General features: G+C 47.0%; 3 protein-coding genes and 1 non-coding gene across 7 annotated transcripts; 3 read left to right on the top strand and 1 right to left on the bottom strand.

Moving 5' to 3' along the window:
* Nucleotides 1-1,159: 1,159 nt before the first annotated feature.
* Wasf2 (WAS protein family, member 2) lies at nt 1,160-70,377 on the top strand. Of its 4 annotated transcripts, XM_006538849.4 has the most exons (10): nt 1,160-1,357; nt 31,015-31,159; nt 47,070-47,241; nt 55,598-55,732; nt 56,228-56,381; nt 59,707-59,824; nt 60,758-60,888; nt 62,734-62,889; nt 65,025-65,536; nt 66,346-70,377. In XM_006538849.4, the coding sequence occupies exons 3-10, from the start codon at nt 47,112-47,114 to the stop codon at nt 66,501-66,503; spliced, it is 1,494 nt and encodes a 497-aa protein (XP_006538912.1). In that variant the 5' UTR covers nt 1,160-1,357; nt 31,015-31,159; nt 47,070-47,111; the 3' UTR covers nt 66,504-70,377. The 4 variants fall into 4 exon arrangements, with proteins under 4 accessions (XP_006538912.1, XP_006538913.1, NP_700472.1 ...); XM_006538850.4 differs by lacking the exon at nt 31,015-31,159 and having other exon boundaries at nt 1,160-1,352; NM_153423.6 differs by lacking the exon at nt 31,015-31,159 and having other exon boundaries at nt 1,262-1,357; nt 66,346-68,959.
* Nucleotides 66,284-66,345, top strand: Mir7017 (microRNA 7017). The gene has a single exon (NR_105984.1). It is a non-coding gene; the product is annotated as a microRNA 7017 (primary transcript).
* Nucleotides 70,378-79,968: 9,591 nt separating the features above from the next.
* On the bottom strand, nt 79,969-83,165 carry Gpr3 (G-protein coupled receptor 3). Its single transcript, NM_008154.3, has 2 exons — nt 83,048-83,165; nt 79,969-81,993 (listed from the first exon to the last, which is right to left on the bottom strand). The coding sequence occupies exon 2, from the start codon at nt 81,986-81,988 to the stop codon at nt 80,996-80,998; it is 993 nt and encodes a 330-aa protein (NP_032180.1). The 5' UTR covers nt 81,989-81,993; nt 83,048-83,165; the 3' UTR covers nt 79,969-80,995.
* An 8,272-nt stretch (nt 83,166-91,437) lies between these two features.
* Cd164l2 (CD164 sialomucin-like 2) lies at nt 91,438-95,183 on the top strand. The gene is made up of 6 exons (NM_027152.1): nt 91,438-91,696; nt 92,072-92,233; nt 92,334-92,405; nt 92,798-92,842; nt 94,232-94,376; nt 94,881-95,183. Exons 1-6 carry the CDS (start codon nt 91,609-91,611, stop codon nt 94,885-94,887), a joined length of 519 nt encoding a protein of 172 aa, NP_081428.1. The 5' UTR covers nt 91,438-91,608; the 3' UTR covers nt 94,888-95,183.
* The last annotated feature ends 6,211 nt before the right edge of the window (nt 95,184-101,394 follow it).

The raw sequence follows: 101,394 nt of genomic DNA on the forward strand, positions 1-101,394 counted from the left end.
GTGAGGATGGACCAGTGCAGGCCAGAGAATCACCTCAGGTGCTGTTCTTCAGGCAACTTTTACCTTGGTTTTAGTAACTGGCTCTCTCATTGGCCCAGTCTGGAGGAGCAGGCTAGGCTAGGCTGGGCCTGTGAGCTAGAGCTCTGCCTGTCTCTGCCTCCCCAGCGCTGCGAAGTCAGTATCATCGGGCCTGTTAGGCTTTGTTTGGAATCTGAGTTCTCAAACGCAGGTCCTCATTCTTTCAAAGCAGCACTTTACTGACTGAGCCGTGTCGTGTCGTGACCTCCACCCCACCGCCCTCACACCGTGCACCCTTTTTGAAAGGAAGCAAAGAGGGAGGCAGACGTGGCGGTAACAAAGCCTGCCTAAGATCCATTCTTCCACAAGAGGCCAATACCTGCTCTACAGAGATGCTCTAGTATACTAAATGTGCTAAGCCGGACTCGTCACGTTGTCACCCAGCCGCAGCATTTTGTATTCTATAAGTCACTTGGGAGTGTATTCTCAAACTGCCCACCTTCATGGACTGGGACGTGCCAGGGCCTACTGCATCTATTTTGTAGAACAAAGTGAGAACTAGGTAGGCAGCAGTTGTCCGAAGTTGCAGAGTGAAGTGACAGGTGTTTGGCTCACCTGACAGTGGCCTCTCAGAACTAGCTCCCAATCTCAGGATGCCAGCTTCACCCGAATACCTATCCTTTGGGGTGAGCTGAAGCCTATGACTCACTCGCCCCCACCCGACTTTCGGTCCCGCTTGGGACAAGGCGTGAAGGGACAGAACGATCTGCCACTTGAGGGGTGTCTACAGAAAGTTCATAGGCTCGGCCTGTTCTTTACACAAAAAACAGGCTGGCTCTCTGGACTCTAATAAAAATAAATCGTGTTTCAATACATGTTAGCCGAGGTCTTTCCCTGTCTTAGCAGATATTTTTGTACTTAAACTTGGGCGTCGATGTACCTTTAGTCCCATCTCCACTTCACTTGGTTTGTCCTCGCCTCTGTTTACTCCGATTGCGGAAGTCGCTCGGGTGGAGTTCCCGGGACACTACCTTTGAATACGTCTTTTGCGTACTTATTTAATTGGCATTGGATTCAGACCAATGGGATAGCTGGGGGCTCCGGGCGGGTGGGGCAGGGAGCCAATCAGAACGGTTGGCGGGGTGTGGCTGCGTCCCGGGGCGGGGAAATCGCGTAATGGCGGACTCAGGCCGGTGGAGTGCGGCTGGGGGCGTAGCGCGCTGAGGGGGGCGTCCGGCTGAGTAGCAGCCCGCGAAGCAGTAGGCTGGAGCGTTCTCCGTGGGGACGCGGACCGGCTGCCCAGCCCTTCATGTCGCTGAGGGCGACTGCGCGAGGTCAGGTGAGCAACAAGTCCCCCTGGGCGCGCCCGGCTGTGAGAGGCGAGCGCCGGCCCGGCCACCCCTGCAAGGGTCCGGTGGCACCGGGTGTCTGCTCTGACGGTCGCTGGTGCGGCTCGTGTGTTGTCAGCGCCGTGGCGACACCTCAGGGGTGGTGGTGACCCAGAGTGCCCTTCGGAGACTAGGGAGGGTCGGCGAAAGTGGCCCTACCACCAACCCACTGTGTGTTCTTGAGCAAGTCACTTCCGTCTTCGGGCCTCAGTTTACCATTTGTAAATAGACTTCACCGAAGCCTGTGAATTGGGTCTCAGCAACTCCCCGAGCTCCTGGACAAGTTCATCTCCAGGCTGAGCCTCAGTTTCCATATTTGGACCATAAAGTAATTGAGGTGCTCTTTGGGGACCCTGGCTGCTAGGCTGGGGGTAGGGACATTGTGGAGGAGTGTGTGAGCACGCGCACATGTGCACAGAATGAGCCCTACAGAAAGGAGCCTTGGCTTACGGGCCACTGGTACCAATGCATGGGTGCTACCCAGATCGTGACAGGGAAGGGCTAAGTCCTGTGGTCCTTTGAGATGAGGAAATGTTCATAGATTCAGAGATCAGGGGTTACCCTTGGCGTTTAAGCCCAGCACTGAAGAGGAAGAAAGCCAAGGAAAATGTTAATGGTTGTCCTACTATGTGCCAAACCTTAGGTATAAGTGCTTGTTTAGTTTTTCCAGCTGTCCTTGTAAGTTTACTGGTGAGGAAGTCAAGTAGGTTTCAGAGAAGTAACTTGCTCAGGGTGACACCGGAACGTGTGGCACTTACCAAAGTGAGGGTGTTTCCTCTGGGAAGCACCGGGCGCGCAGGGATAAGTTAGTGTTCTCTTACAAAGTTTGCTTTGTCATAAATGGAGGGAGGGGTCTAGCCTGGAGAGTTGATTTCACTTTTGGTGTGGAGACAGGCTAGGTCTTAAGCTCAGGATTATTAATTATAAGCCCATCTCCTTTTCTTGCTTTGTGACTAAGGAAGGGCCATTTCTGAGTGTTAAAAATCACTTCGAAGTGTGTCAGGACAGCAGAGGATTCCGTTTGAGTCCCAGGCAGGTGTCACCAATATTTGTTGTATAGAGACATGAGTTTTGACTCCAGGTGGTGTCATCAGAGTGTCTTTCTCTCCTCTGTACAAAGGCTACATTTTATTGGGAGGGAGAATTTATCCATCTGTTGTATAATTTCTTTGGGTTCCTTGGGGCTAAAGTTTCAATGGCCTGCCTGTGTTCAAGTGTAGCCTTTCTTTCTTTGTTCTTTCCTTATCTTGCAGATGAGTAAAGGCAGTGGACTTTGAGTAGGAGTAGCTGGGTACCTTAGCCCTTAAGTTTTCCAAACCGCCAGAGCTTTGGGTTAATCAAAATAGCAGGTCCAGCTGTGGGTATTGTTCTCATGTGCCAGTGTTAGGGAGGGAAATCCGAGGAGGAAGTTGCTGAGAAAGAGGGCGTTTCTGAGCTGTGGAGCCAATATGTATTTTCTTTGTTTGAAATTCTAAAACCAGAAAAGCAGCAGCTAGAGGAAGGAAGGAAAGGACTTGCAAGCCTGCTTCCTGTCAGGGAGCTGTAAGGACTGTCCCGGGCCATGTGGGAGGCACCGCTTGCCCAGAAAAAGGCAGTTGAGTTGGCTGGACTTTGAGAACGGTCTTCTAGATTTTAGAATATAGAATGAAGTAACTTTAGGTCTTAAATCTTCCAGAGTAAACGATTAAGGGACTCTTTATTGAGTCATCACTGTTGGTTCGTTGTCCCCATCATACTTCCCAGGCTTTGTCTGAGTTTTAACTGTGATTACAAACTCTGGGTTTTAACATAATCTGACTTTCCTACTAGAGGGTGCAAAGCCACCAGCACTTGAAAAATATGTTTGCCCATTTAATTATATCCATGTTGTCATTTTCTTTTTAATGTTGCTATTTATTTATTTATTTATTTATTTATTTATTTATTTATTTATTTATTTATTTATGAGTCTGGGTCTTCCTATGTAACTCAGGCTTACCTTGATCCCAGTATTTTCCTGTGTCAGACTCCCAAATGTTGGGATTATAGGCATCAAGCATTAGCATACTCCACTTGGTTTTTGACATTTAAGGTTTTTTTTTTTTTAAATGGTTGTGAATCACACAACTTATGTAGTGACTTATGTCCTCTGCCAGAGCAACAAGTGCTCTTACCTGCTGAGCCATCTCCTCAGCCCCTTGTGTCTTTTTAAAAAAATATATTTTATTTTACCTTTAATTGTCTGTATGAGCATTTGGCTTTGTGTGAATGTGTGTGACTTTAGTTCCAGAGGATCTGATTTCCACTTCTGATGTCAGGCAGCCTGCACATGCACACTGCACATGCATACATGCAAGCAAGATATACAGTAAATATTGTACAGCAAAGTTGATTTCAGTGTCTGAAAATAGTGTTGTGTAGAAAACTTTTTTTCCTGTGATGTAAAACTTTTACTTTAATTAAAATGTAGTCAGTGGGCGTTTTCTCTCAGATTCCGAAGTATGCCTTTTAGCACTCTCTCTGTACTTGTTTTGATAAAAGTACAATGACCCCCACCCCCACCTTTTTCTGTTTATGGTTCTGCTAAGCAGACACTCTTTCCAGCTGAATTACATCACCACCCTCTCTGTCCTCCCCCCACATTTATAAATAATAATTTGTAGGTTGTTTGGTCTTTATTTTCTGTAAACTCAAAGATTGGTGTTTGTAGGACTTTTTTTTTTTAAAGATTTTTTTAAATGAATACAGTTTTTTTTTAAAAGATTTATTTATTTATTATATGTAAGTACACTGTAGCTGTCTTCAGACATACCAGAAGAGGGAGTCAGATCTCATTACAGTTGCTGGGATTTGAACTCAGGACCTTTGGAAGAGCAGTCGGGTGCTCTTACCTGCTGAGCCATCTCACCAGCCCTTAAAGATTTTTTTAAATTACTATTATACATAAGTACACTGTAGGTGTCTTCAGATGTGCCAGAAGAGGCCATCAAATTTCATTACGGGTGGTTGTGAGTCACCAGGTGGTTGCTGGGATTTGAACTCAGAACCTTCGGAAGAGCAGTCAGTGCTATTACCGGCTGAGCCATCTTGCCAGCCCCCTGTTTGCAGGACTTTAGAGCTGATTTTCCTTCAGGGTGATGCTTAGTGTAACGTGGGATAATCACTAGGAGATGGAATCTGGGTCAAATTGTTTCTTTTTTCCTTTCTGTTTTTCTTGGTGTTTTGAGACAAGGTTTCTAGTAGTACAGGCTTGCCTGGACTTAGCTATGCAGCTGAGGATGAATTTGACGTCTTTTTTGTTTGTTGGTTTTATTTTAAAAAGATTTCTGTGTTTGGGTGTTTTGTTTGCATGCATATGTTTGTGCCTGGTGACATGGATACCCGGGAACTGGAGCTGCAAACAGTTGAGCTGCTGTCTGGGTGCTGGGAACTGAACCGAGGTCCTCTAGAGGAAGGAACGTCTAGTGCTACTAACTGCTATTTCTTCAGCCCCTGACCTTGAACTCTTGATTCTTGTACCTCCACTTCTAGTTCTGGGTTTAGAGACTTGTCTAAAAATAATTCTTGGTGGATTTTCTATGCCACTTTTCCCAAATAAACACAGGGCGTTTCTACATTGCTCTAGCCTCTTTTAGCTCCCAAATAAAGACACAGAAACCTGTTTTTTGTTTGTTTGTTTCGTTTTGTTTTGTTTTTCCCGAGACAGGATCTCTCTGTATAGCCCTGGCTGTCCTGGAACTCACTTTGTAGACCAGGCTGGCCTCGAACTCAGAAATCCGCCTGCCTCTGCCTCCTGAGTGCTGGGATTAAAGGCGTGTACCATCACGCCCAGCTTTTTTTTTTTTTTTTTTTTTTAATTTCTTTTATTTATATGAGTACACTGTAGCTGTCTTCAGACACACCAGAAGAGGGCATCAGATCTCATTACAGATGGTTGGTGAGCCACCATGTGGTTGCTGGGAATTGAACTCAGGACCTCTGGAAGAGCAGTTGGTGTTCTTAACCACTGAGCCATCTCTCCAGCCTGAGACCTGGTATTTTTATTAACAAGCTACAAGCCTAAGCTGGGAAGGTTCTGAGCTATCCTAACCTTCCAATGCTGTCCATTCCCATCCATGTGTCCCTTTACCTTCAATCCATGGCTTGCCCTGGCTTGCTCTGGTCCGTGTGACCTCACGGTGACTCCTTATTTGTTTTTGGCACTTTCCTTTCTTCTTCACTCTCTGGGACCCCCTGACCGGGATTGGAAGTCTCCCTATTCTCTTCTCTCAGCTAGTTGTCTGATCAGCTCTTTATTAAACCAATCAGGAGGTGATGGAGAAGAAAGAATGTTTACAAAACACTGAGACAGGTGATGATCCACAAAAGTAACATTACCAAAGTCTGGACATATTCCACTCTCTGGGGTACAGAGATCAGCATGTGGATAACACAAAGACCTTTACACAGTGCACAAAACCATCTCCCAACAGGCTTGGGCCATTATACCCAGGTTTTGTGGTGCTACGGATCGAAGCCAGGACCTCAATGCCCGCTAGGCAAGTGCTCTACCAACTAAGCTCATCTTCAGTCATATGATGTGTAGTCTTAGTTCTTCTGAGCTACCTCTACCATAGAATGAAGTACATTGTTTGACAATGAAGGATTTCTTCTCTTTGTAAGAAACCTCAGGACAGCATAGATTTTAAGAACTTTGTTCCACAGACTATGGGACCATTGTGTTTGAAGCCTTCATTCAGTTCATCCTCCGATTTGAAGGGCACCATGGCGTCTGTTAACAGCACTTTGACGGGGATGTAGAGAGGGTGTGGAATGGTGACTGGAAGCTGGAGGTGGAGTAGTTGTGGGATTGGACTAGGGAATAGGAGTGAGTCTTATCTAGACTACCCACTTTCTTCCATTTCATAAGGGCTGATACTATTGAAAGTAATTGTAAAATAGTGAACTAGCATGTTACATGCTAAGATATGCTTGTGATTCTGTGTAAATCATCTTAGCATTTGGGAGTTCAAGGCCAGCCTGGTCTACAGCGTGGGTACCAGGACAGCCAGGGCTACACAGAGAAACCCTGTCTTGAAAAACAAACAAACAAACACCACCACCACAAACTCAAGCCAACTTAACTGTGTCTTATATTTCTTTTGTGTTTGTAATCCCTAAAGATCAGAGCTTCAAACTGGTCATATCAGGATTTTTCATGAAAAATGTGCTTATTAAGTGGCATAGGAGCTCTGATGTCAATACATAATCAGGTTAAGAATTGTTTATCTTAGTCTGGAGAGATGACTCAGTGGTTGGGAGCACTGACTGCTCTTCCAGAGGTCCTGAGTTCAATTCCCAGCAACCACATGGTGGCTCACAACCATCTGTAATGGGACCTGATGCCCTCTTCTATGTGTCTAAACAGAATGACAGTGTACTCACATATATATATATATATAAATATAATTGTTTATCTTTCTAGTTCAGTGTTTGAGAGCACTGACTGCTCTTCCCAGAGGACCTGGGTTCAACCCCAGCACTACATGGCAGTTCACAACTGTCTGTAACTCCAAGATCTGACTCCTTCACATAGCCATGCATGCAGGCAAAACACCAATGCATATAAATAAAGGCAAATAAATTATCTGTCATTTAGTGTGTGTGTGTGTGTGTGTGTGTGAGAGAGAGAGAGAGAGAGAGAGAGAGAGAGAGAGATTGAGAGAGATGCAATCGATGCATGTGTGCCACAGAAGGTGTGTGGAGGTCAGAGGACTACTTTGGGGGTCAGTTCTCTCCTTTCATCTGGTATCCAGGGGTTGAACTCAAGGTTGTCAGGTTGTGAAGTTTTTACTTGTTGAGCCTATTGATATATTATTGATAGATTACATTGTAACTGCTTGATAATATTTTTTGGTGAGTTTTGTGCTGGCAGTAACATGAGTTGAGTATGATAAAAGATGGTTCAGACCTGGCAGTGGTGGCACACACTTTTAATCCTAATACTCGGGAGGCAGAGGCAAATGGATCTCTGAGTTCAGGGACAACCTGGTCTACAAAGTGAGTTTCAGGATAGCCAGTGCCACAGAGGAACCCTGTCTCCAAAAACAACACTTGCCTGTTGACTAGATTTTGAGTGCTGGGGTTACAGATGTGGACCACCATGCCTGGCCAGCTGAAGCTTATTTTTATTAGCCTTGGTTGAGTGGGGTGACAAGTGATAATTGGGGAATAGGTAGAAATGAATAATTTTGGGGGATTTGGGTTAGGGAGGAAGACTCCTGGGCTCCAGTGATGCCAAAGGAAGACATGGAAAGTTGTAGGTTGAGGGCTGGAGAGATAGCTCCGTGGTTAATTATTGTTCTTACAGAGGAACTGAGTTTAATTCCCAGCACCCACACATCAGGTGGCTTACAGCCAGCTCCAGGGGACTGAGATTTCTGGTCTCTGGGCACCTGCACTTATGTATACATACCCACATGCAAATAGACACATAGACATAGTTTAAAATAATAAAAATAAAATAAAAAATAGGAGAAAGTTGTAGTTTGAATGGGTCTACAGCATAACATAAGAAAGAATTGATGGTCCATTGCTTTTGGTTGACTAAAGAATTGAAAGGTTCCTTAGGGAAGGACGCTATGCCATTGGATGCTTTAGAGCTGATCTCAGCCATTTTCTGCTTTAGGAAAGGCTCATTGACTACCCTCCCCCCTTTGTCAAACCATTAATCAGAGTCAAAACTTAGACAACAAAAATTACTTAATCCTGAGAACAGGCAAGAGCATACCAATTAGTTATCTGATACTAAATGGCCAGCTCTGAGAAGCATATCCAAAAAAGTAACATTGGAGCACACACTGACACACAGATACATACAAAAACAGAGGGGGAAAGGCCATGAATTCAAAAGGGAACAAAGCACAAGTAGATACATTGAAGGTTTGGAGGGAGGAAAGGAAGGGAGACATGATGTAAGTATATTATTATTTTAAAAAATTGTTTTACTCCCAATCCCAAATCAGACAAGTTAGAAAATTCCTTTCCCTTACTGTGAGCTGCTGCTGCTGCTTTTTTTCTTCCTCCTTTTCCTCCTCCTCCTCTTTTTTCCAAGATAGGTTTTTCTGTAGCCCCAGGTATCCTGGAACTCAGAGAGATTCTATTGCAAGTGTCTCCCAAGTGCTGTGATCAAAGGCATGTGCCATCACACCTGGTTTACTATGTGCTTCTTAAGAATAGGACGTAATGTTATCCTCCCTTCCTCCTTCCCTCCTTCCCTCCCTCTCTCTCTCTCTCTCTCTCTCTCTCTCTCTCTCTCTCTCTCTCTCTCTCTCGGAAATGAACCCAGGACCTCATATATGCTAGGCAAGTGACACACTATTGAGCCACATCCAAAGCATTTTTAAATTTTTTATTTTTCTCGATACAGGGTCTCACTATGTAGCTCTGACCTTTCTGGAACTCACTAGACCAGGCTGGCCTCAAATGCACATAGACCCATCTGCCTCTGTTTCCCACGTGCTGGGATTTTAGGCATGCCACCCAGTTTTATTGTTCATTGTTTTTGTTTGTTTAAGATTTATTTATTTTTTTATTTAGTACACTGTAGCTGTCTTCAGACACCCCAGAAGAGGGCATCAGATCTAATTACAGATGGTTGTGAGCCATCATGTGGTTGCTGGTATTTGAACTCATGACCTTCAGAAGAACAGTCGGCACTCTTAACCGCTGAGCCATCTCTCCAGCCCTTGTTGTTCATTTTTGTGTGGTCAATGTATAACATACCATATAAGCTTAATAAGTGCTAATAATACCTCTGTTTTATTCTGTGTGTGCGCGTGCGTGCGTGCGTGTGTGTGTGTGTGTGTGTGTGTGTGTGTGTGTGTGTGTGTGTGCGCGCGCGCGCGCATGCTCATGGGGGTGGTGGGGTGGTGATGGTGGTGGTGTGTGTGTTTTTTTTTTTGTTTGTTTTGTTTTGTTTTTTGGTTCTTTTTTTGTTTTGTTTTTTTTTCGAGACAGGGTTTCTCTGTATAGCCCTGGCTGTCCTGGAACTCACTTTGTAGACCAGGCTGGCCTCGAACTCAGAGATCCGCCTGCCTCTGCCTCTCAAGTGCTGGGATTAAAGGCGTGTGCCACCACGCCCAGCGTGTATTTTGTTTTTGAGACAGGATCTCACTCTTTAGCCCAGGCCGTCTTGAGTTCACTGTGTCTGGCTTTCCTAACTTCATTTGTGTGGGTTTCTCTCAGTTTCATTTCATGGTCAGGTTAGAGCTTTAAACAGTCTCCTGTTTGCTACCCACTGCCAGTATTGATGTGATATCTCCCCCCACCCCCAAATGTGACACCCAGAAATATCTCTAGACGTTGTTACACAGACACTGGAGAGCCAGAAATGCCCCAGCCCCAGTTGGAAACTACTGAGTTAGCAGGGTGGCTCGATGGCCTGAGGAAGGAAGTGTGTGCAGCCGGCCTGAGATGGATGCTTGGCTTTTGTTCCTTCTTTCTGATTATAGGTCTCCTGTCTTTCGATGAGAAGAGAAATTGAGGGAAATCAGGAAATGACAACTTTAAAATAGCCACATTATTTTTATTCTGTTCAGATTTTATTTTATTAAGTTAAGATATATTGGAGCAGTACAGAGAGCTGAATTATTTATGCAGATCTATGTAAATTCAATTTCTTATCACTGATTAAGATTAGATGGAGTAAAGAGCTAGCAGACCATTACTTTCATGAATGAAAGACTCAGAAAAGCTTCAGTCCTAAAGATTAACTAGAATTGCTTTTTAAAAAACCTGCTAGAACCGGTTAGGATTCTTCTTCACTGAAGTTTGAGTTTTCTGGCTAAGGTCTATCTTTTGCTGTCCTTGTTTAGATACTTTATAACTCTAAAACACAGGTTTAAGGTTTTCCTGGGTAAAGCCTCTTGTTACTACACCTGAAGACCCAATGAAAAGGCTTCATTTCTGTTGCTATAGTGAAACACCGACAGAGCGACTGAGGGGGAAGGCTTACATTTTGCTCATAATCCATTAAGGCAGGACTTGGAAGCAGCTAGTCACAGCGCAGGCAAGAGCAGAGAAGTGCATGCATTCTCCTGCTACTTAGCTCAGTTCTCTTTCTTCAAGGTCTGGGACCCAAAGCCAGGGAATGATGCCGCCCACAGTGGGCTGAGTCTTTCCACATCAATTAACGTAATCAGAACAATCTTACAGACATGCCTACAGGTTATCCTAACCTAGACAGTTTTACTGACATTTTCTTCTGAGGTGACTCTACATGTTAAGTTGAAAATTAAAACTAACCACAAGACTCTCATATGAGAGAGAACTAACTCCTGCAAGTTGTGCTCTGACTTCCACACACACAAATACATTTCATTTAAATTAAAAAAAAATACTGCTGGGCAATGATGGCGCACACCTTTAATTCCAGCATTTGGGAGGCAGAGACAGGAGGATCTCTGAGTTGAAGACCAATCTGGTCTACAAGAGAGAGTTCCAGGACAGCCAAGGCTTCACAGAAAGACCCTGTCTCGGAAAATCAAAAACAACAGCAAAAAGATTTATTTATTTTATGTTTTGATACAGTATGTGTATGCTGGTGCCCATGGAGGTCAGAAGAGGGTATCAGATCACCTGGACTTGGAGTTACAGATAATTGTGAGCTACCATGTACGTAGGCTCTGGGTCCTCTGTGAGAGCAGCAGATACTCTAGACTGCTGAGTCGTTACTCCAGTTCTTTAGATAAATAAATAAGTAATATATTATTATATATATACATATTTTGAGACTGAGTTTCTCTGGAGCTGCCTCTATAGACCAGAGTAGCCTCAAACTCACAGAGATCCATCTACCTCTGTCCCCTGAGTGCTGGGATTAAAGGCATACATATACCACACTGTCCAACACTAAGCTGGTTTTGGTTTATTTTTTAAAGATTTATTTACTTATTTTATGAGTACATAGTTGCTGTCTTCAGACACACCAGAAGAGGGCATCAGATCCCATTACAGATGGTTGTGAGCCACCATGTGGTTGCTGGGAATTGAACTCAGGACCTCTGGAAGAACAGTCAGTGCTCTTAACTGCTGAGCCATCTCCAGTCCTAAGCCAGTTTTTAAGAGTAAGTTTTTTAAAATAAAAATATCTGGGCATGATGGTGCATCCCTTCGGTGTCAGCACTCAGGAAACAAAAGCAGGCAGAGCTCTGTGAGTTCTAAGCCAGCCATGGTGACACAGTGAAGACCCTGCCTCTGAGTAAATAAACACTTAAACAAATTATTGTCTCCCACATTTTTAGTTTTGTGGTGTGGGCATGTGTGTGCTGTAGGACATATATGGAGGCCATAGACCGACTTGCAAGATTCTGTTTTCTTGTACTGTGCGGCTCTAGGGATGGAAGTCCGGCTTGCTGGGCTTGGGGGAAGCATGTTTGCCCCGGCCGTGCCCGTTAGCCTGCACTTGGGAGCTGGTACACTGGAAGCTGCACACTGCTGGGAACCTAAAGTCACGCAAGCTTGCCAAGAGCAAGGGCTTGCAGTGCTCCCTTCACTTGCAAGGCTTGCAGCCGACATCACCATCTATAAAGTCTGTGTTTAAGACGTGTGCAATTCAGAGACAGGAGAGGTGGCTTGGAAATTAAGAGTGCTTACTGCTCTTCCAGAGGACCCCAGTTCATTTACCATCACCCACATATGGGGCTCACACTGTCTGTAACTCTAGCCCTAGAGAATCTGATCCCTTCTAGTGTCTTTGAGTATTTGTACACACTCACAAATTCATACACGTGAATAAAAATTAAAAAAATAATCGTAAGAAGAAAAGGCACAAAATTGAGTAACAACAACAAAAAACCCACCCAAAAAATCTGATGTCTTAAGTACGATTATGATTGTGTGTTGAGCCGCTTCCGTAGCTATCCTGGGACTGTAGGTTGGACTCATTGCTCTACAGTAGAATAACATTAGCATCGCTTATATCTTAGTCACCATTAAGGTAAAGTTGAATGAATGTTTTTTCTCCTGTTTCATTTGAACTTATGAATGGTACTCTATAGAGAATTCAAATGTATAGTCATGAATAGTATCTCAGAATAGTTACCATTTATGCAAATGAAACACACTTCTTAACTTAGAAACCAAACAGAATTGAATTAGAAAAGAGAAGAATAGAAGCAAGGACTGCAGAGGGAATGCTGCTCGGATACAGACGTGTCCTAGAACAGCTTCACATCAGGGGCGTAGGTACCTAAAGGTCAGCGCTTGACGTTGATGGGAAAGGCTGGTGAGCTCTGCTTAGGATACTTACTTTCAAGCTCTGTCTGGTCTTCCTTCTCTGGTAACACACAGGAAAACCTGAGCTGTACGCTCTTAGTTGTAAGATTAATTCCAGTTGAATAAAATTAGGTTTCTTATTTTTAGGATATAGATGCCATGTTTTCAGAGAGTTATGGTTCATTTTAGTTTCAATTCGAGTGTATGCATACCTATTTATTATACACATATATCTTATATAACTTATACTAATTTAATTTAAACTCTGTAGTTGGCACAATCGAATGACAACAGTTCTTTTACTCTCCAGTATTTAGAGTTGCCCCCTCCCCAAGATGCCATTGTTCTAGCAAGTATCAAAAGACACTTTCCTTCTCCTCTTCCTCCTTCTCTTTTTCTTTTTCCTCTCTGTCTTCCTCTTTTCTCCCCCCCCCCTTCTTTCTTGGTGCTTGTATTGATCTAGAGCCTCAATTACCCTAGGCAAGAGCTTCACTACTGTCCTATATCCTTAGCCCTCTGTTTTGCCTTTTCACCTTGAGACAGGGTCTTGCTAAGTCTCCTAGGCCTCGGACTCTGACCCGTCTGACCTTGCGCTTGCCTCAGTTCTGCCTCAGCTTTCCAGGGAGTTGGGATTAAGGCCTGTACCATCAGGCCTGGCTTCAAAACAGAGCCTGAGAAACTGCTTAACTGTGTAGGAGATTTTGGGTCATACGTACTTGTTGGTGTTCCCTTCCATTCACATTAGGGATTGTAGATTCCTAAAATCAAAATCGGATTTTGGGTGGGCAGTGGTGGTGCACGCCTTTAATCCCAGCACTCGGGAGGCAGAGGCAGAGGATTTCTGAGTCCGAGGCCAGCCTGGTCTACAAAGTGATTTCCAGGACAGCCAGGGCTACACAGAGAAACCCTGTCTCGGAAAACCAAAAAAAGAAAAAAAAAAAAAAAAAAAAAAAAAAGAAAAGAAAGGAAAGGAAAGGAAAAGAAAAGAAAAAGAAAGAAAACTGGATTTTGCTAAGTAGAAGACCAACTTTGTTTCAATCTGGCTTGCAAGCCGCCTCAGCTTCATGGATGATAATCTGCAGAGCTGAGCTCCCAGTATATTCTGGTATGGTCAGTTCCCAGCATCTGAGATAAACTGTTAGTAGCTACTTTTTATATTTTATAAAAAGATAATATCAGTTCAGAAATAAACTTTTAAGAATTTATTTTTAACTTATATACATTGATATTTTGCTTGCATGCATGTCTAGTTATGGAAAGTTGTGAACTGCCATGTGGTTGCTGGGAATTGAACCCAGGTCTGCTGGAAGAGCAGCCAGCTCTTAAACATTGAGCTATCGTTCCAGTCTCAGCAGTAAACTTTTAAAAAGCCACTCTGCTCACGAATAGGAAGCTTTAGACTGAAATGTGCCCAAGCCTTTCCTTTCTTTCTGGAGATTGGGTCCCGTGTAACTCAGGCTGGCTTAGAACTCACCCTGGAGCTGAGGATGCCTACAGCTTTGCTCCTTCCACCTCTATCTTCTATTACAGGAATGTTTGTAAGGTTTGGTTTTTATTGTTGCTGTTTGAGAGGGTCAGGCTAAGTTGCCTTGTGCTATCCTGAAACTCAGTGTGTATGTAGCTCAGGATGATTTTGAATTCTTCATTTTCCTGTCTGGGTAGCTGAGATAATTAGCATGTTCCACCATGCCTGGCTCTCAGCTGATGGACTTATTTATCTATTATTATCATCATTGGTTTTTTGGTTTTGTTTTGTTTTGTTTTTGTGACAGTCTCACTTTGTAGACCAAACTGGCTTTCAAGAGATTTGACTAGCTCTGCTGGGGTTAAAAGTGTGTTCCACTATGCAGGCTCTTTATTTTTAGGTTTTGAGAGAGTTTTATGTAGCCCATCCTGACCTTATAGTCAACAGTGTAGCAAAAGATGTCCTTGAAATTTCTTGTCCTCCAGCTTCCACCTGCCAGGTGCTAGGGTTGCAGGTGTATGTCACCCTGAGACTACCCACCTCATTTTACATATCTGCTTCTCAGAGTTTGCCAGTTGGTAGGAGGTAGTAATACTAGCCTAACACACAAACAGGTGGTTCTCAGAGTTTGAGGCCAGCCTGGTTTTGGAGTGAGTTCTAGATCATCATAGGCTACAGAGTGAGGCTCTGTCTCAGAAAACAAAGTGCAAACTAACAGCAGCATAAGGAATATAGATATTGAGCCAGATCTGGTAGGTCATGCCTATAGTTCTAACACTTGGGACAGATAGGTAGGAAGGTTGCTGCGAGTTCAAGGCCTGCCTGGGCTATCTCTCCTACAGCCCCCCAAAATCTACTGAGGTTTGTATGTAGTTTCTTACAGCTTCTCTTAGCCTGTTTGCTCATCTGTAAAATGTAGAGTATATTTCAGAGAAATATTTGGAGGATTAAACGATGCACTCCTTTGTCCAGTGCTTAGTAACTTAACAGTTGTTAACCATAAATTAAGGAATGGCATATTCGGTTAGGCACATCATCTGTCTAGCCCAGAATTACACTTTTGTTTTTTTAATGATACAAAAAGTTTAGTTAGGATTAGCAATTTAGACAATCTCAGTTTTGCTGGCACCACCCAAGGGAACTCATAGGCTGTACCTTCCTTCCACCAGGCCTGCAGGTTGTTAATCATGGCTACTTCAGTGACGTTCAGTTTCTTTACAGCCTACTTGGTCTGGTTCCTGCCAGCCCTGACCTTCATGAACAGAGTGCTTTACTCTCTTCTGTCTGCAGCTTCTCACAGACTTTGTGGTCAGTGGACCTGATGGTGAATGGTCAGTCTTTCTCCTGAGTGTGCTCTTCTGGGGATATTTGGAGCTTCGTTGTCTTGGCTTGCCAGAAGTGGGTGTTGTCCAGCTTTAACGTGGGCGTAGCATTCAGTGTCTTTCAGTTGTTTCTCCTTTGTGTTTACTGTCTTTGCTTTGGCTTTGACTTTGGGATAAGGGTGGGGATGGCAGAAACATCCTTATTTTTCCTTGGTGCTATTTTGGTGCAAAGGGAAGATTTCTAGGTAATGCTTGCTCTAGGGCACTGGTTTTCAACCTTCCTAATGCTGTGACCTGTAAAAAAGATTATAAGCCGGGCATGGTGGCGCATGTCTTTAATCCTAGCACTCGGGAGGCAGAGGCAGGTGGATTTCTCAGTTCCAGGTCAGCCTGGTCTACAGAGTGAGTTCCAGGACACCAGGGCTACACAGAGAAACCTTGTCTTGAAAAACCAAAAAAAAAAAAAAAAAAATTATAAATTTTAGCTGGCCCATATAAAAGGTCCAGAATCCACCATTTTATTTATAAGCTATAAGCCTAGATTGAGCAGATTTTGGGTGCTATTCTAAGTTATGTCCCAGCCATGTGTCCTTGTTACTTCTGGCCACATGCTCACGGTCCATCTTCTCTCGTGGCAGCTTCCTTTTCTCTCCTTGTCCTTCCTTCTCATCAGCCAGGTAACTGAAAGCCTGCCGACCTCTACCTATTACCCAGTCACCCTGCATCTTTTTTTGCCCTGTTAACTTGGGGAGCAAGATTCACACAACAAAAGCTGGTGGACACGAGAATTTTCTCATGTGTGTGGGGAAACCATGAAATTACTTTTGTTGCTGCTTTATAACTGTAATTTGCTACTGTTATGAGTTGAAATGTAAATCTCTGTTTTCCAGTGGTCTCGGGCAACCCCTGAGACAGGGGCTCGGGATGCACAGGTTGAGAACTGCTGCTCTCAGGCTTTGTGGGGGAGGAATGAAAATGCCACTTTCAACATTTAAGGCCTTGTTGCCTAAAATTCATGATTTCTCATAGGAATGTGTTTGGAAATGTTATCTGTGAATTTATACTGCCTTTGGATTTTAGTTTTCTTTTATTCTACATCCCCCACTTCAGCAGCGAGTTTAATTGTTTTAAATTCAGGATTGGGACATAAGGTGTTATATTTAATTGGGTCTAGTACAAGCATTGGCTACTAAATACAAACACATCATGTTAGAAGTTTTCTCTTCTCATAGTAGTCCTTCAGGTGATCATAGATAAGAGCCAAAAGCCCGGCACTTTGGCTTTAGGAGTTTAAGGCTAACATAGGCTGCATGGATGACATCCTGCTTCAGACACAAATACAAAGAGAAAGAGAGTGTGAAGAAGGAAAGGAGAGAGGAAAAGAAAAGAGTTAAAAAATGTGATTGTTTTATGGTTATAGTCCTAAGCCTACTATAACAGAATTTGAAAATTTTGCACTACCAAGCATGGTGGTTCATGCTTGTATCCTGCCAATCCCAGCATTCAGAAGCCTAAAGCCAGAATATTGTGGGTTCAAGACCAGCCCCGGGGTATATGGTAAGACTATACCTCAAAAACTTGTTTGGATTTAAACAGCAAATATGACACAGTGAAAACATTGTTTCTTGACTTCTGTTTTGTAACTTTTAAGATTTGGTGTAGAAATGCCTGCCATTGGATCGCTTTGCTTCATGTTAAAGACGCTTGTAGATATGTCTGTGTTTTTAACAATCCTGCCTTTACCAAAGCGCCTGTCCTTTGTTCTTTTCAGTTATCTTTCGAGACAGTTTCTATTTTACCTTTTCTGTGTGGCGACCACACTGCACATTCTATTCTAGGTACAGACACTCTGTGGTTTGTACAAGGAAGAATAATGTGTCCTGTGTTTCCTGGGCTTCTGTAATAACATCCAGCATTTTTCTGGCTTTTTGTAGCTGTATTCAGGGTAGAAATGAGGGACTTTAAGACCCTTTCCTGTGTTCGACAGCTAGCTTTAGAGCTCATCTTCTGATAATTATAGTTCAGACTATTTTTCCATTCCTGCATTACCTTGATTATCTACATGGAGGCTATTTCCCACAATTCTGGACACATCCAACCTTGGGCATTCGTAGTTCTCTCTAGTACTATAGATCCCAAACTACAGTTTCAATAGTTTATAGATTATTTATTTAGGTTTATTTATTAGCTTTATGTATGTGAGCACACTGTTGCTCTCTTTAGACCTAGAATAATCAGTCTCTGTTCCAAGTTCTTCCACCATAAAGCAACAGGGCCAACCTTGTGGTGCTGTAGTCAGAATATTAGGGAATGTACATAAATAAAGCTTTAGAGCAGCACCCAGCAGGCACCACCTGAATTTGTCATTGTCAACCTTTCTTGCGGGTATCTTGAAGTCTTAAACTTAGACTTTTTTTTTACTCTTTTTTTTTTTTTTAGATTTATTTATTTATTATATGTAATTACACTGTAGCTGTCCTCAGATACTCCAGAAGAGGGCATCAGATTTCGTTATGGATGGTTGTGAACCACCATGTGGTTGCTGGGATCTGAACTTGGGACCTTCGGAAGAGCAGTCGGTGCTCTTAACCACTGAGCCATCTTGCCAGCCCCAAACTTAGACTTTCATGTCTGTTTGGGTTTGTTTTGATACAGTGTCATCATCACTTATAACTTCATATTCTTGCCCCTCTCTCTCTTTCTCTGTCTCTCTCTCTCTCTCTTTTGAGACAGGGTTTCTCTGTATAGCCTTGGCTGTCCTGGAACTCACTTTGTGGACCAGGCTGGCCTCGAACTCAGAAATCCGCCTGCCTCTGCCTCCCGAGTGCTGGGATTAAAGGCGTGGGCCACCACGCTGGCGCTCTCTCTCTCTCTCTCTCTTTAAGATTTTTTTTCTATATGAATACACTGTGGCTGTCTTCAGACACACCAGAAGAGGGCATCAGATCTCATTACAAATGGTTGTGAGCCACCATGTGGTTGCTGGGAATTGAACTCAGGACCTCTAGAAGATCACTCAGTGCTCTTAACAGATCTTTTATTTTATTATTATTTATTAAAGATTTATTATGTATACAATGTTCTGCCTGCACGTTTGCCTGCAGGCCAGAAGAGGACACCAGATCTCACTAAATAAAGATGGTTATGAGTTACCATGTGGTTGCTGGGAATTGAACTCAGGACCTCTGGAAGAACAGCCAGGGTTCTTAACCGCTGAGCCATCTCTCTGGCCCTTGGTCTTTTATTTTTAATTATGTGTATATGTGGGGCTATGACTGGGGGCCCCAAAGGCATTGGATTCCACAGAGTTGGAGTTACGGATGGTTGTGAGCCGCCTGACCTGGGTGTCATTGGATTCCACAGAGTTGGAGTTACGGATGGTTGTGAGCCGCCTGACCTGGGTGTCATTGGATTCCACAGAGCTGGAGTTACGGATGGTTGTGAGCCGCCTGACCTGGGTGTTGGGACCTGAACTTGGTGCTTCTGCAAGAACAGCCCATATTCTTACCCACCATCTCCCCCTTCTTCTAGTTTTTGAGACAAGATCTCATATAGCTCAGTCTTGAAATCCTCATCTCCCTGCCTCTACTTACCAAATGCTGGGGTTGTATGCATGCCACCATGCCAAACTTACTGTGCAAACCAGGTTGGTATTAAACTCAGAGCTTCATATGCCTCTGTCTCCTGAGTGCTAAGGTTAAAGGCATGTGCTGCCATGTTGGCTCTTCCGAGGCTAAGGACTGAACTCAGGGCCTAGCACTTGGCCTTTGTTTGTTTTTTGAGACAGGGTTCTCTGTAGCCCTGGCTATCCTGGAACCAGGACACAGGCTGGTCACAAATTCAGAAATCCACCTGCCTCTGTCTCCCAAGTGCTGGGATTAAGGGTGTGTGCCCCCCCCCCCCCAGCATCTTCTTTTTTTAAAGGTTTATTTTTATTTATGTGCATGTGTATGTGCCTGACCATTATGTGTGCTGTATGTATGTGCTGAGGAGACCTGAGGTGGGTGTTGGATACACTGTAACTGGAGTTAGGACAGGTTGTAAACTGCCTTCTGTGAGTGCTGGGGACCAAACTCTGGTCTTCTAAAAGAGTAATATATATTCTTTACCTCTGAGCATTTCTCAAGCCTCTAATTTGCCCTGCTGGCCTCAAACTTGTAGTGATTCTCCTATGTCTGCCTCCTAAAAACTAAAATTATAGACATATATTGGCACTCCTAGCTTAGATGCATGTGTACATGTGTGTGTGTTTGCCTGTGTGTATTGGGCAGGGGTGTTAAATAGGGTCTCATGTAGCCAAGCTTGGTCTTGAACTTGCTGTGTGATCCTCCTACCTCCATTTCCCACACACTGGGATTGTAAATTTTCATCCAAGGGCCCAACTCTAGGTAATAGCATGCATTGTTTGGTATATGTAAGTGTGTGCACCCTCAGACATGTGTGGAGTCCAGAGGGCTGATGTCAGAATAGCTTCTCCTGTTGTCTCTGTCTCAGCTTCTGAGATGGGGCTGGGGTTATAAATAGCCCTGCCACAGCCAATGTTGTGTGGATGCTGAGGTCCTTCTGAATGCAGACCCTCGGTCGGTCGTTCTCACACAGTAAACCTTTTCTTCACTAAGCATCTCTCCAGCCCCTTCATTTTTTAAAATTATGAATTGTGATAGGTCAGCCTCAAATGGTCCTTGGGGATCATTTGTTTACACATCTTTAGAGCAGGCACTATGTCAAAACATTCAAATTATTTTTATTTATGTGCATTGGTATTTTGCCTCCATGCATGTCTATGTGAGGGTGTCAGGTCCCTTGGAACTGGAGTTATAGACAGCTATGAACCACCATGTGGGGCTGGAATTGAATCCAGGTCCTCTGGAAGAGCAGTCTATGCTCTTAATCCTGAGCCATCTCTCCAGCCCTATGTCAAAACATTTTCTCTCTTCTCCTCTCTCCTCTCTTCTTTTTTTTTTTTCTGAGACAGGGTTTCTCTGTATAGTCCTGGCTGTACTGGAACTCGCTCTGTAAACCAGGCTGGCCTTAAACTCAGAAATCTACCTGTCTCTCCCTTCCAAGAGCTGGGATTAAAGGCATGCACCACCACTGCCTGGCTCATTTTCTATTTTCTAATTTAAAAAAAAAAATGCTGCTTTCAGTAGATAAGAGTTTGATTCTTAGCACTGCAACAACAAAAATAAAAGTCCCCCAAATGAAAACAAACAGGAATCCACTTTACTTGGCTGAGGTATGGCTCAGTAGCAGTAGAATGCTTGCCTGGCAGGCCTGACACCATGAATTACATCTGCCAGAGCTATAAAACAAACAACAATCCCATTTCTGCTTTCCTGTCTCTGTGTCTCAGTGTACGTTGACTGATTAATTGATTGATGCTGGTGACAGCATGGATGTGGAGGTCAGGATAACTCACAGAAGTCATTTCTCTCTCCGCCACGTGGATTCCAGGTTTTGGACCTATGAGAAGCTCTTCAGGTTGACTGCCAGCTCTTTTTGAAATAATTGTGGAAGTCTTTGCTAGCATCCCTTGCTTTCTATGTGATACGGTGCTCCAGATTTATCCTGTACATTTCCTACAATCTCCCTAAAAACTCTGGATTCTTTTAGTCGGATATTATGTATGGTGCACAGTGTACTAGCTTCTGTGTTTTTTTTTTTTTAAAGATTTATTCATTTATTATATGTAAGTACACTGTAGCTGTCTTCAGACACTCCAGAAGAGGGAGTCAGATCTTGTTACAGATGGTTGTGAGCCACCATGTGGTTGCTGGGATTTGAACTCCTGACCTTCGGAAGAGCAGTCGGGTGCTCTTACCCACTGAGCCATCTCACCAGCCCCCAGCTTCTGTGTTTTGACAGTAGCGCAGCTGAAGGCCGGTGAAGTTCAGTAGTTTAACCAAGATCACATAGATTAGATGCCGGGTTATGCCTTGTAAGATGGACATTTGCCTCTCAGCTCTGTGCCATTGCCATTTCCCCTCCATTCTGGTACCTACTTTCTAGAGCAAATGATGTAACTCCATTTCAGCTTCTACTCTAGCCGTCAGAGCAAGACAGATCATCATTTGAGTTACTATCAAACCGTATTAATGTGGGCTAACTGGGAGAAAACTTAGAGCGTTGTATGTCCCTTTTATATATATATCCAGCTGTTATTATGTTATTATGTCTGGTAAGTAAAACGAGGCTAATAGTGTTACAGGTTATTTTGTTAGGTAAAGGGTCTTATATTTGGCTCAATGAATAACTGAGAATGATATACCCTTTAATCTACGTAAATTAGACTCTTACAATGCTTAAAAACAGTTCATTAAACATTTTTTCCTATAGTTATTTATTGTTTTCATAGACTTTTTGTTATTGGAATGCAGAGGTAAACTTAAGATCAGACCAGAATTTGTCCCGATTTAAACGTGTGTAGTCTATACTACTGTACTAATAAAGTGTTGCCGGCAGAATTCAGAGGAGCTTAGGAAGAGCACGAGAACGTGAGGAGTTGCACCTAACAGTACTTGAGCTGAGTAGCAGGGATTTAGAGAAAGCTCCTTCCTATGCCGTGCAGCAGCACCACCCTAGGCCTCACTCAGACACAGTCCTGGATGGGGAGGCACAAGGGCCCAGGTGTGTGAGGCCTCACTTCGTTGCCTCGGGACTCTGTGGCCCAGAGTAAAAACACTTGACCTCTCTGGACCTTTATTTGTTTGTTTATTTATTTAGAGACAGGGTTTCTTTCTTTCTTTTTTTTTCTTTTCTTTTTTTTTTTTTTTTTTCGAGACAGGGTTTCTCTGTGTAGCTCTGGCTGCCCTGGAACTCACTCTGTAGACCAGGCTGGCCTCGAACTCAGAACTCCACCTGCCTCTGTCTCCCAAGTGCTGGGATTAAAGGTGTGCGCCACCACTGCCTGGCTGGACCTTTATTTAAAAAGTGTATTTTATGTGTATGGATATTTTGAATGCATGTGTGTCTGTGTACCAGTTGAGCCTTGTATACATGAAGGCCAGAAATATGTTGGGTCTCCTGGAACTGGAGTTACAGATTATGTGAGCCACCGTGTGTGTGTGTGTGTGTGTGTGTGTGTGTGTGTGTGTGTGTGTGTGTGTGTGTTGGGAATTAAACTCAGGGCCTCTGGAAGAGGTGCTCTTAACCATTGAGCTATGTCTGGTCTTTAATTTATTAATCTATAGTGAGGTAGCTAAAATGGCAACAGTAATACATGTTTTAAAACCTCACCCTTGCCAGGTGTGGTGATGCAGACCTTTAATCCCAGCATTCAGGAGTCAGAGGCAGGCAGATTTCTGAGTTCCAGGCCAACTTGGTCTACATAGAGAGACCATATCTCAAAATCAAAACAACAGGTCTGAAGAGATGGCTCGACAGAGGCAGAGCAGGAGAATCTCTGTGAGTTCGAGGTCAGCCTGCTTACAGAGCTGGTTCCAAGGACAGTCAAGGCTTTTTCATAAAGACACCTTGTCTTGAAAAACCAAAAAAAAAAAAAAAAAAGCGTTTCTGTTTTAAGTTTATGGGCTTCTTGCCTGTGTTCATGCTTGTGCTTTCAGAGGTTCAGGGTCCCTGGGACTAGAGTTACAATGACTCTCAACCGTTATGTGGGTGCTGGGAATTGAACCCAGGTCCTCTGGAAGAGCAAGCTGTGTTCTTAACTGCTGAGCCACTTTTCTAGCCTTTGGTTCACTTTTTTTTTTGGAGACAGGGTTTATAGCCCTGGCTGTCCTGGAACTCACTCTGTAGACCAGGCTGGCCTCGAACTCAGAAATCCGCCTGCCTCTGCCTCCCGAGTGCTGGGATTAAAGGTGTGCGCCACCACGCCCAGCTGAAATCTAAAAAAATTTTAAGAAAGCAAGAGAGACTACTATTAGTAACCCTACTGGAAGCATTGATGTAAACCATGATGAACACCCTAAAAGGATACCTGTTGGCAAATTCAGGTTTAATATGTGACAAGGCATGATTATTTTTAATTATAATTGTATTTTATTTGCCATAGATATTTGCTAATACAGTACCGATGCTTTTGTTTTTCTCTTGCCAATAGAAGTCAGGTCTTTACCTGATACATTTCATATTTTTTCTTTTCTCGATTTTGTTAATTTGTTTGCTGTATATCAGACCACTTGGGAAATATTCTTTGTCAAACTCTATTTCCTCTAAGTTTGAAAAATACCAGCAGGAATTTGTAACACTTGTCCTGTTTTTTAAAATATTGGTGGCATTTAAAACCATAAATTCTAAAACATCTTTATTAACATGATTTCTATAAGGAGTGGAGCTGGGACGGTATTACTAGATTGGCAGAGAATTAATACTATTGTCATCTTCTTATAGATGTTTGGAAATAACCTTACTGTGTGGTCATGGGACTGTGTTAATGCTTGTTGGAGAGGGCCATGGCAGTCTGGGACCCAGGGTATGTGTCCTGTCCCATTCATCTGTCAGCCTTGGAGTGCCTACTGCTGTTGTAATCACTGTTATTGCAGTAGTGCTCTGCTAACGGGAATCCTATTAGATGTTGACTCTCACTAAGAAAGTAATAGTATTTTTTGGCCAATCGCTAAACAAGCTTTCAAATTATTCTAGTACAAAGTACACTGAATTAAAAATGACATTATTTAAGGCTCCCGAGTGTTTGCCTGCATGTATGCATGTGCATCTGGTACCCGAGGAGGCCAGAAGAGGGAATCCAGTGGCTGTGAGCTGCCGTGTGGGTGCCGGGAAACTGTGGCGTTATCTCTCCAGACCCAGTTTTTGTTTTTGTTTTTTAAAGACAGTGACCTGGCTGGCTTGGGACTCACAAAAATCTGCCTGGCATTGCCTCCCGAGTTGGGATTAAAGGCATGGGTCACCATGATTGGCTGGTTTTGGTGCTTTGGGACAGGGTCTAGTGTAGCACAGGCTGGCTTCTTAATCTGTGTAGTTGAAAATGTCCTTGAGCTTCTGCTCTTCCTGCCCACTTTACAGGCAGCACAGGCCACACGTCTGCCTAGTAACTGTGAGTGTTCCCTGTTTCTGTCTCAGTTCTTTAATATCCTGAGCCATCACAGATACACATTTCCAGTTTGCCCTCTTGTTGGGTTTTGGTCATATGGCTTTACCTGTTGTTGAAAGAGACTAGTCTTCTGGTTAATTACTGGGAGGCGGCCACTACACATTGTCACTTTCCATAATCTTCCAGCTTTCAGAGGTGCCCTTGGTCTCAGTGTTTGGTAAAAATTAAAAAGTCATTTATTGAAAAAAATTTGGGATACCAAGCCTCATTAGTTACTAGGAAAGAACAGATTAAAATTGTGATAATGTTGGTTCATCATATTGTCAAAAAAATTAAAAACAAAAAATATTACCAAAACGACTGGGTGGTACTACTACTGCTACTGTTTCTCCTTCTTCCTCTTCTTCTTCTTCCTCTTCTTCCTCTTCCTGTTCTTCCCTCTCTTCCTCCTCCTCCTCTTTGCTTTTTCAGGCAGGGTTCTCTGTGTAGCTTTGGCTGCACTGGAGCTTGCTCTGAGACCAGGCTGTCCTCACACTCATAGAGATTCGCCTGCCTCTGCCTCCCAAGTATTGGGATTACAGGCATGCACTCCACTGTCCGGCTTCTTTCTGTCTGTCTGTCTTTCTTTCTTCCTTTCTGTCTGTCTGTCTGTCTCTCTGTCTTTCTTTTCTTTTCCTTTCTTTCTTTCTCTTTCTTTCTTTCTTTCTTTCTTTCTTTCTTTCTCTTTCTTTCTTTCTTTCTCTTTCTTCTTTCTTTCTTTCTTTCTTTCTTTCTTTCTTTCTTTCTTTCTTTCTTTCTTTCTTTCTTTCTTTCTTTCTTTCTTTCTTTCTTTCTTTCTTTCTTTCTTTCTTTCTTTCTTTCTTTCTTTCTTTCTTTCTTTCTTTCTTTCTTTCTTTCTTTCTTTCTTTCTTTCTTTCTTTCTTTCTTTCTTTCTTCATCCTACACTGTGTGTCTGGAGGTCAGAGGATAACTCACAGGAGTAGGTTTTCTTCCATTAAGTAAACATCTTAGCAGCAGCTAACTTTACTTGCCTGAGCCATATTGCCAGCCCTATCTTAAAGAATTCTTAAATTGTACATGTGTATCAGGGCATATTTACAAGAGTGTCCATAGCAGCAATAATATTGGCAGTAAACTAACAAAAATAACAAAAATTGGAAAAAAAGCTGTATGTTCTTTTGAGATTGGATAAGTAAGTCATGGTGTGTCCATACAATAGGATACTATATATTAGTAGAAACAAATAAATTACAGTTTCAGAGCATTATCTCAACAATTATAGAATAAAAATTTACTAAAGAATGTGTTCATTTAGGACTAGGGTTGTGACTCAGCCTGCAGGAAGCTCTGGATTTGATCCCCACTACCACAGATTGCCGTGGTGCACCCCGCGATCCAGCTCTCGAGGAGAGGCGAGAAGATCTGAAGTTCAAGGTTATTGTTGACTGCACAGAGAGAGGCCAGTCTGAGCTGAGTCCCTGTCTCAGAGGAAGGGGAGGGGAGGAATAGATACATTGAGATTAGAGATACTTGACATTCAAGAATGTAAAATTAGTAATGTTTAGAGAATGATAAAGCCATAAAGGAGAGCAAGGAAGCAGTGCAATTACACTTGAGGGCGGTTGTCCTGGGGTAAAGGGAAGATGGATTTGGATGAGGCATGCAGGGCTAGAAATGTGTATCATGGCATCATGGCTCCTTATCCCGTGGGTATGGATTTAATAAAATTTTTTCTTTTTCTTTTTTCTTTTTTCTTTTTTTTTTTTTTTTTTGTTTTTTCGAGACAGGGTTTCTCTGTGTAGCCCTGGCTGTCCTGGAACTCACTTTGTAGACCAGGCTGGCCTTGAACTCAGAAATCCGCCTGCCTCTGCCTCCCGAGTGCTGGGGATTAAAGGTGTGCGCCACTACACCCGGCAATTTTTTAAGATTTATTTTAAGTGTTTCTGTGTGAGAATATGCACATGAATACAGCTGCCTGTGTAAGTGTAGTGTGCCCTTTTATACCAGTAAGCCTCTTCTCCAGCCCTCTGTTGAAAAAAAAAGGTGTGTGTGTGCTCAGAGACAAGAGACCAACCAGCGTTGCACAGCTAGCTCTATAAGCAAGCCAGGCTCCGCCTCCGTCACGGTCCCAAGGAGTCCTGCTTATACCATTTATCTTCCACAGGGCTTGTCTCAGTACGTGTTTGGCCTCAACATGTACATTTGTCTCATCTGACATCAGTCTGTCAATCAGCCTGAGTCCGAGAAAGTGACAAGAAACTACATCACACCACCAAAGGCTTTTTGGTGTGTTTCTTTCTATGGGGTCCTGACAAATATAACTTAACTACATGATATAAGGTGGACCAATACATGTGTGTTGTTAACAAAAAAATCCTTCATCACGTGTCCTCTCACATGTTTGTTTTAACAGAACAGCCTTTCACCTGTGTCTGCTTCAGCTAAATGAATAAGCCGCCTTTTGAGCTGGGCGGTGGTTGCGCATGCCTTTAATCCCAGCACTTGTGAGGCAGAAGCAGGCGGGTCTACAGAGTGAGTTCCAGGACAGCCAGGGCTACATAGAAACCCTGTCTTGAAAAACAAAAACAAAAAACAAACAAACAAAAAAAGCCACATTTTTTTCACTGACCGTGGAGCCCTCTGTCATCTCTTGCAGTTCTCCCTTCCTGTTACATAGATCCTTTCAATCAGACTGCTTCTGCCTCTGTCTTCCACCCTTCCTGTAGCACATTCTGCACACTGCTGCCAAAGAGACCTCTCTAAATCCGATCATGTTACTCTCTGCCCTCAATTTTACATGGCTCCCAGTAGCCTTCAGAACACTCTTAAGTGCAATAGCCTCCTGTGTCTCTGTTTCTGTCCGGCCTATTAGGCTCGTCCCTCAGTACTTCCTGTATTCAGCCCAGCCAAGCTGTTTGCTGTTCCTGGAACATTGCTTCTGCACTTGCTCTGTCCACCTGAAATTAATTCCCTCCCTTTCTCATCCCATAATCTCAGAAATCTAGAGGCTGAGATGGAAGGATCAAGAATTTGAAGTTTATTATGGGCGTGGTGGTGCACACTTTTAATCCCAGGATTTGAGGCAGATAGATCTCTGGGTTGGAGGCTAACTTGCCGTGCTTATTGAGTCTGGGGCAGCCAGAGCCACATAATAGTTCCTGTCTCAAAAACACAAACCAGTGAGAGAACGCACAAATGGCAGATGGTGGGATCCGTGTCGTTTTACATAACCCCGCCCGTGCAGTGTGCTCCTAGTGTTGCCATTCATGGATCGTGTACTTGTTTGTATGCTGGCCAGCCTTCTCTGTAGAGGAAGGGGTGAGGGAGGAAAAGGCTAGTGAAGGAAGGTGGAGCGAGACTGGAAAGGCAGGCAGGGGAGAGTACTTCGAGGAGGAAAAGCAAGGAAGGAAGGAAGGGTTTGGTGTTTTATTAATATTTCACACCAAGTCCCTGGAGAGTTTAAAACATCGTGGATTCCCCTGCAGCTTAGTCGTGGGCTCTCACGACTTGCCCTCTCTGACCTTCCTTGGCCTTATGGAAGTTGTTTTCCTTCCTGATGATATAGCACTATCATGTGTTTGTCATGTTAGGCGCTTTGAGGAACATGGATAAAATGGAAGTGTGGAAGAGGCAGACCGATCATATTGGTTGCCTTGGGGGCAGAGAGTGTCTGTAAGACAGAGTTTCTCTGTGAGTTCTGGCTGTCGTAGACCTCACTATGTAGACCAAGCTGGCCTTGAACTCAGAGATCCATATACCTTTGCTTTTTGAGTGCCTATCAAAAGTATGTGTATCACTTTTAGAAACCTAGCTGGCTTCTAATTTTTAACTACTTCTCCCACTGTCCCCGATTGGGCACTTCATCACTTTCTTGGCATCTCATGACTGACTATCTCATAAGCTGGGAAGCTGTTGGTATCTTACTTTGTTTTGTTTGAGACAGGGTCTTTCTACATCGCCCTGACACTCCAGAAACTCACTATGTGGACCAGGCTACCTTTGAACTCACAGAGTGGCCGGGCGGTGGTGGTGCACGCCTTTAATCCCAGCACTTGGGAGGCAGAGGCAGGCGGATTTCTGAGTTCGAGGCCAGCCTGGTCTACAGAGTGAGTTCCAGGACAGCCAGGACTGCACAGAGAAACCCTGTCTTGAAAAACCAAAAAAAAAAAAAAAAAAAAAAAAAAGCTAGGAGTGAAGTTGTTTACCACAATTCCAGGCTGCCACTATACATTTAATAGAAGTTAGTGTTGGGGTTTTAGCTCCTTTGGTAGAGTGCTTGACTACTGTTCTAGAAGCTGCTGGGTTTGATCTCCAGTACCATATAAATGGGATCTGTAGGGGCAAAAGGATTAAGAGTTCAAAGCCATCTTTGGCTACATAGCAAATTCAAAGTTAACCCTAGGTTGCAGGAGACTCTTTCCTAATAACAACATAAAAACCCCACAAAAGGGCTGGAGAGATGGCTCAGTGGTTAAGAGTACCAACTGCTCTTCCACAGGTCCTGAGTTCAATTCCCAGCAACCACATGGTGGCTCACAACCATCTGTAATGGGATATGATGCCCTCTTCTGGTGTGTCTAACAAGAGTGACAGTATACTCACATAAATAAATAAATCTTAAAAAAATACACACAAAAAACCTAAAACAAATGTTGGATGTGGTTATGCAAGCCTTTAATCCCAGAACTCGGAAGGCAGAGGAAGAGGCAGGTGGATCTCTTGATTTGGAGGCCAGTGTGGCATACAGAGTGAGTTCTAGGATGGCTAGGGCTATGTAGAGAGAACTTGTCTTGAAAAACAAAACCTAAAAGAGACTCTGCTTTGTGTTATGAAGGTTGGCTCTTTTCCCTCAGAGAGTTGTAGGAGCAGCAGTCCTGACATTATCCACATCCTTATCTTTGTGGGAGTTAGGGCCCAAGAGCCTCATTCATTTGCTCTCTTCAATTTCTGCTCATTTTTCTGCTTCCTAATACAGTTGCAGGTGCTAAGAGTAAGAATGAGTAATACTGCCAGCCTCAGAGAACCTCTCAGGTTATCAGGACAGCAAGTAAGAAAGGCAGTGATTGTAACCCAGTGTGATGGGCTGGTGGGGAAAGGTATAGGGAAACTTAGAGAACCAAGGTGGATCTAAGCCTGGCGGGCAAACCTCTAAACAGAGTCACTCAGAAAGTTGAGGCTGGAAGATTGAAAGTTCAAGGCCTGTGTGGGTTGAAGATGGAGTTTAGACTAGCCTAGGCTACTTAGCAAGACCCTGTCTTAGAAGGGAAGAAAGGGCTGAGGGTATAGCTCTGGGGCAGAGAGCTTGCCATATGCTCACAAGGTTTAATCTCCAGTTCTAAGATGAAAGCGGAGAGCAGCAGAAGGGCATGGTGGGAGGACGTCAGTCTTCTTGGCCTAAGGAGAAGCTTCTCTTGTGCTTCATCTCAGAAGACCACAGACCTCAGCAAAGATTGAAGAATGTGGTGTAACCGGTAGCCAGTGGCACGGTCTGTGGGGCTACAGACAAGGGGAATTTAGATGAGGCAGGAACAGGATGTGAGGTCTGAGCCATGTAAAACAGCTGTGTTGTGAGTAATCTTTTCTGCTTTCCCAAATAAAGCCGGTATTATTAATAAGCACATTCTCTCTGTATTAGATGACAACAGGGTCTCACTGTATAGCCCGGGCTGCCTAGAATTTGCTAAGTAGACCAGGCTATCCTTGAACTTGCAATGACCCTCTAGTCCGTGTTTTCCAAGTGCTGGGATAAAAGGCGTGAACCATTTCAACTAGCCTACTATTGTATCTTGAGCAACTGAGTTTTACCATGTTTTATTTCTTCGATTTGCTCATTTTATGTTTCATATATTCGGAGCCCTCTTAAGTTTTGGGTGATTTGCTCTGAGGATTGTGCCAAATCCTACATTCAGGCATTGTAGAATGGATGATACGTATCTTTTAGGGCTGCTTGGAAAGACTTAAATGACCTTCAAAGGCTAATGTCAGGGCCCCACGTCAGTGTCACAGCAACTCATGCATGCATGGAGAGTGAAAAAGGGAACTTAATTATGGAGGAGGGGAATTGTAACCCTGCTTGAATGGGTAGTTGAAAGTCCTGGGCCCGCCCCTTAGCCTCAGAAAAGGACTTTCTTACATTTTCTGCCAAGAGGTCATAGGGAGAGCCCACATAAATACAGCCCTCCCTGAGCCATATGCAGGCCAGGCTTATTTTACTTGTACAGGTGCAGAATAGGTTCACCAAATAGTATCCTGATCGCCTTTGAGCAGAAGCTGGCATCTTATTGTCTTGCACAGAATCAATCCCTTTAAAGTATGGAACATGGCAATTTTAGGTCAGCAGGCATTTAAAGACACCTTTTAACTTTCAAGAGCTGCCTAATAAGATATATTTTGGACAGAAAAACCAGTGTTATCAAGATGAAACTTGAGCCATTGAAATTTTGAATAGGGCTTAGTTTTTGGCTGCTGATGTCCCTTTATCTGTGAAATTTCTTTTAATGCTGCTGTTCTCTGGGGCGCTGTGGTTGTCATCAGGTTTCAAGGCCCCATCCTACATGCTGACGTTTGGAAACTTTTAAGTCTATTACAGTGATTGAGCCGAGTCCGTGTGCAGAGGTCGGAGGACGGTTTGACGTCACTGTTCAGGGCTGGAGAGACGGCTCATCCATTCACAGCACTTGCTGCTCCTTTGGAGGACCTGGGTTCCAGTCCTGCCACCCACATGGTAGCTCACAACTTCATACTGTTCCATCAGATCTGAGGCTCTCTTCTCAAGCACATATGTGGTGTGCACACACACATGAAGGCAATATACTCATAAGCAGAAAATTTTTAAAAAGTGTTGATTATCGCCTTCCACCATTGTGGGTCAGGTTATCAGGCTTGGTGGCAAGCCATCTTCACCTACTGAACTATCCTGTCAACCCTCAAACGTTTAAAAACAGGGTCTTATAGCTCAAGCTGGCCACAGACTCCTGACCATCCCCCTGCTTTCTAAGTGCATGTATTGGGCCCAAGATCAAGTTTGTTCATTTCTTTTTTTGTATGATTCTCTTCCCTCTCTGCTCTAATTGATGTTCTTTCAAAAATTATTGGAGCCTATTTTCAAAGCAGTTCCTAGACTTAGCTATATACAGTTTATTTACTGTTGCTTAATAGGGGAGTGTCAAAGCCAACGAGCCAGATGGATGCTCAGAGAAAGTGTGGGGGTGGCAGACTTGAGGGGCCAGAGCCCGGAGAATAAGATCACGCCCCGGGGGTGTCCCAGGAGGGCTTGGTGAGGACAGAGTAGAACTTAGGAAGTGTAGAGCACTGGACCATTACATTCTGGTGACAGAGTTTATATTGGATTGTCTTTCCAGGTGACATCTCTGTGGATTGGAATGCTACAGAATTAATCTTTTGGCTTTTTGTCCCACTTAAGCCCTGGAATTTTACATAGACCTTCAATGTAATTTATGGCAGATAAGGAATATCAGTTAAGTTGGACTAGGTGGGATATAATTAGGCCTTCTGAAGGAATAAACTATTCCTGCCAAAAATGTTTGTGGTTAAAACTGCAACAAAACGCAGTAGAGTACAGCATTACACACACATGCATATGTTTTAAAAGAGAGACATTTTTACATTTTTCCAAAGTCAAAGGTTAATTTAAAATATTAATGCTGAAAAGATTAATTCGATATATTAAATGCAGTAGGCGAGAACACACGTACACACTGCGATTACTCCCTTTTTACAGTTACAGTAATTGGATTATATTTAATGAGCTGTTTACATTTAGTAATTTAAAAAGACATCTTTTCAATAGCCCTATAAGAGATCAGGGAAAACAAATTTCTGACATTACTTTCTTTTTTTTTTTTTTGGTGGTGCACAAACACATTCATTCATTCATTCATTTCTTTCTTTATTTATTTATTACATGTAAGTACACTGTAGCTGTCTTCAGACACACCAGAAGAGGGCATCAGATCTCATTACTGGTGGTTGTGAGCCACCATGTGGTTGCTGGGATTTGAACTTCAGACCTTCGGAAGAGCAGTCGGGTGCTCTTACCTACTGAGCTATCTCATCAGCCCTGACATTACTTTCTTGACTTGGGTGAAAACAACTGTTTTTAGAAAAAAGTTGCAAGAATTTTATTTAAAAATATACTTACATAGTTTAGGAGAATTACCCATAGGAATATGTTTTGAATCATTTAAACAAAAAAACAAAAAAACAAAAAACGGGCGTGGTGGCGCACACCTTTAATCCCAGCACTTGGGAGGCAGAGGCAGGCGGATTTTGGAGTTCCAGGCCAGCCTGGTCTACAAAGTGAGTTCCAGGACAGCCAGGGCTACACAGAGAAACCCTGTCTCAAAAAACAAAAAACAACAACAAAAAAAGATGAGGGATTAGATGCTTTTTAAAGAAGTCCCTGGTGGAACGATGTGACACACTGAGCAGTGAATGGAGACCGAAGCTTAAAGGGATTCTCTGGGACCCTGTAGATAAAAGTGCCAGCCCGAGTGCCCAGCTCTCCAGAAACTAGAGGGGGTTTTGGTTTGGTTTGTGGTTTTTTTTTTGTTTTTTGTTTTGAAAGCAGTGTCATCTAAATGTGTCATCTGAGGCTGGCACGTCAAATGAGCCAGTGTTTATGTTGTTTAAAGTGAGAGATGTGAAGCCCCTGAGCAGCTGGCTAAAACTGGGTGCAGAGAGAGAGAGAGAGAGAGAGAGAGAGAGAGAGAGAGAGAGAGAGAGAGAGAGAGAAAGCGGTGTGTTATTCTCATTAACACCACTTCCGTTCTAGGATAAATATGTCAGGAAACTTTCCTGTGCTATCGTGCAGTCTGATTTTTAAGGGAGAGGAACCTAGTCTGGAGCTTGGGGCACTTTCCTGAGATGAGAAATTCAAGTGTATTTGTCTCTTGTATGGATTTTGTGAGGAGTTAGCTTTGTGTTAGGGGAAAAATGTGAACTTTGAACATAGATAGACATGCGTATCTTTTAAATGTTTGTTTGTTTGCTTGTTTTTCAAGACGTGATTTCTCTGTGTGGCTCTGGCTGTCCTAGAACCAGGCTGGTCTAAAAAACTCAGAGATCTACCTGCTGCCTGGGCTTCTTTTCATTCTGCTTGTTTTTAGCCCAGGCTGACTGAAAGCTCCAGCTCTCCTGCCTGCAGCTCTTTACACGAGGATTATAGGCATAAACCACAGATTATAGGCTGACTCTGGACCTGAGATTAAAAGCTCTTTGGGTTGGCTATGATGGTATACACATTAAGAGCTGTCTATCTGGGATGTATGGTGGTCAGTCCTTCAATCCTCAAACTGGGGGTGGAGGATAGAGCTGGGTAAATCTGTGAATTCTAGGCTAGCCAGGGCTACATGGTAAAACCCTGTCCAAAACCAAAACAATCAAAAAATAAAAAACCTGTCTATTCTGGGGGGCATGAGTGGCAAAGGTGAGCATGACATGTGTATGGTATGTCTTGGCTTGTATACTAACGAAAAGTATTCATCATAAAAATGCTTAGAAGGGGGCTGGAGAGATGGCTCAGTGGTTAAGAGCACTGACTGCTCTTCCAATCTGATGTCCTCTTCTGGTGTATGTGAAGACAGCGACAGCGTACTTATTTTATTTATGTGTGTGTGTGTGTGTGTGTGTGTGTGTGTGTGTGTGTATATATGTATGTATATATATATATATATATATATACACACACACACACATATATATACACATATATATACACACATATATATACATATGTATACATATACATACACACACACATATATATACATACACATATACATATATACACACACACATACACATATATAATCTTTGAAAAACAACAAAAAACCCTGCTTAGCAGGGTGTGGTGGCACACGTCTTTGAACTGAGCATTGAGAAAGCACAGGCAAGCAGATCTATGAGTTTGAGGCTAGAATACTAATTTTTAAATTATATAACATTTCAAGAAGATACCATTTATAACTAAAAGAAGTAGAATAAAAATCAGCTAGTAGAAATAGATGCAGAGGCAGGAGGATCTCGGTAAGTTTGAGACCAGCCTGGTCTACAGAATGGGTCCAGGACAGCCAGGGTTATACAATTGAAACCTCATCTCAAAAACAAAACAAAGAAGAGGCATATAAAAAAGACTTTTAAAAATGCACGTGTATGTGTGTATTATATATGTGTGTGTGAGCCCGAGGAGGCCAGAAGAGGGTGTAGGATCCCCTGAATGTAGAATTTTCGGGTGGTTGTGAGACCTTTTCTATGGATGTAGAATTTTTGGGTGGTTGTGGGACCTTTTCTATGGATGTAGAATTTTCGGGTGGTTGTGGGACCTTTTCCAGGGGGTTGAGCTGAACCTGGACTCTGCTTCTTTAGCAGCTAACTTTCCAGCCCCATACTTCATCCATTCTCAGATGTGTCCTTTGGGGCACATTTGATTGTTGACTCATGGTACATTTTGCCCTTAGTAGTCTCAGAGTTGTTGAAGTACATAGTACAAGTCCTCTGAAAGTGACCTGTCTATATTTTCCGTACTTTATTCTAGGATGAAATTCGATGCTGTTGTGTAATGTATTGCCTCTGTTTGTTTGTGATTTTGCCGCATGGTTTTGCTGCGTGACTCGGACTGGCCTTGAATTCAGGACCTTCTTCCCGCAGCCTCCGCTGTGCTGTAACCTCAGGAGCACAGTCCTGTGTCCTCCCAGCTCCTCTATTCTTATCCCCTCAAGGGTGCTACATTTATTCGTTTATTAATCTCTGTGTGTTTGGCACAGGTGTGGAAGTCAGGATAACTTGCAGAACTTGGGTATCTCCTTCACGGTGATTTCAGGCAACAAATTCAAGTCATTAGACTTGGTGGTAAGACTCATTACCAAGCCGGGCGGTGGTGGCGCACACCTGTAATCCCAGCACTTGGGAGGCAGAGGCAGGCAGATTTCTGAGTTCAAAGCCAGCCTGGTCTACAGAGTTCCAGGACAGCTAGGGCTATACAGAGAAACCCTGTCTGGAAAAACAAAACAAAAAGACCTGGTGAGCCATATTGTTGGTCTTTCTTAGTTAATTTTGTGTCTGTGTATGTAAATGCATGTGAATACAGGTACCCTCACAGGATATACTGTTGGGTCCATTGGAGCTGAGTTACAGACAGTTGTGAGCTGAAAATCAAACCTGGGTCCTTTGTAAGAACACTGAGTGCTCTTATCCACTGAGCCATCTCCTCAGCCACAGAAGTTAGCCATTCTTCCACTACCACCATGCTTCTTCTACTGCTGTTGGCATTTGAGTGATCTATTCTGTGTATACACTCTGCCTTTTTCTGAGGTAGGGTCTCTGTGTAGTTTTCACTGGCCTGGAGTTCTCTGTGTAGACCAGGCTGGCCAAAAATTCAGAGATCTGTCTGCGCCTGCCTCCAGAGTGTGAGGATCAAAGGTATGTGCCGCCTTACCTGGCTATTTTAATTGTGTGTGTGCGTGTGGGTGTGCTCATGCATGTGTGCATGTATTCATATGGGGAGGTGCACCTGCACTTTTGTGCATGCAGAGCACAAAGGGCAACCTTAAGAATGCTGCCCTGCTCTTTTGAGACATGATCTCAGTTTGCTTAGAGCTCCCCATTAGGCTAGATTGGCTGGCCAGTTAGCCCCAGGAATCCCCCTGTCTCTGCATTTCTATCACTGGGATATCACTGGGACGCAGCTGTGCTGTCTGTCACATTGGCTTCTGTATGAATGCTGGGGTCTGAGCTGTCCCAACCCGGCATCATACGTTGTATAGCTATCTTTTCTTTTTCTTCAGAATAATTTTACAGAATAGGAATCATTAATCTACCAGGTTAGGAAACAGACTGAGAGGTTAGACAGCTTGCCAGAATATCAGAGGTAAAATGTGATGGCGGTCGATGTGATGGTGCTAGGTGGGTCGGTCTCACATCTGGATCTTTTTGTTTGTTTTTTTCTTTTTTTTTAATTTTTATTTATTTATTATATGTAAGTACACTGTAGCTGTCTTCAGACGCACCAGAAGAGGGCATCAGGATCTCCGGTGGTTGTGAGCCACCATGTGGTTGCTGGGATTTGAACTTCGGACCTTCGGGAGAGCAATCGGGTGCTCTTACCCACTGAGCCATCTCACCAGCCCTCACATCTGGATCTTAAAGCTCCTGTTCTTGCAGCTTTGCCCTAGTGCTTATTAGGTTTGGTTACTTCGAAGTAAACTGAAGGCAGAAAGGTATTTATTGTTTTCATCTGCTCGAGATCCTGTCCTCCTAACCCCCATGTTTTGAGTGATGACCTTGTGAGAAGTAGATGTCCAGCTGCCCTTTGCTGACTCTGAGTCAGTTGCTGGTGGCTTGGTTCTTTGTGACAGATGAGTATGTGACAGTTTTTCAGGAATGAATTCTTGTTGCAGGATGGCAGAATAGAATCATTGGTATGAACGTGCATGGCAGTTTGCTCCATAATTCTGCTCCCTGTTGCTCGGCTGTAGCTGAGATTGCTAGGTCTCTCCCCTGTCTCCTGGTGTACAGTCACTCTCCAGACTGCTGCATCTGCTTGCTCCATGACCACACGGTGTGTTTGTGGATTGCCCTGAGCTGTCAGCAAAACATTTTGCTGAATTTTCTTTTTTGGTGTTGCGCTGCAGCCTTCTTTTCCGTGGCCTTTCTCAGTTGTGTGAAGTTAGTTACTTTTTTGGCTGTTCATTTCCAGAGAGGGAACAGTTACTGCATCTAGAAGCTCAAAACCCAAAGTGAGACATCACGGAGCTTAAACTGAGTCGTTAGAGAGTTGGCCGGATGAGGAGATCCCGTGGCTGATGGGCAGCAGAGCAGCTCTGATGCACTCTTCCCTTCTTTATTCCCACAGCACTGCACCCAGCCCACCAGCGGGCACTTCAGTGCCTTGTGTAGAGGGAGCTTGACCCCACTCATCCTCACTTCTACTGCGTGAGCCAAGGATTGTAGTATCTACCATACTGTCTGTCCCCAGAGTAGGGAAGCAAGATGGGATAAGCATTGTATGAAAGCCAGCTGTGGGCTGTGGATGTCAGGGAGTTGGTGGGAAGCACGAGGCTGTGGGGGAGTGTCAATCTCCAGCACCACGTAAACTAGACGCAGTGGCACGTCCTAGAATCTGGGAGGTGGACGGAGGCAGGAAGATTGCAAATTCAAGGTCATCTGCAATCCTGTCTCTCCAGTGCTGAGGTGCAGAGAGCTCTTTGGTCCTCCCAGCTTGTTGGAGAACTCAGATCCGCGTGCTTGGACTTTAAAGCCAAGCTCTCTCTCCAGCCCTTAGTCATGGCAGTTTCATACATGTGTGTAATGTACCTTGATCATGATTCGCTTCCACACGTGTGTGTAATATATCTTGATCATATTCACTTCCACTTTCTTCCTTTCCCAAGTGAATTGATTGCCTCCCTATTTCTAATTAGTCCTCCCACTACTTTAATGTCTCAAATTTTATTTTACTCTGGCATGATGGTGCATGCCTTTAATCCCAGTACTCAGAAGGAAGAGGCAAGCCAGGCGGGGTGGCGCATGCAATCCCAGCACTTGGGAGGCAGAGGCAGGAGTTCAAGGCCAGCCTGGTCTCCAGAGTGAGTTCCAGGACAGCCAGGGCTACACAGAGAAACCCTGTCTGGAAAAAAAAAAAAAAAAACCAAAACAAAACAAAAAACAAAAAAAACAAAAAACAAAGAAGGAGGCAGAGTCAGGAGAATCTGAGCTCCAGGCCAGCCAAGACTATGTTGAGAGACACCTTGTCTCTCCAAAAAAACAGTCTTTAAACGTTTATTTTGGGTGGGTGGGGGCTTGTGTGTGTCATGGCACACATGTGGGAGTATATACGGCCTCCAGCGCAGATAGTAGTTGTGTGGTTCCAGCCCCTGTTGGTATGAGTCCAAGAATGCACAGACAGGTCATTCTGGAAATGAGCATCCCAGACCACTCCCTGCTTCCGCTGGCTCTTGCACTCTTTCTTAAACAGGGTTCTCTGATCATTGATGGGGAGCTTGTGTAATTTAATGTTTAATTGATGATGACAGCTGAAAGAAATCCGGTCTCTACAAATGTTAGGAAAAAGACTCTTCTGTTGATGAGGGAAATTATTCATTATATATTTATTTAATTAAGGCTAATTTAGGGCCTGGCATGGTGGCATATAACTTTAATCCCATCACTCAGGACAGAGACAGATGGATCTCTGTGAGTTCAGGCCAGCCTGCTCTATCTACATAGTGGGTTTCAGGCCAGCCAGGACTACATAGTAAAACCCTGTATCAAAAATCAAAACAGGGCTGGTGAGATGGCTCAGTTGGTAAGAGCACCCGACTGCTCTTGAAGGTCCGGAGTTCAAATCCCAGCAACCACATGGTGGCTCACAACCATCCATAATGAGATCTGACTCCCTCTTCTGGAGTGTCTGAAGACAGCTACAGTGTACTTACATATAATCAATAAATAAATCTTAACAAAACAAAACAAAACAAAACAAAAAAACAAACAAACAGCCAGGCGTGGTGGCACACGCCTTTAATCCCAGCACTTGGGAGGCAGAGGCAGGCGGATTTCTGAGTTCCAGGCCAGCCTGGTCTAAAGAGTAAGTTCCAGGGCAGCCAGAGCTACACAGAGAAACCCTGTCTCGAAAAACCAAAAACAAAACAAAACAAAACAAACAAACAAACAAACAAAAAAAACCCCAAAACAACAACCAGCACTCGGGAGGCAGAGGCAGGCGGATTTCTGAGTTCGAGGCCAGCCTGGTCTACAAAGTGAGTTCCAGGACAGCCAGAGCTATACAGAGAAACCCTGTCTCAAAAAACCTAAACAAACAAACAAACAAACAAACAAAAAAGGTGCTAATTTAGGTTATGGGTAGCCCATTTCAAATCATACCATTTTGTCAATAATGAATATTACTGGAAATTAACATTAGGTTAGAAAAGTACAGTAAACTTTCTGTTTGTAGCTGAAAATCATTAGTGACAGTATTCTGTAGCTTTTGATGTCCAAGTGGCTTCATAAAAAGGAATTGGGCGAAAATAGAGACAAGAAATACTCGGGTGGGTATGGGGGACTTTTGGTATAGCATTGGAAATGTAAATGAGCTAAATACCTAATAAAAAATGGGAAAAAAAAAGAAATACTCTAATAAGTCTTCTTTGCAATTAAAAAAATAAAAAGTCAAAAGAAAAAAGAGAACTAAATGTTTTTTCTCAGAGCTGAGAATATGTCTTAGTTCCATATAGCATCTCTCGAGCTTTTTTCTTTCTTTGTTTTTGTTTTTGTTTTGTTTTGTTTGTAAGAGTAGGCTACAGTTAAACTAACCTGAATGCATTATCTTTTGAGAAACCAGGTGGGTCCTGCTCTCCTGGAAATAGAGCCTAATTTTGGTCACTTATGGGGGAAATTTCTAGAAGAAAATTAAATTTGAAGGAGATAATCCTCTGATCTTCATTTCAAGAGCGACGCTGTGACGGAAGCTTGAGAATAGTAAGGTAGGGTGAGAGAGAGGTGGACAGACAGTTGGGGAATTAGCAAGGATGAATGGCCCCTGCATGTACAGTGCGCTCAAGGAGTGTGCTACTGCAGTTCAGAAATCCTGTTTCCTAGGTGTCTGAGAGTCAAATTAAAACAGGAAGCTTCTTCAGGTTGACTGCAGTTAGGCCAGAGGACATTGCTTTATCGCGTTGGAAATTTCTCTTAGTTTAGCGCAGAAGCTCTCTTGCTTGGCTTGCATAGGCGTGTTTTCTCTGTCCACTGCAGAACCTTTCTGTCCTGCCATCTCTGTTGGACATTGTTTCAGTCACCCAGCCTGATTTGTCAGTAGTGCCTTGTGTTTGGAAAGAGTGGTTATATTTGTCAGCTCAGCCCCACCCTGTGTTTCAGCAGGAAGTGGGTGTGTGCCTTAGCCTTTGAGGAAGTTTTCTTCCTTGTCCTCACTTCACAGTGTGGGGGACTGCTGTAGTCTACATTGTGCTTTTTGAGAGAAAGGGAGAAGCAGGCTCACAGTTAAACACAGGTGTGAGTCACCTGTGGGTGCTGGGTATCAAACTCGGGTCCTTTGGAAGAGCAGCAAATGCTCTTCACCACAAAGCCACCTCTCCTGTCCACTGTCACACCTTAAATGTTTTATTGCACCAGTTTGGACTATGCTGCTAAGACTGTGTAGTCTTGCCGCCAGGTGGTTATTTAACTTCAGTGAACATTGGTTTGTGGAGGGAATGAGTGGGTATTGAGAACAAAGTCTTGGGTAGCCAAGGATGGCCTTGGATTCTCTGTCTTCTGTGTTACAGGCCTGTGCCCATACTTAGCTATTAAAAATATTAAATCTGATGAAATGCACAATTTTAAGTAAGGAAATTTGAAATTTGCCTTTTGCAAGAGGAAACTGCAGAGTGAACTTGTTTACCCCCTTTCAAAGCACTGGTAACTGAGCAGTGAGGAAAGTTGAAGTGAAAGCAGAAGTTGCCATTGCCCAGACCCAGCGTCCCCACATGTTCCTGTCCCTTCTTCTGCTGATCGTTTTAAAGAGGAACTACCTCGGGAAGCATTTTCCTTGTGAGGGTTATGGCTGTGGCTCCTGTATGCTTGCCTTTTGAATGTGATCATAGAAATCTGCAGGTGTCATCAATTGTTTGTTTATTATAAACAGCTCAAAATGACTATCCTTGCCATTCTGGGCAGGCATATACCTTTTCTCAGTATGAACAGGACTGCGGAATGTGCAGTACAGACTGTTGCTGCTGCTGCTTCTCGCATGCAGCATCCTTCCACCCCATAACTACCCAATGATGTTGGCAACAAGATTGTAGAAGTTCAGGAAGCAAAAGCTGGGCTTTTTCCTGTGCTAATGTGGTGTGCATATATTCCATGCTAAACTCTACTGTGCACACTTGAAGAATTTCATCATTTGAGGGAGATCTGAAAGACCCTGTCATCCAGCTTCACTTTCAAAATATAAATCCCATCATGGTGCCAACATCCAGACTGGTTGGCATACTGCCAGTCCAGGGCTAGAGAGGGATGTGTGAGATTTTTTTTTCTTTTTTTTTTGTGTGTGTGTTTTGGATTTATTCCCTTAGGCTGAAATCTGTTAGAGGTGAATATGGGGTTGCTTCTGGGTCTGGTTTGGATATCTGGTACCTCTTTCCTTTGGACTTCTTCAGGTATAGTTCTCTCAGATTGGTCTGGGACCCCCCTAGAGTATAAATAACATAACCCCAGTATTCTCTCTGGAATATTCTTTGGGCCAATTGTGTATCTATCACATGGGTCTTGGTAACTGGCAAAATCTCGACTTGTTTTACCTTGTGTTTAGAACACAAGTGGATGTTTCCCAAGTGAGAAGGTTGTGACAGCTTAGAAGCAAATCCATATATTTTAGAAGTTGCTGTGTTGCCCAGGCTAGCCTTGAGTGCTCCTTGATGCTCGCCGTCTCAACCTCCTGTGCTGGCCTTGGAAGGTCCTCAAAGATCGCTTAGCTTAGTCTATTTTGCAGCTGAGGAGACTGAAACCTGGTGAGAATGACAAACTTTTTTTTTTTTTCCCTGATAGTGGTGATGGTGGTGTCTGCGGTGGGTGTAGGTGCTGGTGCTGGTACTGTAGACCAAACCTAGGGCCTCAGATACATGCTAGGCAAGTGCGTTAACACTTTATGGCTGAACTATATCCCTAGCATCTACATCTTTGAGAGATTCTTTGGGGCCTTTAGCAGAAGAGAGCAGCCAAGATAGTCCTGGTGCTTAATCTGTGGTGTAGGAGGGAGCATACAGCTTTGGGAGGGACAGGCATGAAGCTGAAGGAGTAAGGAGGACACCTGCCTAGCCAACTTCATCAGCCAAATCACCCTGGCATCAGTGAGAAGACAGACAGATGTTGCAGCCTGACTGCCCTCACATGCTGCATCCCTGATTGATTGAGAAGGTGCTGTGAGGATGCAGTTGGACCCCTCACCTCTTTTCTTCCTTCTGTGAGGTTGGGGATGAACCCAAGCCCTTAGATAGACTTTTTTTTTTTTAATTTAAAAAAATGTAGGTGTATGAGGGTTTTGCCTGCATGTATGTTAGTACACCTGCATGTATATCTGTGCCTGGTGCCCTTGGAATACAGAAGAGGGCATCAGATCTCCTGGAACTGGAGTTACAGATGGTTGTGAGCCTCTATGTGGGTGCTGGGAATTCAACTCAAGTCCTCTGGAAGAACAGCCAGTTCTTAATTGCTGACCCATCTCTCCAGCCCCTAATTTTAGTTTTTAATTATGTATGAGGATGTAGGTGGGCATGTGTGTGTGTGCATCTGCAGATACAGATGTCCACAAAGTCAAGAGAAAGGTGTTGGATGGTTGTGAGTTACCTTATGTGGATGCCAGGAACAGATTTTTAGATTCTCATACAAGAACTTTAGATGCTCTTAACCTCTGGCCATCTTCCCAGCCCAGCTTTGTACACACTTGACCCCACCCCCTCCCAGTACCTTCTTGTATTTTAGGATTTCCTCCCTCAACATGCCTGACAGTTGCTCATGCACAGGCTGGAAAGACTTCACAGTTTTATCCAAAGAGAACCCATTCTGCTATAGAGCTGCGCTAGTTATAAAGAACTAGATAAATTGAAATTTACTTCTCTGTAACTTTTATGTTTTTGACAGTTCTAACTCATTTTCTATTTAACACTCTCAAGATAAGACCTCAAATCCTGAGATTAGCAGCCATTGTGATATTATGTAATTTTCCTAATCAAAAGTAATATATGACTAAAGGGCTGGAGAGAGGGCTCAGCGGGTAAGAGCTCTTGCTATGCTGCGTCAGGACCAGGGCTCAGATCTCCAGCACCCTTGTAAACCAGCCAAGGCTTGGCCACACATGCATGTAGCCCCATCAGTTTGGGGCGGAGACAGGATCTAGGATGCTCACTGAGCACCTAGGCTAGCTATAAGCAGCAAGCTTCAGGTTCAGGGAGAGACTGTCTGCAGAGAGGCTAATGTCACGGGGCACCTGTTGTGTGTGAGAGACTAACTTCTCCAGGGCATCCACAGTGGCACTCCTTATGTACAGTCTGGAAGGAAATTGAGGAAATAGTCGCTCTAATCATTCCCTTTGTTCCATGGTTCAGATGAGGAGCACAGTTGGGAGACTGGAGGAGAGAGGATTGTATTTCAGGAGGTCTGAGCGTATAGCTAGGGGCAACTTCGGGTGGAAAACCCATCAAATTCATTGAAGTCCAGGGTTTCATCTTTAAATTTTTTATGTGAATGTTGCATTCAACTATGTAATATGTCCACGGCTTAAAGTGTTTTTAAATATTTATCAATGAATAGAGTTCATTCAACAGGAAGCTTTGCCTATGACCTGTGGAACTACAAATACCTATCCCTTCCCTTCCAGCTCTGTAGAGGGAGTTTTGGATATATTTTTTAGTGTCTATAGGAAAATTGTTGAAGATAACAATTATGAGGTATCAGAGGCAAGAGACCAACTCATGTGTCCTGACTCCGCAAGCCATGTATTTCTGCAGTTAGAAATGACATGGAGAGTCTAAAGGCTGCAGTCTGCTGGCTATTTCTAAGTTTATCATTCAAATGTAGGGTTTTTTTTCTTTTGTCAAATTACAAGTGTGTTTCAGGTTATGCATAATTTCATACTTCTCCCATAGAAGACAACCAGTCCTTGGTTACCTAAAAAAAAGGAGCATTTGGTACAAGTACTTCTGTACTGCAGGGTGTCTTGTCTCTCTTTGGTGTCTGAAAAAAATCTCCTTTCTACCCCTCATATTTATTTTACTTTTATCTTTATTTTCTGTATGTGGGTGTTTGGCCTGCATATGTGTCTGTGCACTGTGTGAGTACAATGCCCTCAGAGGCCAGAAGAAGGTGGGTTCTGGGACTCGAACCCCTGTCTGTTCTGAGGTTTTTCTCCAGCTCCAGAAATGTTTTTTGTTTGTATTGAAGCAGGGTTTCTCTATCTAGCCTTGGCTGTCTCCGATCTTGTTATGTAGACCAGGCTGGCCTCTAACACACAGAGAGAGACTACTGCCTTGTCTCCCAAGTGCTGAGATTAAAGGCATAGGCCCCCATACCTGGTCAAAACCAAAACAACAAAATCTTTTGAAAAGAAATAGCACATCTGTTTTTCTTGATGGGTATTAACATTTTTTCCCATTCTCTCTGTCTTTTGTTGTTGTTGTTGTTGTTGTTTTGTTTGTTTTTTGTTTTTTTCGAGACAGGGTTTCTCTGTGTAGCCCTGGCTGTCCTGAAACTCACGCTGTACACCAGGCTGGCCTCGAACTCAGAAATCTGCCTGCCTCTGCCTCCCGAGTGCTGGGATTAAAGGCGTGCGCCACCACGCCCGGCCTTAGACTCTTTACACCATGTTGTAGATTCACTAATCACAGTGTGCTGTTAAGTGTAGCTGTGCATCGAGTACCTAGTGCTGTTTGCTTTAAGTAGAAGAGTTAAGCTGGAAAGTCTGGAGGGAGGGAGTTAGTGTTAAAAACCTGTGGGGTCAAAGGAGGATCCTAGCAGAGAAATGGAATGGGAGTCATTTCCTAAGACAATGAACGGACAAGTATTTAGGAAACACCTCTGCATCCCAAAGATAGGCACAGCTGCCTCACAGCGACCGTTAGAGAGGTTCAAAGTTAGAAGCAAACAGCTGGTTCTTTTAGTTCCTATGTTGTTACTCTTGGTGACAGGAAATCTTGTTCCCCAGGCTGCTGGCTTCCTGTTTTATTTTTACTTGTAGCAGATCAGAATGTCCATAACAAGGAGCAGCCTGTTCCAAAAGGTTCCACTGCCTCTCTGTGTATTTGTTAGTTTGGGGTTTTTGTTTCATTTTGGTGCAACAATGTGTTGGTTTGCCTTTAATCTCTGTAGTGATGAGCTTGTAGTAAGCGTTTTGGATTTGCAGGCAGCTTGTCTGGTGATAAGCTGATGTTTTAGGATTTGATGTGAGTAAACTTGATGATGATGATGACGATCGTTTCTTCCTTCCCCTCCTCCTTTTCTTTCTCTTCTTCCTCCTCCTCCTCTTCTTTGGAATTTATAGTTGAGTTTCTGTAGTTGCTTCTGTGCCTTTTCATTTGATGTAAGGTAGCACAAAGGCTTTTATGACATTTTAAATTTCTTTATGGTTTTCTTCCTTTTTTTAAAAAAAAGATTTATTTATTTATTTTATATATAAGTACACTGTAACTGTCTTCAGATGCACCAGAAGAGGGCGTCAGATCTCATTACAGGTGGTTGTGAGCTACCATGTGATTTCTGGGATTTGAACTCAGGACCTCTGGAAGAGCAGTCAGTACTCTTACCTGCTGAGCCATCTCTCCAGCCCTCTTTATGGTTTTCTAAGAAATAAAAATATGGCCTGTCCACTGTGACTTGACTGTTCTAGTCATACCCACCTTGTTGAGAATAAAACCTTCTCCCAATGTTTGGGGGTGGTGGCACTCGAGGGGCAGAGGTAGGCAGATCTCCGAGTTCAAGACCAGCCTTGTCTACAGAGTGAGTTCCAGGACAGCCAGGGCTACACAGAGAAACCTGGTCTGGGAGGAGGAGGACTTCTCCTAAACGAGTAATGTAGGAATTTGGTAATCAAAATCTAAAATGATAGCTCCATATAAGCCTGAGGAGCTGGTGTGTCTGGGGAAGGGCCACCAGGATAAAAAGCAGCAATAGGAGGGTGTCTGCGTCTGTCCCAGACACACCCTGCTGCTGCTCCCGGCCTTTGACTCCAGGAGAGGAGCACTGGGTAGAAGCAAGGGCTGCGATCTGAAAGCACAGTTGGCTTAGCGCTCCGTTTGACATATTGAACATGTAAATTTTTCCTTGATTTTCCTTCATTCTGTCAATTTACAGACTAAACTTTGGTAGTGTTAATAGATCCTGGCAGCTAGTATTTAGTTGTACATTAACAGTCACCCATCCAGGAAGACCTAGAGAGAGAAAGTATAGCCAGGAACTTACAGTGGGATGGGTCACTGTTGGCAGCTGACTTCATTGTGGAGATTACCAGACAAAGGCAAATCTGCTCAGCCTGACCTTACACTCTGTTTAGCTGAGAATGGCCATAAACTTGTCATACTCCTGCCTCCTCTGTCCTCCAAATGCTGGGATTACATAGTGTCCTCAAATGGTGTATCACCATGTCCAGTTTATGACATGTTAGGGGCGGGGTGTCAGACCTATATCTGTGTATGCCAGGCAAGTGCCATACCAGCTGGGTTGCATCCCCTTGCCACAGAGGTCATCTTTTGTTTTTGAGCCTTGTAGCTGTTGGCCTAGAATCTGATTTCTGTTGTTGTGGATACCTGTGGATGCTATTTTCTCTGATCATGCTTCCTTTCCCGGAGGGTTCTTGCTGGTTAGAGCAGCAATTGCTGCTTTAAGGTTCCACGCTGCCTTCATGACGTCACCAGTTCAGAATTTCTAAACTTTAAGCAAGACTTCTTAGTAAGCCTTGAGAAGATCATGAGCTGCCTCAACTAGAACATGGGGGTGGGGTCAGAGGGGAAGGTTTTTAAAAACCTGTTTCAGATCAGAGCAACAGCACAAGAGAAAAGGAGGAGACTCGCATAGCCCTGTGTGCCTGGGATCTGTGGTTGAGTACTGTTTTCCTGCTCTTTCCCTTTTAGGTTTTTTTCATCATTGAGAACCTCGCCTGAAGCAGGTCCACTATGCCGTTAGTAACCAGGAACATCGAGCCAAGGCACCTGTGCCGTCAGACGTTGCCTAGCGATACAAGCGAGCTGGAATGCAGGACCAACATCACCCTGGCAAATGTCATCCGACAGCTGGGCAGCCTGAGTGAGTGCCTGGGAGAGCCTGTGCTTTGCCCTCAGGGGTCGTTGGTGCTCTTTATTTAGTTTCCCTCTCCTCCATGTTCCTATTTCTCCCCCATCTGCTTTCCCTAGGTAATGCAAAAATATATCCCCTGTTCCCTGCTCCGAGAAGGGCTCCTTTTTTGGTGCCTCTTCTTCCCTTCTACCCTCTCTTCATCTACCACCACCCTCTAGCTTCAAAAGGAATCTGCAGGACGGATGGCAGGAAGGGCTGCAGCAGAAACTGCAGACGCAGTGACAGAGCAGAATTCTCTGTGTGTGAAGTGGGAGGTTCACAGAGCAGTGTCTTGGGTCGAGGAATGCTCCTGTAATTAGACGATCTGTTCCGTGTGGAAGCCTCACGTGCGCCAATAGTCTAGCTACCCAGCACCCCACCGCGCTCTTCCCAAAGGGAAGCAAAGTAAGCATGTTCTCAGAGACGCTGGCTGACGCGTCATCCCTGATACACATTTAATTGTGCTGCAAGCCCCCAGGTCCAAGATCAGGGCACACATTACTTCTGCAGTCTCCAGAGTATTGGGAGATTTGCGAGCTTTGTGAGCACACGGTGTGAGCTCACGGTGTGTGCACACGGTGTGAACGTACAGTGACACAAATGGTAGCTGGAGCCGTTCTTATATATATGTAAAATTTCTTTAATTGGCTATATTAGTGAGACTGCCTTGGGAAGGTGATTTGCATGTGGTTTGGATTCCATTCTGAATCAAGCTGACTGTTTCCTTGAAGCTGAGGTGTGGGAGAGGCAGATGTTAGGACCAGCCCTGGGTTTGCCTAGTGCTGCCCCAGCTCCCATAAGCACCTCTGTGGCAATGCCACTTTAGTGATCCTCCTTAGCAAAGGCACTTGGTATAAATTATTTCTGACACTCACCCCTGCTGTCACATCACTGCCCCTAGAAAAGGCAGAGGACTATCCGAAGCTTGCATTCCCCTCTGGCGTGATAGGCCCTACCTTGAGCCAAGGAGGCAGAGCTGTGTGACCAGGTGATGTATGGAGTCTGAGACTCCTAAGCCTTCACCTAGCATAGGCCCTGTCTCAGTTGATCCAGGGCTTAGTGAGCCTGGATGGGGCATCACAGAGAATAAACCCATTGGCAGTGCCTGTCGCACACAAAGACCCTGACGGCAGCACAGCAGCAGAGCTGTAGCTGGCAGTGAGTGCAGCACGAGGAAGCTGCAGAGGCGTTCTGCTTCTGTCACCCCAGAAGGCCAAGTGCATAGAAGCCAGCCATACACTGGTTCCTTCTCCACAGGACAAAGAACGTCCAGCTGCTGCTGCTGCTGCTGCAGCTCCTGCCCCCTCCAAGGTGCTCTCAGCTTTAATGGAGGCTGTTGTGGACTTTGTCTGCTTGTGAGCAAACCCCTTCTATCATGACGCTGATCTGAGAGCCAGTGTTCACGTTGACCTAAGGACTGAGTTGTTCGTGTCAGGGCAGTAACTTACCCTTCACTCAACACCAGTGGCAGGGACTGGATGAGTCTTACATGTGGATAATGCTGGAATGACACAGAAATGAGAGGACAGGAGGTGGCCCCTGACTTCTGGGAGAACCTACCAAAGGAGATCAGAAAAAAATACATTTTGAGGGCACAATGGAAAGAGGGTGAGAGGGGAACTCAAATATGTTGATTGCCTGTTTTATGCCAGTTTTCAATGAGGTGTTGATAGAACTTTATTTAATCTTGTCAGTTTTTCAGATGAACAAATGAAAGCTTAAAGACATGAAATAACTTTTCTAACGAGAGGCCTGTAAGACTCAAGTTCATTTCTTCCTTGTTTCTGTATTTACTTATCTTGTCCTAAGGCTCCGCCCCAGGGCGTTGTGCATGCTAAGCACACACCCAGCGTCAACTTTTAAACTTAGCTAAGAGTTTTCTTGCTTTATCACCAGTTCTGTCCGTGCCAGTGGTGCCCTAGTTGAGATCTTTGTTGACTTACCTAAAATATTTTTAATTACATTGAGGTAATAAATTAACTTGTTTTTTAAGACAGGATCTCATTATATAGCTCAGACTGGCCTCAAATTTGTGACCCACCTGCCTCAGCTCACCAGTGCTAATGCCGTGATTCTCAGAGGATCTGATGTCCATGCCTCTCTCTGGCCTTCGTTCTTTCAGTGTCTACTTAGCTCTGTCCTGTCTACCAGCAGTGGTGGGCTTAAAACACGTGGCTCACCTTTCCTGTATTCCATTCTGAGCTTTGAAACTTTGTGAGACAGGTGTCATTGTGTAGCTCAGGCTGGCCATGAGCCTTCCAGATGCTAGAGTATCATTCCTGCTTCTAATTTGGAATTTGTTTGTTCATTGATACAAAGTTTCCTGTACCTTGGGTTGCCTTTTATCCAGTTGTATAGCCAAGGATAACCTAGACAGTTTTAAAAAGATGCCATTAGTTTGTCAGCAACGTTTTCCTGCTCCTCCTCTGTCACTACCACTGAGCTATAGCCACACACCTTTTATTTTTACCTTTTTAATTTGGAGACAGGGTCCTGCTAAATTGCCCTGGCTTACCTTGGTCTCAGCCTCCCAAATAGCTAGGATTGTAGATGTGTGCCACTGGCCTAGCTTAATAAATGTTTGAAAAGCACATTTAAAAAAAAAATCCTATGGAATAATATAAGCTCTTTGGCCTAGTGTAAGGTCCTACCTTCCTTTCTGCTCTTACCGTCTGTAATCCATTTTTTCCCATTTTATAATACTCAAATAAAAATTCTTTTAAAATAGAGACAAGAGGGCCAGTGAGATGACCTAGTGAATGAGGTTGCTGTTGCCAAGCCAAGCAGCCTGAGTCCAGCCCTGGAGCCCACGTGGTAGAGAGAACCAACTCTCAAAGGCTATCTTGTGACCTCCGCGGGCGGGCAGGACTCCCTGCCTTTGCCTCCTAGTGCTGGGATTGAAGGCTTAGACTACCATGCCTGTCTTCTAGACCTTCTTCTTTAATGCTTCTACTCCATCGTCATCAGTGTGGGGTGTTGCCCTGGATCCTACGGCTAACAGTTCCAGCTCTGGGATAATTGTCCATGAACCTGGTTATTACTTGCCTATATTCCTGCAAACCCCCATAACACAAATTATCTGTGTTCTTTTTACTAAATTGCATTTAATTACTAGAATGTGTTTTATTTATTTCTTGACAATTTTATACATGTATACAGTGTATCTTGATTATCTCAACCATGCCCCAGATTCCCCCTTCCCCTCTCCCCAGGGACCCCTAGCACATCCCACAGATCAAGCTGGCCTCAGACTCACAGAGACTGTCCTGCTCCTGCCTCCCAAGGGCTGGGATTAAAGACATTCGCCACCATGCCCAGTCTCAGCTTGCACTTTAGACCAGTATTGGGCCCATCCAGGAGGGTGGAACCCAACTTGAACCTGTAGGAAATGGTGTTTATAGGTTTCTGGCATTGAGTAGAGGGTGGGACTGTCTCTGCAGAGCCCTGGAACTCTCACTCAGATTTCAGCAAGAACAGATGCACCTTTTTTTTGTTTTTTGTTTTGTTGTTGCTGTTTTGTTTTGTTTTGTTTTGTTTTGTTTTTTGTTTTCGAGACAGGGTTTCTCTGTGTAGCCCTGGCTGTCCTGGAACTCACTTTGTAGACCAGGCTGGCCTTGAACTCAGAAATCCGCCTGCCTCTGCCTCCCGAGTGCTGGGATTAAAGGCGTGCGCCACCACCGCTCAGCCAGATGCACCTTTTAAAAAATGAGTTTCACTAGTTTTTGCTTCCTCATACCATTTCACTTGAAGAATTTTGCTGAGAGGCAGTTGGGGGAACCTCCTGAAGACTATTCTGAAACCTTTTGGCGAAATGTGGTATCTGTTAATGGCTGTCCTGATAGATACGGTCTGTCCTGGTGCCGTCTGGATGAGTGAGATTCACCTTTGGACCAGGCACTTTCTTTTCCTTTCCTTTTATTTCCTGTTCTTTTAATTACTTAAATTGATTTATTTTAAATTTTATTTTATATGTATGTGTGTTTTGCCTGCATGTGTGTCTGTGCACCATGTGTGTACAGTGCTCATAGAGGTCATCAAAAGATGTCAGATCCTCTGGGACTGCAGTTACAAATGGTTGTTATCTGCCACATGGGTGCTGGGGATTAAACCTGGGTCTCTCAGAAGCGCAGCCAGGGCTCTAACCACTGAGTATCTCTCCAGCCATTATTTGTTAATTTGCATAGAGACAGCCTCATGTAGGCCTGGCTGGCATCAAACTTATCATCTAACCCAAGGGTGAGCTTGAATTTCTGATCCTCTTACCTTCATCTCCCAATTGTAGGAATACCAACATATACTATTACAATGCAGTGTTGGAGAGCAAACCCAGGGCTTTGTGCTACACCATCACTGTGCCAACAGAATAAATCTCTGGCTCTGACTCTGTCTTTTTGAAGTATCATACTTCTGTTTCCAGAAATTGCAGTAGCTTTTTTTTTACATTTGAAGAATAGGAACTATCAAATCTGATTGGAATTACAGTTAAAATTTATTCTAAGGATGTGACTATGGCAAACAGGTTAGGTCTACGTCTTCCACTGTCCTTCACTGCTGATGTCCTGCTGCAGGTCAGTGCCCTTACCTGCTGAGCCCTCTCACCAGCCCCAGAAGCTGCTCTGTAGATTAAACTGAACATTATCATTCCGAGTTGGGTTTGGGAGCCTCCTCTAAGCGTGGAATTGAGGGTATTTAATAGTCATTTGGTTTTGTGACCAGGTCTTGCTATCATTCCTGGACTTCACCGGGACTCATTGGCCCACGTGATCCTGTCACATCAGCCTCGAAGCCTCTCAGGGATTGGGGAGGCCTCACACTGGCTTAGATAGTTGAACTCTGAAAAATTGTCTCCATGGCTGAGCAGCAGTATAAGAAAGAAGTTCACTGTGATAACTTAGATTGCCAGCTTATTTAATCCAATAGTATGATGGGAGGATATAATCACTGTCCCCAGTTTACAGGTGAGACTAAATCTGATTGTGACTGCTCAAGAAGTACCCAGTGTAAAAGTTAGTTCCTGGGTCTACATCCCAGTCCCATGCTCCTAGAAATAAGACTCGGACTCAAAATATATTTATAAAATACCTTGGCCACATACCTAGGCTCTTTAACTAGAATCAGAACTTAAGATAATCCACTGCTCTTTCCATTATTTTAATCTACATTTTGCCATGTGGCTGGTTATCTGAGCTTAGGTACCAGGCATCCATCTCCTCTGATCTTCTGCCTCAGCTCTACCCCAGAATCCTTTGTCCTCCCAGGTATCTCATCTCCATTTCCTAAGCCATAGGCCATAGGCTTTTTAATTGACAGGTGATGCATCCATATAATATTCAACATATTCTCTGTACAACACAGGATGAGAGAGATGGCTTGACTATTAAGAGTACTTGTTCCAGGCTGGAGAGATGGCTCAGTGGTTAAGAGCACTGGCTGTTCTTCCAGAGGTCCTGAGTTCAATTCCCAGCAACCACATGGTGTCACACAACCATCTCTAATGAGATATGATGCCCTCTTCTGGTGTGTCTAAAGACAGCTACAGTGTACTCACATACATAAAATAAATAAATCTTAAGGGAAAAAAAGAAGAGTACTTGTACTCAGATCTGTGGTACATGTATCTCAGAACCCAAAAGCAGAGGCGGGTGGCTCTTTCTGAGTCTGAGGCCAGACAAAGCTACATAGACATTACAGAGTAGGACTCTTTTAATTCTTTTATTGGAGAGGAGGGTTTGTTTTTTCAAGACAGAGTTTCTCTGGATAACCCTGGCTGTCCTGGAATTCTCTGTAGACCAGGCTGGCCTCTAACTCTGATCTGCCTCCCAAGTGCTGGGATTAAAGTTGCGTGCCACCAGTGCCCAGCCAACACTTACAGTTCTTAGACCAAAGTTTGGTTTCCTACACCTGCATAGTGGCTTACAACTTCCTGTAACTCCAGTTTCACAGGATCTGGCACCCTCATCTGTCCTCTGTGGGCAATCACACACACACATGTGCATACTAACAAACAAAAACACGCATTTATGTAGATAGGAATAAATATAAGAAGTACTCCGGCATAATAGAAAGAGCTGCAGCCTTGGCTGGGTACAGTGATACACAAGTCATCTCAGTGGTGAGGAAGAGAAGGATGAGATCATGGCGAGTTTGAGGCCAGCCTGGTCTACTAAGTGAATTTGAAACCAGCCAGGGGACGAAGTGAGGCAGTGTCTAAAAATAAAGATCTGAGCTCTAACAGTCTGAGGCTTCTGATTTGAGGTCTGCTGCTCTTTCCATTTTCCATAGTGTGATTCTGAGTCGCCCAGGGCCTGACCTGACATGGCAAGGAAGAGGCCAGGCAGTGCTGGTGCACGCCTTTACTCCAGCCTGGTCTACAGAGCACAGCGAGGGCCACACAGAGAAGCCCTGCCTCAGAAAGGAGAAAGGAAAGCTGAGCACAGGCCTTTAATCCCAGCACTTGGAGGGCAGAGGCAGGCGGATCTCTGGGTTCAAAGGCTCCTTGTCCGGTGGCTCTGGAGAGCAGCTTGGGAGTGACGAGGAACAAGCAGGGATCCATGACCCTCACACTGTATGAGAAATTACTTCAGTAGAACATCAGACCAAGATGAAGATATCTCTAACTTATCTATCTCTGACGCAGGAATGTAGGACTTCTCCTGGTGAGGAGGTCACTTTATGTTTTCTAACTCACAGTTTTCAAAGATCTTGTCTGCACAGAAAGTTCCGAGCCAGCCAGTGCTCCATAGTGAGACCCTGTCTCAAAATAATAATAATAAATTTTGTATATTGAGATCTTTTGTAAGATTTTTACCTGATGCCCACTGTCACAAGCCCTTCTACTGTGGAACCGAAAATCTCAGTCTTCTCTGGGAGACAGAAAGATGGGTTAACTTGTATTTTTCTCTTTTCCGCCAGAGCAGTTGAATTTTTACATTTGTTATGAGACAGAGTCTCACTATGTAGTCCAGGCTGGCCTTGAACAAACAGCCTCCCCCTCGGCCTCCCAAGTGCTAAGATTACAGGTGGGAGCCACCACCATTGGGTGTTTTTAAGGTTGGTTCATTTCCCATGCATAATCCTGCGTTATTTCTTTGCTTTTGTTTCCAAACACAATTTTTCTTTACCTGGTGGAGCAGGAGCACTGCTGTATTATCAACATATCAAACAGGACCTTCTGCCTGCAGCAGAGCAGGGACGCAGCATGTTGGCCTCTGAGTCCTTTGAGCTCAGGAATGCCTCTTGACTGTTGCTGCATGGAAGCGTGCAGTATGCAGAATTGGGAGCTCCTCCTTGATTTATTAAATGCACCAGGAGCTCCCAGTGCACAAGTTAACTGCAGTTTACCCCGAGGGTGTGGTTTTGCCCTTCCAGGCTAGGTTAGCCTAATTCCCCCTTAAATATGTACTAAGCTTAGAAGCTAAAGGAAAAAAAAATGAGACCTTACTTTAACTAGGTCTCAAACTCTCGTCAGGTTGGGCAGTCGTTTACGGCTGCCTTCCCTTTGTGCGTGAGCATCCGAGGTGTGGAGACTTACTCCTCATACCTCTCCCATCCCTTGCGGCTCAGAATAACAGTGTGGAGGTATTTATTCCACATGGCGGTTTCTTTGGCTACAAATTCTCCTTGCATTCAGGGTTGAAAGTACAGAACTCTTTTCTTATTCTAAAAAGTGAGACCTTGTGGAAAAAGACCAGTGGTGTCTTGTTTTTCAGGGAGGGCTTGAATATCTCAGCTTTTCGCTTGTTCCCTGGGGTGTGGATTTGAAGGATTGTAACCTGGAGCAAAGACTTTGAAAGCTGTGGGTTAGAGAATGTAAGGTGACCTTTTCACCCTTAGAAGAAATTTGGCATCTCTGTGTGGGGTGGGAAAATTCAGGCCCCTTAGAGATACCCACATCTTGGTTTTCAGTGGGCTTTTGAAATTCAACTGAGGACGTAATTTAGTGTATTAAGCATGGACGCCTAGTTGTTGCTCTAACTTTCAGGCTGCTCTCAGAGCCGTTTTACAAGGTGCTTTACAGAACAGGAGGGTGAGAGCCAAGGACAAATGTTTGCATACACTGGCTGCTTTTCCGGGACTAACTTGTTGACATTGCACCTTTCGATTTTGTTGAACCTGCTTTTAATTTCATGTTTGTTCAGAATTTGCCAAAGAGGTTCTATTAGTTATGGACTATATAAGCACAGAGTGACCAGGCTATGGAAACTGTCTCTTTCTCCAAGAACAAGCATGTGTGTGTGTGTGTTTGGGGTACGATATACTCTTTAGTCTTTGGGCTGGTTCCTCTCACTCCTGTGCACTAGTGACTTGCTCTGTTTGCCCTTTCTAGGTAAGTATGCAGAGGACATTTTCGGAGAGATTTGTACTCAGGCAAGTGCCTTTGCCTCCCGAGTAAACTCCCTTGCTGAGCGGGTTGACCGAGTACAAGTTAAAGTCACTCAGCTGGATCCCAAGGAAGAAGAAGGTAAGGAGGCTTAGCCAGAGCTGCAGGCTCTGCCGAGGAGTGCCTCAGAATCCTGCCCTGGTTTGTTACAAAGCAAGAGGAGAGATCAGAGAGACTGATATACGTCTACTTGGAAGCGACATAAGCCTAGGTGGTGTAAAGAAACCTTTTTCCCTTTACCACACAGCACACTGCCATCCCCCCAGTCCCCTTGTTCTCACGTTTCCTTTCCCTCAGTGGTATTTTGCTACCATAAAAGTACTTGGAAGACTCATTTCACCCATGGAGAGGCCTGCAAGATCTGGCCACATAGTAAACCTTTGTGTTGCTTCATCTGTTCAGTCATGAAATGGCTGGGCTGCTGACAGCCTCGTGGGGCTTCCCCAGAGGGGGAAGGGAAAAAAAACCTGGCTGCCAAGAAAGGCAGCAGCTGAGGCGTCTCCGACGGTGTGACTCAGTGTTTGCTCAAATAGCCTGCCGTCCATTTTCTAACGCCTTCCATCTTCCTTCTCTCAGTGTCACTACAAGGAATCAACACTCGGAAGGCCTTCAGAAGTTCTACCACCCAAGACCAGAAGCTCTTTGACAGGAACTCTCTCCCGGTGCCCGTCTTAGAGACCTATAACAGCTGTGACGCTCCTCCCCCTCTTAACAATCTCAGTCCTTACAGGTAACCGTGCGCTCGCTCTCTCTCTCTCTCTCTCTCTCTCTCTCTCTCTCTCTCTCTCTGTGTGTGTGATTAAAAACTGCATTGTCTAAAATCTCTAAAGATAATATCTGTATCAGAGAGAGAATACTGTTGAACTCCCTGCCCACCCCAGCAGAGACCGTTAGCTCATTCTTGTCTGGTCTCTGACGGACATGCCGCGTCTCCTATGTACTGAAAGTTTGCTGTACCATTGATGCTGCAAAGTTTAACTTGGGAAAAGTAAGTCCATCTGGATTCCATCCAAGGAATTTAGTTATTACAGAAGCAAGAGGACTTGTTAGCAGGCAGTCCTGCACACGGATTCCCAGGGGCCACATTCTAACCGGCTTTCCACTTTCTCAGAAAACTCTAAATTACCAGATGTTTGGGCAAGTTAATGGGACCAGCCTCATACTGGCTGCTGGGGAGGGGGGGATCACAGTGTGGGGAGTATTGGTGTCCTTCCACGTGAGTGCCGGTCCCTTCATTTTGAACACCCTTTGGATGGTTTCTTCTGTAAGGACCAGCCCTGGTGTAGGTAGACATGGGAAAGGAAGATGGTAGGTTTAAAGACAACCTAGAGTCCTCCCCTCTGGCGATTTGCTAATGTCATCTTGAACAGACCAACTGAGCAGAAGTAGAAAGGGAATATTTATCTTGCTTGTATCCATAAAAAGTAGTTACAGGTAGCTAGACGTGGGTGCTGGCGGTCAGGCATGGGTACACTGAAAAGCAGAGTGTGTGTGTGTGTGTGTGTGTGTGTGTGTGTGTGTGTGTGTGTACCTCTTGAATTCAAGGACACTGGTCTGTCCCTCGAGCCCCAAATAGGAGCTTGGTAGCGTCTCACAGAGATCAAGAAGAATATCTGCCCTTGGTCCTAGTAAAGGATATGGAGTCTTGCTTGCCCCAGGGCTGTCACTCTTTAGTCTGATTGAGTTTGGGGATAGTGTGTGATAGAAAGGGTTGACATACCTCATAGTACTGAAAACGATATGAGACAGTGTTTGTATGGTGGGATAGGATTGACAAATAATATTGAGATGTTTCATCTTTCTGGAAACTGTATTATTTTTTTTTTTTGATACTAATACTGCCAGAATTAGTATCTCCTTCCTCTCAGTTATCTGGACTTGGCCTAACAGAAACAAGCAGTGGTTACTATAAACATGTTGCTGTCAGGGCCTGGAGAGACAGTTCAACCCGTAAGAACATCTGCTGCTACTGCAAGTTCAGCTCCCAGCACTTAGAGCAGAAACTCACAACCGTCAGTAACTCTAGCTGCGTGTGCTCTTACACCCCCTTCTGGCCTTTATGGGCACCCACATATGTGCACAGAGACACGCATACACACACATTAAATAAAAATAAAATAAATCTAAAGCATGTTTTAAAAGGAACTAAAAACGGTTGGTCTAGACACCTGTGCCCTCAGTGGTGGTGGTTGATATAGATGTGCCCTTGGAGTTTGAAAGGCAAGGGGTAGAATTGTCTTTCAGAAGTTTTGGTTGGTTGGTTGGTTGGTTGATTCACTGTGTGTGTGTGTGTGTGTGTGTGTGTGTGTGTGTGTGTGTGTGTGTATGTGTAAAGAAAGATTGGGTCTCTCTATGTAGTTCTGGGTGTCCTAGAGCTTATATATACACCAGGCTGTCTTAAGACCATCCTTTTAAATGTTTTGTGTGTAGTTTTTTTTTTTTTTAAGATTTATTTATTATTATATCTAAGTACGCTGTAGCTGTCTTCAGAAGAGGGCGTCAGATGTCATTATGGTTGGTTGTGAGCCACCATGTGGTTGTTGGAATTTGAACTCAGGACCTTCGGAAGGCCAGTCGGTGATCTTACCCACTGAGCCATCTCTCCAGCCCCGTGTATAGTTCTTTTTTTGTGATCCATTCTCTCCACATAGTGTAGGCTGGCCTTGAACCTCTGATGCTTCTCTCTGCTTCTCAGTGCCAGGACTACAGACATGCACTGCCACGCCTGGCTTCCTGCCCCCTAAAGCACATACTTTCTGAACAGTGGAAGTTTCACCACACCAAAGTAGAAGATTCTAGTCAGGCCCATGGAGTATGGCAAATAGTTGTTACTCAGTAGCTCACTCTGTCCTATGTATTGCCATACCCACTAAGACCTTGTGGTCTTTTGTTGTTTGAGACAGAGTTTCTTTTTTTGTTTTTGTTTTTTCTGAGACAGGGTTTCTCTGTGTAGCTCTGGCAGTCCTGGGACTCACTTTGTACACCTGGCTGGCCTGGAACTCAGAAATCCGCCTGCCTCTGCCTCCCGAGTACTGGGATTAAAGGTGTGGGCCACCACGCCCAGCTCTGAGACAGAGTTTCTTTATGTAGTCATGGCTGTCCTGTCTCTGTCTGTCTCTGTCTCCCCCCCACACACACACACCATTGCCTTGAACTCAGAGATTTGTGGCCAGCCCCTGCCTCCCGATGGACCTTGTGGTTTTAAAACAGCTGGCCGTTTGTGTCAGTGGGTCTCCTTGCAGTAATACTGAACAAGGGAGCAGGAAGTAGCTGCTCTCTTGTATCTGTGTGGAGAAGAGCAACTGTACACAGAGACACTTAGGTAGAAAAGACCTGGGGCTGGTGAGATGGCTCAGCAGGTAAGTGCAATAACTGCTCTTCCGAAGGTCCTGAGTTCAAATGCCAGCACCCACATGGTGGCTCACAACCACCCAATAATGAGATCTGACACCCTCTTCTGGTGTATCAGAAGTCAGCTACAGTATACTTGTGTATAATAATAAAATCTTAGAAAAGACCAGCAGGGCATGGTGGCATACTCGGGAGGCAGAGGCAGGCGGATTTCTGAGTTCGAGGCCAGCCTGGTCTACAAAGTGAGTTCCAGGACAGCCAGGGCTATACAGAGAAACCCTGTCCCGAAAAACCAGAAAACAAAACAAAAAAAAACAAAAACAAAAGACCTTAGTGCTTTCTACAGAGTCCTGGGGAATGGATAGGGAAGAGGAACCAACAGCAGAAGTCTCCTTAGAGATAGACAGTATTTAGATATCTCTGTCAGAGTCAACTGTGCAGGTGATTAGAAATAATCAGAATTCTGGCCAATCTAGCCTGTTCTTGCCCCTGACCATGTAGATTCCTGCATGAGAACTGAAGATATGGCCAAGGTTTGTAAGGAGTTAGGGCCATTGAGAATCTGGTGTGGAAGCTGAAACATACAATTGATTCGAAGGTGTCCTGACTCCTTAAAAACTGCTAAGTGGTTGGTGTTGGGATATTGGGTTTGGTTGGGAGCTCATCTCTCTACTGACAGCTACTCGTCTTCATTTTTATCCCAGGGACGATGGAAAAGAGGCACTCAAATTCTACACCAACCCCTCATACTTCTTTGATCTTTGGAAGGAGAAGATGCTGCAGGACACCAAGGATATCATGAAAGAGAAGAGAAAGCATAGGGTGAGGGGAAGGGACCTCTGTGCTATACATCAGTAGGCCCCGTTGTAGAGGAGGGATAAAAAGGAAGCGGGTCTTATGTGAAGTCATTCCAAGTGACCGCTTGCTCGGGTGCAAAAGAATGTGTCCACACCAAATACCACCAAGATGAAAGTATAAATCACACCAAAAATATGTATGTTCCCGGCACTGTGTAATAACTGAGAATATTTGAGCTGAGCTTTAGAAGTGGGCTTTTCTGTTCACCAGTTATTTTTCTTGCAATCTGCACCCGACTCTGCGGGACACCCAGCTAGCCTGGTCCCGTCCAGCACAGTCGTTCCTAGACACGCACCAGGTGACCCCTTCACTGCTGCGTGGGCGGGGCCAGGACTGCCGGGTTTGTGGCGCTGCTTCTCTCTTTAGGCTCCTGGTGCTGTGTGACCTGCCAGCTTTGACCTAGCAATCCCATTAGCATGGCTGTCAGCAGACCCAGGAGAGTGCCAGAGGCTAGTGCGGCTGCAGGAGCTGGAAAACCCTTCATTGGTTGTTGTGTTTTGTTTTTAACTGTTTCCTTCTATCTGCTCCAGATCTCTGGAGCTGTCAGCTTTCACCTGTTGACTGACCTTTGTGGCATGACAAATAACAAATAACTGTTTACTAACTTCCTAACAATTAGAGCCACTTATAGATGTGAAACAATCCCCCCCCCCCAGGTAGCTACTGTTTCCTGTTAGAGGTGCTTGTGTGTGAGCCTGAGCAATGCTCTGCCTGAGAGGTGCTGTGAATTGGACGGCCTAGGTCACTGCAAACCTGGTAGTTCTGTAAATCCTGCTGTTATCCTGTGTTGTCTAGGCAAATCATCTCACGAGTGTGTGTCCATGAGGATGGGTAGAATTTTAATGAAGCACTTTGGAAAATGTTTTACAAAGGCTTTTCTGTTCCTTTTCATTATAGAAAGAAAAGAAAGATAATCCAAATAGAGGGAATGTGAACCCACGTAAAATCAAGACACGCAAGGAAGAGTGGGAGAAGATGAAAATGGGACAAGAATTTGTAGAGTCCAAGGAGAGGCTGGGGCCTTCTGGGTAGGTGATGCTGTGTAGCATTCTCTGGAGCAGCTGGGACCCTAGGGACAAAAGGCTCTGGCGTGGTACCTTTCCCACCATCTCAAGTCTGGCTGTAGGGTTTAGGCTAATACACCGTTAATCAATTACTTTTAAAAGCATCCATCTGGTGATTAAAATTTCTTAATAAGTCAAGAGACTGCGATTTAAACGAGGTGACTAGGCTGGTCTGACAGGGAAGGCCATGGTTTCTAATGATGATACTCTGCCAGAAGCCAGTACACCTGAAGGTCTCGGAGGAAAGTGGTCTTGGAAGCCCTCTCCCTCCAGAGCACACATGAAGGTTGTGCTGAAGAGCTGGGCTGGGCACGGCACGGGAGGTGCAGCGCAGGCAAGCTCTGCAGGTTCCCAGAACAAATTCTCAGCCAGGCTTGGAAGAGGGATAGCCAAAGGACTGAATGCAGACCTCAGAGTCAGTATGGGAAAGGTTGCTGGGCCACTGTGGAGACAGATATATCTCTCTGAAAAAGTGGGAGATGGCATCCTGACCCATTTCCCAATACCAAATCACGCTGGAGGTTTAAAGAGGCAGAATGGTTTTAAAACCTAGTTTGATGCTTATCCTGATGTCTGACCCCTGTGACATTCAAAGCCAAATCACCATGACTACCTAGTGTGAGAGTCACCCTGGCTTTTCCTCTAAATTCATTGCTCCTGGCAGTCAGAGATGTGCACAGCCCATACTAGGCACTGAGTACTGATAAAAGGGAAGAGCTCTTGATTTTAGAATAACTACCATGGAAATCTTGATACATGTGACACTTGTTCTTCCTGGATTCAGAGGTTTGTTTCATAAGCATAGGAAGATGGTGGAAATGAACCTTTCTACAGAAAAACCAGTAGTAAAGGGGCCTTCATTGATCTCACTGTCCAGTAGGGGGCCATTTTGTTCCCCAGTCCCATCCTGTTTTGATAGGCACATGGCATAGGATTAGTGACTCCTATGGCCATAAATGCCAACTGTCAAAAGTGTATGTCTGATTTTGAGGCTTGGGTGGTGAAGATGAGCTAGCCGCCCTCCACCCCTATATCAACTCCCCCCCCCCCAACTTCCTGAAGGTTTGGAATTGGCTGTGTGGCTAGGCTATATCATCTGACTTATTTACGTGCCCACAATTCTGATCCTGGGACCTGTTGGGTGAGCTCTGTAGGACCCAGCAGTGGCACAGAGGAGAGGGGCAGGGCGGGCCAGTTTTGCTAGTTGGTGCCCATGGGCTTGAGCTAGTGTGGAGGCTCCCTGCCTTGTGTGCACGTGTATGAAGGGTTAGTGCTCATCCAGAGCCAGCTCACCCAGGGCCAAAGGCGCTGAAGAATGGGTTTCCATGCAGCCAGCTCTAAAACAATAATTATTTTTTCCCCCTTTCTTTCATTATTTTCAAGACAGGGTTTCTCTGTGTAGCCCTGGCAGTCCTGGAACTCACTCTATGGACCAGGCTGACCTTGAACTCAGCTATCCCCTGCTTCTGCCTCCTGAGTTCTGGGATTAAAGGTGTTTGCCACCGCTGCCCAGGCTTCTCGAATCCTGCTTTAAGCATCAGCTCATGTGATAAAGGACGTGGTAGAGACTGTCATGACTGCCTCATGGTATACCACCATACCTAGCCTAAAGTATAATCTTGGTGTAATAGGAAACACATGGAATCTCCTTATTTTGCTCCACCATAATAACCTTTGTGTCAGATGCACTTATGTGATATCTATTAATAAGAAAAGGAGAGCACTCAAGCTCTGGATGTTTAAGCATGTTTTGGCACTTTGGATGGACCTCGAGTCTTTAAAAGACAACTGACATTGGTATGTCGTCAGGTATTCGTCCACCTTGGTGTACCAGAATGGCAGCATTGGCTCTGTTGAAAATGTGGATGCGGCCAGCTACCCACCACCACCACAGTCGGACTCTGCCTCCTCACCTTCCCCTTCATTCTCTGAAGACAACTTGCCTCCCCCGCCAGCAGAATTCAGGTAAATGGTAGAACCTCTTCCATCCATCCTGGGTAGTGAAGCACTCAAGAACAAAGGAAGAGGCGGGCATGGTGGCGCACGCCTTTAATCCCAGCACTCGGGAGGCAGAGGCAGGCGGATCTCTGAGTTCAAGGCCAGCCTGGTCTACAGAGTGAGTTCCAGGACAGCCAGGGCTACACAGAGAAACCCTGTGTCAAAAAAAAAAAAGAAAAAGAAAAAAAAAAAAGAACAAAGTAAGAGTTCACTAAAGTGACTTGAGGCAAGAGTGTGCAGATAGGAATAACATTTATGAAGTACTGGCAGAGTTGTTGTTACCCCATATTAGGTACACATCAGCTTTCATAAAGGCGAGAGGTGGGAGGTGGGGAGACCTCGTAGACGGCTGCTTCAGCTCACTCAGTGTACCCTAAAGCATGAGCCAAGTGTGGTGGCCAGCACAAGTCAGCACTTGGGGGCAGAAGGATAAGAGATTTAAGGCCAGCCTGGACTACATAGTGGCAGGCGGTGGGGGACAGCACACGAAGGGAAAGGGGAAATACAGACTATGTGACTTCCAGTCTGTCCCTTGGAAGTGTGTGCACTGGGGTCTTTGACAGATGTGTACAAAGGATTGCCATGGTGGCGAGAAGGGGTCTGAGGATTGGTCAGGCTTCTCTGTCCTCTGAGTTCCTTTTCCCTCTCTGTGCCTGACGAGTGGGCCTTCCAGGCGCTCTTTTCCCCCTGAACACTGCCTAATTAGTGGCTGATGATGAAGGACTCTTGAATGGAAACTGAGACAGTGCTGGCCTCTTTTCTCTCCTCATTCTTGGCCCTTAAATTACCAATCCCAAGTCTTCTCCCTCTAAAATCACTTCTTGCTGATGCCTCGTCAAGGTGTAGTGAGGCTTAAAGGTAAAACTTAGGGTGTTCCAACACCCTAAGTTGGGTGTTGCTTCTGCTGCTGTTGCTGTTTTTCCTCCTCTTGAGATGGGGTCTCTTTATGTAGCCCTGGCTACTATGTAGAGCCCTAGAACTCTCTATGTAGGGAGACTGAGCTAGCCTCAAACTCATATAGATCCACTGCCTCGGTCTCTGGAATACTGGGATTAAAGGCTTGAGCCAACACTACTGCGTAGTAAGGTGCTTTTCTAAGCAGTAGCTCTCAGTGCAGGGCAGGTGTGAAGGTTCACAAGAAAACCTCGCATCTTCACATTGTAACCTGAGGTCTTGAAGTTGGAACCTCACAGATCTGATCCCTAAAGTGAGCCTTCGCCCTCTTTCAAACCTGAGTCAAGAGTTAGCCAGGAGTTGGGAGTCGTGGTTCATGCCTTTAATCTCAGCATTCAGGAGGCAGAAGCAGGCCAATTTCTGTGAGTTGAGGCCAGCCAGAACTACATAGTAAGACCCTGTCTCAAGCAAACAAAGCTGAGTGTGTTAGTTCAAGCCCATAATTTTAGTACTTGGGAGGCTAAGGCAGGAATGTCATGTGTTCTAGGCCCACCTGGACTACATAATAAGGCCCTGTCTCCAACTCCAAGTGGACATTTGCCCCTACCAAATTCAGTAGCATTCATAGAGTAAGAAACAGAGCCCAGTGGATGACGAGGGCTTGAATTCTTATTCTAGCTCTTTCTTGTATGTATTTAGGTCTAGCTAGAGGTTTACACTGACAGCCACCCATGGGACACTCTCCAGGAGGGTTCAAGGAGCCATCTCCTGAAAAGATTAAAGGGGACCTGAACTGCTGTCTCTGCTAGTCTTCCTGACAGGGTGCTCAGTCGTCTCCTTCAGTCTCCAGTTGTCCCCTTCTCCTGGATGACGGGGTGCTCAGTCACCTCCTTCAGTCTCCAGTTGTCCCCTTCTCCTGGATGACGGGGTGCTCAGTCACCTCCTTCAGTCTCCAGTTGTCCCCTTCTCCTAGATGACAGGGTGCTCAGTCGCCTCCTTCAGTCTCCAGTTGTCCCCTTCTCCTGGAAGGCTGCCCATAGTGCTGCTTATTCCTTGGTGATCTGTTTTGGCTGATCTGTTTCTATCAGTCTGAGGCAGAGCGAAATGGGAGTCAACTAAGAAGGGCCTGAGCTTATAGAAGAGCTTGCCTCTGGGCAGGAGTTGGCACTGTGGTCGTGATGGTAAATCTTGTCCCTCTGGCCTTTCAGCTACCCTGCAGACAACCAAAGAGGATCTGTCTTGGCTGGACCCAAAAGAACCAGCATGGTCAGCCCAAGCCATCCACCCCCAGCTCCTCCTCTGAGCTCTCCGCCAGGTCCCAAGCCTGGCTTCGCTCCTCCACCTGCCCCTCCACCTCCACCTCCCATGAGTGTGCCACCTCCACTACCATCGATGGGATTCGGGTCTCCTGGGACCCCTCCACCCCCATCACCTCCATCTTTCCCTCCTCACCCTGATTTTGCTGCTCCTCCACCACCTCCCCCACCACCAGCAGCTGACTACCCAATGCCACCACCTCCTTTGTCCCAACCGTCTGGAGGTGCTCCTCCGCCTCCTCCTCCCCCTCCCCCTCCAGGGCCCCCGCCTCTCCCCTTCAGCGGTGCTGATGGCCAGCCTGCTGCACCACCACCACCACCACCTTCTGAGGCCACCAAGCCCAAGTCTTCATTGCCTGCTGTGAGTGACGCGCGCAGTGACCTGCTTTCTGCCATTCGCCAAGGTAAAGCCAGGGTTGGATCTGAGGACACGCACCCTTAGCTGAGATGCTGGGGCAGGATCTTGACCCTTTCAAGGAGACAGCTTTCCCAGACAACTGAGAGATTAGACCTCCAGGTCAGGGTGGGACTTCCCTGAAAGATACTGGGATTGAGAGTTCTTCCTCTATTTGTTGATTGTGAATTACTTTTTAAGCTGGGACCCTAGAATTCCTTGAAGTAAGCACGTTATGTGTGTTTACATACATCTTCTTGGGAAAAGATCCCCAGATGAAAATGAGTCACTGTCCCATCGGCCAACTTTTCAGCCAGACTCGGTTGCAGCTGTCTTCTCTGCTCTCTCATCCCTCCCTGCCTGCTCCCATTTCTTCCTATCTTTTTCTTTCTTTTCTCTCCTTCCCTTCTCTTCTTCCAGCCACCCATCTTCCCCCTCCCTCCTCTCCCCCCTCCCCCCTCCCCACTCTCCTGTCACTCATTGAGATCAGATTTGGTCGGAGGGTTAGGTGTGGTTTGTTCTGTTGGTAATCCTCCAAGCCCCACTGTAGCTAGGGCTGAGCACTTGCCTGATGGGGGTACTCTAACTTCAGAAGCCTTGGTGCTCACAGCCAGGCAGGACAGCGGGCTTCCTTTCAGAGATGTCCACAACCCAGAGATGCTGATTCCACAGGACCTGTCTTTCCTTTTTTTTTTCCCTTGCTTCTTCAGGAATCCATCTTTCTCTGTCCTTTATAATCCTGTCCTGATGATACTCAGTCCCAGAGGGTTGTGAGACTAGGGCTGTGCTTCCTGCCTAACCCTGCTCCTCTCCCTCCAGGCTTTCAGCTGCGAAGGGTTGAAGAGCAACGGGAGCAAGAGAAGCGTGATGTGGTGGGCAATGATGTGGCCACCATCCTGTCCCGTCGGATCGCTGTTGAGTACAGCGACTCGGAAGATGATTCTTCTGAATTTGATGAAGACGACTGGTCGGATTAACTCCGCCTGCTGCCCACATTCCTCTTTCTAGTCCTCCCACCTGCCTTCCTCCATACAAACTAACAGTCTCATGGGGGGAAGAAAGCAAGGGACAAAGAACTGCAAGGGGCCAAAGCCAAAGATCTATCCGAGTGCTTCCTTCAACTGACCATATGCTTCTTCCTCGTGTCTGCCTGCGGGCTCCTGAGGGTCCACAGCTGAGCTGATCCATCTTTCCCTCAAGTGACCGTATCTAGTGACAGGAAGGGAGAACCCTACAGTAGATCCCTCTGCTTGGGTTTCAACTGGAGATAGTGCCTTCCCCTGATAACCATTTTAACCCATGGCCTTCGTCAAAACCCTTTCATTTAGCTACTTCAAATAATGTTATCCACCTCCTGTCTCACAGCAGTGGGTACAGCCTGTGTGGGCGCAGGTGGTCCCTTTTCTGTGCCCTGACAAGTAGACTGGCACACTCCTGCCCCACACTCAGCCTTCTGCAGCAGGTAGGCTTGCTTCTGTTAGCTCTGCCTGGATGCCTTTGTTCCAGAAGGCATCAGGCCTCTAAAGACTGTCTCACAAGTGATGCCCTTCTGGAGACTGAGGGTGTGGCCTTCCTCCCATGCTCTCTCTGGGTGAGTGTGGGGTCTGGGTGTCCTTTGCATTCCCCTCCTCACCCCAGGTGCCTTAAGACAGCCCAGTTCTAACCTGATATTCATGACCAAACTAGCCCTGACACTCAGGGACCTGGGCCTCTGCTGACTGTCAGGAGCAAAACTTGAAGGTGTGGCACCGCAGGACTGGAAGAGAGTGGAACACCTTGGGTCCTGCCTGTTCAGGGTACTGAGGCCAAGATGAGAAGTGACTCTCTCAAGGTCACACAGATAGTGATAGAACAAGAGCCCAGGCTTCCTGTTTCCAAGTCACCTGTGTTTCCTGGGACCAAATAATGAGCACCTGCTGGAGTCTGGGCAGAGCAGCCTGGCTCCCTTCTACCCCAGAGCTCCCAAATGCCGGCCTTGCATTTGGAGGGTTCATGGCCTGTGCGGGGAGGTGGGGGGGGGGGGCTCTCCGGTGCAGCTTTAACTGCAGCCGCTCTGGTAAGCCGCTCTTATTTCCCCTTCTGTCTGCAGCCAGTCATGTGGCATGGGAGCTGTGCTGGGGAGGCAGTGTAGAGAGGAGCTGTGGGGCAGCCAGCCTTGGCAGGTGCAGTTTGCAGTTCACTGCAGCTCCCTCCCCCTTTTGTTTCCTCAATTTAAGCAGAGGTTGTGCCAGCTGTAGAAACTTCAGTCCCTCAGGCTGGCAGCCGCTGCAGGTACCTGCCTGGGGGGGCCTGGCAGCCATGGAGAAGGCTGAGAGGCAGAAGGACACGGGGTCTTCCTGCCTCACCACCTTGCTGTGCATGATGATGCTGACCCACCCCCTTTACCTCCCTTCCCAGAACTGATACACGGGTGTTATTATTCAGGAAAAAAACTGAGCAGCTCTGGCCAGCAGCAAGGTTTCTTCTCTACTGCCCCAACTATTGTGTGGCCTCTTGTGCTGAAATCTCTGGCTTCAGAGCCTGAAACAAAGAGAAACAGGATCTGTCTCTACCCAGCACAGCAAATGGTTGTAGTAATTGCCAAAGCCCTCATAAACCCCTCCGGCTTGAGGAGAGTGCAATCATGGCTCTGCTGCCTGCACTTGCTGGGTTCCTCCCCTCTGCCTCCTTTCTTGAACTCAGAGGTAGGGACTAAGCACCAGGTGCCAGCAGGCCCTCCTGCTGTGGCCACTCCAGAGTGCTCCGTGTCTCCATGTGTCCGTGGCCTGCCCCCCCCCCAACCCCCCAAATCCAGTGTCTGGCACCGGGTTTGGCAGTCAACTCCATGCTGTGCATGTTTCCCACCCCGTGCCTTAGAAGCTGAAGGTGCTTTTTCATCAGAACCTTAACATGGCTGTTGATGGTACCCTGGCTGCAGCCCAGCGGGGGCTGGAGAGGCAGGGGAGGGCAGTGGTCCTTCCAAATAGAAGTCCTGGGGCCTGGCCAGGCCAGGGTTTGGGCCTAATGGTTTTTACTAAATTACTCCCCTCCTGCTCTCCGAGAAAGGGGAGCCAGAGCCGCTCACTGTGGTTCTGTTCCGACCTTGAAGGGGCGGTATTGGCCTGGCTTCTGGAATGGACAGAGTCCACCAGGAAAGACTGGGGGCGGGAGGAGCTGGGGAGGGGCCCTGTCTGCGGAAGGTAGGATTAGATCATTAGCTCAGTGACCTCCTAGGGTTTCGATGTGCTGTGTTCTCATCCTACAGCTGGTTTGGTAATGATCTGCAAGTCCCGGAGAGCAACAGCACAGCTCCGCCTGACGCTCTCATTAAAATCCATGCAGCCAAGCTCTGCGCTTTGTAGCAGCCGGCCTTGCAGAGCCTCCTCAGCTTGGGGGGCTGGGGACCCAGTCAGCTGAGAGGTCCTCTAGGCTCTACTTAGGCATATGTGTACCCAAAAAAAAAATTTTTTTTTAAGCATGCTTCTTTTAAACCCAGAGCCCTTTAAAATAATAAAGAACCCAGTGCAGGTGGGTGTGTTTGTGGAATCCCGTAAGCGTAGAATACCAAGTTTAGTGACTATTTAAACTGGGCTGAGGCTGGTAAGACTATAAAGCAGTGGCCCATAAGGACTCTTAAGCGTGAGGCCAAGGAGCCACGTCCCTTCCCAGTCTGCCTGGCCCAGGGGGGCTGCCCCCATTCCTGGAGCCCAGGGGCCCAGCTTGCAATTGCTAGTGTCAGGAGTGACTTGTAGCTTTGCCTTGGTTGTGAAATGATTTCATTCCAGGGGAGGGGGCGGGGGATCCCTTGGAGGCTCAGAGCAGCTGGCCCAAGCTGCAGCTCGTCTCCAGTGGAGGCTTGAATGCCCTCAGAAACGACCCTGGCCAATGTCACCGCAGAGCCGAGGCGGTGTTGTCAGGGCTAATGTGAAATCTCTTCCCGTGGCGCCGATCCTCTGACTCTATAGCGCCAGCTTGGACAGATTGAGGTCTCTGTGGCTTTGGTGACCCTGCTTAAGCATTCCCACCGTGTCCCTGTTCTGCGCTAGCACTGCCTCCTGCTGCAGCCCCTGACTTGACCTCAGGGCCTGGGGAGGGAAGCACCATACCAGGGCCAGGAGCTCCAACTCCGACGTGTCAGCCTCTGGGGGAGGGGGGATTAAGCCTTGAGCTTGGCTGGTGCCCATTGGACCTGGGACCAGGTGTTACCCAGAGAGGTGCCTCTGCTGTGCTTCCTGCCTCCATCACTTTCCTAGGGCCTCCGTGAGGGCTGAGAACAGCTCTGCTCTGCTCCTGTATTATTAACTTGCTTCAGTTAACTGACTTGAGAAACTAACCAATTTTTACCTTCTGCCTAGAATGATGTACACATAGGAGAGAAAGCTATCATGTTCCCGAAGTGCCTTGTTTTCTCTGATAGAAATATATTTATAAGGACCTATTCCAATAGGCTCTTGGTGTTTCCCATATCAAGATTTCTGCTAGCTAATGCATAGAGGGAATACTGTCTAAAAATAGACCCTTTCTTCCCAAAGGTTGGGAGGTGGGACCTGAGCAGTGGAGTGAAGCCACACCCCACAATTTTTTATTTATTTTTTTATTTTTAGATAGGGTTTCAGGTAGATCTGCAGGCCTTGACCTTACTATATAGTTGAAGATGGCCTTGACCTCCTGACCCCTGCCTCAGCCATGCCTGGCTAGGACAGCCAAATTGTTGTTGTTTCAAGTCTGGTTTCATTTGCTTCCCTGCCGGGTTTATTGTGTGTACCCCATTTGTACTCCCAATAACCTGAAGATTCCATGTAACTCTTATGTACGCGCATGAATACTTTAAATGCCAACCTTTTCAATCATTTGATAAAGTCTTTGTAGTCACTCAGTCACCTTTGGTGTCTGTGTGTGTGTGTGTGTGTGTGTGTGTGTGTGTGTGTTTCGTGGGAGAAGGTAAGCAACTCTGCAGGCCACAGGTGGGTGAGGGACTCTGTAAGGGGTCCAGCATGGGTGGGCTTCAAAGGCAGGAGGCCTCTGGCTAGTTTGTAGGCACAGGTCCCCTTCTGTGAGGACAGCCCTAGAGCTGGCTGCCCACAGCTCCTTGCACCAGGCAGGAGAGGCGCACACTGAATGCTGATGCCGCCTTCCAACATCTGGCCGGCATCTTGTCTGCCTCACAGACCCAAGCAACTTACCTTAAATAGAACCGTTCACAATGGAATCCGATAAAAAGGTTTTGGACTGCTCCAAGCCCCATCTCTTGCCTGCCTGAGGAAGACTGAGGGGGCTGGGTTTGCATTCTGACCCCCCAAAATGACCTACCCAGGAAGCAACGGTTGTTGGAAGCACAGCTGTGGGTTACTGTCCCTAGGGGTAATTTATGAGCAGACACCCAGATCCAGGCCCAGTAGACACAGTGGGGTGGCCCGGGGAGACGACAGGGAGCAGAATCGGGGGGTTTGGTGAGGGGGGCGCCATGGGCCGTGGGTCACCACGCCTGCTGTTCACAGAGTCACCCACGGGCATCGCGGGAGAGGGGGCAGAAGTTTTTGAATTGTCAGCAAGTGCTGCGCCAGCCACTCTGAGCTCATCGCTGGAGGTGGGGTGCCGGGGAGGGGGCACAGAACCCCTCGCTCCCCTCCCGCGCGGCCTGTGTTTAGTCAGCACTTGGCCGCCAGAGCTGGTGACTGACAGGCAGCCAGACGCCCGCCCTGGCAGAAGACAAAATGGTGTCGGAGCCGCCCTTGGAGGAACGGGAGGGAAGGAGTGTGGTTCTGGGAAACTAGAGGCCTGTGCCTGGATGCTGTCTCCACTGCTGCCACACAGGGAAGAAAGCCCTGACACTGTGCGAGTCGGTTCGCCTCCTGGAACTAGGGAAAAATGGACATTTACCGGAGTGCCCACTACCTGCTATAGGCAGCACATGCGAAGTGTGCGAGGTCCCCAGTGGACAAGAGAGGTGCTTTGAGCTGCCTAACCCTGCCTGCTGCTATGCCATTTACGCTGCTCAACGATCCACCCCGCAGCAGGCTGAGGAGTGCCAGTGTCTAAGGTTTCCGCTCTGAGATCTTACCTGCCGCACCTACCCTGCCAGTGCTCAGTTTTACAGCTGCACTAACAGGTGAGGGTATTTTTGTTCTTTGGAGTCAAGCAAGCTTGACTGAGGCCCCAGCCATCTTTGACCTTTGGGGCAGAAGAAACCTGTGCCCTTGACTACTTGGGAACAACACCGGTTCCCTACGTCTGGGCTCCAAGCAGGTACATCCTGCCCTGTTCACACATGCATGGGTTCACGTACACGCATTTGTCTAATAAGTAGCCTACAGTCCAGGCCCAGAAAGCACACTTAGACATTGTGTACAGAGCTCTGCTCTTATGCAAAACAAGGACACAAGTCAGCACACAGCTACAGGAGCAGGCATAATTGCAAGCACATCTAAGAGGCCTCCTGAGCCATGGTGCTGGCTGGCTGCCTCGGCCAGCTGCTCACTGCCCCCTCCTGGCCACCTTTCCACCAGGGCAACCTGGCACCATTTCCTGAAGTTCTGCTCAGGGTGATTGGCAACCAGTTCTCACCTAGATTATGGAATCGGGAGCAATTTCTGGGCCTCCCTTCCCCCAGGCCCAGGGTGTGGGGCCCCAGAGGAAGCTCTTCAGGGCTTAAGGACACAGACAGCCTGAACAGCCTGAGCAATCCAAGTAGAATTGCTCTCCTGTGTGACAGCATGGCGATACCCTCCCACTCCACTCCAGGGAGCAGCCACCCCCGCCCTGCCCTAGTGTGTGCCCCACCCAGTACTCACCCTCTTTCTCTCTCTCTCTCTCTCTCTCTCTCTCTCTCTCTCTCTCTCTCTCTCTCTCTCTCACACACACACACACACACACACACACACACACACACACAAGGTTTGGAGGTATAGGCTTCCACGCTGCCCAGGCAGGAGCTGCTCCAGCTCAAAGCTCCCTGCTTTCCGGTCTGGACTTCAACTGCCTTTATTCAGCAAGGCATTGAGCCTGATACTAGGTGCAGACATTCCACTGTGGTGTTCCAGTCGGTGTCTTTGCAGCTGATAACGCTCCCAGATGTACACCCGGGTAGAGCACATCTGTAAAGGGGTCAGTGGCTTCCTCGGGACAGACTTAAAGCCTTTGGTTCCTGTTGTACAGATGTGGAAAGGCACAGAAGGGCTTTGCGGCGGGCCCAGCACCACACAGCCAACTGGCATCCGATGTCAAAATAGAAACACCTTAGTGATGCTCAAGAGAACACAGCACCTTATGAGGTTGGGCCCAGAGATAAGGAGACTGGAGCCGAGTGGCAAAGTCGGGAGCTCTTTTTCTTCAGAAAATACTCACAGGGCCAAATGAAGACTTGGGGGAAGCTCTGAGGAGGTTCTAGACTTGGACCCTCAGCAGGGAGGCTGGGGACAATGCATCTTGAAAGCTGTGTGGATTCCTCCATTGCTTCCTCCTGCACTGGGTAAATCCCTGACTTGCTTTTATGCAGAGGCATGAGACAAGTCAAAGGAGCCTCTCCCTAGCCCATGGCTGCTTGCTTGCCCATCTGTGTATGCACGCATGAGTGAGGTGTGCACATAGGCCTGGAGTACCAGTGTGTGCACTCACCTGAGTTCGTTTATGCTTGCCTCAAGTAGTGCATCTGAGTTCACGCACAGGTTTATTATCCATGACTGTGGTTAGTTGGTTTATGTGGATATTTATTTATTTTGAGACAGGGTCTCTGTAGTCCAGGCTGGCCTCAAACTACTGGTGAGCCTTTTGCCCCAGCCTCCTAAGTGTTAAAATTCTAGGTATCAGCCACTGTGCGACAATGCCTGCCTCTCTCTCTCTCTTTCTCTTTCTCTCTCTCTCTCTCTCTCTCTCTCTCTCTCTCTCTCTCTCTCTCTCTCTCTCTCTCTCCTTTCTTTTTTTAAGACAGGGTTTCTCTGTGTAATCCTGGCTGACCTGGAACTCACTCTGTAGATCAGGCTGGCCTGGAATTCAGAGATCTGCCTGCCTCTGCTTCCTGAGTGCTGAAATTCAGAGATCTGCCTGCCTCTGCTTCCTGAGTGCTGGGATTAAAGGAGTGCTGCGCCACCACAGCCTGGGCTATTAAAACAACAACAACAACAGAAATGGGGATTGAACCCCAGGCTTTGCTGTAGCCTCAGGCCCTGTGTGTGAGCTTACATACATAAACAGTGTCTGTGGGCTGGGTGACAGGACTGGAGTTGTGATGGGCACCTAGCACAATCACATAATTCAGCTGCAGGGAATCTGAGGGCACCCACACTCCCTCGGGGAAAGTGCTTGCCTAGAACATCAATCCCAGTTCAATCCCTAATACCATAATAAAACCAGGTTTGCTGGTCCACGCCTGCAATTCCAGCACTTGGGAGATGGAGATGAGGATCTGAAGTTTAATGCCATCCTTGGCTGTGTAGTGAGTTCAAGGGCAGCCTGGACTACCCTGAGACTCCGTCTAAAAGTAAAAATCAATCAATGATTTCTACATGTCTGACCGATGACTTAATGAACAGGTAAGGTTTTGCTTGAGTGTGTGCTCAATGCAGTTGGCACATTGAATCCACTTGGGAATATACAAGGGTTCCCCTGCCTTGGTGTGGAGAGCTGGGTGGAATCTGCCTACATACTCACCCCGTGGTGTGTACATTTGTGGGTGTGTATGTGTGTGTACAGGAATGGCTTTGTGTGGCTGTCCAAGTAAAGTAGAAATGCCCTGTGAGAAAGTATGATGTCATCACTCCCCCACCCTGGTATATGTGGTGCTCTGATGGGCTGATGATGCCCTGTCTTGTGTCCCCCCTCCCCACAGCGGGTACACAATTCCCTGGACCCATCCTGCTCAGCCAATTTGCAGCCTTGCTTTCAGCTCCCAAGAAGGCCTGCAGCAAAGTCAAGGGGCTGGTGGCCAATTAGTGAGGGGGTTAATCAGGGACCTGGGGACCCCCCAGGGGGTGGGAGGCTGAAGGCAGCCATGGGGTTGACAGAAGCAGGAGCTGCCTGTCATAAGGTTGGGGGAGGGGACGAAGAGGAGGTGGGGGCCTGTCGGTGCTGCAGAACCAGAAGTGTGCCAATGGATTCCTGATTGCTGACCACTAACAGCAGGAAGCGTGTGTGTGTGTGTGTGTGTGTGTGTGTGTGTGTGTGTGTGTGTACTGTGTGTGAAGTGGTATGTAGATGCATAGATGCATGCAAGTCCTTGATTGTGGCCCTGTATGCAATTGTGTTAAAATGGCTATGAATATCACCTATTTACATTTTTGTAGGTACATATATGTGTATTTATAAGTGTGCAGTGGTATGCAAATGGGTTTGCTTATACAAACAAACCTGTGTGTATGTACTGTATACATATGTGTGCAAGAATATATATATACATATACATACATACATACATACATACATACATATATATATACACACATATATATATATATATGTGAGTGTTCCAGCATGCACCCCTGTAACATAAAGTTCATATGTATAATGTTGTATCTAGTGTGCAGATCAAGTGTGCCTGTACAAGTGTGCAAATGCACCCAGGGATGGATATATGCATGGTTTCATGTGTCTCTGAACAGTCAGGTGCCTGGTTCCCACATGTGTGCCCATGTGTATGTGTCTGTGTATGCAGAGATCTTGGCATGGAGTGAGCTGGGGAATGGCAGGCTCCAGGCTGCAGGAGGGAATCTGACAGACGAGGCTTGCTGCAGCCCCCAGCCCCGGGAGCCTGTTTTCCAGCCTGCGGAAGCTGTGAGCCCGTGAACTCATCTTATATTAATAGCTGCTGTCTCCTCACTTATTGCAAGGGAGAGGCGGTCATGGCCCCTGCGGGGCGCAGCACTCAGGGCTGCCCCACCTCCCACAAGGACCAGGGCTCAGCCCAGCTAGAAGAGAGCCCCTGGTTTTTCCTTCAGTTCAGAGAGCCCCTCTCCTGGCCAGGAAGATGGTAAACTCTACCATCAGGATAAGAAAACTAGCGGCTGGGAGGCTTAGTAACCCTCTCTAGACACACAGGCGCATGGATACACACACACACACACACACACACACACACACACCAGGCTGAGCAGCCCAGGGCCTAGCTCCAGAGGAGACTGAGGGAGACAGGAGGCTCAGTATGAAGGGGAGACTCGGCCCTGCTCTCAAGGGCTCTTAGAGGCCCTCTGCCTAAGAGGAAGCTCAGATTTCTGAGTTCCTGGTCTGAGGAGAGTCATGACCTTGTCTTTAGGAGCCTCTAGTTCTGAGGAGGAGACAAAGAAATGTACTCTGATGAGTCTTCAGCTTGAAAGGACATGTGTGTCCCTGCTGTCGGGGACCCTCTGTTGGAGACAGGATACAGCACTGCCTTCAGGAGGCCTGCTCTGACTTTACCTCTCCTTTATGCATACGGTGGCTCGGTGGCTCCAGGGGACCAGAAGGAAGGTTTATTGTATAAATTGTTTCTTCTTAAGCTCAACAGGACCCAACAAGGGATTCCCTGGGGAAGATTCCTGGGTGGAGGGGTAACTGACCTGTCTTTGGAAAGGGGAAAAAAAAATCCAAAGAAACTGGGTGGGGATGGTGCACGCCTTTAATCCCAGCACTCGGAGGCAGAGGCAGGCGGATTTCTGAGTTCGAGGCCAGCCTGGTCTACAAAAGTGAGTTCCTGGGCAGCCAGGGCTATACAGAGAAACCCTGTCTTTAAAAAAAAAAAAAATCCGGAGAAAAAAAAGCTGGAGAGATGGCTCAGTGGTTAAGAGCACTGACTGCTCTTCCGAAGATCCTGAGTTCAAATCCCAGCAACCACGTGGTGGCTCACAACCACTCATAATGAGATCTGACACCCTTGTCTGGTGCATCTGAAGACAGCTTTATTTATAATAATAAATACATTTATTTATAAAAAAAAAATTCAAAGAAAGGAAGAGCAATCTAGTCCACTGCACACACAGGCTCTCCCAAATGCCACAGGTGAGGCCCAACACAGACTCCTAGACAAAGGATAGGAGTAGGTTCCTGTGAGCCCGAGCAGGGAGCGTGGAATGAGGATGCACAGGATCCAGCTGTACCCACCTAGAACAGAAAACGATCTGGGAGAGGCTTCACTGGGATCCAAGGGACTCAGCATGAAGATGCTTTCCGTACAGCGCCACCTCTGACAGTAACGTTCAACCTGGAGAAACCAGCTTCCCCCTAGCATCGGCACAGGGCCCCACATGCCTGGCCAACCTTTTTTTTTTTTTACTTGCTCCCAAAACTTACTTCCTAAATCAGTAAAGAAAGAGATTTGGAGGCAGATGTGGCCTGGGTTCAAATCCCAGCTCAATTGACCATAAACGTGACCTTTCTGGGAGGACGTTCTTTCCTTCTTAAGTTGTTGGAGAGTTTCCCGTAGCACAGGCTGGCCTCAAACGCCACATGCAACCTCAGATGACCTGGTGATCATCTCGTCTCCACCTCCCAGATCATTCAATTACAAGTATGTGTCTCCAAACCATTTAGATTGATGGTAGAACCAAGCATGGGGTGAGAAATCGGGTAGAGGAAGAGCAGCTAGGGGCCGACTACCCAGACACAGACACAGACCAGCAGGAGCACACAGGAGGGATTGAACCTTTGTGCATGTGGGGCAAAGACTCTGCCAACAGAACTATAACCCCAGCCTCCAGGAAGGCTTTTATTTTACTTTCATCTTACAATTACTCATCTATTCTCTTTCCCAATTTTATTTTTATTCAAGGTTTCAGTCACTAACACTGCAGGGTTGGATTTGTTTTTCTTTTTTAAATAACTGTATGTAATTTATTTATTTCATGTATGCGAGTACACTGTCACTGTCTTCAGACACACCAGAAGAGGGCATCAGATCCCATTACAGATGGTTGTGAGCCACCATGTGGTTGCTGGGAATTGAACTCAGGACCTCTGGAAGAGCAGTCAGTGCCCTTAACTGCTGAGCCATCTCTCCAGCCCACTTTATATTTGGAAATATTTTATTTTTAATTGTTTGTACGTATGGCTATCTGTGTATGGGCATGTGGCTGTGTGAGTACAGATGTTGGTGGAGGTCAGAAGAGGGCGTTGGATCCCATGAAGCTGGAGTTTCTGGCAGTTGAGCCCTGCCCAGTGTGAGTCCTGAGAAGCGAGCTCAGTTCCTTTGTGAGAGCAGTATGTGCTCTTAACTGCTTACATCATCTCTTCAGCTCTAACTGTAATGATTGGAAACCTTTTTCTAGTTCCTCTACTAGACATTAAGCTATCTGCAAGAACATCAGGGAGTAGGTGATGGCTTGTTACTATCAGAGTTTCTGTAGCCCAGAGAAACCTGGAACTTGCAATCCTCCTGCCTCAGTAACTGGAATTACATAGCACTTTGGGATTTACAGGTCTGTGTCACGGTGCTCAACTTATTCACAAAGCCTTCTTCTTTTGTATTTTTTGTTTATCTGTTTTTTGAAACAGAGTCTCTCTTTTTTAAAAAAGATTTATTTATTTATTATATGTAAGTACACTGTAGCTGTCTTCAGACACACCAGAAGAGGGCATCATATGTTATTACAGATGGTTGTGAGCCACCATGTGGTTGCTGGGATTTGAACTCATGACCTTTGGAAGAGCAGTCAGCGCTCTTACCTGCTGAGCCATCTCTCCAGCCCTTTTTTGTTTTTTGGTTTTTTTTTCGAGACAGGGTTTCTCTGTGTAGCCCTGGCTGTCCTGGAACTCACTTTGTAGACCAGGTTGCCCTTGAACTCAGAAATCTGCCTGCCTCTGCCTCCTGAATGCTGGTATTAAAGGCGTGTGCCACAGAGTCTCATGTTGCCCAGAATAGCCTTGAACTTACAATGTAGTTGCGGCCAGCCTTGAGCCTCTGGCCTTCTGCTTTAATGTCTCAGTGCTGGGAATAGACATGCCATTATATCCAGCATCCATCTTCTTCAAGCATGGAGCATCTGCCCTGCTGCCTATGCCGAGGCGCTAGTCTATGAATTGTTTGGCTTCCAGTTTGGCTTGGAGCAGGAGCTTGCCCAGTGAAGAGCTCCTCCCAGGGACCTTCCAAAAAAAAGGTGAGGAGAGAGAACAGTCAAGGCTCGGCCTGAGCTAGTAGGCATCCCTCACTGTGTGCCTGCGAGTTGGACCCTGGAGCCTCTGTTAGAGAGGAGTCTTGAACTCTAGGAAAAAGAGCAGGAACTTGGGGAATGGAGATAGAACTGTGGTCCCAGCAGACCTGACACAACTGAATTTGACCAAGCTGCTCATCTTGGGGCCTCAGTTTCTCTAGCTGTGTGATGGTAGAACTGTAACGTGGGCAGAAATGTTCTCATGAGATGGACCATTCCTTCCGGCTGACCTAGTCAGAGCATGCATACGTAGGTATGTATGGGCGTACATATGTATGTATGTATTCTTGAAATAGAGCCTTACATAGCTGGCTAGCCTCAAAGTTGCTATGAGCTGAAGCTGGCCTTTTAGGGTTGGGATTATAGACACGTACTGCCACCGTTGTTTGCCTTTCCATTTTATGTGAATGAGTGTTTGGTCTACATGTGTATCTGTCCCCAGCAGAGAGTGCTGGATCGATCCCCTGGAACTGGAGTAACAGGCAGTTGGGAGCCCCCATGTGGGTAGTGGGAATTGAACCCAGGTCCTCTGTAGAAGCAGCTCTTAACTCTTGTTTCTCCACCCTTGCTACGGTGTTGCTAGGGTTTAAGTGCCTTAGGCTGGAATTGAACTTAATGTGTAGCTGAGGGTGGCCTGGTACCTCATGTTCCTCTGGCTTCTGCCTCTCCAACACAGAGAATGCAGGCGTGTACGGCCCCAGCTCAGAGCTTCCCTTGACGCTGCCTCTGCTCTTGCGATGAGCTTCCTCCCTTCCTAAGCCCCTGCAGTTCCAGTGTCCAGTTGCGAACACCAGCTCTCCAATGCGACCACCTCCCAAATGTGGGCCACTGATCCCAAGGACATAAGGCAAGGTCCAGAAGGTTGAGCTCCAGGGTAGGAAACAAACAAACAAACAGGAAAAGTCATTGTCCAGGAGACTGAGGACAGGTTTTGGAAACAGATGTTCCAGGTTTGAATACTATCTTGTATTTCTAGCTGTATGACCTCAGCAGTTTTCTCATACATTTAAGGTGGAGACCAGATAGCCTGTGCCATCCATCCTAGCTAGGCATGTACCCTTAGCACAATGTAGCCCAGAGGAAACACAGTGGAAGGCAGCTATTGCTGTGAAGGGAACTTGCATGGTACAAACATGTTCTGCATGCCTAAGCCCTGATCTGGCTACTGTGGACAAGCTGTGGGGACCTTCAAACTAAGAGGAGTATCCTGGTTCTCGTCCCTGGATAGGGAGGTTCTTGCAAGTTGATGTCCAGGATTTGGTCCAAGGGATACTAATTTCCCAGATGCATTATGGGTCCCACTATTCTGGCTCAACTCCACACTATGCAAATGCACAGACACAAGCATTTATCCAAAAAAACCATTTTTTTTTTATTGAGTAGGGTTGGGGACTGAACAGGAATGCACTGGGGGCCATAACCCGATTGGCAGAGGGGTGGGGGTACTGGCTCTTGTCCCGCCTCCTCTCGGGCACCTCAGGGTAAGGCCTGGCCCCCAGGCCATGGCTGTGGCGCTGAAAGCCAGGCTGGAGTGAGAGATGGGGGTGCATTTTACAATCCCGACTGCCTTGTCGGTTTGCAATTCCCCCAAATGGCCACCAGAGGGAAGCCGGGCCTCAGCGCAGAGGAATTCTCGGTTGCTCAGGTGATGGCTTCTTAAAAAAATAAAAAACCAGAGGCTGGTGTGTTCTCCCTGCAAACCCGAGCAGTGCGGGCCTGGGGAGGAGGCTCTGGTTTCTATGATTTCTCTGATAAAAAATAAGCAAAAATAACAAAATACGTGGTTTCTCTTTTTCCATCCCGCCCCCTTCGGAAACTGAGGTCAGAAATGGGGTCATGGAGGCTGAGGATACCCTGATATGAGCTAGATTTCTAGGTGTAGGTCTCTTTTTTCCCCCTTACCACCCATAAGCAAATTTATAAATAAATAAATAATAAATAAATAAATAAACCTTCTCTGTATGTCCACATATATAGAGATAAATCTTTCTCTCATCTAGGCAACTAAGTGATTAACCTCTGACTCTGGAGCTTCGAAATTCAAAAGCGACATGATCAAGGTCAAGTTTCTGGGAAGGAAGATCAAGGACTTGGAATGGTACTGTAAAATTCCCAGCCTTCTGGAACTGCAAACCACTTGGGCTGTGAGACATTTCCGAGTGGGACCCTGACCATCTGGAACATTCTAGAGCCACGCGGTCAGCTGGGGTGGGCCCCCCGCAGGAATCTTGAATAAGATCCTAAAACACCCAACGTCCTAGAACTCCAGAACCAGCTGGGTCTTAAGGGCGTGGAGCTGGGGATTGGAATTAAGCCCTGGTGGACCTAACACTCTGGAGTTCTATAGTAGTCAAAGCCACAGGTTCACCAGGATGAAACTAGACATCACTAGGGGACCGGGACCGGAATGGAATCTTGGAAGTGGAACAGCAGCAGCAGATGGCCCACAGCACCTTCTGCACATCTTGGTTGCGAAAGGCGTAGATGACAGGGTTGATCATGGAGTTGTAGGTGGCTGGGAGCAGGGTAAGATAGGTGTAGAGACGGGGAGAGTCGGCATCTCCCAGGAGGCAGTAGACAGTGAAGGGCAACCAACAGGCAGCAAAGGCGCCAAGCACCACAGCCAATGTGGCGATGCCCTTGCGGGTGGCCACGTAGTGAGAGGCAGGCAGCAGGTGTCGTTGGAGGGCGATCTGCTGGGCATGGCGGCAGACGATGCGGCAGATCTGGGCATAGAGCTGCAACATGATGCCAAACACCATGAAGAAGGCGATGGCCAGAACCACCAGATGGTTCTTGGAGAGTGGATAGACCACACCACACGTGGTCAGGCCATCCCGGCAGTTCCAGGCCAGCACGGGAACCAGCCCCAGGCCCAGGGCACCCACCCACACCAAGGCCAGCATCACATAAGTCCGAGTTACCGTTGTCTCTGAGTAGTAAGTGAGAGCATTGTACAGGGAAAGGTAGCGGTCAACGGTAATGGCCAGCAGGCTGCCGATGCTGGCAGTGAAGGCCATTGCTAGCACGCCGACCAGCATCAAGCTCATCTCTGGTGAGCCAATGCAGAAGTCAGCCGCAAAGTGCAGGACCAGGCCCAGGCCTGCCAGCAGGTCTGCTACGGCCAAGCTACCCACCAGCAGGAACATGGGGGCGCGGAAGGCAGGAGTGCCCACAATGATGGCCACCACCAGCGCGTTCTCGCAGGACACCAGGGTGCCTGAGATGCACAGCACCACATCCCAGGCCCTGGGAGAGGGCAGCAGTGTAGCTGGGCCTGTGGGTTCCTCTACTGGGTCCACGCTGCTCACGTTCACACTGCCTGAGCCAGCTGAGAACCAGGCCATAGAGCTTCCTGCTCCCCACATCATGGTACCTGTAGAAGAAAGGTCCTATGAGATGCTGGCAGGCCCGTATCCTGACAGGAGGCCCTTCGAGAAAAGAAAGCTGTCAGGATAACAGGTAGGGTACGGATGTCCTGCACACCCCACACCCCCAATTCATGTCCTGTGGTTTTTGTCCTCTGATGCCTCCAGGCCTCTAAACAGGGGTCCCTTTTTCTCGGTGATCCCTTTTCTGTGTCCCTTCACCCTCCCCTCCATTCCTCTAAGTCCTGAAGACCTCTTGGCCACACGTGGTCAAAGAAGTGAATCAAAGCTTACCATAAGTGAATAGGGGAAGCACAGGATTCAAGGTGTGCCCTCAATAGGCTCATGAATAGGGGAGGGAAACACGTCAAGAAGAAGAGCAGTCAGCTCCCTCCCACCAGACACGATGACTTGGTTCCTGAAGCTCCCAGACCCCTCACGATTCATGGGCACTGCCAGCCTCAAGCTCCGCCCCCAGGCAAAGCCGGTGCAGCTTCTTGCCAGCCCCCACTCGACATTCCCAGGGTAACACCTGGGAACTCATTTCCCCTACACTCTCCCAGACTTCTGACTCCGGACAGACACCCCACACACACTGCCCCCTTCTTCCTCCTAACCACTGGGTCTCCGTAGCAGACACCCCCTGGTGAAAGCCGGATTCCTGAGTCAGACCCCTCCTTCTGCCCGGACACCTGGATCTTGGGCCTGACTCCGCCTCCTGCCTTGGATAGCCGAAGCCCCAAATAAGACACCACCCGCTACTCGGACGTCTAGGTGCCCGCCCCAGACGCCTCCTGTTCTCCCAACCTCAGATGACCGCCCGTCCCTCTAGGGCCTCAGGTCCCGCAGGAATGCTCACCCTTTGCCGGGTCACCCCATCATACCACTCGAGAGCACCCGAACACTTGGGGAGCTGCCTGCTTATGCAGACTCTGCACATCCAGAGTCCCAGGTACGACCCCCCGACCCTGAGCAGGGGCAAGCAGCCTTCCGCCGGCCCGGCGCCCCTGCACGCTGTGTCCTCCCAGACTCCGGGTACCCGCGGCAGGGCCCACTACTCACCGGTGGCTCAGGACCGGGTGCGGCCGGGCCGCGGGGCGCCTCCACTCAGGTTCTGGCAGAGCAAGGTGTGCGCGGACCCCAAGAAGCCCCCGCGGCCGCGGGAGACGCGGCGTGAGTCACCCCGCCCCGCCCCGCCCCCGGCCACCGGTTTGGTGACGCCAGAAGCCCAGCAGGCCAATGGGCGCTGCGCGCTGGAGCGCAGCGCGTGCTGCGCGGCATAGTAATGAGGCCTCGCGCCGCCCGCTCCCCCATTCATAAAAAGTGACCGTGGCCGCGGCCCCGCCCCCTCCGGAGCCGGCTCTCTGTCCTTGACGCGGCGCCCTCTGCGGGTCGGGGGTTTTGGGGACACTAGTGGGAGAGCCTTAAAAGAGACTCGGGGAGGTCACAGAGGATGTGGGAAGAGGTCAAGGGATTGGGATAGTCTGCGGGGGTGATGAGTACCTTCGGTGGCAGAAACGAGCTGACATAAGACAGGTGATGGAGCGAAATGGGCGTCCCCGGTGAGGATGACAGGCTCTGCCTCTGATAGGGCCCCGAGGCGACGGTGACAGGAGCACGAGGGAGCAGGGAGGTGGGTGGCTGTGACGATATGAGCACGGTGACAGGATCTTGGAGGATGGCGGCTGTGGGACGTTGACGGTAGCGGGGTGTAGGCCTCCTCAGGACAGCCACAGCATTGTCAGGATGACTGCAGCATGATGGAGCTCGGGGACCCTAGGGTAACAGAAGTGGTGACAAGGCTTTGGAGATGAGTGTGCAGGTGAAGGAACTTCAGGTCACTGTGACCCTGTTAAGTGCTATAAAGGACTGAGGTGACGAAGCTAAATGAGAGCTGTGGGGTCCTGAAGTAAAGACCAAATGACTTGTGTGTGGGCCCCAGAGTGAGGGAACAGGGTAGGAAGTCTGACTGGACAGCGACCCAGCAGGTAAGTTGCTGTCAGGACAGGTCCCGTGATGTTGGGGTTGGAATAAGGAGCTGGGTGACGTCACTCATGTGGACCCAATAGCGTCCTCTCTGCATGGGAGGGTGCGCCTGGCAAGATTTCAAAACCTCAATTATTTATTCAAGGATCTGAAAAGCCAGAGCGAGGGCTGGGGGGGGGCGGGGGTGGTCACTTCCCCGAAGCAGCAGGAGATAGGGAGCCGGGAAGAACTTGGAAGCAGAAGGACTCGGCAGCTCCGTGCTCAGAGCAGCCTTCCTGAGCACCGGCTTAGGTACCCCAGGGGGTGGGGCAGAAAGAAAACTTGCTCTTTACTAGACCTGCCTGCGCCATCCCTAGGGAAATGCCCCATCAGATCTAACCCTAGGCACCAGTACTGTCCTTTCTCCCTTTGATCGTCTCTGGAATGTTCAAGACTTTAGGAGGGTGATGGGAGTCAGGGGTCGGATGTCGGTCTGAGGCTGAGGAAAGGAAGGAGGCCAGGAGTCAGGGAATGCGTCATAGCCTCACAGAGATGACAGAGCATGGGCTGGAGACTGGCAGGGTTTGGGCGGGATATGGGGAGTTCAGCTGGTGGAGGAGGTCAGGCCTCCAAGCCTAATCCACGCTTCCGAACCCTGTGACTTTGAGGCCCTGTTAGGCTCTCTGAAGCTGTTTTTTCATGTCTAAACGGCTGGGGACTGCTGGGGGCAGTTGGCCCGTTAGCAGCACGGGGCTGTATATTGGCTGTCAGTGGTGTATCTGGCCAGTAGAGGATGTCAGGGAAACACAGGAGGGCACAAAGAAAATGAAGAGTGGTCACAGGAGGCTCTGCCTTTGTGGGACCAGGCTAGATGGGGCTCTCCTGCTGCAGGCTCCTATGGGCAAGCTCCCTTCAGAACTCTCCTTTTAGCCATTTCATCCATAAATGGGCTTCCTGACCGGTCACAAATGACCGACTAACCTTCCCCTGGCCTTCCCTCCTTGCTTTGTTATCTTCTCAGGTGTGCAGAACTCCTGCAACAAAATACTCTCCCTAGTTCCCTTTTACTGTTTGCTTGGAGTCTGAGGCTGTCCCACTGTAGGATAAGGCATGTGACAATAATGCCTAGGTTTGGTTTGTGCTAGGGACAGTGCCTGATATGTAATTGGTATTCAGTTACTATTATCTGTTGGTTGATGAAACATAACAGGAACAGTCAAGGAGAGGGAAACAAAGGAGGCAGAGGCGCATGCCTTGAATCCCAGCACTCGGGAGGCAGATCTTGTGAGTTTGAAGCCAGTCTTGTCTGCAGAGTGAGTTCCAGGTCAGCCAGGGCTATGCAGAGAGACCTTGTCTCAAAACAAAAACACTCAAGTATGAGACTGGAGCGATAACTCAATAGTTAAAAGTATGTGTTGCTCTTCCAGAGGACCCAAGGTTGGCTCCCAGAACCCATGCGGAACCTCATTCATATTTAAAAAACAACAAAACTGGGCGGTGGTGACACACACCTTTAATCCCAGCACTCAGGAGGCAGAGGCAGACGGATTTCTGAGTTCGAGGCCAGCCTGGTCTACAAAGTGAGTTCCAGGACAGCCAGGGCTATACAGAGAAACCCTGTCTTGAAAAACAAAACAAAACACAACAAACAAAAATTTGTCGGGCAATAGTGGTGCATGCCTTTGATCAAGCAGATCTCTTGAGTTCCAGGCCGGCCACGGCTACACAGAAAAACACTGTCTTGAAAAAACAAAGAAGCAAACAAAATTGAAAATACTCATATATAGATAAAATAATAAAACAAACCCAGAAAGAGAAAGAGACACAGGAAGAACAGTAGTCCTGATGGGGATATGTCCAAAGAGAGGGCAAGGGCATCACAGGACAACAGCACCCCAAGACTTGGATATCCACTCCTCTCCATTCTGAGCCAAGTCAGAGCTCTGGTCTCAGAGACGGGAGCTGGAACAAGGTGCTAGGGCATTGGGATCCAAGTATAGATGAGAGACACCTCTGCTTCTGAGCAGCTGTGTATAGTCAGGGTTTTCAAGAAGGGAATTTGTTGTGATGACTTACAGTCTGTAGTCCAACTACCCCAACAAGGGTCAGCTGTGAAGGGAAGTCCAAGGATCTCCTAGTTGCTCAGTCCCATGAGGCGAGTTGTTTCAGCTGGTCTTCTGTAGAAGTAGGTTCCAACAGCTGTCCTGGCAAGTAAGCGCAAGCAGGTGAAGAAAAGTGAAACTTCTTTCTTCCAATGTCCTTATGGAGGTCTCCAGCAGAAGGTGTGGCCCAGATTAAAGGTGTGTGCCACCATGCCTGGATCTGGGACTTGTTTTGTCCCAGGCTGACCTTGAACTCCTTGCCTTAGTCTCCTAGCATTAAAGGTGTGTACTACCTTGACTGGGCCTAAGCTTTTCATAGCCACTATGCCTCAAGAGATCTCCATGCCAAGATCCAGGTCAGAAACTTGTATCTTCCAGCATCAAGATCTGGTGAGCCCTCCAATTCTGGATTGTAGTTTATTCCAGATATAGTCAAGGTGACAACCAGGAATAGCCATTACAGGACATTTGGGAGTTTATTGATCTGCTGGTGAGAATTAGCCAGCAGGGATCGGGACACATTCCTGTAATCTCAGATCTTGGGAGGTAAAAAAGATCAGGAGTTTGGGGTCACCCTGACTCATGAGACCCTGTACCAAAATAAAAACAAACTGTCTTATTGCTGTAGATCAAGTCTTCAAAGATGCTCGTGTTGTCAGCCCAACACTCGCCTTTGACTTCTCTATTCTGTCCTCCCTACAGCTGTGTGTGTGTGTGTGTGTGTGTGTGTGTGTGGTGTGGTGTGGTGTGTGTGTGTGGTGTGGTGTGTGTGTGTGGGGGGTGTGTATGTGTGTGCTGTGTGTGTGTATGGTGTGGTGTGTGTATATGTGTGTATCTGTGGTATGGTGTATGTGTGTGTGGTGTGGTGTGGTGTGTGTGTGTGTGTGGTGGTGTGTGTTTAACATGGAGTTTCTCTGTGTATCCCTTACTACTCACTCTGTAGACCAGGCTGCCCTTGAACTTAGAGATCCACCTGCCTTTGCCTCCTGAGTGCTGGGATTAAAGGTGTACACACACCACTCAGCAGCTATTTTTTTTTTTAAGGATTTCTATGGGCTTGAAAGATGGCTCAACAGTTAAGAGCACTGACTGTTCTTCCAGAGGTTCCTGAGTTCCAGCAACCACATGGTGGCTCACAACAATCTGTAATGGGATCTGATGCCCTCTTCTGGTGTGTCTGAATGCAGCTACGGTGTACTCATAAGTAAAACTTTTTTTTTAAGGATTTTTATTTTTACTTGTGTGTATCTATGTATTTCTATGTGGAGTGTATGCCATGAATGTACTCACACAGGCCAGAAGATGGTACCAAATCCCTTAGAGCAGAGTTATAAATGTGGTTGTGAGCTTTCTGAAATGGGTGCTAGGTCCTTTAACAGAGCAGTAAGTGCTCATAACTGTGGAGCCATTTCTCCAGCACTCACCCCCCATCCCTGACCCCAGCTGTTTGCTCGAGTTGATACGGGCCATATCCTGCAATCTGTTTTTGGATTAATTTTTCTTTATAGGATAATTATAAACTCCACCCAAGCAAGTTGTGTCCCTCCACAGTGCCTCCATCACTAAAATAGGTTCCGAATCTAAGTATAAAGATGACATCCTGAGTAGTCTTGGACATTTGGGTTAATTTTCTTCAAATTTCCGTCTTAGTGACAGTTACCAACCTACAGTGAGGACATTAGTGACCAGTTGTTTCTACTGAAGTAAGCTTCCTTATTACACGTCACCATGTTCTTTATGGGGAAGGTTGCCTCTCACTGCCAGGGAGGGAGAGTGGGAGAGTTTTTCTAACGTGAGAACCCTTGGAGACTCAGACTGAGTAAGGCCATAGATTTTCACATATGTGCTCTCTCGGGTGCCAAAGAGTATGTGAGGGAGGGAGGGAGGGAGGGAGGGAGGGAGGGAGGGAGGGAGAGAGAGAGAGAGAGAGAGAGAGAGAGACAGAGAGACAGAGAGACAGAGAGACAGAGGGACAGAGGGACAGAAAGAGAGGAGACATTCTATAGCCCAAACTGGCCTCAGACTTGTGGGAGTCCTCTCTGGTTCAGATTATAGGTGTGAGCCATTATGTCTGGCTGGCTGGCTCTTCTCCTCTGCTCTCTTCTCCCCAGACCTTCTGTCCACGGGAAGTACAGCCCTTTCTCAGGCCCTCTTGTCCCTATCTGTCTCCCTACGTGCCCCCCTCCCCCACAAACACATGCCAATTTTTCCCACCAACAACCCTACAAAGTTAAGGGGCAGATCCCACATTTCATGGAGGTCAAGGGACTTTCCCTGCCCAGGGTGCTTACATAGATAGCAGCCTCGCCCCCAAAGGGGCATCTCACTGACAGACTTGCAGTTCCTCATGTGGCCACCAGATGGCTACGTGCCTTCCTGCCAGGTGAAACTTTTTTTTTGAGCCAGGGTCTCAAGCAGCCCAGGCTGACCTCCATCTCCACGTCCAGAGTGCTGGTGTTACAGGTTACAGGCATTCTCCATCACACGTGGTCTTATGTGGTGAAGGGACAAGACCCAGGATTCCTGCATGCTAAACAAGCACCCCACACGTGAACTTACACCACACACACACAGTGGAGCATGTAGACCAGGGAACAAATGGGCAGTTAATTATGCATGGATGCTTGCTGGGAAGGAGAGCTGGCATCAGCATGGAGAATAACTAGGAGAGGTCTTGCCGGTTTAAGGACTGAGTGCTAGGATTAAAGGCCTGTGCCACCACTGCCCTGCTGAGTTTGAGGATTTGAATTGGGGGCAAGTGCCAGGGTGAAAACAGAACACTGAGATCCAAACTGGGTGATTGACAGTGAGGAGCGCAGAAACTGGGGCTTTCCCGTGTGGAGGACAGAAAATAGAGGCCTAATAGTACTCAGGTGGAGGTGCACAGGAAACAGACCCTCACCCCCACCCCGACCCAGTCCTAGCTGAGGTCTAACTTCCCCTGAGCAGCTGCCAATTAAAGATGACAGACAGCGCCTATCCTGGGGCAGTTGTGGACATTAGTTAAGTAGCTCTGATTAGACTATATTTTACATCTCCATGGTAGGAGGGGGTTATGGGGGCTGGAGAGTTGACTCTGTGATTAAGAGCAATGGTTACTCTTCCCAAGGAGTCAGAATTGATCCCCAACACCCACACAAAGGCTCACACCCCCCTTTTTTTCACACCCCCTTTATAAATTTTTTTGCTGCTGTTTTGAGACAGATTTCTCTATGTAGCTGTCTTGGAACTTTCTATGGAGACCAGGCTGGCCGCAGAGATAGAGATCTGTGTCCTTCTCACATGTTTGGATTGAAGGCGTGTGCTACCATGTCCAGCTAATCTTCCATAACTCCACTTCCAGGGGACCCAGTACCCTCTTCTGGCCTCTGAGGGCACCAGGTGCATACATGGTGCATAGACATAAATGCAGACTTAACACTTGTATCCCTATAACAAAGTAAAATTTTACTTTTTAATTAAAAGTGGGAGGGGTGCTGATTTTCAGTTATGGGTGTGGTAGCTGCGGTAGCCGGGACTGGTGTGGAGGTGGAGATTTAGAGATTTCTTGGCTACTGTTGTTGCTATGAGGTTCAAATTCAGGGCCATGCAATGCTAAGCAAGTGCTTTATTGCTGAGCTATATCTCCAGCCCTTGTTTGGAAAGGTGCGGGACAGGGTCTCATTGATGTAGCCCAAGTTGGCTTAAAATCTACAACCCTCCTGCCCCAGCCTCCCAAGTACTGGGTGACAGATATCTGCTCCTTTGGTAATAATAATAATATTATTATTTTAATGTATATGAGTGGATATTTTGCCTGAATATATGTCTGTGTACCGCTTTCATGCCTGGTGTCTGTGGAGACCAGAGGGTCATGCTGGATCCCCTGGAACTAGAGTTACAGGTATTTGTGGCCACCCTGTGGACCTAGAATCAAACGTAGATTTGGAAGAGCAGCCAGTGCTTCTCATTACTATGCAATCTCTCCAGCTCCCCCTCACCCCACACACACACCTCCTTGTTGTTTTGAGGCATGGTCTCGCTGTCATCCTGGCTATCCTGGAACTTCCTGTGTAGATCAGGCTGTCCCCAAAATTCACAGAGATCTGACTATCTCTGTCTCTGGAGTGCTGGGATTAAAGGAATGTGTCACTCTGCCAGGTTAACACCTTTCCCCCACCTCCCCGGTTTTAAGGCAAGGGTTCTTTAGCCTAGGTTGGCTCTAACTCTCTCTGTAGCAAAGATCAACCTTGAACTTCTAAGTCTTCTGTTTCTACCACCCAAGCGCTGGGACTGCACAAGCTACCAGGCTGGTTAGTGCTAGGGATGAAGCCTGGGCTAGGCACTCCAGCCAAGCATCCTACCAAATGAACCACATCCCTCGCCTTACTCAATGGCTTTTAAGTGGGACCTGACAGCAGAAGAATAGCCAAGATGATTGCAGGAGAGGGCAGACTAAGGCTCAGGGCTAAGAGGGCCACACCTGATTAAGAAGTTGGCAGAGGAAAGGGAGATATCTGAAAAGGGACTGAGAATCGGCTGTGCCAGGACAGGAGAGTGACCAGGAGGCAGATCCCCCAAAGGCTCAGTGATCTAGTAATGGCACCACTTAGGACCCAGGGATGTGATGAGCTGGAAGGCAGGACAGGGTATGGTGTCCCCACAGCTGGGAATAGCCAGCCACAGGTGTAGCCAGAATGGAGTTCCAAATTTACCACTGTGGGTTCAGACTGCTCACTCGCCTCACCTGTGAGACAGGGTTAAAAACATCTCTCATCTTGGAGAGATGGCTCAGAGGTTAGAGCACTGGCTGCTCTCCCAGAGCTCCTGAGTTCAATTCCCAGCACTCACATGGTGGCTCACAACCATCTGTAATGGGATCTGATGCCCTCTTCTGGTGTGTCTCAAGGCAGCTACAGTGTACTCATATACATAAAATGAACAAATAAATCCTAACCAAAAAAAAAAAAAAAAAAAAAAAAAGTCTTTAGGGTTTAAAGTGGGCTCTCAACCTCCTTAACGCTGGGACCCTTTAATGCATCTTGTGGTGACCTCCCAACCATAAAATTATTTTGTAATTTTGCTACTGTCGTGAATCATAATGTAAATAATGTTTTTGAAATAGAGGCTCACCTAAGGGGGGTCCCGGCCCATAGGTCGAGTTAGGTGATGGCATAGGCCTTTAATCTCAGCTCTGCTCTACAATAATGAGTTCCGGGACAGCCAGAGCTACACAAGTGATTCCCTAAAAACTCACCAAAACATAGTAGCTATGTTGACAAGGCCTGTTCTCACAGAGATCCTCCCGCCTTGAAGCTGCCCCTCAGGGACCAGGTGACATGAGTCTTAAACCCATCCCTTTTGTTCAGGCCCCGCCTTAAATCGCACAGCAGAGCGGGGCTCTACCTGGACCCTCCCAGAGGTCTCGGCCTCTAGCCACGCCCACAAGGCAACCACGCTCCAGCCTGGCCACGCCCCCGCTGCCCAGGTTTGGCTCTGGCTAGCCGGGCGAGTGTAGTCAAGAAAGGACGCGCCACACCAGCTGTCCGCCGACCCCCAGTCCCGGCCCCCGCGCTCATGGCCGCACCCGGACCCCGCGCCTTGCGTGCTGCTCTCTGCGGCGGTTGTTGTTGCCTTCTCCTGTGTGCCCAGCTGGTTCTAGCTGGTAATGCTGAGCAGGATCTGACCAGGGGCCCAGGCAGGTGAAGGTGTAGCTCACTTTAGCTTCTTCTTCCAGCACAGTAGGCTTGTGAGAGGGAACGTTTTCGACCTCTGCAGGACTCCAGGGGTGTGTTGAGACCTTAGTGCCTATTTAGAGGTTCCAAGTGTGGGGGACTAGGAGACTTAGCTGAGTGTGGAGGAGGAACTTCAGGAGTGTGTATGGAAAGAGGTTGGGGGAGGGCAGCTCGGTGAGTTTAAGCAGGGCTGGGGGGAGCTCCAGACCTGTGCGGAGGTGTGAGTCGCTGTAGTGGGAGATGTATTGCAGCTTGGCACCTGGCTTTCTGCCGCTTTCTGCCCATTTGCACCCCCCGACACCCAGGTAAAGGAGCTCGTGGCTTTGGTCGGGGAGCCCTGCTCCGCCTGAACGTTTGGCCTACTACCCAAGGGGGCTGCAAACACCTGGGACACTGTGAACACTGTGTGGACAGAGCCCACAACTTCTCCATTTGTGTCTGGCAGCAATGTGGGCCAGAGGAGCCAGGTATGTAGTTGAGCCCTCCTTGGGAACATCCTCTTGTCTATATGGCACCACCACTCTCAACTTTCTCTCCAAACCTCTTCTCTGTTTCTTCTCCCACCAGGACACTGTGTGGCCCAAGCTGAAGTGGTCAAGGAGGGTTGCTCAATCTATAACCACTCAGAGTCATGCCCAGGTAAGCTAAGGGAGGAGAGTGAGGTGTCCCCAGCCACAATCTCTCAGGAAGTAGACTGCACCCACGAACTGTTGGCTTCTCGGCCAGGAACCGTTCGATGTATATGCCCTGGCTGGTATCTTAGCCTATAATTTGGTCCAGCATGCCCAGGAGCTTGTGGGAGCTAGCACCCTCTGCTGAGGAGGTCTTTGGAGTGGCGGGGTCTTCCTGAAGCAAGTGACATTAGAGACCAGTCTTGTAGATAGAGCACAGCTAGGGGCGGAGACGGGCTGACCAGCCTTAAATGGGGCAGGGGTGTGATCGGAAGTGGGTCCAGCTACTGGCCCAGGCTCGGGATTGGGTTTCCTGATAGCAAGGAGAGGGGGTTTATTGTGGATGCCCTGTCTCCTCAGCTTCCCATCATCATTCCACAGAGGAACCGAAGCCAAGTACCACAGGTAGGGTCCTCCCCGGGGAATGGGGACAGGGCAGCTGTAGAGGGAGAGGCAGCTTGAGGCACGGGCACTGACACGCAGGCCCCATGACCTCAGTCCTCCGAGTTCTCTCCCAGTGCGTTTTGACACCTGGCAGGTGGGTTGGATGGATTCTTGCCTCCCAGTGCCACAAGGGCTTCTGAGTCTGTGGAAGGCCCATTAAGCATCTGACACATCGAAAGCAGTCAGAAAAGGGCAGCTTCCCTCCCCACCGGTTCTGGGAACTCAGGGTGACCCCCCTCCAGAGCTGAGGAGGTGTGGCTTCAGTTGCCCTCCTTGACCACCCGCTGCAAGCTGAGGTCTCCACAGTGGGTTCCCAGCAGAGCTGGGAAGGAACCCCATCTGTCTCTAGGTCCCCGCACTCCCGCTCCGAGGCCTGGAGGTCACTAAACTTAGTCAGGATGGCTGAAGAGGCTCTTGGTTAATTAAAGCCGGAAACTGATCTTAAGGAATAAATTATTGATGGCTCAGCTCCCTCAGCCTGAGCCCCAGATCTGCCGTGCCCAGCTCACAGCTTCCCTTTCTCTCCTCTGCCCCCAGCACCCTCCTCTGCAGCTCTCGGCCTCAGCCAGCACAGCCATCCTTCCATTTCCTGTTCTTAGATTCTGTACCGTCCATGTCCTCGGGAAAGGGGACCCTGTTCCCATTCGGGCCCCTTGTCCATTGTCCCAGAATGATTTTCCCCTCCCCAGTGGTTTCCTGCCCTGGGCACCTGGCCCAGGGCCTGAAATCAAATCCCTGGTCAGAATTGATGGGTAATGTGGTACAGCTGGTAACCACTGACGCCTAGACTACCGACTGCAGCGCTGTGACCCTGCCCTACAAAAGGGGAAGGGCAGGAAGCCAGCCAGGTCTGGCCCATAGTGTTCACCTGCCTGCTCAGTCGGTCGGGTGCTGGCCTTTCCTCTGGTCCTTCCTTTCTTGGTGACGATTCCAAGCTTAGAAGTCCAAAGGACTGTGCCCGTTTCATCTGTGCTTCAAGCCCTTAGCTGGAAGGGGGTCTGGTGGCTGAGCTTCAGGTCCATCCTTCCTCTACTGAGCTAATAAGGGACAGGGAGGGTACAGGAGCACTTGGTCACTGTTGGTCCCATGTAACCAGGAGGCACAGAGAGGGTGTGTGTGTGTGTGTGTGTGTGTGTGTGTGTGTGTTACTGTAGGGACTGAACCTAAGGCCTCACTACACAAGCTAAGAGGGCCTCACCACTCAACTGCATCTCCCAGGCCCTAATTGGACTCCAGAGCATGTTAGCCTAGGCCAGGGTCTTGAGGGCTTCAAGCCTCAAGGCATCAGTTGAGGGATGAGTCTGGGATCTCCGTGGCCTGTTGTGACCTCCACTCTGCCTCATTCTGCAGGGAGTCCCCCCATCCCTGAAGACCACAGCCCAGGTTTTGATGGAGCTAGCTTCATTGGGGGCATCGTGCTGGTACTGAGCCTGCAAGCAACAGCTTTCTTTGTGCTTCGCTTCCTCAAGGCCAAGGACAGCACTTACCAGACACTGTGAGTACAGGGCCAGCAGAGTCTGACTGCATTCTCTACATCTCCTGCCCAGCAACTGTCTTCCATGGGATGGTCCTAAGGACAGTGACTCCCCTCCAACATCCCCCTACCCCCACCCATGGGAGCCATGCCTCCTCTCTCTCTCTCTATCTGAGGTTATCCCTGCCAGATGTTGGGTGGGACCTGAGTTCAGTGTCTGAGAATCCAGCTGAGCCTTTGTGTCTTTGTCTCCTCATGCTGCCAGCAGGGAAGAGAACCAGTAGGTGACAGCCCCAGGCCAGTCCTCCGCCTGCTGCAGGCCTGGGCAGCAGCTAGGGCCGTGTGCAGTGTTTTTTCTCTCTGAGGAAGGGGCTGGGCGAGGCTTCTGTGTGCCTGCTGTGTGCTGTGGGACCAGTTGTGCAGCCTGCATTCAAGTGTTTGTTCTTCCAGCTGTGCTGTCTGCTCTCTGGAAAGTGGGGTGCGGGAGCCTCGCCTCTGAGTGTTCTCTCTGTCTGGCCTCCACAGAATCTGACCCCAGTGTTCCTGGCTCCACCTTGAAGGGACAGAGGACCTCTTGGTTGCTTTATGGGCACTGGGGGTGGGACAAATGTTGGCCACCAGTTTCTGGTCCCTGTAGGCACAAGGGCACCACGCAGGCTTAGTGCTGATGGCTGACATTTCCTGTCCTGGGTCTGGTACCTGCAGCTGAGAGCACCCTCCAGCCACCTCGTGTCTCATCCAGCCTGCTGGGCCCCCTGAGCTGCTGCCTCTGCCCACCAATCCACTCTGGGGTCTCCCCTCAAATAAAGGACCTGTTTCCACCCCATGATTCCTGACCTATGTCTTGGGCTACATGTAAATCGGGTTGGGTGAGGGAGGAATTTCTGTCTAGTATTGTTGTGATCCCTCCCCCCTTTAAGATATTTTCAAGGTGGGGGAGAGCAGCAAGATGGCCCACTGGGTAAAGGGACTTGCTGTGTAACCCTGACGACCTGAGTCTAATCCCTAGAACCCACAGAGTGGAAAGAGAGAACACTGGCTCCTGCAAGTTGTCCCCTAACCGTCACACGTGTATGTGTTAGAGCCCCAAACAAATACTAAAAATATTTAAATTTTAAAAATATATTTAAGTTGGGCAGTGGTGGTGCATGCCTTTAATCCCACCACTTGGGAGACAGAGGCAGGTGGATTTCTGAGTTTGAGACCAGCCTGGTCTACAGAGTGAGTTCCAGGACAGCCAAGGCTATACAAAGAAACCCTGTCTCGAAAACCAAAAAAAAAAAAAAAAAAAGATATTTTTAAGCTAGGTCTTGGGAGTCAGGTGTGGGGGTTGTATCTAGCAGTCAGGACCAAGAGGAGTTCAAGGCCAGCCACAGTTACATAGCAAGTTCTTTTTTTTTTTAATTAATTAATTAATTTATTAATTAATTTATTTATTATATGTAAGTACATTGTAGCTGTCTTCAGACACTCCAGAAGAGGGAGTCAGATCTCCTTACGGATGGTTGTGAGCCACCATGTGGTTGCTGGGATTTGAACTCTGGACCTTCGGAAGAGCAGTCGGGTGCTCTTACCCACTGAGCCATCTCACCAGCCCCACATAGCAAGTTCTAAGACAGCCGTGACCACATAAGGCTCTGCCTCAAAAGAAAAAAAAAAGTAATTTATTTTCAAGCCAGGCATCATGTGTGGTGCATACCTGTCATGTCCGCCCTTGGTAGGAAAAGTAGGAGGGCCAGGTCATCGTCGCAGTTATGGCGAGGAAGCAAGCGACTGAGTGCAAGGCTAGCCTACATCACACAAGACCTCATCTCAAATATCAAAACCAGCACAACAAAAAAGGAATTTCATCTGGAATATCCTTTTCTCAGGTTAATTTTAGTTTTATATGAGTGTGTTCATGTGTGTTCGTGTGTGTGGTGTGTGTAATTGTATCTGTCTGTGGTATGAGTGCTTGGCATGGGGGTAATGTATCCATGTGCAGTGCATGTGGGCATGCAGGAGTCACAGAAGGATGCTGGGTGTCTCCTCTGTTTTTCCTCTTACTGCTGTGAGGCGGGGTCTCTCACTGTACTGGAAGCTTGACTTTTTTTGGCTAGCTGGTTGACCAGATAACCTCTTGGAACCTGGCTCTGTCTGCTTGCCTCTGCCCTGGGGTAGCTCAGCCATTCCTTGCTCCTACCAGGAGACACCACCTAGGGCTGGGGATGTGACTCAGTGGGTAAAAACCATTTCTGTGTAAACAGGAGACCCTGATTTTGAACCTCCAGCTGCTGGAGAGGCTGGGCTGGTGTTGGAGTCTAAGATTCCTGACTCTAGCCTGAGCAGAACATCAGAATTCCCTTCTGGAAGCCTCTTTTATCCCTAAAATTAAGCATCTGCCCTAAGGCAGGGGGGCGGGACTCTCGAGACTCTGGCAGGCAGAAGGCCTCTCAGACTGATGACAGTTCTGGGACTAAACTTGCTGCCAGGTCTGTATTTGGGTCGTATTTAGAACATTCCGTCCTAGCTGGGCTAGGAGGTTGCAGACTCAGCCAGTGCCAACTGAAGCAAGGAACTTCACAGCTCTGGGCCTCAGTTTCCTTATCTGTAAAGTGGGGACGGCACCTTGGTTAGATGTGGAAAGGCACAGAGCAGGTGGCAGGCTTCCAGGAACGCAGCGATCTCTGCCTTCGAATCCCATGCTCCCAAGGGGGCCTCCGGCTGCTACTTGGCCTCGGGGTTAATCTGCTGCCCACTTATGGAGTCACCAGCCACATGTCCAGTTGCTCTCACTGCCCCACCTCTGTCCGCTCAGGCACCAGCATCCCCTTTGCGGGCTCTCTCCGGTTTCCGGGCATCCGGTTCTCCAAGCCCCCAAGCCTGCTTCCTCCTGCCATACCATAGCCTTGCATAGCTTACTCTGCACGATTGCTTCCCCGCATCTGCCTCACTGATCAAAGGCTGTCTTTTCCTTTAAAAGCAGCAAATGTCTCTGATTGGAAATAAAGGACTAGACATTTATAGTGAGAATGAGAGAAGCGGCAGGGGTGACTCTGTTAAGAATGTTTACCGCTCTTGTAGGGGACCTGTTTGGTTCCCAGCACCCACATCAGGGGGCTCAAAACCTCCTGGACTCTGGCTCCAGGAAATGTTCAATTCTAAACTCCTCGGGTACCTGCCCTCACATACCCATTGTACACATAATTAAAAATTTAAAAAAGCCGGGCAGGGGTGGCGCACGCCTTTAATCCCAGCACTCGGGAGGCAGAGGCAGGCGGATTTCTGAGTTTGAGGCCAGCCTGGTCTACAGAGTGAGTTCCGGGACAGCCAGGGCTACACAGAGAAACCCTGTCTCAAAAAAAAAAAAAAAAAAAAAAAAAAAAAAAAAAAAAAGGGGGGGGGGTGGAGCTGGAGAGATTGCTCAGTGGTTAAGGCTCTTCCAGAGGGCCCAGGTTCAAATCCCAGCATGCACAGGGCAGCTCACAACTTTCTTTATTTTATTCTAAGAGCTGACACTTGCAAATAGACAATACATTCAGGCAAATGCACATAAAATGAAGGTAAATAAATCAAAAGTTTAGAAAATTGAAATTACAGGAAAAAAAATCATTTTTTATTTGTTTTCAGACAGGCTTTCTCTCTGTGTAGCCCTGACTGGCTTGGCGCTTACTATGTAGACCAGACTGGCTTCAGATTCACACAGACTTTTCTCTGCCTCATGAGTGCTGGAACTAAAGGCTTGTGCACCATGCCAAATCCAAAATAAAATCTCAAAGAAAAAAAAAGTTGGAGGGCTGGAGAGATGGCTCAGAGGTTAAGGGCACTGACTGCTCTTCCAGAGATCCTGCGTTCAATTCCCAGCAACCACATGGTGGCTCACAACCATCTGTAGTGGGATCCTGATGCCCTCTTCTGGTGTGTCTGAAGACAGCTACAATGTATTCATATACATTAAATAAATAAATAAATAAATAAATCTTTAAAAAAAAAAAAGAAAGTTGGAGTCAGGCCCCTCCCCCACCTTGCCACACTGCATCAGTGATCAGATCGCCCTGGCTGCTGCTCTCAAGGTCACCCCAAGGCTGAAGGTCCCTCTGAGGCCGAGCTCCAGAATCGCCATCTGGTTTCTCACTGTGGTAATGAAGCATGTCCACGCTGGCAAATTGAAACTCCTTGATGACCACAGAGCTGGGAACACTGCTGTCAATCACACAGGGGGAGGAGGCAGTATGGAGGGATGAGCCCCAGCCCCGACGTGCAGGTTGTAGGTATAGAGAAGAGGAAGAACAATCTGCTTCCATCCGCCCATGTGGTTTCATCGCACTGACAACTTCACATGCCACTGTGGATGATGGGGAAGCCAGATGGAAACACAGTGAGAAGAATCCCAAATCCCACGCCTCAGTGCTGGGTGGGGCTGGGTGGGGTGACTCTGAGTCTGTAATATAAGCAGAAGATCAGGAGTTCAAGTCCAGCCTTGGCTACATGAGGCTTTGTCTTATAAAAGCTTGACTTCACTCACTAAGATTCATATGGTTGACCTTGACTTCCACACATAAGATATGGCACATACACTCACAAAAAAAGAAAGAAAGAAAGAAATGGGGGCTGGGGAGATGGCTCAGCGGTTAAGAGCACTGACTGCTCTTCCAGAGGTCCTGAGTTCAATTCCTAGCAACCACATGGCGGCTCACAACCATCTGTAATGGGATCCGATGCCCTCTTCTGGTGTGTCTGAACAGCTACAGTGTGCTCATACAAATTAAAGAAATTGAAGAATAAAAGAGGAGGGGAAGGGGGAGGAGGAGGAGGAGGAAGAGAAAAAGGAAGAAAAAGGAAAGAAAGAAAAGAAAGGGAAGAAAGGGAGAAAGAAAGAAAGAAAGAAAGAAAGAAAGAAAGAAAGAAAGAAAGAAAGAAAGAAAGAAAGAGAAAAAAGGAAGGAAGGAAGGAGGATGGAGACATGGCTCAGTGGTTGAGAGCACTGTATGTTCTTCCATAGGTCCAGGTTCAATTCCCAGCAACCACATGGCAGCTCACAACTGTCTGTAACTCCAGTTTCAGAGGATCCAACACCCTTGCACACACATGCAGGCAGAACACCAATGCACATAAAAGTAAATAAATCTTTTGTTTTAAAGAAAGAAATATAAAAATAACGCCAGATGAAGTGCATACTTGTAATCACAGTTCTCAAGAGGCTGGGGAAGAAGATTGCTGGGACTTTAAGGCCAGCTCAAGTTGCAAAGTGTCACTCTGTCTCAAAAACAAGACAAGCAGCCATCCAGTAAGTGGTGCATGTCTTTAATCCCAGCACTCAGAAGGGGAAGGCAGAGGGCAGAGGCGGGCAGATCTTTGTAATTTCAAGACCAGCCTGATCTACAGATCAAGTTCCAACCCAAGACTATATGTAGAAACCCTGTCTCAGAGCAAAATAATAAAGTAATGTGGTTTGAATGAGAATGGTTCCCAGAGGCTCATACATTTGAATGCTTGGTCTGCCTTTGGAACTGTTGGGGAAGGTTTAGGAGGAGTAAGTAGCCTTGCTGGAGGAGGCGTGTCACTGGAGGTGGGCTTTGAGGTTTCAAAAGCCCAAACCATTCCCAGTTAGCTCTTGCTTTCTGTCTCTTACCAGAGTTCCGAGGTGAGCGTTCAGCCTCTGCTCTGCCGCCATGCCTGTGCGCCTGCTGCCGCCATGCCTGTGCGCCTGCTGCCATAGTTGCTGCCATGATGATCATGAACTCCAACCCCTGTAACCACAACCCTCCTCCCCCCAATTAAATGCTTTCTTTTATAAGTTGCTCTGGTCATGGTGTCTCTCACAGCAAATGAAAAGTAAGACTCCTTCCCTTGGCCCCTCCCCGGATATAGCTTCGGTTAGCAGTGTATTCCAGACCTCTCTTTGGGGATTTATAACCTATGTACCCATGTTGAGCATTTTTATAGTACAAAGTGGGTCCGTGCTGTTCTGTGGTCGCTGCTTTCTCACAGATCAGATGCATCCTGGGACGTGTCCAGATGGCCATAATTGGTTTGCCTGGATCCCATTAATGGTTGCTAGGATCATTTCCATATTGACTCCTACGCAGCCGTGTTCAGGCCTGTGAGTATAGAGCTTCGCACTGCTGTGGGAAGGCTTGGGTGAGACGGATCCCTAGAGGGAGAACTGTAGAATCTCAGGGCATCCTTCTCAGGGATCCATCTATCCCATAGGGGAGCTCTGGCACCCTGACACCTCATTGCCCCTCCGCTGTCCCCACACCACCCTCATAGGACAAGCCCTCCAGAGGGTTTGCTGAATAAGATGACTCATCCCCCCCCCACCCTTCTCCCCATCCCCTGATGCTCTCCTCAGGCCTTACCTCTCACCGCTGGACCAGGCCTGCTGCCTCTAGGCACCCTCACCACTCACTGGATTTGCTTATGCTAACAGCTGTTTCCAGAGCTCCAGGAGACTCAAAAGGGACCAACCAGCCACGTCCCTGAGGGTACTTCTTTCTCTGGGTGGGGTGGAGTTTTTTGCACAGGGTGTGGCTGGAAGTTCTGTGGCCCTGTGGTACAGCAAAATCATGGCTTCTCTCTGAGGCACATTATTTTGTTTCCTTTTGTTTCTGAGACAAGGCTTCACTATGTAGCCATGGCTGGCCCTGACCTAGAACTCACTTGATAAACTGGGCTGGCCCCAGAGATTCAGAGATCTGCCTGCCACTGCCTCATCTGTGCTGGGATTAAAGGTTTTCATCACCATGCCTAAGGAGAGCCTCTTTTTTTTTTTTCTCTCTTGTTCATGTGTATGTACACATGTGTGTGCATTTGCAAATGCTGGGATTGAAACCCAGGCCTCAGGAATACCAAGCACGTGCTCTGTAATCAAACCATCCCTAGGCCTGCTGGAGAGATGGCTCAGCAGCTAAGAGCACTGGCTGCTACTCCAGAGGTCCTGAGTTCAATTCCCAGCAACTCCATGGTGGCTCACAACCATGGATCTGATCTGATGCCCACTTCTGTCATGCAGGCATGCATATAGAATATTCCTATACATACATACATACATACATAC

Source organism: Mus musculus, chromosome 4, assembly GCF_000001635.26.
Source record: "Mus musculus strain C57BL/6J chromosome 4, GRCm38.p6 C57BL/6J".
Lineage (NCBI taxonomy): Eukaryota > Metazoa > Chordata > Mammalia > Rodentia > Muridae > Mus > Mus musculus.

What these genes read in the sequence shown, in the direction of transcription:
- Gpr3 (NM_008154.3), bottom strand. Translation starts at nt 81,988, where the DNA reads ATGATGTGGGGAGCAGGAAGCTCTATGGCCTGGTTCTCAGCTGGCTCA.
- Wasf2 (XM_006538849.4), top strand. Translation starts at nt 47,112, where the DNA reads ATGCCGTTAGTAACCAGGAACATCGAGCCAAGGCACCTGTGCCGTCAG. An exon ending in AAGAGAAGAGAAAGCATAGG is followed by an intron (nt 59,825 to 60,757) that starts GTGAGGGGAAGG and finishes TTTTCATTATAG; the next exon opens with AAAGAAAAGAAAGATAATCC. An exon ending in CCCCCGCCAGCAGAATTCAG is followed by an intron (nt 62,890 to 65,024) that starts GTAAATGGTAGA and finishes CTGGCCTTTCAG; the next exon opens with CTACCCTGCAGACAACCAAA.
- Cd164l2 (NM_027152.1), top strand. Translation starts at nt 91,609, where the DNA reads ATGGCCGCACCCGGACCCCGCGCCTTGCGTGCTGCTCTCTGCGGCGGT. An exon ending in ATGTGGGCCAGAGGAGCCAG is followed by an intron (nt 92,234 to 92,333) that starts GTATGTAGTTGA and finishes TTCTCCCACCAG; the next exon opens with GACACTGTGTGGCCCAAGCT. An exon ending in ACCGAAGCCAAGTACCACAG is followed by an intron (nt 92,843 to 94,231) that starts GTAGGGTCCTCC and finishes CTCATTCTGCAG; the next exon opens with GGAGTCCCCCCATCCCTGAA.